This window comes from Homo sapiens, chromosome 11, assembly GCF_000001405.40.
Source record: "Homo sapiens chromosome 11, GRCh38.p14 Primary Assembly".
In the NCBI taxonomy this organism is placed as follows: domain Eukaryota; kingdom Metazoa; phylum Chordata; class Mammalia; order Primates; family Hominidae; genus Homo; species Homo sapiens.
In genome coordinates this window covers 37,007,663-37,151,841 of record NC_000011.10, presented here as the reverse complement: position 1 = coordinate 37,151,841, position 144,179 = coordinate 37,007,663, and positions in this window count along the sequence as shown.

The window sequence follows — 144,179 nt, the reverse complement described above, 5'->3', positions numbered from 1 at the left end:
CTTGAGCAGTCTCTGTCATACTAAGAATTCCATAATAAAATTCAACGGGAATTTTCAGAATCTCATCTTAACCCTTTATCTTAAATATGTGGAAAAACAGAATCAATGAGGTGACGTTATATTTTCAAAGTGACCGAGTGAATATAATATCCAAGACAGAGCTAGAAATCAAGTTTCTTTATTCCTGTCCAAGACCCTTGATGGAATACCACACTGACCTATGGGCAATTTTATGTAAATATTAGAATACAATTTAGTCAGGTCCCAAAAGTTTTGGCAAGTCATCACATTCCCAAAGGTTTAGCTGAAGCCAGTATAATTTCACTCTTCTTTCTTTATCAGGTTCTATAAGAATAAAAGCAAAATATATCAGCTAGCTATCACTGTGTTACAAACCAACCCAAAAATAATAGTTAGAAACAACTATTTATTTAGCTCATACTTTTGTGTGTCAGTAACTTGGATGGAGCTCAAATGGGTGGTTTTTCTCATTCTAGGTGTAGTTACTTATGTATCTGTGATCAGGTACTGGGTCAGCTGGAGGCTGATTGATCCAAGATGGCTCAGCTAGACTGGCTCATCTTCGTCCCACGTGGTCATTTATCCTTCAGCAGACTAGACTGACTCTAATAACATAGAGACTGGGCTGAATTCCCAGGGAGATAGTGAAAGCATCCAAGACTTCTTATGGCTTAGGCACATAACTAGCACAATATCATTTTTATTGCAACTTGTTGAATAGAGCAAGGCATAAGACTAGCTGGTATTCAAATGGAGGATAATAGATTCTACATCTTAATGACAGGTGATGTAAGTCAGATGTTAAGGGCATGGATACACAGAGATGAAGATCAGGGCCTCTTTGCAAACAATTTCCACGAAGAGAAGAGATTTTCATAAATTTCTTGCTGCATTTGCAACATTGGAAATAAGGTGGATTAGAAGTTGAAACCAGCGCTTCCATTCCATATTAACCTAAGCCTCACGACAAAAGGATCAATATCCTTAAATGTATACCTCAAGTATAAAAACAGACTGGGAAAAATTATTTTTGATGAAAAACTATATCAGCAATATTTGCAATTGTGAATAGACATTAAAACCAACAAAGGACTAATGGAAGTAAAAATATCTGAGACATATTCTTCCTACATGTTTGCCCACATCTTTCCAGTCTGCTTTGCTGATTGCATTTTCGCCACCAGTCCTGCAAAGTTTGGCTGCCATAGGAGTCTGTCCATGGAATTTTCTCCTTTGTCTTTGTACTCTCAAACTAGATGTCATCAATCCCATCACCTTCAATATCACAAATATGCTGATGGCTGTCAAATTTAATTTGCCATTGAGAGCTTTCTTCTAAACTCCAGATTTTTAAGCAACTGCCTAACCTACATTTCCATTATCCATTCAAATTCTTCATGCCCTAATCTACTGAATTGTTTGTACTAAAATAAAATACTTTCCAAACTCTTTAAAATCAAGATTAATGGTACTACTAGTATCCATCCAATGTTCAGGTAAAAACTAGTTGTTTCCCCAATTCCTTATAGTCATCTAATAATTTTCTTGTTTAGTTTCTAATTCCAAAATACATGTCAAATGTGACCACAGTGTTCAGTCCAACCAACATTGCCTCTTATCTGCAGTAGCCTCCTGCTGTTCTCCTGGCTCCTATAGCCTATCCTCTACAGAGCAGTCAGAATAAGCTTTTAAGAAAGTACAATAGACTATGTCACCATGCCCGGGTAATTTTCGTATTTTTAGTAGAGAAGGGGTTTCACCATGTTGGACAGGCTGGTCTCGAACTCCTGAACTCAAGTGATCTACCCACCTCTGCCTCCCAAAGTATTGGGATTACAGGTGTGAGACACCATGCCCAGCCCTATTTATCAATTTATCTGTCAATGGACATTTGGTCTTCTTTCTGTCTTTTGGCTATTGTGAATAATGCTGCTGTGATTACTGGTGTACAAATAGCTGTTAGAATCCCTGCTTTCTTTTTTTTTCTTCTTTTTTTTATTATACTTTAAGTTTTAGGATACATGGGCACAACGTGCAGGTTTGGTACATATGTATACATGTGCCATGTTGGTGTGCTGCACCCAGTAACTCATCATTTTACATTAGGTATATCTCCTAATGCTATCCCTCCCCCATCCCCCCATCCCACAACAGGCCCCAGTGTGTGATGTTCCCCTTCCTGTGTCCATGTGTTCTCATTGCTCAATTCCCACCTATGAGTGAGAATATGCGGTGTTTAGTTTTTTTGTCCTTGTGATAGTTTGCTGAGAATGATGGTTTCCAGCTTCACCCATGTCCCTACAAAGGACATGAACTCATCATTTTTTATGGCTGCATAGTATTCCATTGTGTATATGAGCCACATTTTCTTAATCCAGTCTATCATTGTTGGACATTTGGCTTAGTTCCAAGTCTTTGCTATTGTGAATAGTGCCACAATAAACATACGTGTGCATGTGTCTTTATAGGAGCATGATTTATAATCGTTTGGGTATATACCCAGTAATGGGATTGCTGGGTCAAATGGTATTCCTACTTCTAGATCCCTGAGGAATCGCCACACTGACTTCCACAATGGTTGAACTAATTTACAGTCCCACCAACAGTGTAAAAGTGTTCCTATCTCTCCACATCCTCTCCAGCACCTGTCATTTCCTGACTTTTTAATGATCGCCATTCTAACTGGGGTGAGATGGTATCTCATTGTGGTTTTGATTTGCATTTCTCTGATGGCCAGTGATGATGAGCATTTTTTCATCTGTCTTTTGGCTGCATAAATGTCTTCTTTTGAGAAGTGTGTGTTCATATCTTTCACCCACTTGTTGATGGGGTTGTTTGTTTTTTTCTGTAAATTTGTTTGAGTTCATTGTAGATTCTGGATATTAGCCCTTTGTCAGATGAGTAGATTGCAAAAATTTTCTCCCATTCTGTAGGTTGCCTGTTCAGTCTGATGGTAGTTTCTTTTGCTGTGCAGAAACTCTTTAGTTCAATTGGATCCCATTTGTCAATTTTGGCTTTTGTTGCCATTGCTTTTGGTGTTTTAGACATGAAGTCCTAGCCCATGCCTATGTCCTGAATGGTATTGCCTAGGTTTTCTTCTAGGGTTTTTATGGTTTTAGGTCTAACATGTAAGTCTTTAATCCATCTTGAATTAATTTTTGTATAAGGTGTAAGGAAGGCATCCAGTTTCAGCTTTCTACATATGGCTAGTCAGTTTTCCCAGAACCATTTATTAAATAGGGAATCCTTTCCCCATTGCTTGTTTTTGTCAGGTTTGTCAAAGATCAGATAGTTGTAGATATATGGCATTATTTCTGAGGGCTCTGTTCTGTTCCATTGGTCTATATCTCTGTTTTGGTACCAGTACCACGCTGTTTTGGTTACTGCAGCCTTGTAGTATAGTTTGAAGTCAGGTAGTGAGATGCCTCCAGCTTTGTTCTTTTGGCTAAGATTGACTTGGCAATGCAGGCTCTTTTTTGGTTCCATATGAACTTTAAAGTAGTTTTTTCCAATTCTGTGAAGAAAGTCATTGGTAACTTGATGGGGATGGCATTGAATCTATAAATTACCTTGGGCAGTATGGCCATTTTCATGATATTGATTCCCAGCTGCTCGGGAAGCAGAGGCAGGAGAATCACTTGAACCCAGGAAGCGGAGGTTTCAGTGAGCCAAGATTGCACCACTGGCATTCCAGCCTGGGCAACAGAGCGAGACTCTATCAAAAAAAAAATTGATAAATAGAATGTTGTATATACATGCAATGGAATATTATTCAGCCTCAAGAAAGAATTCTCACGCATGCTACAACATAGATGCACCTTGAGGATACTATGCTAAGTGAAAGAAGTCAGACACGAAAGGACAAATATTGCATAATTCCACTTACATGAAGTACCTAGAATAGGCAAATTCATAGAGCCAGAAAGCTGAATCGTAATTGCCAGAGACTAAGGAGAGGGGAAAATGGGGAATTAATATTTAATGGCTACAGAGTTTCAGTTTGGGGATGAAAAAATTCTGGAGATAGATGGTAGTGATAGCCATGCAACATTGTGAATGCTTCTGAATTGTCCACTCAAAAATGCTTAAAATGGTAAATTTCATGTTATATATATTTTACCACAATTAAGAAAAAAAAAAAGTACAATAGACTATGTCATTTTCCTGCCTCAACATCACTAGTGGTACCCCCAGTGTAATTACATTAAAAATTAAACTCTTTACTTACTACAACAACTTAAATGGTTTCACTTAACTTGAACCTTGACTTCATGTCCACTTCATCTCTACTCTCCCTTTTGTTGTTCCATCCAAGTCTTTATAAACGTGCTGTTCCTTCCATTTGAAATATTCCAAATGGTATAAAATCTGTTTATTCTGCATGGCCGCCTTCTCTTCATTTGGGTGCTAACTCAAATGGAATAGTATCAGGAGGTTAACCTGAGACCTTAGCTACCCTAAGCAGAACAACCCCACCCCAGTTACTCTACCATATGGCATTTTTGTATTTTCATCTTAGCAGTAAAAAATAATTGAAATTCCTCTCTCTCTCTTTTTTTTTTTTTTATTTGAAACAGGATTTTGCTCTGTCACCCAGGCTGGAGTGCAGTGGTGCTATCACAGCTCACTGCAACCTCAAACTTCTGGGCTCAAGCAATCCTCCTTCTTCAGCTTCCTGAGGAGCTGGGACCACAAGTATGTAACACCATGACTAGTTTATTTTATTTTATTATATTTTTAGTAGAGACAAGTTCTCACTATGTTGCTCAGGCTGGCCTCAAACTCCTGAGCTCAAGCAATCCTCCACCTCATCCTCCAATATTGTTTGGCTGTGTCCCCACCCAAATCTCATCTTAAATTCCCACATGCTGTGGGAGGGACCCAATGGGAGGTAATTCAATCATGGATGCAGATCTTCCCTGTGCTAGTCTCATGATAGTGAGTAAGTCTCACAAGATCTGATGGTTTTAAAAATGGGTCTCACTGCACAAGCTCTCTCTTTGCCTGCCACCATCCACATAAGATGTGACTTGCTCCTCCTTGTTTTCCACCATGATTGTGAGGCTTCCCCAGCCATACGAAACTGTAGGTCCAATTAAAGCTCTTTATTTTGTAAATTGCTCAGTCTCAAGTATATCTTTATCAGCAGCATGAAAACAAAATAATGTGGTAAATTGGTACCAGTAGAGTGGGGCCTTGTTGAAAAAACACCCAAAAATGTGGAAGCAACTTTGGAACTGGGTAAGAGACAGAGGTTGGAACAGTTTGGAGGGCTCAGAAGAAGACAGAAAAGTGTGGGAAAGTTTGGAACTTCCTAGAGACTTGTTGAATGGCTTTGCCCAAAATGCTGACAGTGATATGAACAATAAGGTCCAGGCTGAGGTAGTCTTAGGTGGAGATGGGAACTGGAGCAAAGGTGACTCTTGTTATGTCTTAGCAAAGAGACTGGCAGCCTTTTGCCCCTGCCCTGGAGATTTGTGGAACTCTGAACTTGTGAGAGATGATTTAGAATATCTGGCAGAAGAAATTTCTAAGCAGCAAAGCATTCAAGATGTGACTTGGGTGCTATTAAAGGCATTCAGTTTTATAAGGGAAGCAGAGCATAAAAGATTGAAAAATTTGTAGCCTGACAATGTGATAGAAAAGAAAAACTCATTTTCTGAGGAGAAATTCAAGCTGGTTACAGAAATTTGCATAAGTAACAAGAAGCGGAATGTTAATCACCAAGACAATGGGGAAAATGTCTCCAGGGCTTGTCACAGGTCATCATGGCAGCCCCTCCCATAACAAGCCAGGAGGTCTAGGAGAAAAGGGTTTCTTGGGCCAGGACCAGGGTCTCTGTGCTATGTGCTGCCTGGGGAGTTGGTGCCCTGCATCCCAGCCACTCTAGCTGTGACTAAAAGGGGCCAAGGAACAGCTCAGCCTATTGTTTCAGAGGGTGGAAGTCTCAACCCTTGGCAGCTTCCATGTGGTGTTGAGCCTGCAGGTGCACAGAAGTCAAGAATTGAGGTTTGGGAACCTCCATCTAGATTTCAGAAGATGTAGGGAAATGCCTGGATGCCCAGGCAGAAGTTTGGTGGGGCTCTCATGAAGAACCTCTGCTAGGGCAGTGCAGAAGGGTAATGTGGGGTCTGAGCTCCCACACAGAGTCCCTACTGGGGCACCACCTAGTGGAGCTGTGAAAAGAGGGCCACCGTCCTCCAGGCCACAGAATGGAAGATGTACTGACAGCTTGCACTGTGTACCTGGAAAAGCCACAGACACTCAACACCAGCCTGTGAAAGCAGTTGGAAGGGAGGCTGTACCCTGCAAAGCCACAGGGGCAGAGTTGCCCAGGACCATGGGAACCTACCTCTTGCATCAGTGTGACCTAGATGTGAGATATAGAGTCAAAGGAGATCATTTCGGGGATTTAAGATTTGACTATCCTGCCCGATTTTGGCCTTGCATGGGGCCTGTAGCTCCTTTGTTTTAGCCAATGTCTCCCACTTGGAATGGCTGTATCTATCCAATGCCTGTACCTCCATTGTATCTAGGAAATAACTAACTTACTTTTGATTTTACAGACTCATAGGCAGAAATGACTTGCCTTGTTTTGGATGAGACTTTGGACTGTGACTTTTGATTAATGCTGAAATGAGTTAAGAATTTGGGGCACCATTGGGAAGGCATGATTGGTTTTGAAATGTGAGGACATGATATTTGGGAGGGGTCAGGGGCAGAATGATATGGTTTGGTTGTGTCCCCACCCAAATCTCATCTTGAATTCCCAGGTGTTGTGGGAGGGACTGTGGTGGGAGATAATTGAATCATGGGTACAGATCTTTACCGTGCTGTTACTGTGATAATGAATAAGTCTCATCAGATCTGATGGTTTTGGGTCACCCTGCACAAGCTCTCTCTTTGCCTGCCGCTATCCACATAAGATGTGACTTGCTCTTCCTTGCCTTTTGCCATGATTGTGAGGCCTCCCCAGCCACATAGAACTGTAAGTCCAATTGAACCTCCTTATTTTGTAAATTACCCAGTCTCAGATACATCTTTATCAGCCGCATGAAAACAGACAAATACAGCCTCCCAAACACCTGGAATTACAGGCGTGAGCTACCATGCCCAGTCTTTTCTCTTTATTTATTTATTTTTATTGTCTATCTTTCTCTCCTAGAATATAACTTCATGATGACAAAGGTCTATGTTGTTCACTACTGTTCTCATAAGAGATGCTTGCTAAATATTTGTTAACCTCTAATGACCTACAAAAATCTACTTACTGAAATATATAGGGCAAACTCTTTTGACTGCTCCCCATGCCCCTCCACTGACTCAGTAGAAATTTATTATCTCTAAGGCTAACTTTTTAATTTTGTTTTGTTTTGCAGGAGAATACTTTAAAGATTGTTGACTTCCAAAGGCCTATTTCCTTGGGCTCTGAATAACTTAAGGCTAAACTTAAGAACTTTATGCCTAATCACTGAAAGATTAATAATTCAAGCTAGATTTCTATGACCCTAATTCTCAATGCAACTACTGCCCTAAAATATTTGTTAAACTACTGATTATTAAATCTTATAGTAAAAGAAGTAAACCTAGATATCAAGAAAATATTGAGTAAAGGTAACTCTCTTAAATTGTCCAAATTATTTAATCAGAAGTTTTGCTTTCTTATTTTTCAGACCAGGACAGAATTCAATCTTTCATGTCTCTTGAGGTCACCAATGGTACTTCTCTCCTCTCACTACTTTTAAAATGACTACAAATATTAGAAAAACACAGGGTAATTTATATGAATAAATATGCAGATATTTGGCAAAACAATTAGATAAATTTATATGTCTAAGTTAAACTATCTCTTAAATTAATATGTTTTTTAGATATTATAATTATCCTGTCTAAAAATAATTAATGTGAATTATCCTAGGACCCTGGAAGCTAGCCTAAACGCCCAAAAAACCAAGGGGAAGGAAAAAAAAAGTAAATAACCCAATGTTGTATGTTTTTTAAACTCAAAGCAGCCAAAAAATACACAGCAACCTAGTTTTGGACTGAATTTCATAGATTATAAATTTTTCAGATGGCAATTAACCTTAGTAAAATATTTCTATCTACCTTAAATGTCTTAGTCACTTGTTCTGAATATAAAATAACTCACTACAGATATTAACTAACTGCTTCTTTGTTCAGTGCAGCATGAAAAATTTAACACACCAAATATTTTCTCCTCTATAAATTTGTGAATGGAATAGTTAAGATTGTGCGGTATTTTTGTTCATTTGAAAATTGATACTATACAAAGAGGTACTGGATATTTTTTTCTACAAGAAGCTAAAGAAAATGCTATGTTTATAGTTGACAGTGCCCAAATCTGATTCAGTTCAAATACTTGTCATACTTGTAAAGATTGGACACAGGCAGAATGCTTTCTGTCTTGTGACTTTTTCTAACCTGTAAGATTTACTGAAAAAACTTATAAAATAGCTTATATTTCCTGAAGCTTTGCTTTGTGATCATTTCATTATCTGGATGATATCATCAGAATTTTTCTTTCCTTTTAGATATAAAATCATGCTACACTTCTCTGACACAATGAAAAAAAAAATTTAGCAATATTGAACTTCACTTCTGGGTTTCCAAGATTAGCACATTGCAAAGAGTGAACCAAATCTACTTCGTCAATAAGATGCCAAGGTTCTTGTCATGGTGAGCATATTAAAAACGATGATTCTGAGGAAAACATGTCTGTAAACATTTGGCATAACCTTAAAATACATTACAAAAACAGTCCTGAAAAAGAAAACAGAAAAGAGGCAACCCATCAAAAGAGTAACAGATATTTTCTTTATAAAAGGAAGACTAGGAATTCAATTTATGCCATGGTGTAGTTACAAGAAATGAATTTACTCTACTGGCCTACACAACTAGAAAACCAGACAAATATTAATCAACTGTTCTCAAACCTTGGACAATGGACATATGGGACTATGATACCAGAGGGAAGGAAAATAAAATGAGCTTTGTAGATGTTCCAGATTACTGTATGGCCTGAGGGAAGATTCCAGGCTGTAGAGTAGGGAGAGGGAGCCCAAATAGAACTCAGAAGTCTCATTGTGTGAAAGAGAAAAAAGTAAGTGTTCATGGGGGAGAAAGTGACTAGAATTTGTGGGACAGAGTATTGAAAAGAAGAGAATTGCCCAGAGAACTCTGTAGATACATAGAAGAGTCTCCCAAAGTCCTTACCTTAGTATTTATCTGTGTATAAGTGAAAGGAAACTAGCTGAGGATAGGAAAAGAACTACTGGAAAGGAGAAGGCAGAATAATTTCCAGGGTTCACACAAGGCTAGAAATAATTTGCCTTTCCCTGACCAGGTAGAAATGCTTCCTATCATATGGGGCATCCGGTAAAGTTCTCAGAAAGAAATACCTTACGTTTGGAGCTCAATGAGATCTAGACTAAAAAAACAGTCTGAACCCACCTTAAAAGAACCTAAAAGCAAGTCTCAAAAAGAGCAATTTGAACCCAAATAACTTTACTGTGTACCAGGAAATAATCAAATACTACTGAAAAAAAAACACAATCCAACATTCTACAATGTAAAATTATACACAGTATCCTGCATCCAGTGGAAAAATTTTCACGCATGCAACAAAGCAGGATATTATGACCCACGGCAGGAGAAAAAAGTCAATAGATACAGATCCAGAAATGACAGAGATTGTAAAAATGCTAGACAAGTGTATTAACCAGGGTCTTCTAGAGGGACAGAACTAATAGAATAGATGTGTCTATAAAGGGGAGTATATTAAGGAGTATTGACTCACACGATCACAAAGTGAAGTTCTAAAATAGGCCATCTGCAAGCTGAGGAGCAAGTCTGAGCTCCAAAACCTCAAAAGGGGGAAGCCAACAGTGCCACCTTCAGTCTGTGATCGCAGTTCCAAGAGTCCAAAAGCTGAAGAACCTGGAATCTGATGTTTGATGACGGGAAGCATCTAGCATGGGAGAAAGAGGTAGGCCAGAAGAATAAGCCAGTATAGTCTTTCCATGTTCCCCTGCCTGCTTTTATCGTAGCCACGCTGGCAGCTGATTAGGTGGTGCTCACTCAGATTGAGGGTGGGTCTTCCTCTCCCAGTCCACTGACTCAAATGTTATACCCCCACTAAAATTCTCACATGTTCTTAAGGGAATAAGTATGATCATTGCAACATCACACATGGCATCAAAGAGTAGGAAGCAGTCTGGGTTTCCTCTAAGAGAGTGGTAGGTAAAGTATGGTGGACGCACTATGCAATCACAAAGTACAATAGATTCAAGTACGCAGGGAAAATAAGCAAATATTAAAAATACAGGCTGGGCACTGTGGCTTATGCTTGTAATCCCAGCACTCTGGGAGGCCGAGGTGGGAGGATCACAGGTCAGGAGATCAAGACCATCCTGGCGAACACGGTGAAACCCCATCCCTACTAAAAATACAAAAAATTAGCCAGGCATGGTGGTGGGCGCCTGCAGTCCCAGCTACTCAGGAGGCTGAGGCAGGAGAATTTCTTGAACCTGGGAGGCAGAGGTTGCAGTGAGCCGAGATCACACCACTGCACTCCAGCCTGGACGACAGACCAAGACTCTGTCTTAAAAAACAAACAAATAAACAAAAACCATAATGCTGAATTTTAAAAAAATAAGAAATAGAATGAGATCTACAAAACAATTTTCTGTTAGTTATATGCAATAAGATAATAATATATTTTACAAGGGACCATACAATAAAATGCATATGGAACATGTAAGAATATTTGAGGGGAAAGGGAATGGAATTGATCTAGGTGTTAAATATGAATAATTAGAAAAAAGAAACAATAAAGGGGTTTTGCAAGGGCAAGTTATAATAATGTGCCCTGAACTCAGGAGTATGATTAGTTCAATACTGTCTAGCTGATGTCAAAAGAAGAAAAACAGAGAGAAAAAAACTCAGTATTACAAGGTAAGATCACAAAGGTGAAAGGTGTAACAGCTATATGAACATCAAATGGAAAAAGTAGAGTGCTTTGTTTCATTTTTTCTAACATATCTTTCCAAATAGGCCCAGAGATCCAGCAGTGAAAAATGAATGAGGCTCTGTGAATAAAATATCGTGTTATAAAAATAAAGCTGCTTTACTTCTACTCTGACTTCTGGGCAGGGTCACAATGCAAAGATAAATATGATTCTGTCATTTGTCCAGAATAAGTCTATATAAAATTTCCCAATTTAGAACTGGAAGGAAATTCAGGGATCACTTAGCTCAAACATTTCAATTTTAAACAACATGGAAATAGTGGGCCACCATTCTTAAGTGACTTGCATAAAATATACACTAGGTGAGTCGAATAATTGGGCCTAGAATCCCATTTTCTGCCCTGTTCCATGAGGTCCCCTTCTCTTTGCCCCACTGAACTCATCACTGACTTGAAGAACACACCAGATGTGGAGGAGGCCACACTACAAACTATGGTGACAAAACACTCAAAGACCAAAATAAAATTATGCCTCAATCTGAAGCCTTTGGAATGAGTTTTCCCATATACTTGATTTGGGGTTGCTTTAATTAAAAACACGCTTTTGGTTTCAATACTTACTAATGAGATCATATCTTTCTTTAAAAAATTAGCACTCGTTTTTTTTGCCTCAATAAAAAATTCGAAAAAAAAATTAAATTACATTACTTTGAACAAAATATTTCATGATCCTCATTTGAAGCCTGAAGTTATTTATGGTCATAGGTAAAGAAAGTACAGAAGGTTCTGTCAGATCATTTCTTATCCCAAAGACATAACCTGGAAGTTGTGTCTTGTTACCTTTTTTCTAGAAAGTTTATATTTATTACTGTTAAAACATTCTTACAATTAATTATGTACATTAAGTAAATTAATCTCTCTTCCAGGTCAATCTTCAATGGTAGAATTTATATCGCTTTTTGTCCTTGTCCTCCAAGGTACTGTTTCCAGTTTGTACTGTACATCAATAATGCAATATTACGCAGTGCTTATTCTATTTATTATATCCCATGTAGATTTAATTTTTTTATACTTTTTATTTTTTCAACTTCGATTATAGATTCAGAGGGTACATATGTAGAACTGTAGCAAAGACAAATGACATATTGCAAGACACTGAAATTTGGAGTATGAATGAATCTGTCTCCAGGGTAGTAAGCATAATACCCAATAGGTAGTTTTTCAGCCCTTGCACCTTTCTGGCCCTTCTCCCTCTAGTAGTCCCCAGTATCTATTTTTCTCATATTGATGTCCATGTATAATCAATGTTTAGTTTCCACTTATAACTGTGGACATGTGGTAACTGGTTTCCTGTTTCTGTATTAATTCATGCTTAGAGTAATAGCGTCCAGCTGCATCCAATTTGCTGCAAATAACATAATTTTTTTTTCTTTATTATGGCTGTAGAGTATTCCATGGTGTATATGCACCACATTTTTGTTATCCAGTACAGAGTTGGGTTTATTCCATGTCTTGCTATTGTAAATGGTGCTGCAATGAACACACAAGTGCATGTCTTTTGGATAGAATGACTTATTTTCAATTGGGTATATACACAGCAATGAATTGCTGGATCAAATGGTAGTTAAACTCATTCCTTTGAGAAATCTCCAAACTGCTCTCTACAGTGTCTGGACTAATTTACATTCCCACTGGCAGTGTATAAGTGTTACCCTTTCTCTGCAACCTCACCAGCATCTGTTTTTAGACTTTTTAACAAAGGCAATTCTAACTGATGTGACATGATATCTCACTGTGGTTTGGATTTGCATTTCTCTGGTGATTAGTGAGGATGATCATTGTTTCATATGTTTGTTGGCTGCTTGTATGTCTTCTTTTGAGAAATGTTGGTAAACGTTCTTTGTCCACACTTTAATGGGGTTATTTGGCTTTTGCTTTTTGAATTGTTCATGTTCCTTACAAATTCTGGATATTAAGCCTTTGTCAGAGACATAGTTTGTGAATATCTCCTCCCATTCTGTAGGTTGTCTGTTTACTCTCCTGATAGCTTCTCTTGCTGTGCAGAAACTGAAGAGTTTTATTAGGATTCACTTGTCAATTTTTGTTTTTGTTGCAATTGTTTTTGAGGACCTACACAAATTCTTTACCAAGGTCAAGGTCAAGAAGGGTATTTCCAAGGTTTAATTCTAGGATTTTTATACATTGAGGTCTAACAGTTGAGTCTTACATGTCTTGAGTTAATTTTTATATATAGTGAAAGAGAGAGGTCTAGTTTTATTCTGCATGTGGCAAGCCAGCTATCCCAGCACCATTTAATGAATAGGAAACCTTTTCCCCATTGCTTACTTTTGTCAACTTTGTCAAAGATTGGATGGTTGTAAGGCTGTGGCTTTATTTCTGGATTCTCTATTCTGTTCCATTGGTCTGAATTTTTTACCAGTACCATGTTGTTTTAGTTATAGTAGTCTTATAGTATAGTTTGAAATCAGATAATGTGATGCTTCCAGTTTTGCTCCTTGTGCTTACGAATGCTTTGGCTGTTTAGGCTCTTTTTAGGTTCCATATGAGTTTCAGAATAGTTTTTTTCTAATTCTGCAAAAAAATTATATTGGTAATTTGATAGCAATAGTATTGGATCTGTAGATTGCCTTGGCCATTTTAATAGTACTGATTCTTTCTGTCAGCATGGAATGTTTTTTCTACTTGTTTGTGTCATCTCTGATTTCTTTGAGCAGTGTTTTGTAATTCTTGTTGTAGAGCTATTTCACCTCGTTGGTTAGCTATGTTCCCAGGTATTTTATCATTTTTGTGGCTATTGTAAAAGAAATTGTATTCTTGGTTTTGCTCTCAGTAAGACTGTTATTGGTGTATAGAAATGCTACTGATTTGTGTACATTAATTTTGCATCCTGAAACTTTACTAAAGTCATGATATGGTTTGTCTGTGTCCCGAAATAATCTCAACTTGAATTATGATCCCCATAATCCTCACGTGTCCTGGGAGGGACCCAGTGGGAGGTAAGTGAATCATGGGGTGGCTTCCCCCATGTTGTTCTCATCATAGTGAGTGAGTTTTCACTAGATCTGATGGTTTTATAAGCGTCAGCATTTCCCCTGCTGGCCCTCATTCTCTCTCCTGCTGTCCTGTGAAGAGGTGCCTTCCGCCATGATTGTAAGTCTCCTGAGGCCTCCCCAGCCACACAGAACTGTGAGAAAACTCAAGCTCTTTTCTTTATATATGACCCCATCTCAGGTATTCCCTCATAGCAGTGTGAGAGCAGACTAATACAAGTCGTTTATCACTTCTAGGAGCATTTTGTCAAAGTCTTAGGGTTTTCTAGGTATAGAATCATATTGTCATCAAAGAGAGATAGCTTAACTTATTTTCCTATGATGACATTTATTTCTTTCTCTTCTCTTATTGCTTTAGATAGGACTTCCAGTATTATGTTGAATAGAAATGGTTAAGAGTCAACAGTTTTGTCTTGTTCCATTTCTCAAGGGGAATGCTTCCAGCTTTTGCCCATTCAGTATAAGATTGGCTGTGGGTTATTTGAGGTATGATCTTTTGATGCCTATTTAGTAGGAGGTTTTTAACATTAAAGGATGTCAAATTTTATCCAAACCTTTTTCTGCTTCTATTGAGATAATCATATGGTTTTTGCTTTTAATTATATTTATGTGGTTAATATATTTATTGAATTGCATATGTTGAACCAATCTGTATCCCAGGAATAAAGCCTAATTGATACTGACAAATTACCTTTTTGATGGGCTGCTGGATTCAGGTTGCTACTATTGTGTTTAGAATTTTTGTATCTATTTTCATCAGGGATATTGGACTGAAGTTTTCTTTTTTCATTGTGTCTCTGTCAGATTTTATTATCAAAATGATACTGGTTTCATAGAATGAGTTAAGGAGTAGTACATCCTCCTCAATTTTTTAGAATAGATTCTGTAGGAATGGTACCAGCTCTTCTATGCACATCTGGTAAAATTTAGCTGTGAACCCATCTGGTCCAGGGCTCTTTTCAGTTGGTAGGTCTTTTATTACTGAATAAATTCAGAACTCATTATTGGTCTGTTCAGGATTTAAATTTCTGCCTGGTTCAATCTTGGGAGGTTGTGTGTTTCCAGGAATTTCCATTTCTTCTAAATTTTCTAGTTTGTTTACATAGAAGGGTTGATAATAGTCTCTAAGGATTTTCTATATTCCTTTAAGGGCTGTCACCTTTGTCATTTCTGATTCTGCTTATTTGGATCTTCTCTCTTTTCTCTGTGTTCATCTAGTTACCATTCTATCAATCTTGTTTATGCTTTCAGAAAACAAACTTTAGGTTTTGTTTATTTTTTAAAAATATTTACTACTCAATTTCATTAATTTCTACTCTAATTTTGGTTATTTCTTTTCTTCTGCTAGCTTTAGGGTTGGTTTGCTCTCATTATTATAGTTCCTCTAGATGCAATGTTAGGTCATTCCTTTGACATCTTTTAAACTTCTTCATCTAGGCATTTAGTATTGCAGGATCTGGTCAGCAGCCTGCAATGCAACGGGGCTCTCTCTTTGTTCCCAGGTGGATCAGCAGGTTGAGAAATCATAGACACACACAAGATAGTGAAAGCTGGGTCCAGGGGAGTCACTGCCTTCTGGGCCCATGGTGCCAACAATGCACTAGATATACCAGCATTTATTATTAAGTTCAGTGAGGGCGGGGGTAGGTTAGTGAGGGATTTAGGATCATTTGATTATGAGGTGAGATGGTCACATGGGGATGAAGTAATTCTTTAACGTAACATTTGTACGTAGAAGTACAGTACATTTGTATGTAGAAGTACAGTATACAGAGATAAGAATTTACAATATAGTGTGTGCATCAGTAATTTCTAACAGAGCCTTAAAACAGAAACATAATCTTTCCATAACCTATGATTAGCAAGATATTAATCAGCAGTAACAATTGCAACAAAAGCTGGTTACAAACAATCCAGGGAAACAGGACGTGAAGCTAGACAACCAGTTAGACCAGAAATTCTCGGAAGGGACTATGCCTTAACCCTAAAGAGGCCTAGAAGAGCTGTGGCAAGATGAGGGCGTTTATAGCCCTTTCTTATCCACAGGGACAGGCGCCCGTTTATAGGCTCTCCACATGGGTCGCATTCCATTCCCAGAGCTATGAATATCTGCTTTTCTGGGATAGGAATCTTGGTGATGTGAAACCTCCCTGACTGCACGTCCATTCATAGGCTCTCTGCAGGGGGAAGCACATCATGCGCTGCTGGCTCGTTCTGGCAGTCCAACCTGGCATTGTCTTTACACAATCCTGCATGCAATTTTGTATTTACAATAACCAAGAGCATTTCATCTTTTATTCCATAGCAATAGTTTCAGGGGGTCTCCCTACAATTTAGTGTTATAAATTTTCCTCTTAACACTGCTTTAGCTATATCCCAAAGATTCTGGTATGTTGTGTCTCTGTTTTCATCAGTTAAGTTTTTGGATTTTTTCTTTAATTTTGTTATTTATTCAAAAGTCATTTAGCAGCAAGCTGATCAATTTCCACGTAATTGCGTTGTTTTTAGAGATCTTCTTGGTATTGATTTCCATTTTTATTGCACTGGGGGTTAAGAGTGTGGTTGGTATGATTTTTTTTTAATTTATTGAGACTTGGCTTATGATCAAGCATGCGGTCATTCTTAGAGCATGTTCCACGTGTAGATGAGAAGAATGCACATTCTGTGGTTGTTGGGTGGCATATTCTGCAGATGTCTGTTAGGTCTGATTGGTCAAGTGTTGAGTTTAAGTCCAGAATGTCTTTATTAGTTTACTGCCTCAATGATCTGTCTAATGCTGTCAGTAGGGTGTTGAAGTCTCCCACTATTATTGGCTGTCTAAATCTCTTTGTAGGTCTATAAAAACTTGTTTTATGAATCTGGGTATTCCAATTTTGAGTGTGTATATATGTAGGTTAATTAAATCATCTTGTTGATTTGAACTCCTATTACGTAATATCTTTCTTTGTCCTTTTTAATCATTGTTGCTTTAAAGTCTGTTTTATCTGATATAAGAATAGTAACCCCTGTTCTTTTTTGTTTCCCATTTGCATGATAGATCTTTCTCCATCCTTTTCCTTTGAGCCTGTGCATGTAGTTCTATTTGAGATGGGTCTCTCGAAGAGAGTAGAAGGTTGGGTCTTGTTTCTTTATTCAACTTGCCACTCTATGCTTTTTAAGTGAGATTTCTGGCCCATTTTCAGTCAAGGTTCATTTTGATATGTGATGATTTGGTCCTGTCATTGTGTTGTTAGCTGGTTTTTATGTAAACTTGACTGTGTAGTTGCTTTATAGTGACTGTGCACTATGTACCTACGTGTGTTTTTGTGGTGTCAGGTATCATTCTTTCATTTCTGTGCTTAGCACTCCCTTAAGGACCTCTTGTAAGGCAGATCTAGTGGTAACAAATTCCATCAGGGTTGGCTTCTCTGAAAAGGATTATATTTCTCCTTCACTGATAAAATTTACTTTGGTGGGATCTGAAATTCTTGATTGGAATCTTTTTTCTCTTAGGATTCTCAAAATAGGTCCCCAATTTTGTCTGCCCTGTAAGGTTTCTGCTGAAAGGTCCAGTGTTAGCCTGATGGCATTGCCTTTGTAAATGACCTGTCCCTTCTCTCTAGCTGCCATTAAGATCTTTTATTTCATGTTGACCTTTGAGAATTTTATGACTATGTGTCTTGGAGATGGTCATCTTGTACAGTCTCACTGGAATTCTCTGATTTCTCAAATTATTTTATTGAATTTGCATGTCTAACTCTCTAGCGAGATTAAGAAAATTTTCATAGACTGTATTCTCTAATTTGTTTCCCAAGTTGCTTACTCTCTCTCCTCTCAGGAATGCCAGTTACTCCTAAGTTTTGACTCTTTACATAATCACATATTTTCACAGAGTTTTTGTTCATTTTTAATTTTTTTTTCTCTGCCTAAGTTGATTTGAGTGAGTGGTCTTTGAGCTCTGAGTTCTTTCTTCAACTTGGTCTATTCTGTTGTTAATGCTTCCAACTGTATTATGAAATTCCAGTAGTGAATTTTTAATTCCAGAAGTTACCTTTTAAAATGGCTACATCATCTTTCAACTCTTGAATTGTTTCACTGTTTTCCTTGGGCTGGGTTTCAACTTTCTCCCGTATCTTGTTGAGCTTCATTCTCATTCACATTCTGAATTTGATGTCTGTCATTTCAGCTATTTCAATCTGGTTAAGAACCAGTACTGGGGTGCTAGTGTGGTCACTTGGAAGTAAGAAGACACCCGGGGTTTTAGACTTGTCAGGGTTCTTGCACTGGTTCTTTCTCATCTGTGAGTGCTGGTGTTCCTTTACCTTTTGACGTTGCTATGAGTTGGATGGAGCTTTTTATTTTTATGTTCTTTATTTCTCTTGAGGGTTTGACAATGGTATAAGTTGAGTACAGTTGATTGGCTTTATTTCTGGATGCTTTCAGAGGGCCAAAGCTTTGTATGGGATTTTTATTCATGGCTAGTGTCCTGCACTTGTTTTCACCAACAATAAGTGCTGGAAGAATTCTTTAGTGGTATAATTCAGGCTGTGATCCAGTAGACGGTGCTTAAGAGTAAGGGAGGGGAGACAGATTCTTGTTTAGTCATGTGCCCCTTTTGTATTTCAGTGTGTTCACAGCAGTGCTCCTCTAACATCTGTTCCATCTCTTTCCCATTTTGTAACAACCATACATTTTGCATGGGATTAACCTCATTCCTCTTCCAAGGTAAACAGATCAGCTTGCTGCTTCTTTTGCCATTGTTATTGGCCCAGGTTGGGGAGCAACACTTCAACAGCCTCATTCAGTTCAAGGTGTTCCTCTGACCACAGTTGTTAGCTCTTATTGGTCAAATCAAATGAAGACCAAGAACTTGAACTTGCCAGTTAAAGATTCCTTTTTACAGTCAAGGCTAACCTACAAACCTTGTTTGGTGTACAGGTGTGTGGGCTACAGCCACAGGTGTCACTGGGCTTCATAAAGCAACCACATTGAGGAAAAGGAAGATTATTATACTTATGAGAAAGCAGAGCTGGGAGAATCTCAGAGAACAAGACCTGGCACTCTGACACAACTATGTTAGATAGCACTCCACTTTTAGGTTTTCTATTTTAGAAGCCAATACACTACTTTTATTTTAAAACCTATTTAACTTTATTTTGGGTTATGTGCAACCAGAAAATCCTGAAATTAGATAAACAGTAGTTTTACTATTCAGAGGTGTGTGTGTGTGTGTGTGTGTGTGTGTGTGTGTGTGCTATGTGTTTCAGTTAAAACATTTTAAAACCAAGTTGGGAATCAATAATACATACACTTTTGTAGGCTGTTATTTTGATAGTTATGAATATATGTGCATGTTACAAAATTTCAATCACATCATTTTAATAGCTTCATATAATTGCATTATATGTTTACATCATAATTTATTAAATCTAGCCTTTATATTTGGACACTTACGTTGGTTCTGATTTCCTACTGTCTAAACAGCAATATACTAAAAAACTTTGTAACTATATTTTCTGCCATATTTACGCTTATCTCTTTGGAATAAATACCAAAATATGTGACAATTATAGGGTTAAATACCATATATAAGTCTAACAATTTTAATTTGCATTATAAATTTGCCCAAAAAAGGCAATTCTACCCCCCCAAAAATGTATAGCAGTCCTCATTTCAATATTTCCTTTGTTATACAGTTATTTTTGGTAGTAAAATATTGACAACAAACTCCTTCGAAGTCATAATTGTAAATTATAATTATACACATTTAATATTGTTGATGTTAATAATGTAATAGATAAATTAAAACTCTACCACAAGTTTCTGAGAATTAGGTATTATGAACTTATTTTAAATCAAAAGAAACATTTCAAGTACAAATAAGATTTCGGATATAACATAGCTAATAAATTATAGAACAATTCAATTTTACTATTGCTGAATCCAATAATCTCTAGAGCGCAATAGAAGTCAAAATATGCCCTGTGAAATTCCAACCCAGATAAAAATATAGTGACCTTAAGTTTTATCAGAGTTCACTCATGATATATTCATATTGACACAGCACCCATCAAGATTAGCATGTGTGCAAGATTTTTCAATTTTAGTGAATTTTCGTTAATAATAATTACATTAAATTAAGCCAGGATGATTAAACAGACTTTCATTGTGTACTTGCAGTATCTGCCATCTAGTGCATGAATCACATGTGTAGCGAACATAATTCTCATTTTTAACACATGGTTAAATCTGAAAAGAGACCACAGATAACTAACACATCTTGCATTCCCTAGACTATTTGTTTACAGAACTTAACCCATCCTGTAGTAGTCCATTTTCATGCTGCTGATAAAAATATACCCAAGACTGGGAAGAAAAAGAGGTTTAATGGATTTACAGTTCCACATGGCTGGAAAGAACTCACAATCATGGCAGAAGGCAAGGAGGAGCAAGTCACGTTTTACATGGATGGCAGCAGGAAAAGAGTAGAGAAAAGAACTTGTGCAGGGAAACTCCCATTTTTAAAACCATCAGAATTGTGAGACTCATTCACTGCCACAAGAAGAGCACTGGAAATACCCATCCCCATGATTCAACTGCTTCCCACCAGGTTCCTCTCACGACACGTGGGAATTCAAGATGAGATTTGAGTGGGGACACAGACAAACCACATTATTCTGCCCCTGGCCCCTCCCAAATTTAATGTTCTCACATTTGAAATCCAATCATGCCTTCCCAATAGTCCCCCAAAGTCTTAACTCATTTCAGCATTAACTCAAAAGTCCACAGTCAAATGTCTCATCTGAGACATGGCAAGTCGTTCTGCCTATGAGCCTGTAAACTCAAAAGCAAGCTAGTTACTTTCTAAATACAAGGGGCATACAGGCATTGGGTAAATACAGCCATTACAGGTGAGAGAAACTGGCCAAATCAAAGGAGCTACAGGCCCCATTCAAGTCCAAAATCCAGTGGGGCAGTCAAACCTTAAAGTTCCAGAATGATCTCCTTTGATTCCATGTCTCATATCCAGGTCGTCCTGATGCAAAAGGTGGGTTTCCACAGCCTTGGGCATCTCCGCCTCTGTGGCTTTCCACAGTATAGCCCCACTCCTGGCTGCTTTCACAGGCTGGCATTGAGTGTCTGTGGCTCTTCCAGGCACACGGTGCAAGCTGTTGGTGCATCTTCCATTCTGAGGTCCAGAGGACAGTGGCCCTCCTCTCACAACTCCACTAGGTCGTGCTCCAGTAGGGACTCAGGGTAGGGACTCTGGCCCCACGTTTCCCTTCCATACTGCCCTAGCATGGGTTCTCCATGAGGGCCCTGCACCTTCAGTAGACTCCTGCCTTGGCATCCAGGTATTTCCATAGATCCTCTGAAATGTAGGTGGAAGTTCCGAAACCTCAATTCTTGACTTCTGTGCACCTGCAGGCTCAACACCATGTGGAAGCTGCCAAGGCTTAGGGCTTCCACCTTCTGAAACAACATCCTGAACTGTACCTTGGCCCCTTATAGTCATGGCTGGAACAGCTAGGACGCAGGACACCAAGTCCCTAGGCTGCACACGGCACAGGGACCCTGGGCCCGGCTCCAGACCTGTGTTGGGAGGGGCTGCCATGGAGACCTTTGACATGCCCTGGAGACATTTTCCCCATTGTCTTGGGGATTAACATTTAGCTCCTTGTTACCTATGCAAATTTCTGCAGCAAATTTCTCCCCAGAAAATGGGATTTTCTTTTCTATTGCATTGGCAGGCTGCAAATTTTATGAACTTTTATGCTTTTCTTCACTTATAAAAATAAATGCATTTAACAGCACCCAAGTCACTTCTTGAATGCTTTGCTGCTTAGAAATTTCTTCTGCCAATATCGTAAATCTTCTCTCTCAAGTTCAAAGTTCCACAAATCTCTAGGGCAGGGACAAAAGGCCACCAGTCTCTTTGCTAACACATAAACAGAGTCACATTTGCTCCAGTTCCCAACAAGTTCCTCATTTCCACCTGAGACCACTTCAGCCTGGACTTTATTGTCCATATCACTATCAGTATTTTGGTCAAAACCACTCAAGAAGTCTCTAGGGAGTTCCAAACTTTCCCACATTTTCCTGTGTTCTTCTGAGTCCTCCAAACTGTTCCAACCTCTGTATGTTACCCAGTTCCAAAGTCGCTTCCATATTTTTGGGTATCTTTTCAGCACTGCCCCACTCTATTCGTACCCATTTACTGTATTAGTCCATTTTCATGGTGCTGATGAAGACATAGCTGAGACTGGGCAGTTTACAAAAGAAAGATGTTTAATAAACTTACAGTTCCATGTGGCTGGGGAGGCATCTCAATCATGGCAGAAGGCAAGGAGGAGCAAGTCACGTCTTACATGAATGGCAGCAGGCAAAGAGAAGAGAGCTTGTACAGGGAAACTCCCATTTTTAAAAACATCAGATCTTGTGAGACTCACTCACTCTCACAAGAACAGCACAGGAAAGACTCACCACTATGAGTCAACTACCTCCCATGACATGTGGGAATTCAAGATGAGATTTGGGTGGGGACACAGCCAAACCATATCATTCCTTTTGAGGAAAGCACACTGAGTATTTGCTGATAATATGAAGTAAGCTCAGATACAAGTGGTGAGGGTCAGCTTACTCTTTCTGATCTCAGATTTTAGTGGAACAGTATTTGATTTCTCTCTTAGGAATTTGGTACTCCAGATAGCGGTTCTGTGGCTCTTGCTGTAGACTGTTAGATGCAATAGGCTTGCAGGACACATATCAATGGGTTCAATGGGAAATATGGGAAATTATTGGTTAGATGCACATGAACCATGGGCAGGAAAAAGAGGCTGTAGAGAGCTGTCTGAACACTCTTGCTACAATTATTCTGCCATGTATTAAATGCCATATATCAGACTTTTTAAGTGTTTGACAATGCTTTTTGAGTTTGTAATAAGTCCTTTTAGCAATGAGCTAAAAAATAACGAAAATGCTTTATAAATAAAAAATTAAAGACTAAATTTTCTTATTTCAGAAAAGGTGATGATAAATGCTTAGCCTGGACAAATATTTATCAACATTTACTTTCCATCATAGGAAGAATGTGATATCATTAATCCCATCTAAACAGAAAGACACAAATATACAGAAGAAATGTCTGCATCTACCTCAAAAGTTAATACTAATTTTTAAGAAAAATATTCCCTAAGGTGACAACTTAAAACTTGCAGCCGCAAAAGGTGCTACACATCACCTTATGATGGATGGCTTTTCATTTGGATCTAATAATTATTTGTTTAAATTCATTCTGCCAATTTTCAATTCCAAGATTTCTTATGCACAAGGACTCAACCAATTGCTGTTAATGGACTTTGTGAACAGAAAATGATCCTTGTAAACAGTTCAAAGATACAGATTTTATTTCAATATCTTAGGTGCTTCAAAAAGAAATTCACTAATTCCAATCATGGTTTGATTTTTTAATCTAATTTATAAAACCAACATAAAACTTTTCAAAATTCATCCCAATGAAGGTGAAAAATCTGACATTGTTTTCAGAAATATCAATACAAAGTGTAGCAGTAAAGATGAAACTATTTTTGTAATATAAACTAATTTTGATGAAGTATGGTCATGACAAAAACATTTTTGCCAATTTCAGTGTGATAGATTATGCTTTTGTAAAGAACAATAATTTTAATAATATCTCCCATTCCACATGCTCTGCTTACAATGTGACCTTGGCACTCACTCTGTAAAGTGGTTGGAGTCTATACTCCCTGCCTTAAATGCGGGCAACCATTTGCTAATGTTCTAATGGCCTGTGACAGGTAGATTATCAAAATGCCTTGGATTTCTGTCTCCTTCCCTTGGGACACCTGCTCCTGTTCTCTTCCATGCTCTGAGGGACCCAAACAAGCCCATTCAAGGAGACCATTTAGTGACTTGACATGTAAATGCTCCAGGCAAAGTTCAGCCAAGGTCCTAATCAACAATTAGCTTCATTCACCAGGTAAATGAATGACAATTTCTCCAGATGATCCAGCCTCCAGCTGCTAAGTTACTTCAAACTTCTAATTCTTCCTACCTGATGTCCTAGACATTGTGTGGCAAAGATGGGTCATCCTGTTGTACTCTGTCTAAATTCCTGACAGACAATCTGGAGCATAACAAAGTTGTTATATGCCATAATGTGTTGGGAGGTAATTCGTTAGGTAGTTATAGCTAACCAGCACATTGTTTAAAATGTTGAAGCAGAAATGTGTTTGAAATCTATTGTGATGTGCATGTAATTCAAAACAGTTTATGAGACAGCTGTGATATTCTACAATTTGAAATCGAAGCTATAGTTGTCAGAAATTATACAACTACATTATATATAAGTGCTTAGAATACATAAAATACAAAATGTTATGAAGGAGCTGAGATTTAATACAAAAACTGTTTAGTATGGTGGCATGGACTTTTGACTGCTCAGCACCAATTATTGAGACTCACTCTTTAAAAATGTACTTTTGAAATCAATGTAAATATCCTATATACGGTAAACATTTTATTAAAAAGTTATCCACATTTAGGTTACCTTTTGTCCAAAATCAGTTGTACATCTTTAATCTAATTATTTTAACAATACTTAACAATTATGTTAATATTTAACAAGCGGAATACATACTCAAGACATTTGGAATCTTTGAGCAATTTGTAAATATTGAAAATGAAGCTTTCTTGCAAACAGGAATATATTGAAATTTTTCTTAAAATGAGGGGGGAAATCTTAAGAATGATAAAATGATAAGAATGACAAGATTTCAAACAGGATAAAATTTAATTTTTTTAATTCTGTAAACTGGAATATCTTAAATTCTGAGGAAAATAATGGTATAGAGATTATATTTTTATTGAAAGCATTTATATTTTGAATCAGCATGGTATTAATATTGAGAATTCTATAATTTATTTGAAAAACTTTGACTTTAAAAATAATTTCCAAAGCAAGATACTTGGAATGGAGTAAAGAAAGACAATGTCTATAAAAATATTTATGTAGACACATCTCCATGTTTCAAAATGCAAGAATAGTAAGAATATTCTTTATATAGCAGAATTTGATCTTATCTTACTAGGTATACCAGCATCTGTAGAGAAAGTGTTTGCTCAATTAAAAATACTGATGGACATCAACTAAAGATATCCATATCAAATATGTTAATAACATAATACAACTTTCAAATGATTGCAGTCAATTTGATGTAAAAAAGTAAGATCCTGGCCGGTAGTGTAAGTTCATGCCTGTAATCCCAGCAATTTGAAAGGCTGAGGCAAGTGAATTGCTTGAGCCCTCAAGTTTAAGACCAGCTTTGGCAGCATGGCAAAACCCCATCTGTACAAAAAATACAAAAAAATTAGGTGGGCATAGTGGTATGCACTCATAGTCCCAGCTACCCGGGAGGCTGAGATGGGAGGGTCACCTGAGCCTGGAAGGTTGGGGCTACAGTGAACCATGATCATGCCACTGCACTCCAGCCTGGGTGACAGTGTGAGCCCATGTCCAAAAAAAAAAAAACTGTTCTTTAGAAAAATACTAATGTTAAATTATTAGAAAGCAACAAGACTAAAAAACTGATTCAAGCACAGGAATACAGACCAAGAATAATTATTTCATTTGGTTTTTTAATGTTCATCTCATTCATAAAATTTTTACTTTTTATAAAGATTTTGTTTTATAAAATAATTTTAAATAAGACTTTTTATGTCTACCAATATACTAAAACAAATTTTTTAGTCAACAAATATTCAAATATGTAAAATTATATTACTTGTAGCGGGTCTTTTTATTTTCAAAAGCATTCTACTTGAACAGTAAATTATGTGGCCACCTGAATATAAAGGAGCTATTTTCAATAATTATTCAAAACTAAGCAGTTCTGCCTTCACTTCAGGTCAGTAGAGATAATTCTCATAAGGTGCTAAGCCTTAGGAATCAAATCCATTTGGGGTCATTACACACAATTGGGAAAATAAATACCTCTATGGCAGCTCCCCAGACCTACAGATTGCAGGTCTGATCAGAAGGCTGACAGAGAAATTTATTTTTTAAGTAGCAACACTACAAAGGACAAGGGAACGTGTTCAAGTGCTCAGTGGCAGATATTGGCTATAGTTAACTTGGTAGATAGTGGCTGCTCCTTCACCACTCTCCTATTCTTATCCTAGTGATTTACCCATCTGCTTTTTACCCATGGGCTTCCAAACAGCACGGTAAGTGTTCTAGAAACTCAATTAAGCTAGTGGAATCAGATGGCAGGAGGTAGATACTCTCTGAAATAGGCCAAACATTTTCCACATTGGTCAGCTCTACAAAACTGAGAAAGAACTTTTGTTTTTCCTTCTACATACAGTACCAAATTAATGGAGCCTTGTAATTTAAATTGTGTTCATTAGAATCTTCTCATTTAAAACTTCACAAAGTCAGGTTGCCTGTGGGGCAGAGAAACTGTAATGAGCCGGCGTCTGCCAAAGTTAGGGCAATGATTTCAAGGTCATAGACTGGCAGAATGCTGAAGGAGAGATGACTGGCAAATATCAAAGATGCAGAAGAAGAAAGTGTATTCAAGCATTTGTTGAAATTGTGCCACTGCTAGAATTTATTTAAGTAGGTTTGAGAGAGTAAAATTAGCAGGGTTGTGAAGACATGCTTTGTGAATAATTCTCATTGCAAAGTAAATCACAATGATTTTGCAGCTAATCTAAAATGGAGAATAGAGAGCAAGAAATGGGGGAGGGAAGGGTGGAGAAAAAGAAAAGAAGAAATACTGTTTTTTCCTTATTACTTTCTCAATTAGAGTTGCTAAGAAAATTCCCATATCTCACTGAATATTTATTGAGGAAGGCCTTTTGTATTTAACTCACAGACCAAAAGAGAATCAGCTAATAATAATATGTAACAATTGTCGTGCCTTCACCTATTTCTGAGTGTCTAGTGTGATTCAAACAGTGATTCAAGTTCTGGGGATTTAGTAGGGAATAAAACAAGCAAAGCCTCCCCTTACAGAGTTCATGTTAGAATAGACACTAGGCAAATACCTGCTTTAGAGAGTGACAGATGCTATTTTTAAAGGATGATCGGAGAAGATACTTGAGCAAGAGACTGTGATGAATTGAAGTAGCTAGCCATGTGAATATCTGGGCAATGAGTGTTTCAGGGCAAAGAGCAGCCACTGAAAACGCCCTGAGTCAGCAACATGCTGAGGCTCATCAAGAAACAGAAGGAGTCCAGATTGTTCAGGAGTTGACACTGAAGGAAGCAACAGGGAAAGGAAATGAGGTAGAAATTTACCAGGCACCAGACCATCACAAAACACAGAAATCTAGGACCTCTTGGGGCAGGATTTTAGAGCATAGAAGTCAATATATGAAAGTATTTGTTGAAGCCCTCACTGTGGAAAGAAAATTACTATTTTCAACTATTCACACTGTTTCAATGTATTGATACAGAACCTATGCCTTTCTGGATTGTCTGCCATGGTCCTTTAAACAGAGCTACCTTCCCAGCATGCCCAGAAGTTGGCCAGGACTTCCTCCAACCTAACAATTCAGCCCCTGCATCCCTACTTAGCTTGTGGCAGGCCACCAGTTGCAGATTCTTTCTCCTTGAAGAAACTCTTCGGACCCTACTTTTTAGCTTTACAAACACAACTCTATGACTCCTTTGGTTTCATCCCACCCACTTGCCTCTCACCTCAGTCCTAGAAGTTTCCATACCTGCTGTTGCACATCTCTGTCACCTCCCACAAAAACATGCATACACACGTACACAGACAAACACCCCAACTATCCCACCTGCACCAGGTTGCTCCAACAAGATGCCAGCTATGACTGGTTATCTGGAACACTCAAATGATTAATCTTGATAACAGCATCATATACAGGACCCCATGGACATAAATTACTAGTTGATCTTTCCTGACTACCCACAGCAATATTTGAAAAGCTCAGTGAAATTAGACATCACCTGGACAACATTATTGTGTGTTTGGATTTGGATGTTCATAATCAAAAGAAGCTCTTCCATAATATTCTTATGTCTATTACAGCTATATCAACCCATTCTCCAATGCAACAAAAGCCCATAAAGGGGGTAGGGGGGAGAGAGAGACAGAAAGAGAGAGAGAGACTTTGATTAGTGAAAGAATCTTATATCTCATCCCTGCTGATCTTCCCCCTGCAGCCTTAAAATATTAGAGGTTTACAGGGCTCTTCGCAAAACTTGGTCATAGGAAAGTGACTCTTCAGGTTCCTATGCCTGATAACAGATATGATATTTTTATCTGATGTTTAAGGCCCTTCTGTGTCAAAGAGAAGTAGATGGCAACTCTCTATAAGCAATACTGTTGCAGCAGTTAAAATTGAGGCAAACAGATATGAAATAGTAGATTTTTTTCCAAGTAGAGGAAAATAGGGATGAGCTGACATGTTTGCACAAGAAATCATGGACTGAATTTCCAAGAGTTCAGGTCTCAATTCTTTGCAGAGGTTATTAGAGTCCAGCATCTTCTTTAAAGTTACTGATACATACAACAAGCATCACTGCTTCCTATCTCAATCCCAGGGCATCTTCCCATTAGCCTTCCTTTATTCAAACAGAAGATACTCCTTATTGGAAACGTAACCCGTTTTTAATCTATGACAAAATGTTGCCCCTTCACCCATAGTTATTTATTTCCATAATAACTCATTTATAGGAGAACTTATTAAGAACCAAACAAACAAAAAGAATGGAAAAGGAGAAAATTATGCTCAAAAATTATTATCCATGATTTTATTAACCTTCATTTTCCCTCTGAAAATCCCCACAGGTTAGAAAAACTACAAGCTTCAGGAACAACCATGTAGTTTGGCCTTATCAGATAAAGATTACAAAGTTGAATTTTTAAATGATCACACTGATGTGCATGTTTCTTAATTAAACCTCATCATCATTTTTTAAAAGCTTGAATGAAGAACTGGCAATGGCTGAAATCTCTTTTAAAAAGAAGTAATTTCATGGATATGACAATATACAAATGAATGAATAAATAAAATAAAATAACGTTCAAGGATTCCTATGAAAACACAGTTCTTTCCTAGTTCTATAAAATTCTACTGAGTTATATCAAGTTAATATGACTATTTTAAATTTTTTCTAGGCTTCTTCTTATAAACTATATTTCCTAGATAGTATCACTTGACTCATTTTCACTCAAGATTTCCCGTTAAAATAGACTTCCCTAGCTAGAACAAACTTAGATTGTCAATGTCTGTTGCAAAACAACAAAGAATCACACTAGTGTTGGCTAACCGGTCACCTATTTACCCATTTCCTTCAAAACAATTATTTTGTAAAAGTAATTTGCTACCCTTTCTTTTACTGTGTTTCTTCCTTGTTTTCTTCTTAAGTAATTGTCTTGAAGATCAACAACTAACTGTTGTTTGCCTTTGATGGTGCAAACATATACAGTAGTTGGAGACACTGTGTTAGTGGATAGTAATAATTTCAGTAAGAATATTTACTGAGTTTATTCAATAGACTTAAATCTCAGAGAAAATGTGTTTTAAGGTAATTTTATATCCTTTGTAATATGATATTTTTTAAAAAGTGGTTTCAGTTGTAAAAGCTTGATGCAAATAAAAGTCTGTCATCTTTTCTAAGTACTTAACTATTCCATGTGACTTCTGAACACATTGTCATTGGAAAGATTAGACTAAAATGATATCAAATGTCCAATAAAACACAGAAAATCCCTCTGAATCTGCAGGGTTAGCTGGCATGCTTGCCACTTTACACATATAAACCAACAGAAACTAAGCCGGCAATGTATCTTCCAGATTCTCCCAAAGGCAGGATTTTTAGCTAAAATAAATTAGCTTTGAAGAAAGATAGAACTGGCTTTTGAAAAAATGATGACTTTTTAGATAAATCAGCTGCCCCAGAAATTCACTGTGCATATAAGAAGTGGAAATATGTACAAATTAGAAAAACACAAACTTACTGTATAATTGCAGGTGTTACTATTTAGCTGTCAGAATAAGCAAAAAAAAAAAGAAAATCAAGAACATTAGTAATTAACGGAACATGAAAAATCTAAAATGCAGTTAGTATTTGCAATTAACTGGTATTTTTCAGAAATTAGTTGTTCAGAGGAACCAACTAAAACACGTGGATAAGTTTGCTACAGAAATTTAGGTGGTAAAACTTTTAGTTTAGAAGTGAGGTCAATGCATGCTTGGTCTCTGATACCATATAAAACTATGAGACTGGCCAACCAAACTCAATGGCTCTTATTTTTAAACCTCAAATCATTTTTAATTCCATCTTATCTTACAGATTTTTCTTCTATTTCATCACACTCTCTCCATCATTGCTCAGACCTTTTTTAGCATTCCCTTAAATATTAGAATAATCTTGTACTAAACATCTTCCTGTCTTTCTTCATTTTTTGTTCATCTTATATATAGAGCCATGACTAATTGTTCCAAATCTGTTCATGGATTCCTCATTTTCTTAAGGACAAAGGGCAAACTTTGCTCAACCTCTTCCTTCTTCTGTGAGGCAGGCTGGTGGAGGCTCCATCATTGAAAACACTGCTGGAACATAGGAGGGAAAAGAAAAGGAAACCCAGGAAAGCTGTGTAAGGACAAATCTCATGGTCATACCCAGGTTCAAAGGGGTAAGGAGGCACAATTCTGCCACGTGCCTAGGAGAAGGAGAACCAGAGTATTGGTGGACAGTTCTGATGAGTATCACTGATCTACTGCTCATACACTTTGACAGCCAGAAATTGTCTTGAGCCCCTATAGGAAAACTACAGTTGAACTTGGTGTAGCTCTTCACCTCTGTGGAAGAAGATTTTGCTCCTATTGCAAAGGAAAATATCTTGTGCTCCTCTAATGACATGGCTTTATTATAACAAATTGTGAGTAGCCTTAATAAGGGAACTTCTAATAGATTTGTGATCAGAAAGAATAACATCAACTAGCTAAGTATTTAATATTTTATAATTATGGAAGGCTTAGTGTGTGCGTGATACAAGACACTGCATGCATTAACTTATTTAATCCCCACAATTGACCCTGAAACAAGTATTATTACCAACATTTCACAAAGGAGAAAGCAAAGGCACAGAGAAGTCAAGTAACTCACCCAGGCTCACACAGCAAGGGTGTGACTGAATAGGAATCAAGCACAGAAAGCCTGACTCCAGAGCTAGCCCTTTTGGCCACGGCAATGTACTGCTTCAAAGGAAATGACTTGGAAAAAAAATTATTTATTTCTTAAATTAATAATGTGGCTTCCATTCAAGAAAAAAAAATATATAAATCAAACATTAAAATAAGAAGAGCTCAGTCGTCCCTCAAATGCAGAAATACAGTCTTGAGCTCTAAACACCTCTATGTAACGTATCTTATTCCGTTTTTTGAGGCTGCACTTTACAGCTAACATACCCTGGCATGGACACCTGGCTGAAGTACTCATCAAAAGTAGATGTCATGAATGATATAAACTGAGGTCCATTTAGAGCCTTTAACTAATTGGTTAATGACTACCCTTAATATTTTATTCAGGATAAAACTTCTTCCTCCAAACAAATGATGTAGATATCCAGGATCTCAGAGTTTTCAGCCAAATACTTGGGCAAATTCAAAAATTTTTTTAGAGAAAAAAATTCTACCCACAGACACCCTTGCAGACCTTCCTCCAAATGAGAATTGAATGGCCCTCTGTTGAGATCAGAGTATGAGTCAGATTTCTGAAATTTCAAATGAGAAATGTTAGTCTTTCTGTCTGCACACCACACATATAAAGCATATGGATGTCACCTTAACTGACGACACAGAATATCTGCACTACAGCTCTCCTGAGAGGATCCAGCCAAGAATCTACTACAGCCCAGCATTTGCAAAGAGCTCATTTGACCTATCTCATTTTAGAGAGTCAACCTAAAGAACATAATAGCTGCTCACTCCTCTAGGTTCTTCTAATTCCATCATTGCATTAGATCAGCTTGTGAGATAATAAACTTCATTGGTCTTATTATCTTGACTTTTTTATCCTACCTCTCCTCAAAATTCTTAGACTTTGTAGGGTTAAATTATAGTTTTATGAACCTAGTTTTCATATAAGTTCCATAGAAAATATTCACTAAATCACATTTCCCTAACTCCTACTAATTTGTTGGCAAAGAAACCATGTTGTACAGGAATCCCTGTATACAGATCTATAAGAAATGCTGGTTTCAGAAAAAAAATTAACTTTTGTATTTATTATCTAGTACTACATAAATTATCACAAAATCAGTGAATTGAAGTGACATACATTTTTTATCTTTCAGTGTCTGTCGTCATACATCCAGCTACTGCTTAGATTCATGATCTCCTCTGTTTCATGGTTTCTCATGAAGGTGCAATTCAGGGGCTGGCCAGGGTTGCTGCATCGCCTGAAGGCTCAACTGGATTTGAAGGGAATCCTTCAAAGTTTGTATTCATGGTTGCTTGGCAGAATCCTGTTCCTTAAAGGTTATTGGACTGAGGGCCTCAGTTCCTTGTTAGATATTGACTGGAGTCTGCTTTAAGGTTCGTGCCATGTGAGCCTCTCCGCCATGACAATTTACTCTATCAAATCCAGCAAGAGAGAGAAAGCCTGCTAGCCACAGAAATGGAAGTCACAATTTTATGTAGCAAAATTACAGAAATGACATCTCATCATCGCCTTTATTGTAGTCTATTGCTTAAAAGCAAGTTATTAGTCCAGGCTATGCTCTAAAGGAGGTCATTTTAGAGTCTGCTGGCTGCCCCTTGCTAGATTAAATTTTAATTCATCTCATCATCATATTTTCCTTTCAATTCTGGCAAACTTTTAGGGAAAGTTACAAGTTTTCTAATACATTTTTCTCCTCACGCTAAATATTTTCTAAATAGTTTCTATTTACGTAACTGGTCTTTAATACTTCATTATTGCTAGGAACTCCAAATATATTTTGGAACAAGGTATGCATGTTAAGAAATTAATAACAGATGGTTATCTGGCTACTCAGATCAAGGTGTTAATACATCAACTCAATAATACATTCAAGAAAATATAAACTAGGAAGACCTTTGAAGAATGCATTTCCTTCTTGCTATCTCCTTTAAAGCAGTAATGACCAGAAAAATCTCTCAAGGCTGAATGTGAAAAAAATTATGGATTTTGACTGCTGAATATCATGTAAAGAAAAATTATGGTAATAACATTTAGGAGAAAAGGACAACTTCTTCAATGATATGTAATCATACCTAGAGTGAAAATCTTTCCCTAATGTCATGACACGAGTGCTAAAATCATAGGTGAATTTAACTTAATGATTCTGCCATTTTGCTGTGCCTTTATTTACCTTCTAATTGTAGTTGTAAAATAATTCAGCATTTACATATTTATGCCTTGCATTTCTTGCGGAATTTTATGCAATCGTGAAATAACTCCATTTAGCAATCAAGACACTTAATTTAAAGCTTGCCTCACTTCCAATGCTGGGTGACAATCATAAATAATTTTAATGACAATGTCAGGAATGTTAGAAATATTTGAAGGATCATTTGTTTTGCCTGAGCAATATACAGAACTGGAAAGAAGGAATGATTTACATTTTGGTAATTAGACATTTCTAATCCCTTTCATTCTTCAGTCAAGCTATAACCTACTGAATTGAAAATGTAAGATGTCAGTGCTTTTCAATACAAGAATACATATTTTCTGGCATTTCTCTGGATTGAACAAAACTTTGGTTTCCATGGATCCCAATTACAGTTTCAAGTTGTTCAGCACCACAGCAACAAGACAAAGGAGAAATTCATTTAAAGCTGTTGAACTTTTAACATGGAATATAAAGGAAAACCAATGAATGCAGGCTTGGTACATGATTGCTCCCTAGGAGCCTGACAGATCCTGACCAATCACTCCAGTGCTAAGGAATGTCCTTTCAAGACAATGCCACCAGGCAAGTTCACGCAAGAAGAACAAAAAGGTTAAAATGGAACTAATGATTTCATGTCTTTTATTTAAATTGGCTATAGCCTCACCTAGGAGTAACTGTCTTTAAGCTTATCTCCTGGTTAATTGATGAATATCTGTGTAAAATACTCAATAAGTTCACCAACAGTCATTTCAGTAGAAATTTGAAGACTTCCTGGGCTGGCCTGGAGATGGTTATAGGATCAAAAAAAATTACATTGTTTTAACAGATCCCATAAAATAGACTCATCCTGATGGAACAGTGTGGTATGCATAGAATTAATGAGCTCCTTAAGAGTAACAACCAAACCTCTTTTTCCCTCTTTATAACCCCAACATTCAGCATAATGCCTGGCCCACAGTATGTGAATTTTAGTAGTTTTTTTAGAAGTCAATTAAAGACATTTTCTTCTACAAAATAGGTGATAATTTCCATTTACTGTCATAAGTATACTGTTTTTGATATTCAAGGGATTGGTAATTAACAATCTATAAAATGTCCAGAGAAACATAATAAAAGCAGAAGTAAATTTTGAACTGGAAAGCAGAATGAGAAGTCAATAAACACTTTACATCAACTCATTGTGTGCTGGAAATGTACTGTAGAATTCTATGTAGGACAATATAGAAGGATTTTGCAACCTGAGTTAACCACTAAAGTTTACAATAGCATCAGATTATCTCAATAGTGAAAATCTTTTTCCAGAGATACATCATAATATAGATTATATTAATTTGAATGTATCTATAATTATGTCCATCTGTTGTGTTGTGGGTGGGGAGGAGGTCTCACTTTATGCACTGTGTTTAATACAACATTTTCCTGGCTGGTATTCCTCCTTCTGAATTATTTGATTTCTACTATTTGCCCTGTTGAAAATCTTTAAAAGTCTCTAAAATCTTCTAATTTACTTTAATGAGGGAAAACACAGTTACCTTGTAAACTAAGAGAAGTCTGTGCATTTCTAGCTATGTATCCATCTATCTACTTATCTAATTCCTTAAGTAAGTTTTAAACCAGGGCTGTACCTTATCCATAGGAAAAATACACAGATCACACCCATCTCTTTCCACATACGGTGAGTTTGCTTTCAAGCCTAAAGAACAGCGCTAGGCAGACATCTATGTGTGTCTCATACTCTGTTTCGTCATGTAGGCAGCTTGGAATTTCAAATGATTGAGTTATTTTGGGGTTCCATGAATTTTATTATTTGATATGATAGACAGTAATGAGTAGTTCAGAATGAGCGTCCACAGGTACAAAAGGACTCACTAGTTAATTTAAAAAATGAATAAACTACTAGTGGGTTGAAATAACATTATCAGTGAATTGTTACTGATGCATAGAATCAAACTTTGAACACTCAAACCAAGAGATGAGAATTCATATTCTATTAGGTTGGTGCAAAAGTAATGGCAAAAATCACAATTACTTTTGCACCAACCTAATACAAGCAGAAATATATAAAAATGTCTAGTTCTCAATTACAGAATTTGGAACATTTGGTTAATCAGCACCCCAATTTAATTTTTGATTGAACATATTGCCTCTTTTCTCCATACACATGAAAGATTCAAAGCAGCTAGCTAAGAATACAGCTGTTCAGTTCCACTTCCCTTTTCCAGAGTGCTTTAAAGTTCAGCTAACCATTGTAGAAACCTAAGTTACTACAACAAGACCTGAAAATATTTTCTAACAAAATAAGTATTGCATTTCTTTCATTTTAATTCAAATATTATTGAGTGCCAAGTCTGTCTAAAGCACTACTGTCAGCATCAAGAGTATGTCTATTACTATTGAGTTTAAAATTGAGTAAAGGGACACAAGAGGATATAACAAGAACCTGGAGAGTGCCTTAGGAATTCAGAGAAAATTTCAACATAGAGAATTCAGAAGAAGCTTCAGAAAGAACAACAGTTGAGCTTGACCTTGAAGAAGTATCATATATATTCTGACCATAAGCAGAACAGTGAACATGCCGAAACCCTGTGTCTACTAAAAATACACAAATTAGCCGGGCACAAATGGTGGTGCATGCCTGTAATTCCAGCATCTCGGCAGTCTGAGGAAGGAGAATCACTTGAATCCGGGAGGTGGAAGTTGCAGTGAGCGGAGATCGTGCCTCGGTGACAGAGCAAGACTCCATCTCAAAATTAATTAATTAATTAATTAATTAATTAAAATGATGCTTGTTACCATGAAAGGCCATGTTCAAACCTGCTGACAACTGGAAGTTTTCTTTTAAGTTGGCTTCAACTACTTTCCCAAACCCACACTGGACAATTAAATTGTTGTCTTTTATTGACAGCTCTTGTTGGGTGATGGAGAGGACTCAGAACCCACTTGTACTTTTTTCCTATATACTTACAATTTATTATTTGTTCCCCTAAACAGAATGTAAACCCCAAGGAAGAAGGATTTAGGGCTCTTTTGTTTTCACTATAGAAACCAAGTATCTAAATGGATGTCTGGATTAAAAGTGTCTAAAATAACTCAACTTTTTAATTTGTTTGTTTGTTTCTAACTGTGGTAAAAACATTTAACATGAGGTCTACCCTCTTAACAAAGTTTTAAGGGTCCAATGCAGTGTTGTTAACTACAGTCACGATGTACAGCAGATCTCTAGGATTACTCATCCCTCATACCTGAGATTGTAACCTTGTTGAAGAATGACTCTCCTTTTCTCCCTACCCCAAGTCCCTGGCAACTACTATCTACTCTATGCTTGTATGAGTTTGATTATTTTAGATACCATATATAAATGGAATCATTCAGTATTTGTCCTTCTGTGACTGGCTTAATTCACTTCACACAATGTCCTTAAGGTTCATTCACATTGCTACATGTGACAGGATTTCCTTCTTTTTCAAAGCTGATTAATATTGCAGTCTATGTAGATACTACCTGACTTTTTAATAGGTAGAATGCAGTGGAAAGCCTCCTGAAGGAAGATCATAAGAGGTGACACAGTTTCCCGTTCTCTTTCTTTGTCTTGGAACAAGCAACTTGGGATCCCTAAACCCAGCTACCCTGAAATCACCATGCTTACAAGACAGAACAGAGAGATATGTAGAGTATGCAGAGTCAGAGAGATACCCAGATTATTCCAACCCCAGCTTTCAAGCTGTCCCAGATGATGCCAAGTAGAACAGATCATTCTCCTTGCCAAATCCTGCCTGAATTTTAGATTCCTGAACCAAATCAATATTGTGGGTTTCTAATTTGTTTTTTAAGTGTGATTAAATGAATTTTAGTAAATTTACAGACTTGTGAAATGATCACCACAGTCCAATTTTAGAACATTTCCAACACACCAAAAACATCTCTCATCCCTATTTGCAGTCACTTCCCATTCCCCACCACAAACACTGCCCCCAGCCTCAGGCAACTGCTGACTTCTGTCTACAGATTTGCATTTTGTGGACATTTCAAGTAAATAAAATCGTACACTATGCTGTCTTTTGTATTTAGATTCTATCACTACACTTAATGCTTATGAGGTTCATACATGTTGTAGCACTTATTAGTACTTCATTGCTTTTTATTGCTGAGAAGCATTGCATTTTATGGACACACCACATTTCTTTTATCTGTTCACCAGTTGATGAACATTTGAATTGTTTCCCTCCGGCTGCTACAAATGGTGCTCCTTTGAGTGTTAATACATAAGTCTCTTTTTGGATAGGTGTTTTCATTCATCTTTGGTAGATAACTAGGAGTGAAATGTCTGTGTTGTGCGCTAGCTGATATTCAACATTTTAAGAAACTCTAAACTGTTTTCCAAAGTGACTGTATCACGTTATATGCCTGTTAGCAATATATAAGCTTTCTCGAAATTCTTCGCATTATTTGTCTTTTTGAACCTGTCTTTTTTAATGTCATTATTTTAAGCCACAACATTGTTTCAGGAGAGTTTATTACAGAGCAATGTATTTCTACAACAATCTTATCATTTATTTTTTCCCTCCACCTCTAAAATATGTTTCACCAAAGCATGGATCTTTAGCTACATTGTTCACCAATCTAACCAAAACATCTAGAAATTTGCACATTAAAGGTGCCACCAATATCTAAGGTTTGAGTTTTCAAAACAACCACATCAAGTAGGAACTGTAATTACTGTTTATGATATTAAAGCTGAAGTACACGTAACAAGGAGTGTCTCAGTTAACTGATTTTTTTCTCTTCTCCTAAAATTCACAGCACTAATGAGTTTTAGAAGGTTGTAGTATGACCACGTAAGTTATTCAAGCAAATTAAGTTATTCAAGCAAATTATATATGTAATATATTATATGTAATAATATTATTATATACATATACATTATATTATATTTATAATATATAATATATTTTATATATACTATATAATATATAATATAATAATATATTAATAATATATATAATTTATAAATAATTAATTTATATTTATAATATAATAATATATTAATAATATATTACATGTAATTATATTATTATATGTATATAATAATATTATTACATGTAATATATATTCACCTAAATTTGTTTATATTTACATATTTTTATATGTGCATGTATATATTTTATATATATACATATGTATACTATATAATATATGGTATATATAATGTACACATATACATAATTATATGTATTATACACATATGTATAATATGTATGTATGTATTAATATGTATTATATAAAATATATAATATATAAATATATATGTAATATAATTAACCAATTTAGATAAATTTAGACTAACAGAACAGGTTGGATTATAAGTGTGTGTGTGTGTGTGTGTGTGTGTGTGTATATATACACACACACACGGACATATGGGCAAACAATCTATTGCCTCTGGGGGTCCTTAACATAAGGCAGGCATAATGCATAGTCCTAGAAAGGAAGACATTGAAATGTCAACTGACAAAAAAAATATTCACCATAGCTAACAACTGTCTGCCTCTGATGTGCTTGTTAGTCCCCTGTGGAGGAAACACGTATGGAAAAAATGCTCTAGAGAAGCCCTGAAAAACTTCAGCCAAGCAGGTCCCTGCTGATAACTCAGTGGGTATGCTCAGCCAGAGGTCTAGGGAGACAACATGCATTTAAAAGCATTTTAACCTGTGCTCCTGTGATACCCAGGAATCTAGCCCAAGAGCACTTTTTCTCATAGCAGAAGGGAAAAGAGAAAAATCTGGAAGCCCAGAAGTGAATAAAAATCATTTATATGAATAGTTTTCCCAAGGAAATATATAAACTGTGCTCGAATTACAAGCTCATATTTTCAAGAAAATCGCGTGTATTTCAATCTTTATCTTTCATAAAAGAAAAATGACATGTTTTAAAATTGAGAGGTAGAGAGAGGTAATTAAAAGTCACAGTTGAATATTAAAGATACAAGAAAAAATTTGAATATCCCTACCTCGGGATTACTGGAAAGGTCACTGTGATAAATTTAGAATAACAGAACAAGAAATTATAAAAATTATTTTGGGTCAATTCCCTGCCTTTAAGCAATAATTAAACTATTGTATAAAGAGAATTATCTATTATGGTCTTAAAATTTTCAAGAGAAAATTATCAATATTCATTAACAATATGATCTATAATTTTACAACTATTAGTCCAGATCTGCGAAACATCAAGTGAAAAACAATAACTCAGATAATTATTTTTTTAGTAAAACATAATCCAGAAGTGCCATCTGCAGAATTCTGGTTTAACTGAATTACTATTATATTTGCCATTACAAGTGAAAAATTTTTTTGATGTGTTCCTTAAAACAATAACTCACTAAACAAGACCTCGGGGACCTGGAAAAATGTGAGCTTCCCAAACTTTCCTTTGGCAGAAAGTCACTAAACACATTGGGTAGAGGATGAATTTTCATTAAGGAAAAGAAGTGTATCTGGAGGAATCTAGTCAAAATGTGAAAGTATGAGTCTATTGTTGGAATCTTGAAATGGAACTAAAATACAATAATAGTAACAAAAATAACAAAACGCTATCATTTGTTAAGCACTAACTACATGGCAGGCCCTGTTGTAAGCTCTCACTTGATTACAACATTATAACCTTTAAAGGCATCCTCATATTATAGGACTCTCTGAAAGTGTCTGAGTTCATATCAAGCTCTATCTGACATCAAAACCTATTCTTAACCACTCGACACCATGAAATAGGGCCACTAAGTTGAAGCAGTAATTAATATCTAGAACTGAATTTTCATCCACATGTTGACTAGCAAGAGGGTTTAGACTAACAAATAGTCATCAGCAGAGAAAAATATGCTCACCTCTATGGTTTGCAAATGAAAATCAAACTTCTGGCTTAAAAGGTATACACAATTAGAGAGCTGGAATTTGAATCTCCAAAAGGTGAATAAGCATAGAGTTAGGCAGAATGAAAACATACGCAAAAAGAAAAAAAAAAACATCAATCAGACTAAATAAGGGAGTAATAATCAGAGTTTATTTTGCCCTTTATATTCTAACAGTCATTGTAAACCTACTATATTTAATCCTCATCAAGCACTGTCAAAGTAGATAGACATCTGCTTAGGTCAGATTCGCCAGAACTGCAACATGAGATGAGGATTTGCATGCAAATAATTTACTATGGAATTGCTCTGAGAAATCAGTGAGGGAGCAAAGGAAACAAGGCATGGCTATGGAAGCAGCCAAACATGAACATGGTCTCAGGTAAAGTTACTCAGAGTTGCTTCAGCCTGACCCACAGGGGAATCTTAGGTGTGTTCCCACTGGAACAAGGAAGCTGACCTCCCACATTCTCGCATCCATCATGAGTACAGTGATCCTAGGGATATGGGTGAAGTCCCAGCAGTATTTATTACAGCATTTTACCCTAATTTTATAGAGGAGAGAGGAAACAGAAACTCACGTTAGTAACTCATGGTTAATAACTTTGCCCAAGGCCTGGGAACCCAACCCAGGTGTATTTGACACCAAAACTCAAGCTCTTTCCAACACTCCATACCCTCCTGAAATTATTTCTCCACCTAAGTTGTCTGTTAGTCCAGTATTCTATTGCCCATGTTTTCTCTGCCAGTTCCTGTAAATGGTATCAAAAGGCAGTCAACCACATGCTGATGGGATTTCACAAATCCCTCCTGATCATTTTCTAGTTTTGCCTGTGCGGACCTTTGCTGCAATCAGCAGTTCCTGCTATCTAGTGCCTCAGGAACACAGTGTTACATTAACCAAAAGAGCCCTTAGGCTATAGTCGACTCCTCAGAGTGTTGTGTAATAGAATATCCCATTACAGATACTCTCAGGTTTAAAAAGCCTCGAAAGATTACATGAAAAACAGTAACACAGGGAGAGAAGTGCAGTCTTAGGGACTGGGTGTGTAAACGGCAGAGCTGAAGACTGGGAAAAACACACAGTTTGGGAAAATTATGGCAAAATATCCAGAAAAACAGATTTTTTTTCCACTTTTAAAATGTAAGTTTTGGTCCCATCTAACCAAGCCAAAAGTTGAGATTTGAAGGTTGATTTGTTCTTTTACCACCAGTACTCATTGTGGGTGGGCAGGCTACTCTGCTTCTAGATTTCCTGTGGCTCTATCTCCGCTTACATCCCTCATCTATCTCTAGGCAATCTGGGAACATCTATGCTCATTTATTTATATCTTCATAAATGTAAAACCTAGGGACCTATTTATCTAGTCATTGAAAGTCTATAAAACAGTAATGTGGGATGTAAAATATTCAGTGATTCTAAAGAGAAGAAAATTCTAAATTTGACCTTATTTCCATGGGACCATTAATCAATGACACTAAATATTATCAGCTTGATAATTGTACATAAATAAGGATTGAATCTCTGATGAGGGATTAAACTAAAATTACTTCAAAAGCAAGCACATCCAAGTCAATGTTTTATAAAACCTTGACTGAGTCATAATTTTGCTTGTCATCTTTTTCATAAAAGAAGATTTACACGTCCTATGATAGCACTAACCTTTTCAAAGACTGGCAAGTACACTTCATATATTTAAGTAATTATGAATTATGACTCCTAAATTATGATATCTAAAAAAATCAGAGAAATATGGGAAAAAAGAATAACTCAAATAAGAGAAAAAAGTTACTTCATTCTATTTTCAACTCTTTTTGTGTTTAACTCAGTAATATTATAACATCTGATACTTTTGGTTACGTGATTCTAATTTTCTTTACTTGACATTATATGTAGGAATATAAACACATTAGTTTATTCAAAGTTATTTATTGAATATTTACTCTGTGCCAAGTGTAAGGTGTTTTATTGCACTAATGTTGTTTAGGAGTTCAGGAGGGAAGGCATGCTATATTTCATGATGACTCTCACTCATTCAGTCATTCAACAGGCATTTATCAAGTATCATCTCTAGTACTAGGGCAGAGAAGTGAATCAGAATCATTGCCCTCCCCTTTGGAGCACAGTCTTATTTGTGTGTTTCTCTCTCTCTCTCTTTCTCTCTCTCTCTCTGTGTGTGTGTGTGTGTGTGTGAGAGAGAGAGAGAGATGCAGAGAGAGACAGAGAGAGTAACACAGCATAGTAAGAGGTGGACATAAGACACAGACGGCTGTGGCACAGAGGAATAATGAACGCTACTCAGCGATCCGACAGCTGGGACTTAAAGGACAGAGTGTTGCAGCTGTGAGGGGCAGAGGTAGAACAGTTTCTTACATATTTGTGACAGCAGGAAAAGCATATGCAAAGATAAGGAAGTACAAAAATCTAACTGCAAGTGTTTCAGTCTGGCTGGAGAATGGTGTTGGACAGGAAGTCCAGGAGGGCACAGTCAGTCATGCTGTACAGTCTGGACTCCATCTGACAGAGAATTGGAAACTATTATGGGGCTTTAAACAGGGAACATTTTGTAACATTTGATCTGCAATTTTAAAAGATCATTTTGAAAGTATTATGGAGAATGGATTAGGAGGGGAGAAGAAGAGATTTTGAGTCAGAGAGACCAGTAAAAAGCCAACAAATAATGCAAACCTAAACTAACAATAACAGTAATGAAGGAAGCATATATTTCAAGAGTAACCCTCTTGTGCCAGCTTTTACACTAAGCATTTGAATGAAATATCTTACTGAATCACTTTCAACAACCACAACCCTGCCTCCCCCTAACATTGACATCATTAACCAGTGCCTTTCATGAAAGAGGAAATGAGACATAAAGAAGTTAAGGAATTTGACAAAAGTCACAGAGCTAGTAAGTGATAGAGCCAAGAATCAAATTCATGGACACATTTGCGAAATTTGGATGAGGTATAACTGAAATAATTGAATAACTTATTAGCGCAAGGAAGTGAGAGGATGGAGGAGCCACAGTAATTACACCATAACTGGTCACATTCCTTTTCCCTATTGTACCAAGATTATCAGGAAGCGTGGGGAAGAAGGGCAATTATTACATATATAAAGACAACCTAAAGTCTGACAATAATCAGGTAGCCTACACTGTCAGGAAGGAATAACAGCTACACCCAGGCTGTGTATCTCCAAGAGACACACAAGCTGTGGGAAACCGGTGTTTGTCTTGGCAGTTATAACTCCTATCTTCCTCGTGGATGTATTCTTGTTCTAAGAGAAGCAGTAAGAGACTGCATAAGAATTCTTCCACACATGCACTAGATTCATAAGCCCAAGGAAAGATTTCTATCATTACTTTAAAAAATGGCAGATGAAAATTATTCTAGCAAATATCAAAGTAAGGATGCCAAACACCCGATTGGGAGGCATATATTTCACATCCTTCACACAATTTATATTCCCAAACTCTCTACAGAATTAAAAGCTAAATAAAGAAGGAACATGTGGTATAAATTAGAGAAAAAGCAATGGTGCCATAACAGCGAATAAATTTAAACCCTCTAGCAGTAACGTGTACATTCCATATGTTTTATGTACATATATACTATGTTACTGTGTGGGCTTTTATGGCTACATATTTTTCAGAAACAATAATTTATATATTATTTGAGAATGTACAATAAATTGGTAAATGTTATCAAGGTAAATTTAATTCACAGCCTGAAGGAAAACATAGACAATTAGAACACATTCCTCTGTAAACACATATCATCTATATAAGAACTATTATAATTTTACTCATATACCTATCCATAATTTAAAAATGTCCCTCTAGTGGTCTAATAAGAAATTATTTCTTTCATATACAATGAAGTTTTGAAATAGCACTCTTCATAAACCATCCCCAAACATTGTTCCTTCAGGAAAACTACTTATTTGCAGAGTCACAAAATAATTGAGTTGATAGGGACCATAAGAAACATCTAATACAGCATTTCCAAATCAAGTTACATGAAAGGGTTTAGCAAGATGAGTTTTCCAAGAATAAGGAACGCTCTTGTCAAGTGTCTGAGAAACTGGGTTATACCAAGTTCAGTATATTTCTCTACCAAAATCCTTTTAAGCTATATTTTAATATGGTAATGAGCAAGGAAAATTTCCAAGAGGGCTGTAATATGTCCAGAGATCTTTCTAAATTTATTTGAACACGGAAGTTTTTAATTCTAGGAATAATGATCAATATCAGTGTTCTCTAAAATTTAATCTTATTTCACTACCTTCATTTTATACCTAACACTGAGGTATGAAAGGATAAGTGAAACTTCTCAGAGTCATAACATTCAAGAGCCAGGACTAGAAACCTGTTTTCTAAATACCTCATGCAACTCTGATTTTTTTTTCTGTGTGGGGCGGGTTGGGGGGCATCATTTTTCTTAGGGTACATTATTTAGCCACTAAAATGACAACAACTGAATTAGCCAACAGTACAATGAGAAAATCCTAACAATGGTCACCATTTATGAGTGCCCACCACATGCCAGATTAAAATCAAAGTCTCTAACAACTTGTCTTTCCTTCTTACAACAATGCAATGTAGTGAGGTACATATTATTTTCCCCATTTTACAGTGGAGGAAAGTGACTGGGAGGCATTTGTAACTGGTCACACAACTTGAAGAGACAAAGCAGGTCTGGCTGACTCAGATCCCCTGCCCTTTGCACCTGACCACCCCCACTTCATATCTGAAAAAGTTATGCTCTTCAAAACACTCACCCTGAATCTATCTCCCCCACTGAATTCCAAAAAGTAAAAAGTGGATATCTTTCTGAAATAGTCATTTTCACTTACTACAACAGCCATTTGGAATTCATCAAATATTGACTTCTCCATATTATAAAAGAACCACCACTTTGGATCACTTTTTTCTTTATCAGATTTCTGGTTTTAAAACCCAATGGCCAAAGACATTTTTTCTGTTTAAAAGGTTAAAAATGATAATTGAGGTATATTCTAATCATTAAATTCAAGAAGAACTAGCCAAGGTATTCTAGGCATAAATTCCCCAAAGCTAGTAAAAGTGACTTTAAAAGTAACTAAAGTGACTGAAATACTGTCTAATCAACACAACAAAAAGTAAATTAGAGTTTTCATAGTGAGATTCAATATAACCTGTTTCTAGACTACAGAAGAGTCCACCGAGCCAATATTTTAAGTAGATTCAAACTAATTCACCATGATTCCTTCAAATAATATACAGACCTATTATGAACCACAACATTACAATAATATTGTATGAACCAAATCAAAATCAAACTCTCACATGTCTGCATATTTTAACAGAATAGCAAATGTAGACCACATACCACAACCAGCAAGATAATATTAACAATAATGGCTTTAAAAAATAGCTAATCAAGCCACCAAAATATATAAAATGTTCATCTACAGTCTGCTTTGAAATCAAACAAAAATAAATAAAGTGAAAGACATGGTTCCTGTCTTATTTTTTTCACTGATGAGTATTAGAGGAATACTATAGCCTTGAAACATCCATCAGACAGCAAGTAGAAATAATTTGCTGACTTTTGCTATTTTGTTTCCAAGTCATAGAGCTTTATTAACAATAAGTCTGATCCCAGCAGCAAGGGCACTGATGTGACTGACACCCATAGTAATAAAAATATTACCCTTTGAGGCTTGTCAACTCTTCTTGCTACAGGCAGCTTGAGGAGATCCCTTGACAATGATTCATGGCTTGAAACTTATAGCCATCTGCTCTCTTGAAGAATGCCTCAGCCAAGGTGAAGAGGGGAGTTTTCGCAGCTGTATTCTTTTTCCTTCTAAAGTCTACAGAAAAGCATCCAACAAACCACAAAAATCTGGCACTAATTTGAATATGGCAGACATTATCCTCCATATGTTCTTGTTTCAATGGACTCTTTTTACAGTAACTATCTCATTTGATGCCATTTCTTTCCTCTCTTCACGATGTGAAGTGTCAATTTTTCTCACTCTATAAACTTCCTAATATCCTTTCCATCCTATGCAGTTTACAGGTATTTGTCCATCTCTATTTTAATGAAAAGCATGTTTTACTATTGATAAAACTTAAGAGTTCAACTAAATTTTATCAAGTTAAATTATTTGTTTTATGTTTAAGGAAACCAAGGTGAAGTAAGGTAAATTAATCATTGTAAAGTCACATAGCCAGTCAGTAGAATAATTAGAATTTGACCACTTGTCTCCCAATGCCCCACCCAGCATTTACTACCCTATTTAAGAGAAACTTCAGTGTCTCTGCTGTTCTCACTTAGATAGCTTAATGAGGAATAGTTTCTGGCTCATTTATCACTTAACAAACCGCAAGGAAAATGTCAGATGAACCAAATATTCGGCATTTTTATTGAACCAACTGAGAAGAAATATGTACAATTCCAGAAGGATACTTCTTTTTCTTATATAAAAAAAGAAAACTTTTAAAGATAAAGGTAAAACTCAGTTTTACATATCTTCACATCATATTCCCAAATGTGATTTCAAATAAGTTCTAAGAAAAGCTAGCATATGCAAATTAGATAATTATATTATAGAGGCAGGTCTATTGTTATCTACAGACACCAAGTAAATTATCACAGGATTCAATTGCTGGAAATAGACAGTGGGTATGAAGATACATAAAAGATAAGACAACTCAGAAAATCATTCTCATAAGCCACATATGAGGTCTAGTTTAGGTCTACTTCATACATTATAATCCTGGGACAGGATTGAAGGAGCTCAAGGAGCTATGGCTACCAACAGTATGCCTCCCTCATATCTCAAGAAGGCTGGTAGAAACTTACCTTGGCTCAAAACTCACACACAGGCCATTCTTCCACATTCCATTGACCAAAGTAAACCACTTAGCCAAGACCAACACCAGTAGGTGGTGAGCCATGCCAAGAAAAAGGAAAGGAGAACAAATCATGAGCAAATAATTCACCCTATCACTGTCACAGGGACAACAGCAGTTTTAGTGAAATGCTAAAGGCAAAAATAAGATTTAAGTGTGTTTTAGAAAGAATGGGAAGAGAGGGAATTGGAAAGATTGAGAAGAAAATGTTTTCAATGACTTTTTCTCAAAGATAACAAAGAATGTCGGCAGGTAAAAAAGGAGGAATTTATTTTGTTTGGAGGAATGTCTTTTTATTTTATAAAATGTATATTAGCTGCTTTTCTATTGATGAAAATAATCCTGAAAATAGTAAAAATTAATGATTTAGGACAGAAGTTGTAGGATTGGGACGAATTTCTTGTGCTATGTCCTTGACTAAGTAAGAAAGGAAAAGGGCTTACATGAAAGAGGATAGCTGATCCATAGAGAAGAAGATAGAAAATGTATCTATGGTAATGGGAAGAAAGTAATATGTGCCAAAACAGGCAGTTGGTTCAAAGTTGTGATGAAAGCTTATGAAAGATCTTTCCTGGTTACTTCAATTTTCTCAGTAAAACAGAAGCAAATGTCATTGGCTGAGAAAAAGGAGGGATATAAAATGCTGAAGATTCCAGAAGGCAGGAGAGGAGACATTATTGTCATCTAGAGAATGAGTGAATGAAGGAAGAGAGAAATAGAATGAAATTGTCAATGTCTTTTGATAGTGAAAGATCATAAAAAGCCTATGCAATTAGAAGCTATTGGTTAAACAAAAGCTATGAGGGAATTTTAGGTTTAGCTGTAATACATAAAAAGCTTAGAAGTTATCACGCCTGCATCTTTAAGACAATAAAGACTGAACAAATTGAAAATCTATGGCTTTTCTTGGACCCATGAAAGAATTAAAGTCACAGGACAAACTGCCACCCCTAAATCTGGAGAGAAAAGTGAATATAGAGATCACAGCCAAGATAAACTTACTTGGAGCAGAAGCCACTGTAGCTATTAACTGGTAGGAATATTTAAAAGGTAATTTGACCATTTGCTAGAGGTTGAGTATACACTACCTTGAGAATTAGAATTCCTAGGGACTAGTCTTATGTGATATTCACATATTCAGGAATTTTACCTCCACGGACACTACAGGTTCTCATAGTAAAGACTGAAAGAAAAAGAAAAAAAAAAAAAAAAAACCAACAACAACAACAAAAGCTTGTTTTGGAAGAACATAATCAATAATTCTGAAATATGCCCAGAGCATTTACCATAAGAAAGGCCTACTTTCTAAGGGAAAAGATGGCTCATAAAATTCATTTATTATCTAAGAAATGGGAAATTATCCAACTCCAGCCCCCTCTAGCTTTTCCATCTTACCTAAAGGGAGATATAAAAAGTTAAGAAACATTATACGGGTGACAGTTTAAAAACACGCTCCCAATTAAAAATGGAGATGTAGTCGTAAGTTTTCAGAATGCTTCTCCTTGCCCACATCTTATCACCATGCTAACAGATTTCTAGTATAACAACAGTGGATTACAGTTAAAATAACTATAACACACAAACTTCACTTAAGAAGGAGTTTGTAGTAAAACCCAAAGAGCTGTTGGTGATGTGTACCAGAACAGTAGAGGAAACTGATGCTTTTGCTATGTACAGCTATAGGAAACAGTGACACAACCCAACTCCCAGACATATCAACATAAAACCTCACATTAAGTGCTTATTTGCCTCTAGTCCTATTATCTAATAAATCATGTCCAGCTTTCAACAAAAATTACAAGCATGCTAAAAGACAAAGAAAAACACAATTGAAGAAAACAAAGCAAACATCAGAAACAGTCTGAGATGTGATATAGAGTTTGGAATAATCAGATAAACAACTTTAAAACACAATGATTATATGTTAAGGGCTCTAAAGGAAAACATGCAAGACACATAGGTAATATATGCAAAGAGATGAAAACTCTCAGAAAGAATCAAAAGGAAATACCTGAAATAAAAAACACTGTAACACAAATGAAGAATGCCTTTGATGGACCCATCAGTAGGCTGGACACGGCCAAAGAAAGAATTAGTGAGACTGAAGGTATAGCAATAGAAACTTCCCAAACTGACATGCAAAGAGAAAAAAAGAATGAAACAGAACATTCACAAACCATAGGACAATTTAAAATGGAGTGATACATGCTAATTTGAACACTAGAGATGAAAAAAGAGATACAGAAGAAATATTTGAAGTGGTAATGGTTGAGAATTTTCTAAAATTGGTGACAGACACCAAGCAAAGATCCAAGAAGCTCAGCAAACGCCAAAGAAGATGAATACCGAGAAAAAATTACACCTAAGCTTATATATTCAAATTTCAGAAAACCTAAAACAAAAGGAAAATTTTTGAAATAAGTCAGGGGAAAAAAAGCACTTCACCTACAGAGGAACAAGGAGAACTACATTGGACCTTTCCAAATAGGTAAATCCACAGAGACAGAAAACAGATTGGTGGTTTCCGGGGGCTGAGAAGAAGGGAGAATGGAGGAGTAAATGCTTAATGAGTATGGGATTTCCTTCTGGGGTGATGAAAGCATTTAGAACTAGATTGAGGTGGTGGTTGCACAACATTTTGAATGTATTCAATGCCACTAAATTGTTCACTTGAAATTAAGTGTATATTATGTGAATTTCACCTCAATTTAAAAACGTACATTTGAGAAAAAGTAAAGGAATTAAAAAAGACATACCATACTAACACTAATCAAAATAAACTTTTAGTAGCTACACTAATTTTCAACACAGCAGACATTAAAATAAAGAAAATTTTCAGGGAGAAAGAGGACATTTCATAATGATAAAGGGGTAAATTCTATAGAAGACATAATAATCCCTAAAGTGTATGCACCTAACAGCAAAGTATCCACATATGTGAGCTCAAGTGATACAGCCACAAAGGGAAGTAGACAAATTCACTATTACAGTTAGAGACAACACCCTTTTTTTCAAACTTGATAGTTTCAGCAGGCGTAAAATCAGTAAGAACATACTTGGACAGAACAACAGCAATCATCTTGATCTAATTGGCATTTATAGAATACTTTACCCAACAGCAGCAGACTACTCATTCTTCCCAAGCTCACATGGAACATTCACCAAGATATACCACATTCTGAGCCAAAAAACACACCTTAAGAATTTAAAAGAATAAAAATCTTACAAAATTATAAAATGATCACCGCATTTGAAAATGATATTGGAAAGGGCCTTTCATTGACAGGAACTTGTTCACTATACATGTTAAAAAAAAATAGGTACATCACTATTTAATTTTTGGACAGCATGGAAAAGCACAGAATATTAAAAAGATTTATAGTAGATGTCTCTGGTATTATGGCAATTTATCTTTTAAAATGTATTTATGTAGATTTCCAGTTTCTTATAATTTACATGCATTAACCATATGATGTTCTAAATGTTTTAATGAAAATATAAAATGCCTTGACTTAGTAATTTCACTTCTTAAAACATATTATAAAATCATCAGAAGGCTGAGGATTTACATATGAATTTATTTTATATCATTATTTATAAAGAGAAAATGTGAATTAATTGAAGTGCAATAATAAAAAATTGATGTTATATTTTGATATGTTATTTGAAATACAATTATAAAGTAATATTTTGAGGAAATGACATGAGAAAGCAATCATCATATAATAAAAAGTGAAAGAAAAAATTAAATGCAAAATGTATCTGTATATAGGAGGATCCCAATTTGTTATAGTGACCTTTAATAAAGGCTATTTCATGTAATGTGAGAAGAAGTAATTTGTTTTCTTCTTTATGGTATTTGGTATTTTCTGAATTTTCTATAACTATGAGATATTCTGATTGATAAATGGATTTTTTAAAAAATACTCAATAAAATAATAAATTCAATATGATCAAGCAATTTAATTAACAATTCATCCAATGAGTACCATAAAAGCTTGATAACAGAGGAGGTTTGATTTGTTTCAAGGTGAAATGAGAGGTTATGTCACTATTTTTCAGATAAAGGGACCAGATTCCTCAAGCTGTGGAAACTCTCTGTTAGCTAAGAGGATCAATGTGTGGAGTATGGTGCCTAATTACATGCACTGTATCCTATACACTGTATTGAGAGTGCTCAATGGAAAATCATCACAATTTAGATTATAAAAATTATTGCATCACTCATTAAAATTATTGTCACATTATTTCATCTTTCTTTAAGAATTTCAAAACTGTCACCAATGATGCTTATCAGCTGTAACTGGTTAATATTTTGATTAATATAACTATATTGACAAATAAAGTCAAAGGTAATAAAATGCCCAATAAGCAGTTTTTACTTTACCCAGTTTGGATGAGTATAAATAATAAATTACGTAGAGTAAATAAATCTAAAACATCTTTTTAGTTTCTAAGGAAAACCAAAAATGGTAGAAAGACAAAATTAGTTCCCAATTTCTCCATTCTTTAACCAAAAATTTCAGATCACCTAGTGACCAGAGAAAAGAAAGGAAAAAAGGAAGAAAAGAAGGAAGGGATGGAGGGAGGAAGGGGGAAACAGAGGGATAGGAAAAAAGAAGAAGGAGAAGAAGGAAGAGAAGAAAGATGAAAGCAAGCAAGAGAAAAAAGGGAAGGAAGTAGGGAAGGAAGGAAGGAAGGAAGGAAGGAAGGAAGGAAGGAAGGAAGGAAGAAGGAAGGAAGGAAGGAAGGAAGGAAGGAAGGAAGGAAGAAGGAAGGAAGGGGGATCATTTTGAAGCTCACAGCTCCATTCTTGGCATTTTTTAATTTAATATTTAAATTTTCAAATACCCCAGAGTTATCCCAAAGATCCATAATGTGGAAGAGAGATAACAATACCTCTATTAGGGAGGAGTCTTTTATTCCTGGCGTCTTGTTTCTAGAGGAAGCTTAAACTCCTGTGACATTTGCAGGCTTCCTCTTCACTCCTTCCTATCCTCCTCAGCAGAGAGGAGGAACTTACTGACGCCTAAACTTGAGGAAAACTTGGTCCAGGATACTGTACAGTCTAAGCAGTTTCCTTCCCTATACCAGGGGTGCCTGTTCCTTGAAAGCATATTAGGCTGCTTTCTCCATGTCTGGTTTGGTAAATTTAATTATTTAATTAAGAAACGTATTTGATAGAGTGTTAGATATGTCTCACGATAAAGAACTTAGGAAATGGTACTAATTGGCTTTTAGTGCATGGCTACATGATTTTCAGTGAGCCATCCAAGGAAGAAAATTTGTGTGCATAGTTGATGACATAATAGCTTTGGTTGATGAGCTCACGCAGGTGAAGTTTCTGAGGGAGACTTGGTAAGTACATTATTATACTTCATGCAAATTCGTATCTTCTAGGAGCAAGTATTTCCTATAAGAAGCAACTAAGATTTTTTTTTTCTGTCTGCTCCCAGCATTGTTTTCACATAGAAAAAAATACATGCCTGCTCTCACTATGGCATAACACGTTAATTAAAATAGAAAATTTTGCTGGGTTCTGTTCTCTGCTGGTGGAATAGGTAGACAGATGGGGTGAAGATAATCAAAGTTTTAAAGTAAGCTAGTTTTCTCCAAAGGGGCAGTTTCATGGGCAATTCCTACACACTTCAAAGTTCCCCAAGGGAGCATCATGGTACCGGCTCATCCTCCGAAAGGCCTGCAGTAGGCTGAATATTGATTCCCAAAGACATCAAGATCCTAACTCCGGGAACCTGTGAATGTTACCTTATATGTGAAAAGAGACTTTGCAAATGTAATGAAGTTGAGGATCCTGAGATGGGGATATTATCCTGGCTTATCTGGGTGGTTCTTAAATGGAATCACAAATGTACTTGTAAAAGGGAGGCAGAGGGAGATTTGACTATAGACACAGAAGGCAATGTGAAGACTGAAGAAAGATGTTACACTGATAGCTTTGAAGACAGAGAAAAGAGCCATGAACCAAGGTATGCAGCTCCAAAGCCAGAAGAAGGAAGTGGACTCTCCTCTAGAGCCTCCAGAGAGAGGATAGTCCCGCAGACACCTTGACTTCCGCCCAGTGAAATTGATTTTGAATCTCTGAACTTTCTCATTTTAAAAGAATACATGTTTGTTGTTCTAAGCCACAAAGTCTGTGGTAATTTCTTACAGCAACCATAGGAAACTAATCCAGAGCCCACTGCTAATAATAAATAACTGCAAATATGAAAGACACCACTCACCAACTCATGTCCCGTCTCCAGCTCTTTCTCTACCTGCCCACCTCCCCTCCCACCTCTTTCTATTTTCTTGGCCCACAATAAGGACTTGAGAGAATAAATATAAAAAATTATTTTTAGGAATTTAACAAGCCTCAGGGTTTGTTAAAGCAAAAGAACTCAGTTAATTGACTAGACTTTCTCAAACACAGGGCCAATGCCAGAGAATCCCTGGGCTGTTACCTCCAGGGAGGCAGAATGCAAGCTGACTCATGCCACAAGGCTAATTCCCCGGGGCTGGTCTTAAACTTCAATATATAAATAGGACACCTGCTTATATAATAAATATCATGCAGGAATTCATTTTTAAGAACAAAATATAGGATTATTTTTCTTCAGAACTTATGCCTTATTATGCCCTATTTTTCCTGCTTCATTATAGTCCCAGGAAGTAATCCCTATCCTTTTAGGAATTCATTTGAAAGATAAAAAATATTAAAAGTGAACCAAACATACAAATATCTCTCCTTCACATTAAGTCGAGATTTTTCTCTAATAAGCAATTGCCTACTCTTGAAAAATCAGCCCACTTAAATTATTCTAAAATATAAATATAAAAATAAATTTTTGTAATAATTTTTGAAATGAAATAATTTTTATGTAACATTTGTGATGCCAAAACTGAGTCCAATAGTGTTTTGGTAAATCAGCTCTCTGGAAAAAAGGAAGAGAAAGAGGAAGACTTCTGATTGCCAATTTCCATGGTGATATAAACAGTCCTCCAATTTTGAGTCACTAATAGTTTAACATCCAGCTCATTAAATTCCAGAATATGCATTAATCAGCCCTTATGCCCAGCCAGTTCTAGCACACCACTACAAAATGTCAAACTATATGTAATTATCAATGGTACTGATTGGTTTCTCTTAATTGCTTTTTGGATATCAGAAGACAAAGAATAAAAATGAGGAAAAAAATTAGTGAACTCTGACCTGCATCTTCATTTTATTTTTGGTCCAATGTTTTTCAATACAAACAGAAAGGGAAAGAGAAAAGACACCAGATTCAGTCCCTGAAAAAAACTTGAGAATAAAAGAACAACTTTAATTATCTTAATTATACTAATCCCTGCCCATGATCCAAGAACCTAATGCATCACCTATGCTAACAAGAAATTACAGAACTAGAAGAGAGAATGGAATATAAATAATTAAGCAGATGAAGTTGAGTCCTAATTCATCACAGAGACAAGAGTCCTCTTAGTGTGTATTGAGAAGGAACTCAAATGTGCTAACTGGTGTTTAATCTATTTCACTTTCAGTACTATAATTTTCTGATTTTCTCTGGAGTCATCTATTATAATAAAGCTATAGCTATCTTGGATAGAATCAAACTCCCATCCTTTAAGGATGGGATTTTTTTTTTTTTTATCTTCAGATGGCAATGAGCAGCTAGATCTCGAGATCCCTACTTTTAGCTAGGGACAACATGACTCTCGTCTCTAGGACCTTTCCATGCAGGAACTGATTCTTTCCTTCAATCTCAGCAGCGTAGCTGGTTAAGAATTAACATTTAAACCAGACTTTACTAATGATTTAGGCCAACAAAGACATATTCAGAAAGGCAAATATACTGAACTGATCAAAAAAGTAGATGTGTCTTCTCCCAGGAGCCCACTTTGTCCACTTTCACTGGGTTGAGCTCTCAGCAACCCTCACTTGACAGAGACCATCTTTCACCACCTGAGCTCACCCTTGAACAAAACATAAATCTTGGGAATTCAGACACAAGAAAGGACTACTCTCTGAAAGGAGAGTGCAATTGACCTTGGACAACGTGGGGGTTAAGGGTACCAACCCCTTGCATAGTCAAAAGTCTGAGTATAACTTTTGACTCTCCAAAAACCCTATTGTTGACCAGAAACCTTACTGATAGCACAAACAGTCTATTAACACATATTTTTATGTGTGTGTATTATATATTGTATTATTATAGTAAAGTAAGCTACAGAAAAGAAAATGTTATTAAGAAAATCATAAGGAGTAGAAAATACATTCATAGTACTATTATGTATTTGTCGATAGGGTAAGCCTATGTGGTCTGTTTACAAGATTAATTATCTGTCTGAAATGGTGGGCAACCACAGCTGCAGACACATCAATCTATTGTGCATATCAAGTAATACAACTTTTTCTTACAATATAGTGACTTTTCTCTGCTTCTTGGTAGCACTTCCAGGATCACTAGTGGCACTTTGGATGGGTCCCATGGTATTATTTAAGGTTTATGGTACTGCATTCAACATGATGAAAAACATGCAAGAACTGGAAGAGATCACTTGTTACTGCCACCCTCAATTTACTCGAGGGAGAAAATTAACATCACATGATGTTTTAAGCAGATACTCACAACACTTGAGCTCACTGCAATGACAATTGGAGGTAGCTACAAAATTATTACAGTAGTGCGGCATATAATACAGTTAATTTTATGCAGCTATAATTTAATACTACAATTTTGTGCTTGTTTACATTTCTCACAACTGCTAATATCCCCATGTACACTTTGTGTGCAAAATTTTGATACATTTAGCTTTTTATAACAGGCTTGTATATATCTTATGGTAGTAAATTATAAAATAGATTTGTGTCTATGTGTATTTTATGCATTCATGAAATAACTTTTTCTTATTTTTTTCAATATTTCTAGGCTACACAGTTTGTCCCTGAGTTGTTTTTTGTTTTCCAAATTGCTGCAAATCTCCAAGAAAAAAATCTTTAAATATTTATTGAAAAAAAATCTACATATAAGTGGACCCATGCAGTTCAACCTGTGTTGTTCATGGGACAACTGTATGTACTCCTCTCTCCTGTTTGAGTCTTACCTCCCAAGTCTCTGTTTTCTATCTTAGGGCTCAACTCTTCCCAGGACCACTGACATCAGGAATATCTCCTCCTTTATGGGAAGGCTTTACTCTTTAACTATGGGAGAATGCCTCAGACCTCGTTCCTACCAGAACAACCACATCAGATCTGTAATATATAGCTTTACCACGTCCTCAGTGAGTGCCTCAATAAATCTGAGATATTCTTTTTTCCTTTGTGACTACTTCCTTTTGACCATACCCACTTGGTTCTGGGTCACTTCCAAAAGCTTTAAAACATACTTAATGAATGTGTTCCCTAAAATGCCTCTCTTATCCAGCTGTCCCTTTTGGGAAAAATAAAGGAAAATCTTGATTAACATTATTGTGAGAGGTTTTGGAGAGTGAAGGTCTTAGCAATTGCACTTGCTTCTTTGGTTTAATTTGGAATATTCAAACTCTACTAGAAGCATTAAAGACCAGTGCATTAGTCTGTTTTCATGGTGCTGATAAAGACGTACCCAAGACTGGGTAAATTTATAAAGAAAGAGCGGTTTAATGGACTCACGGTTCCAAGTGGCTGGGGAGGCCTCACAATCATGGTGGAAGGCAAAAGTCATGTCTTACATGGCAGCAGACAAGAGAGAAAATGAGATCCAAGCGAAAGGGGTTTTAAACCATCAGATCTCATGAGACTTATTCACTAGGACAAGAACAGTATAGAGGAAACCGCCCCCATGAGTTAATTATCTCCCACAAGATCCCTCCCATAATACGTGGGAATTATGACAGCTACAATTCAAGATGAGATTTGGGTGGGGGACAGCCAAACCATATCAGCCAGAAACAGGGAAGAGGGTACAGGAGGCCCCTCTAAAGACTCATAGAAGGCTCTACATTCTCAACTTATATATCGAAGGGAAAATGGCCAGAAATTGGCTTGGGTAGGGGAAGAGAATTATAAATTCAGATTGGTTGGGAAAAAAATTACACGCTCTTTAGGGATTCTCTTCTCCTAAAATAATACTAAGCAACTCAGTGGGGTCTTTTTCTCTGATTCTTTATGAAAAGGGAAATATCAATTTTGATCTCACCTGAAGGAACAACATTATAATTATACCAAGGAGAAACATACAGGCGAAAGGAAGCATAAGGACCATAAGAAGAAATTAAATCTTTTCAAAGCTAGGGGGGAAAATGGAGTGTCAGTGCCAAGAAGGATAACACCTACATACGCTCAGGAACTTCAGTGGTAAATTCACGGGTAATATATGACTATTCCAACACAGTCTTCATTTATTATGTTTGCCTTGTGGGCAAAGTAGAGAAATACCTTACCTCATCAATATGAAACTGCTCAAAACTCAGAAGCTACAGCCAATAGTAATATGTTTATGAAATATATATATTTTTAAACCCTCATTGCTTACAGATCAAAGCTACAACTGCACATAGCATCAACAACTGCCAATTCATATGGAAATCTACTCTCTGATGTTGCAAAAGAAGCTCTAACTGTTCATTTTGTATCAGTATGTGGCTATCTCCCTGCAATTTTCCAGTCAATCAAATTAAAATAAGGATATCAACCACAATCTAAAGTAGAACACACAACTTTTAAATGTGTTTTAATGATACAGTAACATGCAATACTCTGTAAACTATTACTAAGAGCTTTCCCAAGGAACTTTGTGAGAAGATTCAGACAGTCTCACTATTATTTAAAATCAAGATTCACTTTTTTGGAGGTATCAAAAACCTGTTTATCATTAAAACCTCCTTTCAGACATTAAGTGCATCAATCTATGTAATGTATCCAGTATTGTGCTGACCCCATAGTAGTACCTCTTATGCAAACCTTGGGAACAGATGGTGGGATGTTTAGGGACAGATGATGTTCTAAGGAAGGAATCCTAAACTTTTCAAATAATGTTCATTTTTATCTAAGTTTCCTACATAGTTATAAGGGAAAATATCTCAGCAGAAGAGAGCAGTGATATACTTGCATTTCTTAATGGCAGTTCTAGAACATTAGGTATGTAGCCTCATTCTCATTAGGAGCACAACCTCCTTTCATCTTTCACCTGCCTAAGAAACCCACATTAGTGTGATGGCTGAGTAATGTAATACCAAAGCCTCTTGGCCAGTGAAACTTACTTCGTTTTTAAATACTTGTTTCATACTCTATAGTTTAAAATCAAAATTAAGGTTTAATGTGAATGTATTTTAGCAGAAAGTTCTATGTGTATGTATGTGTACATGTGTTTTAGATGGAGATATATAGAGAGGGAAAAAATGAGATAGATATTAGAATGATAGATTGGCACATGATAGACAAACAGAAAATTATTTATCAGAGCTGGAAGCAAGCAGCCTTACAAAGCTATGGGAAATCGAGCCCCACACTTTTGTATTGGTTAAATCATTACCATCTTTTTTCATATTTGGAAGACTAAAATGTATAGATTGTAACTATTTTCCCAAGGTAAAAGTGATAGTAGAAAGTAGTAGATTAGCAATAGAAACCCAGATCTCCTGCTTCTTAATACAGTATGGTTTTGTTTTTAACTTTTACATTTGTTGTGTTTTTAATTTTTTAGAAAATGTTTAAATGTTATATTTAAAGAAAAGTTGCAAAAATAATGCAGAAAGTTCCCATATACCCTTCAGGTACTGTCCTCTAATGTGGACATCTTGCATAACTATCATATAATTATCAAAACTAAGACACTAACACTGGAACCATATTATTAAATAAAACACTCATATCAGCAGCTTTTCCACTCATGTGTTTTTCTGCTCCAAGATCAAATCTAAGATTAGACGATACATTTGGTTTTTATGTCTCCTGGGTCTCTGTAATTTGTGTGATGAAAGAACTACTTAGTGAAGGAAATTTGACATCTTAAAAGAAATGATTATCAAACACCGAGCCCAGAAATGAACTAAAGTATTAATTAATGATAATATCTTGGAGCCTTCATATTCATAATCATTTTATACTTCATAATGACCATTATACATTGATACCTTTTTTTTCTGTATTCTAAACTGGAACACTCTGAAATTTATCCCTCTTCCTTTTTCATAATTTGCTATTTTTACAACTGACAATGTTAAGATTCAGTAGCTCTGTCTCTGTGTCAAAAGAAGCATCAGATGGGCAACATAGTAAGGAAAAAATGTTGATCATTTACTATGTAATCTTAGGAAAATTATTTAACCGTTCTGGATTTCCATTTCTTTTTACAACAGAAAGCAATAATGCCTACATTTTAGAGTTGTTGTAAGGATTAAATGTAAAGGTCCAAGCCCAGCGTTTGAAATATAATTAGTACTCACTAAATGTTGATTCATTAATTATTATTCTAAATCAGTGCTTCTCCACTGGGAATGATTATGCCCCCCAGGAGACATCTAACAATGTTTGGAGACACTTGGCTGTCACAGTTTTGGAGAGGTGCTACTGGCATCTAGAGAGAGGCCAGGGATGAAGCTAAACATCCCTCAATGTAGAGATGAGTCCTCCAGAACAAAGAACTACCTGGCTCAAAATGTCAACAGTGCTGTTTAAAAAACTGTGTTTTAAAGAATGAGATGAGTTTTTCTGCATCCTGGCTCTGGAACACCGATACACTGGAATGAACTGAGATGGCAAAACATATTACATGAAGTCCAACCACTTAACATTGACCAACCAAAGGCTTATTGTTACATTTTAAAGCATTAAATGGAAGTCTGTAGCTGAAATCTCAAATGCTCTGCCTGGAAACTAAGGTCTTCGTAATTGACATTGCTCTATCATATATGTCTTCCTTCCCTGACTTTACCCAATCTCAGACCACAAAGAAAAAGAGTATGAAAATTTACACATAAAGCTTTCCTTTGTTTAAGGGCAGGAAATGTAAAATGTTTGCTTTCATTCTCACTTAATCGCAATAGAGAGCTGAAGGTAGAGGCTGGCAAAACCGTTTACACTTCCACCATACTTTTCCTTAACAAACTCTTATTAATAGTGTTACCTTGCCCAGGTACCTGTCTCTAGGATTATGACTTGTTTGGAGCTCAGTCTTCTCCTTGTTAGAAAGCCATGTCTTTTTCATCTCCCTGGAAAAGAAATGAATAAACAGAAGATTTGGTAATCAGAACAGAAACAGTAGTTTTCTCAGATTTAACAAAAGTGAAAGACAAAATATATTTTAATTATTATCTCTAGTTTAAAAGAACATCATGGAAAATGTGATCATAAGGATAAATTTACTTTATTTTCACTGTAGACTCATGTGACAGCCCAAACACTGCAGTGAACTTTAAACCTGACAAATTGGGTTGTAATCAGGTGTTAGTTATATTAACATAACTTAAATACTTTATATAAATGTAAATATATAGAAATATAGATATATAATATATATTTATATATATAGCTTATGTATGCATATGTATATACACATTATATATGTGTATATACATATATACACAGACACACACATACACTGAAAAAGAAAGCTTCTGACATTGTTAACTTCCCAAAACAGATAACTCTGCTACTTTATGGGAGTCAGCCGAAGAGGGAATTAAATCAAAACCTCAGATATTAATCCTAATAACTATGATTACAGCAACTAATACAAAATAACAGTATTAAGAATTTTTCCCAGGCATGTTGGCTCATTCCTGTAATCCTAGCACTTTGGGAGGCTAAGGCAGGTGGATCACTTGAGGCCAGGAGTTCAAGATCAGCCTGGCCAAAATGGAAAAACTCTGTCTCTACCAAAAATACAAAAATTAGCTAGGCATGGTGGCCTGTGTCTGTAATCCCAGCTACTCAGGAGGCTGAGGCAGGAGAATTGCTTGAGCCTGGGAGGCAGAGGTTGCAGTGAGTGGAGATTGCACCTGTGCACTCTAGCCTGGGCAACAGAGCAAGACTCTGTCTCAAAGAAAAAAAAGATTTTTTGAGAATTCAGCACAAACCAAGCATTAAGCTCAAGGGCTTTGCACACCTTACCCCATTTCATTCAAATAATAACTGACTCAGTTCCTTATGAATTATCACTATCTGCATATTAACAACAAGGAACTGAGGTACAACATACAGAGCTAATAAATGGTAGATTCAGGATTTGAAACCACAGCTATTAGTCAGTACATCATATTATACACTATAACTAAATCATAGGTACAATTAAACCAAAGTTATATTTTATTAATTTAACTTGGTTTTTGTGCTAAGGTTATTTGTGCTTGGCAAACCACGTCCTCATAAATAGGGCAAGGTAATTTATTCACTTATTTGATAAACATTTATGAGTGCTTAGTATGTGTAAGGCACTCTCTTGGAACTTGCTAGGGACACAAAGATAAATCAAATATACAGTATAGCCTCAAACAACTTATAATATGAAATAACAAAGAGAGAATGAGATGTTTCCAGGAAGCTGTAGAAAGAGATGTTGCCTCCTTTAGAGCTGTCTCTGTAGTTTCTACAAGTGTGCATGATTCATAACAGGCAATGATTGGATTAACACATGCATAAATGTAAGTGTAAACAATCAAAGGTAGCGTATGAGCCAGGACATAAACATTGCTAGGATTCCCATATAAAAATAGAGGGAAAAACACATTCAGACAGAGCTAGTGGAGAAAATGAACAGTATAAACAAGACTGAGTTTATTAGTCTATTAAGTATGAATGAAAGAAACATTTTTCATTTACACAAAGATAACAGACTTCCTTTGTCAAAAATTCCAACAATAAAGTAAGATATTAAAAAAATCAGAGAAGCCAGAGAGGGCCATCTGTAAGTAATAAGTGGATGGACAAGTCTGAACTAATCCATTTTTCTCATCCCATATCCATTTATTAAAAATTATGAGGTTTTATTGCTCTGTTGTCATCATATATTTTCAGGGAGATGCTCAGGCTTGTCACACAGATGAGAGCAAAGATATTTGTTAGATCTTAGAACCATATAATAAACTACTGACAAAAACAAGTAAAAAAGCAAATATTTGCAAAACTGATATAAGTGGCCTCAAGTGAAAAAATTAATTTTAATTCTCATCATTTACTTAGGAATAAAGATATGGCCTCAAAAACTAGAACTTTGGCTGTTGTTAGCCAACATAATGGTGTTTTCATTTTAAATAAGAGTTATTCAGAAAAAAAAATCTTTTTCTTCTGTACAAATAGGAATGCTGAAAAAAAATTCATATGTCTTAAACTCTTTTTCATATATCACCTCTTCCAACAAAATATGAAACTATTTTCCATCCTGCTTATTCAACCTTAATTTCAATGTCAACAATTTTTGATGAAGATATAAAGATTTGTAGAGCTTTTATCATTGTATTACAATTTTTTAGGTTCCCCCATCTTCAAAATTAAACTCTCAATTGTTTACATTTTAAAGTAAAAGGTTATGAAATAAAATATTTTCAAACAAAATTTAAGGGGAGACGATACAGACAGAGACTATTGTTGCCTAAACCACCAACTGATTGACACTTTACAAGTGTCACTTTTAGTATCTTGACCACAACTGTCAGACTTGGTTAAGTAATTGGTTCCAGGATAAACATCCAATATGCATCCAACCAATAGAGTCTGCTTAGTGCTGTATGTTTTCTCAATAAGTATATGAAAAGCAATACCTTTTACTTTCTTCCTAGGGGGTTCAAAAGTAGTTATCATCACTTTCACTGTTTACAATGTGGTCATAGTCAAGGAAACAGGGTGACACATGAAACTTAAATAAGGTGAGATTCCATCAACCTCACACTGTCCAGAATTCTCACATTCCACTTGATGAAACACTCTGACAACCAGATTGAAAATGGAGCAATGTGTATATTTTTACAGCCAATGCATCTAAGCCCATATCCAAAAAGAATATCCACTTGTAAAATTACTTGAATTCCACACCTCCTCACTGCCTCGATTTTCCTAATGCTCTGAAGGTCTAAGAACAAACTGTGAAGTTATATATGAGCCAATTGGTAGCTGCTGTATAAATCATACTAAAATAAATAGAATTCATGGCTAAGATTAAACAGCCCATGGCAAGGCTCTTGTGTAAATAAACCCATTGTTCCTTTGTATATTAAAATTGTATTTATCAAACAAAAAAAGAATGAGCACACATTGCATGAAAAAGGCAACTCATTTAGGACAAAATGATGGTATATAATAAAAAGATTTATTGTGTGACTAAAATGAAAATTAAATTCCTGTTAAAATATTTATGTAGATGTGGCTGAAACATTCTGCTGGGAAATAAATCAGGGCGGCCTTTGGCATTTCACAGGCATAACTCCTCTATTCTTCTGCTGCAAATTTAGAGCTTACAAGATGCTAATGGCACCTCAGTTTCCAGGATAGTCTCTGCAGACTGCTTTCACTCAGCAGGTGGTAAGAATTTGCATCCATATTTCAAATATACTTCTATCTCATTACTGGCTTCTTATTTCTTTGTGATTTATGTCTCTATAAAATTCCAGCTAGTGCAATGGGGAATGGGCTTTCAAAAAGGCAAAAACCCCATAATATGGACATTTATCACTTTCTTCCTTCTTTACTTTTTTCTTCATCTCCAGAGAGACGGGGTGAATGACAGGTAGCACTTAAAGTGAAGGTGTACTTTTCTTAAAATAATGCCACTTGAAAGCTTTCAAAATTAAGACTATTTCTCCAAACATCAGTAGCTAGTGAGTGGCAGTAGCACTTGTACCGTTACCTACATTTAACTGAACCGCGATCTTTAAATAACATATATACATTAGAAAGTATCTCACTTGATAACTATTAATTTGTAAGAATCTTCATTATTTAAAATTCAGGAAGTGCTTTTTGTAATAAGTCTGAACATAACAAATCTATTTGGTATTCATGCAGATGTCACAGCAATTTCAGAGTTGTTACACTATAATTCTGTGCTACTTAATAGATATTAAGGTGGTAGCAGTTGTGTCACTGTAGATAAGACTCTTTCACAGTTCCTTTGTCAAATTCACCTCTTGCTGGTGTTTAGAATTTAGCTAAAGTAAAATTACACGCTTGTGAAAATTGACAGGTTCAGGGATTTAGAGGCATTTTCCAGGGGCAAGAAAGAGCAAGCTATAGTGAAATGAAAGGCAGCAAGGAGGGATGTAGGCAAGGTAGCTGAATATTACTAGGATTAAACTTAGACGTGTAAATTTTTAATTTGTATGGTAAATTAAAGAATATAAACCCACATATTTCCTTCTAGGTCTTATTTTTTTCATATTCCATTCCAGAAGAGAAATTAAAACACTTAGGGAGATTTTACAGGCCATATGCTAGAATACCAGGTGCTAAGATGTCTATCCTATTTCAAAAAGTCACTGATATTTTAAATAATTTTCTGAATTAAATTAAAAACATTTTGCCATTTGACTTAAAATAGATTACATTTAGTGAAGGTATTTTACATTGAGGTACACAGATTTTTTTTATTGGATATAACAAAAAGCTGAAATCAATAGTCCTAAATAATAAAGAGAATGTATTGATTCATTTAACTAACATATTCACAGAAGAGATTTGGTCCAGCAGCTCATAACATCACCAAAGACTGAATTCTATTCTTTCTCTCCCTTTGTTTCTCAGGCTTCCTTTCATGATGGCTGCCAGTAACAGCTACCCCTCATTTACATCCAGCAGAGATGAGGGGTATCTCTTCGGGGAGTTCATGCAAAAAAGTAAGAAATCTTCATTCTTGAAGCCCACAGAAAATGTCCCCTCAGTCTCACTGTCTAAAACTGTGCCATGTGCCATCTTTAAATCAATCTCTGTATTCCAAGAAAACAGAATACTCTAAATTGCTTACGCTAACTAGGGCCAACCTCTGCCCCTGGAAATCGATGTCAAATCTATCAAAACAGAGTGGCTAGGAAATCCACGGAGGCCCTATTAGGAATGGGACCAGGAAGCGGAAGCCATTAAGGCTACCAACAATGTGTGCTGTGGACACCGTGCACTTTATCTCCAGGATTTCATTTATTCCTCAGAGCAATTTTATGTTCTGAATATTAAAGACTCCAAGTTTCTAAGGCATGAAGAAATTGAAAAAGTTTGAAATTTATTTTGATATAAAGAATGGAGGAAAGCTTGAAACACACATTATTTAGGATCCAGATAAATATGATTTATGCAGATTCTGTGATTTAACCATTTGATTGTGGGCTTTCATGACCTGATCATGCACCTTTCTATCAGGACTTTATAATTAAAGTTAGAAGTAATACAGAAGATATGAGAACCATGTATTTATTTATTTAGAACTAATTATCCAGTTTGGGGTATGAAGCCAGAAGCAGATGTTGTTTGGTTGTTTTGTTTTTTCCTTTGTTCAAAACAAGAGAGTCTTTCACATAGACTTTGAAGGGAAGCTTTAATGCTGCTTTCTGTCCTCCTCAAATGCAGTAAGGAATAACAGGAAGGGTGCCTGACAACAGGAAAAGCTCTATTGAGCCAGGAATTATTTAAAAAAAAATTTTTTATCATGTATATAATGCTATTTTTAAGAAAAGTTCTTGGGGCAAGGTAAGGACTCATAAACACTTATTGAATAAATAAATGAATGAGGGCATGAATGAATGAAGATAAAGCAACTTAAAGCCTTGCTTTCTCATGAGTCTAGGCAAAATTGATGATTGTTGATAGTGGGAAAGAAAAGGTCATGGGAACTTAGTTTTTCAATAGCGTGCAAGGTTTTTCTTTGTGCAGCTGGGAAGGAGCAAAACGTCCGTAAGTGGGTCTCAGCAGGTGCAAACAAAGAAGCACAGACCAGGTATGTGTTCTGTATCCCTGAGCTATTCAAGAAAATCAGCCATCTGTCCCCGCAGCATAAGCCAGCCAGAGCATAGTCCTAGCTCCTTCCAGGGACAGCCACATTTAAAAGTTGGACAACCACACACTAAGGGGGTGGGACCTCCTCAGCACAAGTAGTATCTACAGTCTTGAAAATATTCTTAGTTAAAAGACAATCACAAAACACTATTTTGAACAAAACATTACAACTTAAATTTGATTTCATGAAGCAGCTTTATATTAAGGCCTGAGGCTCTATCTTCTTTAAGAGACAGTCTTATAACTACAAAAAACTTAGTTTCAGGGTGGTTTTTTCTTAAACAAGTTTTAAGACCCATCGATTTTTTCGGGATACACTTGACTAGATAGATGAGTTCCAGACATCTCATAAACGTGTGCAACTTAGTTAAATCTGGTAGCATAGTTCTTCCTGACATACAGTCTCATTTTTAAAGTACATTCTAATAGTCAAAGGTAATTAAAGCTAACCATCTAAGCTAATACCACCTCAGTATAGAAACAGAAATATTTCATTCTCCAGAAGTCTCCTGTGTATTCTTAGTCATAACCCCTCTCCATCAAAAATAAACACTATCTTGAATTTTATGCTAATCAGTTACTTTTCCTTATAGTTTTAAACCTACATGCACATTTTAAAACAGCAGTTTATGCTTTGTCTATGATGAATTGACTATATATGTAGTTATGTGTATATTACTGTAATATATATGTGTGTGTGTGTGTGTATATATATATATATATATCTTACTACATATATTCTTTAGTGTCTTACTTCTTCCCCTCAGATATATACTATTCATTCATGTTGTGGTATCTAGAGCTGTAGTTCATTCATTTTCAGTATTTGTATATGTAGTTGTTATCTAATTTTTCCATGATTTATTCATCTATTCTACCGAGTCGATATTTATATTTATTTAGATTTACAGTTGGAGATTTTACAAATCATACCATTGTGAACATTGGTATATGCATCCTGATGTAAATATATACAAATTTCTCTAAGGGCTATGATGAGTATTATAATTCCTGGATTATAAGTATATTTTCCCCCAGCTTTAGTAGATGTTGTGCATTAGTTTCCCCAGAAGGCAAATTCTGAGACAGAGATTTACATGTAGGAAGTTGACTGGCGAGTGTTTGCAGACTTGACATCCACAGAAGAAAAGAAGGTAACAAGATTAAGTGAAAGCCAGCTACAGTTAGCTCCACAGAGATCCTTGAAGCTGTGATGACGCTTCAGAGTTACTGTTGAGGCAATGAGGCTAAAAAATTATGTTCCCCACTGAACAGTAATTAGAGCAGGCTTTGCCCTGGAAGAAACGACCATACATGAAAAGTCACTCTTCACCTGAGGGCAACTTCCAGAGAGGGCTGAAAGCTAAAGGCTATTCCAGCAGCAACCCTCAGTGCAGCTGGAAAAATAAATCCTTCAGTTCAGAATATAAATCTGGGCCATGTAGCAGAGTGTCCACTAGAACAGGTAATACCAATGGGCTTTCCAAAGTGGCCATCTAATTCAACTTTTTACGCTATCTCTTAAAGTGTATAAAACGGAATGAAATGCCTTCTTAGTGCAAACATCTTCAATTTCCTTATTTCCTTGGCGCTGTAACCTAAGCCACATGAAGTGGAGATACTCCCCCAAAACTATTTCTCCTTCACTCTTCAAACAAGGTCCTTCAAGAAAGAAAGGAGGAACATAGAGTTTGAGATGAGTGATGGAGCGATCCTGATACAAGGAGAAATGGGGAGTTTTTACCTCCAACAGAGAGGTTTGGAAAATAAGTGAGTTTACCAGGAGAGGGACTCAGGAGGTAGAAGATCCATTGACAAGGACCTGGTGAGGGTCCACTGGGAGGTACATAATTTTCACACTTGTTCTCTTTTTATGTTTAGTCATTGCTTACGAAACCCCTCCCCACACCTTTACTCAAGGGCAAACTTCAAACCACATGAGTCTACAGCCATGTCATAAACATCTTCTGATCAGCTTTCAGCACCTCACCTGTTGATATCCCAGCAGGAGTGAGGTCTGTTTGTATTATATTTTGTCTGACTTCCCCTTCACACCTGTCATCCCGAGAAAATGATTTGAGACCTATACACCTTGTAGAGTAATAGCAGAAAAGCTTTGGCATTCAGGAAAAGAGAGCTGATCTTAACAAGTTAAAAACAAACAACTTGAACTGTGAAAGTAATGAATAACACTCCTCTTTACATCATTGTTTTGTACTTTCCTGCCTTCTAAACATTGCCTGCTAAACCTTCATGCCCTACCCTGAACATTACTTTGATATCAAAAGTAAACCTTATTTACCCCTTGCAGGGGCAAAGAGAATTATGCAATTGAGTCATTGTTGTCAGGACGCAAACTGGGACATCTCTGATCTGCAGGAATTTTCAAGTTTATTATTTCAAAAATGAAAGTATTAAAGTGCTTCTTCCCAAGTAATTTGTTAATTAAGGGATTACTGTACCTCTGACACTCCCATAATTGATCTGAGAGGCATGTAGAAAACTAATATTCATTTCCTCATTTTCTTTCCCAATTAAGAAAGAGCAAGTCAGTTCAGATGGCTTGTCTAGGGTCACAGAACAAGTCAGTGGTGAGCCCCTGTGTCCATTAATTCCAGTCAGACAGGGTGCATTGAGCATTGCTAGGAGGCTTTGCTCATTCAGTGATCACTGAATGGATGGAAGTCAGATATTTGCTACTGAGATATTTTCAGGGTGAGGCCCACTGACCTGCAGAGGATTGATTGAGTCTTCGACATTGCTGTAGCCCAATGAGGACAGCTCACTAGTAAATTAAACCTTGACTTAAGGTTTTGCCCTCAGTTCTAAGCAACACCTTGGGATGAATCAGGAATACATCACATTTCCAAATACAGTAAAATTAATTATTACACATATTTTATCAGCCACATTTTGCTCGATTTCTGCAACCAAGAAATGGACTGAAAATTATGGCATTATTCATTTAATTACTCATAAGAATACCTGTGACATACATTCATATAACCATGAAGACCCTGTATGAAATTGATTCACCCAAGAACATCAGAAGTGTTCTTTTTTCCATTGCAACATAATGAATAAAAACAAATGTATTATAAGCAAGTCTGTCGATATGGAAGGAGGCAAAATAAAATAATGAAAACTCATTTTCATTTCTTTGCGATTATACCCTCCAGAGGTAACAGGAGGTGTAATCAAGAGAGTAATCAAGGTGACATATATTAATTCAGATATTTTACTATGAATTGTCATACTTCTTCCTGCAGCTATCCTTGATTCTCATTTACTGGAACTCAAACCCTCCCATGCTCAGATTAAAAATCTTTTAAGTCATTCTCAATTTCTCTCACATCCAAACTGGCCCATCAGCAAATCTTGTTGATTCTACCCTATATACATATCTGGAAACCATCCCAAGCCACCACCCTATTATGATTATTGTACCTTATTTGGATTATCAGAGTAGCCTCTCAAATGCTGTTCAGCTCCTCCCCTTTCCCACATCAGTCAGTTCTGAAAACAGCAACCCAAGAGATCTTGTTATAATGTAAAGCAGAACCTGCAACTTCTTTTCCTCAAAACCCCCAAGGAGTTTAGCATCTCACTCAAACTAAAAGCCAGCGTATGCTAATCAAGAACTTCAGGACCCTACATGATGTGATCCCCTTCCCATTGCCATTCCTTCTCTGCCTCCATGGCATTCTGGTCTTCCCTCTCTCAAGTACAATCCCAACAGCTCCCTTTCTGTTGCTGGAACACCAGACACAATCCCACCTTAGAGCTTTTGCCCTTGTGGTTCTCTAAGAATGCCCTCTACCAATTATCAGCATGGTTAGCATCCTCCAGGTCTCAATTCTCAAGTCACCATCACAAGGAAGCCTTCCCTGGACAATGTATCTAAAATTTCAATGTCCACTAATGTATCACAGCCCATTCCACACTCTCATTTATTCTTAGCATGCTTCATTACCTAATATATTATAGTATTGTTTAAATTTATTTGGTTTATTATGTCTCTGCCAGGAGAATGTAAGCTATGAGAGAAGCAATTTTGTTTTTCACTATTGTAGCTCTAGTTCCTAGGTTACATTCAATTTTTGAATATATAAGTAAATTTTTAAAAATAAACAAGATTTTTAAAATTTAACAATTATTTCAAGTCTATCTTTCCATGATATTGTATATAGAATTTATATGACTACATGTATTTCCATTATGTGGATATATCATTTTTATTTAACCATTTCCCTCTGATAAATGTTTATTTTCCATTTCTATTTGTTATTAGGAACAATAATAAACATACGTCTTTCTGCAATGTACAATTCTATGTTATTTTCCTCATGCTTAACAGAGTAAGAGCTAAAGTCCAAATGTACCGTGGGGTTTGCTTGTGATTAGGAAGAAAATGGCAGAGTTTACACCCCTTTTTTAGACCCCAGGTCTAGCACTTGTTTCCGTATTTGATGTATTTTACCATCACTGTTTTTTTGAGGGTGTCACTCTTTTGTCCATTTCATTTAAAAATGGATTTATTGCAGTCTTTATTGATTACTAGTGGTAAACAAAACTACAAAAATAGCCAGAAGAGAGAAAATAGAAGATCAACAATGAATCCATCAATGGCAAGCAAGAAGAAGGAAACTGATAGAAATAGGCCTTATAACTCAGGAAAGAATGAAAGGTAGTCAACACTTCATATAAATATGTAAGTACAGCAGATGTAAGAAGGAGACACAAACAGGGAGTGGCTATAAAATTAAAACAAGCAAATCAGAAAATGACTGTTGTTCTGGGAAGGGGAAAGTATCTGGACACTAATAAAGGTTGAATTATTAGGCTTTGTGTGCCTAACAAGGATATTCTCATCAAAGTGCAAGCATTCAGCTGGGTACAGTGGCTCACACCTGTAATCCCAGCACTTTGGGAAGCCAAGGCAGGCAGATCACTTGAGGTCAGGATTTGAGACCATCCTCGTCAATATGGTGAAACCCCATCTCTACTAAAATTACAAAAATTAGCCAGGCATGGTGTGCACATCTGTAATCCCAGCTACTCAGGAGGCTGAGGCAGGAGAATCGCTTGAACCCAGGAGGAGAAAATTCCCCCTCCAGCCCGGGCCACAGAGTGCACAGAGTGAGCCTTCCTCTCAAAAAAAAAAAAAAAAAAAGCAAGTATTCCACAGTTAACTAGGTGTTCCAAGGAAATCTTGATGATTATGTGAAGTTTGTGTCTACAAAGAGACATTATGATTTATCAAAGAGCACAAAATATTTGACTGGCCTAAATTCTGAATTTTCACTCTCATTTACCTTGAATGTGGAAGAAGTAAAGATTAGGGCTCAGCTCTCATGTGGTTTATAATTGAGAAATTCTACCTGTAATAGAGAAGACTTGTTTTCAATTATTCATGCCCTCCTTGCTTTAGAGTTATACATCTGCATCCTTTGCCATTTGTCTTTCCAGGTTCTCCTGCAATGGCAGGCATCCTTGCCCTCTCTGCCGCCCCAGTATTGGAGCTTGGCTATATAACTTGCAATTGCCAATGTAAAGTACGTGAGGGAGTGACAGTGCACCAGGTTTAGGTCAAGGGCTTAAGAGACATCATGTGAATCTGTCCATAAGCTTAAATTCCTGTGATCACCATGAGGAAAGCAAGCCCCAGAAAGGCACTAACTTTTCAAAATGGAACCCAGAATGAGACACATGGAGTAGACCTGAATTTGACTGACTTTGAAGCTGGAGCTGAGCTGAGCCTACCAGCTTAATTGTAGACCAATTAGCAATAAAAATAAATGCTGGGTGTTATAAGCCATGAGTTTGGGGATGATTGTTATACAGTATTGTTGCTGCAGTAGCTGACTATCTGAAAGACTTCTCTGGCTCTTACTCTCCATACCTATATGATAGTAGAGACAAATGCTATATAACTGGCCGATGTCAAATCTCAGTTTCATCACCTTCTGTCTGTGTGACCATGAATGAAATCTACCTGAGATTTGGCCTTTTCATTGTATAAGCTTGGAGTAGTAAAGTTACAGGGTGACTAAAATAAAAATCTATGAAAAACACTTGGTACAATGTAAATCTTCAGTAAATATTCATTGTTTTTGTTGCTGAAGGTGGCATTATTATTATTCCCACCATTGCTCAGGTTTCCACCACCCAAAGAGGGCTCAGTTCTTGGTGATGTTCCTATTCGTAGTTTTGACCTTTCTGAAAGGAATCATTCACACCAGCTCCCTTAACCTGATCTGCCCCCATCTCAAAAGTCTTCCTGAAATCTGGGCTTCAGAGCAGCATCCAAAAATATGTCCTACCAGGCTCTTGCCACCATCAATAGCTAGAAAAGGAAGGAATTCAGAAGGAGAAAAAAGAATAGCTATAACTTGACGTTTAGATCTAAACACAATACATTCCCAGATAAGCAACCTGCCTGCATTCAGATTTCTTAATTTTCAATTTCTATTTACCACTGAAACCCTGGCACACAGAGATACTCTTTCAGGAATCTCTAGAACTTCTATGAAACTGATTATCAACTAACCTAAGTCAGTTCACATACATGAGTGAATGAAGCTTTATCCAAGATGAAGGGTCCTGACTGGGTAAAAATAATTTCTGAGGAAATTTCTTTATCCCAAACAGTAGACGTTCAAACGAGCATGTGGCCATAAACATTATTGAATGCAACTTCCACATGGTACAGAGTAAAATGCAGAGTCTTGTGAGGTCAGATTGCTATATGGGGCTGTAAGTCTTCCTAACTCTGGCTCAGAGTCATTTTTACTGCTGCAATGCTCTCCATATGGAAAGTTATTTGCAGTGTTCTTCTTCTCCAACTGGAGGTCAGGTGCCCTAGAAAAAAAGAGGAAGACCCATTGGAAGATGTTTAGAGGACCTCTGGGACTCAGGGTCACACAACTCCGCTGAATTCTTAAATACACATTTGGAGAGATGCCTCTTTACTTGTTTTACTTCTCCAACTGTAAAGAAAATGCCAGTGAAAATTAATTCACATAAATGTTTTAAGAAACATAAATTGCCTTTGTAGAAACATCGAGCCTACAGAGACTCCTTAGAGGACAATAATGAGGAGTAAAACCTTTGGCTTTTGGCTGCATTATTTTGCATTTTAAAATTTGGCACACATTTCAGCCTTTTTATTATTATTATTATTAGTCCCTTAAGGAGCATTTTTCTACTTTTAAAGTTGTTCCCTCATTCCCTCCCTCAGCCCCTGAAACATTAACACCACATATATATTGCATATGTACTGAATTTATAGCTGTGATTTATATTTAAAAAATAGTCAGTTTTTATTTTCTCCCTCTCAAAAACAAGTGTTTACCCTCTTAGAGGTGATATAGCCCCCACTGAAGAGTCCTGCTATAAATAAAGTACAATGCAGGGGGCACACACTGAAACCATGTCAGGTAACAAGTATGAGCCAGTTGTAATATACACCTTATATTAGGGTTCCACAACCCCTGGGCCACGGACCACCGCCGCACAGCAGGAGATGAGTGGCGGGGTGAGCCAGTGAAGTTTCATCTCTATTTACAGCCACTTCCCATCGCTGGCATTACTGCCTGGCTCTGCCTCCTGTCAGATCATTGGCAACATTAGATTCTTATAGGAGCGTGAACCCTATTGTAAACTGCACATGTGAGGTGTCTAGATTGTGTGCTCCTTATGAGAATCTAATGCCTGATGATCTGTCACTGTCTATCACCCCAAAATGGGATAGTCTACTTGCAGGAAAACAAGCTCAGGGCTCCCACTGATTCTACATTATGGTGAGTAGTATAATCATATTGTTGCATATTATTATATAATAATAATAGAAATAAAGAAGTTGATAAATGTAATGTGCTTGAATCATCCTGAAACAATTCCCTGCACCCGAGTCCGTGGAAAAATTGTCTTCCACAAAACTGGTCCCTGGTGACAAAAACATTGGGGACTGCTGTATTATTTTGGAGTCCATTAAAAGCAATTTCTGAATAATTTGTGTGTACTATTATTTATAGTATAATAATCTATAAACTTTCCATAACTCATTAATGATTTTGTTGGTAGACTTCAAGCATAAGGATAAAATCTCTTCATCTCTAAAATGAGGTCAATCATGGGTAGTGATATTTGTCAACTTACCATAATTCAGTAATTTTCCAGAATGATCAAAATTGGGGGAATATTGAATGGCTTTACTTAGATAACTTTTATTCATCTTAATGAAGCTGTCTCATTAACCTGCAAGGTATAGAGACATTTGTCGGTTTGAGAGTACCCAGTATTTATTCATCTTTCTGATAACATCATCATTTCCTTGTGAAAAACTTTCTGCCTTATTGTGTGCAGGATAGGTGGAATGGTGAATGTAGATGGGTAATACGTATGCCTTGTTCTTTCTGCAGAAGCAAGAAAAGCTGAAATCTTCTCACTTCAAAGGAATGGCACATGACAGCACTTAGCCAATAAAGCATTCTCTTCTGGGACTTTGCAATGCAAGCAAATGAAACCAGGAACACATGGCATTTATTCACCCCAGGGAGCTGTCCAAAGCAGACTATTGCAGCTAGTCTGCAATGAGACCACTGCTGAGGAAACTACTTTCTAGCATTCTGGAGTTATCTCAATCTTTCCTCATTTCACAAGCCCACCTGTTACTTCTTTTAATTCCATTATCCCTCTGTTCCTTTCCAGCACCTTTTCTTTTTTTTATCTTTGCTTAAAATTTTTTTTAACTTTTTGCTTCTAAAAACCAAGAAATTTTAAGTTATCAGAAATTTGATAAAAGATGAGTGACCCAGTTACTTTGGTTAAGTCTCAGGAGAAGATTTTAAAGCAATTATGTCCAATAAGGCAACCACTAACCACATGGAACTATTTAAATTCAATTCAATTAAAATTAAATAAGACAAAAATTTAGTCTCTTGGTCACACTGGCTACAGTTCAAGTGGTCAATAGCTGCACGTAACTTATTGTTACTTTATTGGACAGCACAGACATAGAACATTCCCTTCATTGCAGAAAGTTCTGTTGGATAATTGCACTGTTCCGAAGTATCCAAGAGTCTATGACAGAAAATGAGAGGTATTATTAAGAAATCCTCAGGGAAAAATAAAAGTTGGCTTATGACAATGGACTCTGTTACTTCCCAGATTTACTAGCTATGATGAAATCTCTGGTATAAACAGGTATTTTGAGTCTAGCACAGTACCTGGTACATGGTAGTATGTAATTGCTATGCATTGAATTAATGTCTGCAGTATCAGATGCTACTAAAGCTGTGCGGATTAATAAATCTTCCTTCTGTGCTGTGTCTGGGCTGTTTTGTTATTTACTTTCCACAGGTTCCCTTGGAAGAAATTAAGCAAATAGATACTACTTCTTAGGTTTCTATTGTAGGAAAAATCTAGAAATGAGATTGCAAATATGAATGTTTTGGAAAACATGATGGTCACAGATAGCAATGTTCAGAGTATGTTCCACAGATGTTCAAAGGTGTTAATTTATTTTTAATAGATTGAGGATCTTGGAAAATAAATTAGGAAAATAAAGTTTATGTTAAACAAATGTAGCTGGATAATATTTCTTATATAGAAACCAATCTCTTTTTTTTTTTCTCCAGAGAGTTGGCTTGCTTCTCGAAACTACTTGCAATGCCTCAATTAAAGCCACTGTACTTTTCTATGTGCAGGGCCTTAGGGAGGGCTGTAATACAGGGGAAAGCAGAGAAAATAGCTGCCATCCTACATTTTGTTTCCAAAAGTCTCAGTCCTCAGAGGAAAAGACAGCACTGGAGGCAGAGACAAATGATTTGGGAGAAATATTAGTAGTGAGAGCAGTACTTACAATCTTCTCTCCACCCACAACCCAAAAAAGATTATTTTCTGGACTGGAGAAAAGAGAAGGAAAAAAAATAGAAATAAATTTCTAACACTTATGGTTTCTGGACAGTGGTACAGTCATTTGTGGTTTCTGGAAAGAGGAGTTCCGGGTCTCACCCTGGAAGGTGCAAACCCCATATAAAAAAATATATGTGTAGTTTGTGTAGTAGGTCTGTCTCAGCAGAGGAGGGCTGAGACAGCCTCGTGGAGAGCTCTCTGTCCCAGTGCAGGAAAACTGCATCAAAATGGTTCCTGTGCAGCCAGTAGTTTGTGTAGTAAGTCTGTCTCAGCAGAGGAGGGCTGAGACAGCCTCGTGGAGAGCTCTCTGTCCCAGTGCAGGAAAACTGCATCAAAATGGTTCCTGTGCAGCCACATTCAGCCTGGAATTGAAAGAGAGAACATGGGACTCAAAGGGGCAAAGCAGAAAGAAAAATTAATAAATATTGTTCAGCTGTTTACTTAGTTGTGACCTGCCTTGACAAAATATGCAGGGCAGCCAGATGAGATGAAGGGGATGTCAGAAGACATTCTGCATGGATATATTTCTAATAGAGCAAATATCTTTGCCCTTGGGGAAGAGAAGCCTCAAGCGAACAGAGCCCCATGTTGAGTGTTACTGTACAGCAAATGGTTTGGGAAAACATCACTTACTGCAAACTAGAACTAACAGACATTTGGCAGCTGCTGGAGTCAAGTGGTTCCCCTATCTTCTCAGCATCACATGGAGACTTGTGCTTGGGCGGCCACAGCTGGGCACATCATGAATCATGGTTCAGAGAGGGATCTTGCTCTTACTGCTGGTGCTTTTATGTAGGACTCCCACATGAGCAGCCTTGGGTGCTAGTTATTTAGGAAAGAATCATGACAGTGCTAGGGACCTGTCTCCTTGGAGCATCTTGGAATACAGAAAAACGCTTGTTCAATCAAAGTGTTATATTAAAAGATTAATAATAGTTACCTCTGGATGGCAGGTGGCACTAGAGTTTTCATCTTTCTATGCCTCTAAATTTTCCAAAATTTCCATAATAATTATGTATTCATTTCTTTTTGATCTTTATTTATTTAGCTGGCTGGCTATACATTACTTTCATAATGCAAAATGAACTTTACTTGAAACACTATCTACACCCTTAACAGTTTTGGAATTAAGACATTAATTAAGCAGCAGTTAACTAGGTCTGACATAATTAAATTTTAATTTTTGAATAATGATCCATTTACTACCAGGTCATATAATATTAATTATACTCAGTTCATTCACTTGTTTATTCAGCCATCCATTTCTCACTTAATTCTTTCAACTGATTATTTATTTTTGAAGAATGTTTCATGACAGAGGTCAGCAAACAATATAGTCCAAGGATCAACCTCAGTCTACTACCTAGGTTCCTATGGCTTGCCAGCCAACAATGGTTTCTAAATTTTCAAATGGTTGGGAAAAAAAATCAAAAGAAGAACATTTCATGACATGTGAAAATTAAATGAACTTCAAGTTGTATCCCAGGTCATAGTTTCCTCATTTCTAAAAGGAGGAGATTTGTCCAAAATATTATTTTGTTTTACTTTCTTGATTCATGTTTCAGAGAACATGAAGGCAGAAAATGCAGGTGAGAGATAGCACATGGTGGTTCTAGGGTTTGCTGTACTGTCTAGAATGGCGATGACTGCCCTGGCCACCTCAAGGGAAATAAAACACTCTATCATTAATTCTAAGCCTTACTCCCAAAATCATCTACTTCATGATTTGATATAACTGGAATATCCCTGGTTCGATATACCAAAATCAAATCAGGAGCTTAATTGATCCCAGAGCTTCAGGAAGCTGAGACAGGAGGATTGCTTAAGGCCAAGAGATTGACACCAGCCTGGCCAACACAGTGTGATCCCCTTCTCTACAAGAAAAAATTAATTTAATCAGACGTGGTGGTATACACCTGTAGTCCCAGCAACTCTGGAGGATGAGGCAAGGGAATTACTTGAGCTTGGGAATTCAAGGCTGCAGTGAGCTGTGACTGAGCCACTGCACACAAGCCAGGACAACAAAGTGAGATCCGACCTCTTAATATAAAAAAAAGCATAATCAAGGTTACATTTATAAATTTCAGGCATAGTGCTGCAAATCTTAACGAATTCACCTGGAACTGTTTTCTACCATAACTACACATATATTCAGTTCAGAACTTTAATTATCTGGAAACAGACCAGGCCAATAATCTTTAGGCAAATCCCCACTGTCAGACACTTAGAACAATGAGAATTTTCTAATGCCACCAGCTGCCTAATAAATTTCGAAGAGGTTTTTGATGTGTTTTAATGACTCAAATAGAGGCCTTAAGCACAAAGTTTGATAGTTTTTTTAGCTTCTTTCTGATTATATTATCTATAATAGTACTTTGGGGCACTGATAAAAAGAAATCTTGGTTGAAAATCAGGTGCTAGAAGAAATCTGACATACTGGTGGTGGATACAAGTTGGCACACTTACGTTTATCAGAGATATGTGTGGACGTATGCATTTAGATAGAAATATTCTACTACATAGGTCTGGTAAAAAAAAACACTTCAATACTTGTTCTTAGTGAAAAAGAGACATAGGTTTCATGGATAGCAAGCTGAATACATGTTCACTTTTCAAGTTCCTTGAATTATACTAGAGGGGAAGTATAATTCCCTTCCTTTCTCTTAACCTTAAATCCTTGCTTTTAATACAATGTGGGCTCCACCAGTGCAGTCAGACAAGGTCCAAGCTCAGAACCTTACAAGGGCCCCATACTTGGTTTAATGCCGTGTTTCCACCCTCCTGATAAGCTTAATAATTTGGGAGGAAATTACTAAGCATTTTACTTTTGCACTGGGCTCCACAGTCCTGGTCCCAACCCTCATGAAATGTAAGAATTAAGACTATTAATAGGAACTTAGTGTATACAATGTTAAGAGTTTATAAATCCATGTGCTGGTTATTCTCTATTTGACAGGGGAAATGCAAGAACTGTTTTTAAAACACTCCTTTAATCTCATTCTGATTCACCCTGACCTCTGCTCTAGGAGTCATACAGTTGGGGGAGGGAGGAATGAACATTAAAAATAAAATTTCAGAAACTACTGAATATACAGTTGGCATTTCTCATTCAGAATTATATTATGAACATTTCAGCACATATTTTTATGTTCTTTGAGAATATGATTTTTAATGTGTATGTAAATTTTTAATAGTGGAAGTAGAATTTACTTAATAACTTCCCTGTAGTTGGATACTTGTTTCCAGTATTTCCTGCTAGTAATATAAATATAGTTTGTCATGCATGTTTCCCTTTTATTTTTTAAATTAATACTCCTACAAGTGAAATTGCAGGGTAGTTTTATAAAATTTTAAGGACAGTTGATGAATATTGTCAAATTCAGAAAATCTATAATGATTTGTATTCCCATCAGATGGGTGTCACCTTTACCAACAATATTTTTAAGTGGTTAACAATTGATACATAAAAATGACTTTTTTTGTTTTGAGTTCATTTGAATAATATTAAAGTTAAGCATTTTATATGTATATTGGTCAGTTTCTTTCTCTATCTGCCTGTGTAATCTATCCATTTTTCTTTAGAGAAATTGGCATTTTCTTTTGTCTTGTATGAGCTTTTGTATAGGAATAACAAATTTTCTATCATATTTGTTTTAGGTTATCACTTCAGGAAATCATTTTAGGTAGTATGATGAGGCGTATATTATATATGAGATAGATAATCTCATATATATGATGAGATAGTGATTTATTTACAGTGGAAATATAAGAACTATTTTTAAACCACTTCTTATTAAACCTCCTCTCTTGCTTGATACTTTGTTGACTAAAGATTCTGAAAAAGCAAGAAGGGAAATATTAAATATCACAAACATGGCTCAGGAGGGAAAGAAATACTCATTTAAATAGAATGTGTTGTTTGGTTACAGTGTAGATATAGTTCTCGATTCATGAAGGGCCACTTCACTGCTGCACGTCACTCGCTCACATCAGACCATACTGCTTCCTGAACTTCCTTTCTCTTAACCTTAAATCCTTGCTTTCTAGTAGTGTTCAAAAGTTGTTAAATAAATTCAAAAGAATTAACCTCACTTAAAAATTCAGGTTGCAGGAATTATATTTAAATCTGTATAATTGCCTATATCCTCTAGCTCAAGCTACCGATCTTTTTTAAACTAGGGCATCACTAGATGCGGGATGGGAGTGCAGTGGGGATGGAATGTAAATCAGTGAAGAAAAGAATCACCAAGGTCCCATCTGCCCATTACCCTGCATTTCATGTTATGTACATACCCATGGGAGGTATTTAGAATGTACCATAAAATACAAAGTTAATGATTGGCCCCATAGGACAGTTATTCTAATTAATGACATGGTCTACTGATCCAGTCTGCACAACAGGGAGATCATATATGCATATGAAAAATATTACTGAAAAAAAAAATCGCCTTCTTTTTTCACTCACTTAAAGAGGAATGATGATTTAAAGCACCACAGTGGACCAAAAAAAAAAAAAAAAAAAGATTGATGTAGTCTATTTAATCACAAATAAAACCAAACTTTTGGGGAGGATGGGGGGTCTTGGGGGAAGAAGGGCATGAACAAAGAAGGCAGGATTTTACTTTTCCTAAATACTAGTCACATTGTTTGCCAAATAGGATAAGTCAGAGGCTCAGCAATATATCTAACACTTGGCAGAAAACAGAAAGATCTGAATCATTTCAAATACATTTACATTTCACCTATCTTTTCAGGGATAATTTGTATTTGTAATTAATTAACATAAGAGTGAAGAAATAATTATTTTGTTAATAAGAAACTTTCTTTTGATTCTTTGAGAATTAAGATTCCATGAGATAATACATAAATGGACATTCTGCAGTTAATGTTTTTTTCAATTTATAGTAGAAAACACAAGAGTTCACAGGCAATGATGCCTTTTCTTCTAATTAATATTGATAGGTAATTGATTGTGAGTTATCTTATAAAATGGAGCCATGGTAGCATGCAAAGTGTTCACAGAAAGCTAATAACTTTCTAAAATACCAGGCAATTCAGACACCCTGAAGTCTGAAATAATATGGGGAAATTATAGGATAATAGCATTTAGCAGCTGGTTGTGACCCTACCAATTATCTAGTCCAATCACCTCAAATAACAAATGAGAAAAAGCAATGACCCAAATATGTTAAGTGACTAGGTCATGGGCATGCAGCTGATTAGCAGCAAAGATTCAAATTAAATTTGGGTCTCCTAATAATTCATCCAGTCTCTTACCCATTACACCTATTAATAATCCTCCAAAGACCAGAATAAAAATTTATCTATGTATTCAAAATATATTTTGATGGAATAAGAGTCATTCTAACATTAAGTTAAAAGAGAATGAAACAAAAGCATATGCAAACAGCGTACAACCTCAACAAATAAGAAATACGTAAAATGAAAAATGATAATAGTAATAATCTCTAGATGGAGTAATTAGAGATAATTTTTGCTATCTTCTTTATGACTATTTTTTGCAACTTACAATTAGAAAATATCGTATATGTAAGTAATGTCTAAATATTATTATATAGTAGAAGAAAGGGTTACACCACTATATGAGAGGATAATATACAATATACTATTGTATGAAATACATATTACTATATATGTATTACATATACTATATTATGCTTATATTCTTATAAGAAGCTTACATCAGAGTTACCCAAAACATTCTCTGTTTAACCCAAGTCTGTTAGGATGACTCTGAAAAAGAGAACTATGTAGGGAAATTCATTTTGGAAAATGCATACTCTATCTCCAACTTAATGATTCACAACTTATATTAGCATACTAATAGTTTTGAAACATACTGCAGTAAAGAAAATTACTCAAGTTTGTATAAGCCTGCACTTTCCCAGCGTACTTGACCACAATATTCTTTGTAGACTTACTAAATAAGGTTTCATAGAACACATCTGGGGAAACCTCAAATCTCTTTAAAATTCCAGCTCACCCACTCAAAAGAAGGTCAATAATTTAAGGCTCTTAACTGAGCATTTCTTACAAGTATTTTTATGGTACACTGGTAAAATGAACCGTGTGTTTGAAATGTGTAAATAATTGGGCCTATATCTAAAAGGCACATTTTTTAAGTCCTGTAAGTATGTAGTGAAATGGGTAATGAGAAGGTGATTTCTATGAATTATTACTGCAAGTCTTCACATGGTTTTGCCTATTGATTTTAATGTTGAATATGATTAATTTTAATTTTGCTTTTGCCTCTAGGCTTTCTTACAGAACATCAATAATATTATAATTAAGAATATCAATTGAAGTAATACTAGAGCCATGTCACTTTCTTTTGGTCTGGGCTCTACTGCTTAAAATAAGATTAGTTCAATGACTTTATTTTCATACACAGGACATCAAATCAGCATACTGAATTTAACAATCCATACAAATAACTTGAAATGTAACTTGAATGTGCATATCCTCTCCATCTCTCTTCCTTCTAAACACTCGCCCTGCATTTAAACTAGCCCCTCTCGAATCTTTCCATTTACCTCAACGGCACACATTTTTTAGCCTCTTTGTCTCTCTTTTTTTCATTTTTCAGCTATAAAATAAGCAAAACAATGACACCTACCATCATATTTATGTACAAATTGAATAAGAGACTACATGAAGTATGTTTAGAACAGTGCCTGACATATACTATGTTCTCAGTGAGTGTTAGGTATGAATCTGATATGGGACATAATTATTTCTTTCCCTTCGTTCTTTTATGGGCAGCATTGCTTCCTCTCAGTTATGCAACTTGAAAATTGTAGTCACGTTGGGTTTATCTTTTTCTCTTCTCTAACCTACACACACACAGACACACATCATGAAAGATGCATACTATGTGATCTATTTCAAAGTCCTTTGAGTTCCTCCTTTGTAATCACTGTTAAATCTATCCTTTTAATTCCATTTTGTATCCTCACTACTATATCAAGGCTTGTTTCTTTACAATTGGACTAATGTAATGGAGAATTATATTATATCATTATTATATTATATATTAGGCTGTATAGAATTGGCCCTTCATATCCATGGATTCTGCATTTGAAATGAAATGAAATGAAAATGTTTTTTAAAAAATTAAAAAATACAAAAATAAAAAATAATGCAAATAAAAAATACAGTATAACAACTATTTTTGTAGCATTTACATTGTTAGGTATTATGAGTGTACAGGAGGATGTGCAAAGGATATATACAAATACTCCTCCATCTTATGTAACAGACTTGAGGTTCTACAGATTTTGGTATCTACTACGGGTCCTGGTACCAATCCCCCATGGATACTGAGGGCCAACTGTACTTGAAAATGATTTCATCCCCAACATGTTTTATAAACAATACGCTCTAAAAGTCTCCTTTGGTCCAGTCAGTTCTCAGCTCACGAGCTATCAATAACTGTATTTCTAACAGGATAAACTCTAATCACCAATGGTCTTCCAAGACTATTTCAGGCATTCTACAGATGGGCCACAAATTCTATTCCACACTCCTCAAATAAAGTCTCCACTCAAATTTTCATTTGTGCTGTGCCACTGGCATGAAATAATAATCAAATCTCTCTTCTCCATCTTTCTACGTGACATTACCTGGTCTTAAAGACTCAGCTTCAGTAACATTTCTTTATTAATGATCTCTGAATACTTTCATTCTTATGTAAACCTTTTACCATCTTGTAAATCTCTGGCAATTCCTAAAAATTACTTATTTAACATAGATCATATGTTTGGGGGAGAGGTATATGCTATTTTGAATATATGTATTGAATCTCCATATGTTTGGGCAGAAGCGTTCAGGAAAGGCAGGTCCATATCCAGAGTAAGCGTCTATTCTTGTAAGAACAAAGCACTGCCTCTTGCATGATAGACGTGATTCACTGTAATCAACTAGTTTGCTGTTGGATCTACCTGGAGAATTATGCCATAGTGGGGACTCAGGATTGGTATCTGCTGCTGAAAAACTGGGGATTCAACCATGGCTGTTGCCGCTTACATGGTGAGCGAAGTCTTTGCTGCAGAGTTCATGCACTGTAGAGCTCATGACTGCTATCCCTGCCACTGTGGCCATGAGCCTCTTTTCCCCAGCCACCCTTGTCCCCAGAGCTCACACACTGCAGAGCTCATGACTCCTATCCCTGCCACTGTGGCTGTGAGCCTCTTTCCCCAGCCACCCTTGTCCCCAGAGCTCATACACTGCAGAGTTTATGACTCTTATCCCTGCCACTGTGACTGCGAACCTCTTTCCCCAGCCACCCTTGTCATTACCCAATGGGCTTTGTCATGAGCCCACTGGGTAATGACAAAGGTGGCTGGGAAAAGAGCCTGGCTAGTATCCACAGAAAAGGTCATTCTAACCATTCCATTTATAACATTATTCTCTACTAAGTCACCTACTGGTGAATATTCACATGGCACACAAATATTTGAAAACATTTAAATATGTTATTTGCCCAATATGAGAGATCTATCCATATACCTCTTCCTCAGATCTCTATGTCACTAATTCTCTAACCATATTCCTTCCAAGTCCCTGATGATTTCTCATTCCAGAAAAAATAAACAAACAGGTCACTTGTTTGAAGTTAGGCCCACCAGGAAGATTTCTCTTCACCACTGTATCCAGAGATATCTCAGAAAGCAGCTGAAGTTTACAGCTGTCCACTTTAAGTTGGTTTCTATATATCATGCAAAACCACCTGTAAACCAGGCCTGAAATTTCTCTTCCTCATTCAATTGGTAATAGTGAATTCCTCATAAAACCAAAAGTATAGGCTGGGAGAGAGAAGGTAATGTAGCAAGAGTAGGGGCCATAGACATTTGAGATACTTCTCACATAAGTGACTTGTATCTTGAGGGCCTGCTTGAGTCCTGTTTCACATAGGTCACTTTCATCTGATAATGGAGTGCTGTTATATGATCTCAACCTTATGCTCTAATGAATCAGACAGCATCCAGTCCATGACAGGCAGCACAGGTCATATGCTAACTTAATAGGTGAATGGGTGTTATATGATAAATCTGCTTTAACATTTCAATCTCTCTAAGACTTTGGATACCTTCCCCTTCAGCATACCAAGGCCGTCAATCTTTCTGTCAGCCGTTCTCCTGGCCTTCCCCAAAGGCATCTATAATGAGAAGTGCCACTATCAAGCTGGGATTCCAAAATTAAACAGGCATAATTGGATCCTAGGTGTCAGGGAACAGGTGAGAACACTTAATCTCCACAGATAAGATGGAAGTGGACATGATTACCACAATGGGCAATGGAGTCAAAGCAGTAACCAGAACAGTTTGACTCACAGAGACCTATGGCAATGGCTAGTTGATGGTGGTGTCTTTAGAAGAGAAAAAGATGAACAGTCTACTACATTTTTGCTTCATCTGTATAAATGGAAAAGTTCTAAGTCTAGTGAACAGAAGTCCAGCTTGAATCACCAAAATAGTCACAACTCCTCAGTCAATTCCCAGACTTAAGCAAGTTTACAACACTTAACTTTTTGAATGATAAAAGAGCCTGGTGCTTTGAGGAAGGACCTTGTTATATTATCAAAATGAAGTCATGGAGGCCAGGACAAGCCAAGGTGATTCATAGTTGATATACTCTAAAGTGCTAAATGGCCTATAAGTATTTCTAAAAAGGACATAGCATTTATTTTGTTTTAATAATTTTATTACCCATCTTAAAATAATTGCAGAAATTCTTGGGTACTACTACATCAGGCATCAATTATCGGTACTTTGCAAAATACCTCTAAAATAATTTTTAATAAAAGGTTAACCCTACAACAGAAATTCTGTATTTATTCACAAATGAAAATAGCTCTGTGAACCTTGTTATCACCTAGATTAACACAATGCTTCAAGATAACAAAGCCTTCCAGGGTCTGGAGCGCAACATTGAATAGGCGTACAAGATAAAGTCAAATTATGTCATGTGTATACACCTGTGCACATACGCATGGGTATCTGCACACACTGCATCTGCACTTGTTTTTTCTTCTTAGAATCAGATGTTATTTCAAGCACAGGTGATTTAAGCTATGAAAGACCTTGAAATAATTTTGAGGTCCTGAATTTTCTTTGAGGCACTAGACTTTAATGCCTTAAAATAATTTTACATTTTTTACATTTTTTTAATGCAAACTGCTTGCAAAATAAAACTGCCTAATTTACATAATTGAGAAAAGTAGATAAAACTTGGATGGTCTGAGGAAATTTTATTGCACTGAAAGTGTGATTTATATACTACTTTGACTAGTGTATGGTTATCAGCTTAGCCAGCTGAGTGAGAACTATCCAGGTTTCCTAAAGGAGTCCCGAGTCTGCTTCCTCCCTGCTTGAAATGAGACAGAGGGACATATCTGCAGCCCTGGCAAAACTATCATAGTCTCTAACAACTAGTTCTAAAAAGACAAGGACTGATTAAAAGGTCAGTGATGTTATTGGCCATAGAGTAAGAAATATCTTGCTTTCTTATTCATTTACATGGAAACATTTGCACCTTACCATGCATGCATGCACACAGATATATTACTGTACTTGTCTGTCTTCCCTACTAGCCTGTGGGGTAGCATGACCTTCTCCTAGCCCAATTTAAATCCTATGATCCATCATTATCATCACTGCCCTGCATGAACCTTTGGTTTCCTGGCCCTTCTGCATTTGTTGTAATCATTGTTGGCAAAACCACAATGCACCCATGCAGCTGAGTGAACGTGAAGAAAACCATTCCACCACCAGATCGGTTTCACTTTAACTTAATGACAATGAAGCTTAGGGGTCCTTGATGCTGCCAGGTAATTAAACCATTTTTCACTAGTTCATGCATTTTCTCAATCTCCAGTTTAATGCATTTGCCTATTATACTAGTCTGCTTTGCATTACTATAAAGAAATACTTGAGGCTGGATAATTTATTTTTTAAGAGAGATTTATTTGGCTAATGGGTCTGCAGGCTGTACCAGCAGCATGAGGCTGACACCTGCTCAGTTTTCAGTGAGGCCTCAGGCAACTTTTACTCATGGTAGAATGCAAGGATAGCTGGTGTGTCAGATGGTGAAGGAGTGAAGAAAAAGAGGAAGAGGTTTCAGGTTCTTTTTAACAACCAATTCTCTCATGAACTAATAGAAATAAAACTCACTCATTGTCACAGGGAAGGCACAAAGCCATTCATGAGGGATCTGTCCCCATGACCAAACACCTCCTACTCAGCCTCACTCCCAAGATTGGAGGTCACATTTTAGCATGAGATTTAGAGGGGACAAATAACCAAACCATATCACCTCTCTATTCAAACCCTCAACACATCCTCTTCCAAGTTCATTCTCAGCTGACGATCTTATTATCTTCCTTCCTATTTGACTGAAAGAAAAAAAAATATTTCCACCACCACAGCTACTCACTTGAGTTCCCCAAATCTGTATTCCCTGTCATCCCCACAAATGAAACATTAATCCTCTTATCAAAGCTGATGCTTCTGCTTGTGTACAAGTTCCCACCCCACCCACTGATTCAAGGAATCCTCCAGCAATTTTCTTGCTCTTGCCTTTATCGTCAACTTTTCAGAATCTGTGAGATTGTAACTATAAGCTTAGAAACATGCTGCTATTTCTTTTGTCTTAAATTTTTTCTCTGTACCTCTCAAGCAACTGCACAGTGTCTTAGAAATCCTTTCAGGAAAACTTTTTGAAAGAAATGTCTCTACTTGCCTTTCCAATTATTATTCTCTCATTCACTCTCAAGCCCATTTTATTGCAGCTTTCACCTGACTACTTCACTGAAACCGCTCATGTCAATGTCCCCAGTGGTATCCATTTTGATTGGCAGCTCTTGACATGGTCACTCATTCCTTCTTACTTGAAATTCATTCTTCACTGGCTTCCAGAATGCCAAGCTCTTCTGGAATTTTCCTCTTCTCTCACTGGATTATCCTTGTCATTCTCTTTTCCTTATTTCTCCTCTTGTCCTCACCCTCGTAATTTGTGAGTGTCCAAGGGTTTAGTCTGTAGTCTTTATCTCTTCTCTATCTATAGTGTCTTTTTTTGGTGACTCTAGCTTTAAATCCTTGGGGTCATTCTTGATGCCTCAGTCTGTATTAGGTGGATGAGTCAGAAATCTCTTGGCTCTACTTTTTAAATATATGCTCAATCTACTGCCTCTTACTCCTGCACTTGTAACTGTCATTGTCTGAGTCCTCATGATGTCTTGATGTCATGAATCTTACCTGGATTATTGTCAGATTCTTAAATTGCAGCCCTACTTATACTTTTTTCCCTAGAGTCAATTCTCAACACAGTAGCCCAGGGGATCCTGTTAAAACAGAAGTCAGATAAGGTATTTTCTTTGATCAAAACCCTCCAGTGACTCATGATCTCAGAGTAAAACAAAGTCCCTGCAATTACCTAAGAGTCTATTTATGACATCAAATGTCTACACTCATCTCCTACTAACTTTTCCCTTCACTCTCCACTCTAGCCTAGTTTTTTTCAACCATACCAGGAACATTATTGTCTGTGGATATTTGCACTGGCTGTCCCTTGCACCTGAACCATTTTGCTCCCAATACCCTCATTGCTAACTTTTTCACCACCTTCAAATCTTTGCTCAAATTGATCTTTCTCAGTGGGGCCGTCTCTAATCACCCTATTGTAAATTACAACTTAACTCCTCACTGCCCCCATGCACTGTTCACATTCCTGACCCTCCCTACCCTGCCTTAATGTTTATTTCTATAGCACTAATCATGTACTGTTTTTTTTTTTGCCAATTTATGTTATTGTTTAATTGTCTGTCTTCTCACTACAGTTTCAGGCTCAAGGACAGGGATCTTTGTCTGTTTTGTTCACTGTTGCATCTCTAGCACCAAAAACAAGACCTAGAATACACTAAGTCCTTATGTTGCTTGATTATTAAATGAACAAGACAGTAAGAAAACCACTTTCCTGATCTCTTCCTCTTCCCCAGTAGATCACTCTCTTTCTTGGACTGTCTCTGCCCCTACATATGTCTTGCTAGTACATTCCATTCTTAGTGCTTTTATTATCTGTGTAACTGTCTGCCTTCTCCTCCAGAATGTAAGCAGCTACAGGGCGAGAACTGTCACCCATCTCTCTCTCTGCCTTAGTACAGGGCCTGTCACCCATCTGCATTCAATTAACATTTGTGAAAATAAAGTTTCAAGAAGGGATATTTTTTCTTTTAGAAACTTTATAGGTACATGATAGAAAGTTAGCAAAATTCAGAAGAGTAGAGAAAAGGATTAAAACAAAAATTAATACCCTCATAATCAAAGGTCAACATTTTGGTACATAGTCTTCCAATTGCTTTCTCAGGCAAATGTTTTGATATTTGCTTAAAAGACTTTTTATCTAGTTAAATTCATACTTCTACATATTTCTATGTCCTATTTCTTAGCCTCATTATAATAAGGATGAATGTGAAAGTTTAACAGTATTTTTAATGGATTTATTGTATTTCATCAAGTGGGTGAAACAGAATGCTTGCCAACTGTACTGTGATTAAATGGTTATTTCCAGCTTTTTAAACAATTTTTAAAGGGCTCCACTCAGGTTATTTAACAGATAGGCAACTTTCTCAAATATGATGGGCTACACTACAGAGGTGCCAAATTTTCCAGTTAATTAAATAGATGACACTATCCCAGTTTCACAGCATGAGAATATGGATTTAATTTGATGCCAAATGAACCAAGGGAGAAGGTGCCCCCTTCTCTCTAAAACAAATGGAAGTTTTAGTTTAAGGCTAAAGACACCATTTTTACAATTTTCACATTTCTTTTAGTAAATTTCCATCTGCCATCCAAAAAGACCTCAAATATTTGCAAAGGCACAGGTTGCTTTACATTTAAGAAAATAAGCTTCTAAGGGCCTTTGTTCTCCTCTGCCAGGTCTTTCTAAGCCAGGAGGAGTAAGTGACTCCTAACCTTTACTTTTTGACACAAGAGTCAGATTTATAACAGATTCAGACTCTTGGGGTAGCTGCTAACTGAAGTTCCTGCAGAAATAGTGCTGACACACCTCAGTGCCCGAGGCTGTTTCATCTACAGGTCTGGGTGAGAAAGAGTGAGCTAGGTGGAATTTCTTTTCTTTTTTATTATCCTTAGATTTTAATCCTACTAATTCTGCAACAGGAAGCTCAAATTAAAGTGCAAATTCAGTATTGTATTGTGATACTTTTGCTTAATTTAACCTTCCTACAGACATATTAAACAACGAATATACAATTCCACTTTACACTTTCAAAAACAATTGTTCCAATTAGCTAATACAATATAAATTTAATTACTGAATTGAAAACATGCATATAGGTTTGTCTACTAAATCACTGGGTTGTTTTCATGAGTGAAACCTAAGAAAGGTTGTTTTGATTTCCTGGAAATGAGATATTCATGATCTTTTATTCTCATCTTCTAGGAGACTGCTAAGAACTGATATTTTAATTTATGACTAGAATTACAAGAAACATTACCAGGTTTTAGGAGTTTTGACACAATATACAAAGCAGCTACAAAACTGAAGATGTTAGGAAACTAAAGTTTTGTTCTAGTTCCAAGTGACTTATCTTTATTTTTTAATGTAAAATCGCATAATGTTAATAGCTACCATTTATTTAAACTTTTCTACGTATCTAGTACCATGATAAGCACTTTTAAAATATTGTTATTTAATTTCCCTAAAAACTCTGTGAGGTAGGTATTATTTCATCCATTTTACAGATCAAAAAATTATGACAAAAAATTTAACCTGCCCAAAATTACACTGATAAAAAATGGTAAAATTATTAAACTTAGAGCCTACATAGTGACAATGTTCTTCCCCTCATTTCTGTCTCTGTCATTCTTTATCTTGTTTCACCCTTTTGTACTTTTTTCTGAATATATATCTCTTTATGACACCTCTTAACAATTCCTTCTCTTTTACACTCTTCTTTTTTTATGCTGACCATAATGCAGAGCAAAAATTTATTTTAATTGTAACTTTTGTTATTTTTGTGTTTTATAGTCTAACTTTAAACATGTGATAGCAATGTTTTAAAATAGCTAAAAAACTTGAAATCAGTTGTTTTCTTTATTGAAAGAGAACATTTAATTTTATTTCTCAACTTATCCACTCTTAAAATCTCTGTCTTTTGATCACTGTATTTAAAACATTGACATTTAAAGGGATTGTTAATATAGTTGAATTAACATCTACTTATTTGCAATTGTTTTATATTAGTTGCATTTGTTCTCCGTTTCTTTCTCTCCCCTGCCTCCACCCATCTGCCTTCTCTGGTTTGGTTTGATTCCATTTTTCTCAGCATAACAATCACATTTTTAAAAAATTGTTAACAGTTGTCCTAAAGTTAAGAGTATGCATTTTTTAACTAATCTAAGTGCCTTTTTTCAAATAATATTATACTGCTTCACATGCAGTGCAGGTACCTTATAACAGAATATCTCCAATCCCTCCCTCTGTTCCTTGCGACATTGCTGTTGTTCATTTCCTTACCTATATGCTATACATTGTATTAAATTTTATTATTACTTAAAATACACTGTAATATTTTAGAATTAATTTTTAAAAGATTTTATTTTTATCTTTACTTATTCCTTATGTGATGCTTTTCCTTTCCTTATATAGATCCAAGTTTCTGACTTGTATAATTTTCTTTCTCTCTGAGAACTTTCTTTAAAAACATTTCTAACAGGGCAGATCTGTGGGCAATGAAATCCTTTCACTTTAGTTTGAGAAAGAACTTCTTCTTTACCTTTGAAAGATAAGCTCACTAGATATAGAATTCTAGGTTTCTTTTTAACACTGCATATTTTACTCCACTCTCCTTGCTTTCATAATTTTTGACGAGAAGACTGATATAATTCTTTTTATTTTGTTTTGTTTTAATCCAGCTTTTATTGGTGTGGTTCACATATTCAAACACTGAATGTTTAAAATCATTTTTGGAATATCTAGTGGATATATGTGTCGTTGAGTATGTGCATGTAGTATGTGCATGTATGTTTGTGTGTAGATATGTCTACACATGCCTGGATATACATGCATGTAGGTCGGTGTGTATGTGTGCATGTAGGTTGGTGTGTATGTGTGCATGTGTCTATATATGTGTGAACATGTGTGTATGTATATGTTACCAGGTATGTTTGTGGTTTGTGTTTATATGTGTATATTCATGTGCATGTGTACATATGTGTGTATTATGTGCATATGATACTATTTGTTCTGCAATCTATGCCCAAACATCACAAATGTGACAAATGTCACGGTGACCACAGGAAAGAAGAGTTCATGCCAGTTACATTTTCAGAAAAAAGAAAAAACTCACCTTTCTGCACAGGGTCAATTGGAAGACACACAGTTACAAAACAAGTGATCTGGTTTGTACATTGACTAACAATATTCATTTATTGACAGCTTCTATTAAATTGATTGTCAGTTTTTCTTGGTCTGATATCAGTTCAGTGATGTCAGAAAGACAATTTCTGTTTTAAAACTCCTACTAATTTGAACAGCATTTTTTGTTAGGTTTGAAAAATATATTTTTATACCCATGCATTTTATTAGTATACTGACTTCCTATTTTTTCCATAATTATTATTTTAATTTTCTTTTCATTCTCTTTTTTTAATTTTTATTTGAGGTTCAGGGTTACATGTGCAGGTTTGTTATATAGGTAAATTGCAGATCATGGAGGTTTGATGTAGAGATTGTCACCAAGGTGAAATATCGTACCCAAATGGCAGTTTTTCTATCCTCTCCCTTGTCCCACTTTCCAACCTCAAGTGGGCCCCAGTGTCTACTGTTCCCTTTTTTGTGCCCATGTGTTCTCAATTTTAGCTCCCACTTATAAGTAAGAACATGAGGTATTTGGTTTTCTGTTCCTGTGTTAGTTCACTTAGGATAATAGCCTCCAGCTCCATCCATGTTGCTGCAAAGGACATAATCTCATTCTTTTTATGGCTGCATAGTATTCTACGATGTGTATGTACCACATTTTCTTTATCCAGTCTACTGTTGATGGGCATCTACATTGACTCCACACCTTTGCTGATGTGAATAATGCTGCAATGAACATACATGTGCATGTATCTTTATGGTAAAATGATTTATATTATTTTGGGTATATATCCCAAAATGGCATTTCTGGGTTGAACACTAATTCTAAGTTCTTTGAGGAATCACCAAACTGTCTTCCTCAATGACTGAACCAATTTACATGAGTTCAGTGTATAAGCATTCCCATTCCAGCAGTGTATAAGGGTTCCCTTTTCTCCACAGCCTCGCCAGTATCTGTTATTTCTTGACTTTTCAGTAATAGCCATCTTGACTGGAGTGAGATGGTATCGCACTGTGGTTTTCATTTGCATTTCTCTAATGATTAGTGATGTTCAGTATTTTTTCATATGTTTGTTGACTGTGTGTATGTCTTCTTTCGAAAACTATCTGTTCTTGTCATTTACCCACTTTATAATGGGGTTATTTGTTTTCTGCTTGTTAATTTGTTTAAGGGTTGTTTGGTTCCTGATTGTTAATTTGTTTAAGTTCCTTATAGATTCTGGATATTAGTCCTTTGTCAGATGCATAGTTTGTGAATATTTTCTCCCTTTCTGTAGGCTGTTTACTCTGTTGACAGTTTCTTTTGCTGTGCAGAAGCGCTTAAGTTTAATTAGATCCTATTTGTCAATTTTGTTTTTGTTGCAATTGCTTTTGACATCTTCATCATAAAATCTTTACCAGGGCCTATGACTATCCAAATAGGAATACAGGAAGTCAATCTATCCCTGTTTACTGACAATATGATTCTATACCTAGAAAAAAACCCATAGTGTCCTCCCCAAAGCCCCTTGAGCTGATAACTTCAGCAAAGTTTCAGGATTAAAAAAAAAAATCAATGTACAGAAATCAGTAGCATTCCTATAAACCAACAACATCCAAGGCCAAGAAAGAACACAATTCCATTCACAATAGCCATGAAAAGAATAAAATACCTAGAAATACAGCTAACAGAGAGGTGAAAGATCTCTACATCAAGAATTACAAAACACTGCTCAAAGAAATCAGGGATGACACAAACTAATGGAAAAACATTCCATGCTCATGGATAGGAAGAATCAATATCATTAAAATGACCATACTGTCCAAAGCAATTTATATATTCAATGCTATTCCTATCAAACTAGCAATAACATTCTTCACAGAATTAGAAAAAACCTATTTTAAAATTTACGTAGAACAAAAAAAACAGCCCAAATAGTCAAGGCAATCCTAAGCAAAAACAACAAAGCTAAAGGCATCATATTACCCAACTTCAAACTATACTACAAGGTTGCAGTAACCAAAACAGCATGGTACTGGTACAAAAACAGATACATAGACCAGTGGAACACCATAGAGTACACAGAAATAATGCCACAAAATCATCTGGTCTTTGACAAAATTGACAAACACAAGCAAGGAGGAATGGACTCCCTATTCAACAAATGGTACTGGGATAACTGGCTAGCCATATGCAGAAGATTGAAATGAACCCCTTCCTTAGACCAAGCACAAACATCAATTCAAGGTGGATTAAAGGTTTAAGTGTAAAACCCAAACTATTAAAAACTCTGGAAGATAACCTAGGAAATACCATTCTGGACAAAGTCTAGTATATTTCTTATCCTTGTAAAGATTTTTATTTTGCCCTTCTGGCTTCTTTCAAGATTTTTTATTTTTCTTCCCTTTTTACTTTGAGCACGCTTCCTCAGAGAGTCTGCAGATGGCAGCTTTTTCAGCTATAATCCATTGCTATTATACTGCAGCCTGTCATGCTAGTAAAGTGTGAGGGAGAAGAAGTGTTTTATAATTTATGATTCAAGCCCAGTCTTTTAGTATGCCTGTGCCTTCAGCAAGTGTCCTTCACAAGTCCCACCACTCTTAGGTGAGAAAAAAAAACTAGAGGGGGAGCAATGTCCTTAACCTGAGGTGGGATAATGCCTGGTAACGTCTGCTAATGGAGTATAGGTCATTGTTGAGGAAATATTCTGGGTTATTTAATAATAAGTACTCTTCCCCTTCCCCTGCCAGAGTTATGAAGGGATTTCTCAGATCTTCACAAGAGTCTTGTATTACTCCGTTTTCACATTGCTGATGAAGACATATCCAAGATTGAGTAATTTAGATAGAAAAAGAGGTTTAATGAACTCACAGTTCCATGTGGCTGCGGAGGCCTCACAATCACGGCAGAAGGCAAAAGGCACATCTTACATGATGACAGGCAAGAGAGAATGAGGGCCAAGGGAAAGGAGAAACCCCTCATAAAACCATCAGATCTCATGAGACTTCATCACTACTAGGAGAACAGTATGAGAGAAACCGCCCCCATGATTCAATTATCTCCCACTGGGTCCCTCCCACAACACGTGGGAATTATGAGAGCTACAATTCAAGATGAGATTTGGGTGGGGACACAGCCAAAACATATCAAGCCTAGTAGGGTTCCTTGATGTAAATTCTAGGACAGTGTGCCCCCTGCCAATACCATGACCCCCAAGAGTATTATACTCGCATGCTAGTCCACACACAGCCCCCAGCAATTCATCAATATTATCATTTAAGTGTTTCTATCAGCTTCTGCTCCAGGAAAACAGATCTCACCTGTGACTATGGATGCATCTGTTTCTTTAGATTTTCAGGTGGTAGTATGACCTGTAACCTCAGTTATCTAATGGGTGAAAGAAAGCTGTTGATTTTAAACTTTTCCAGCCTTTTCTCATAAAGATAATGAGAGCAATGATTTCCAGACTCTTTAAATCAATGGATTGGAACTAAAACCAGAAGTCCTTCATAAAATAAATATTTTTTATTGAACTAAACATTTTAAAATTGAAATAGAGATAAATAGAAGAATTTTTTTTATTTTTATTCCACTTAACTGTCATTTAACAACACTCAGAAATCTATCACAAATAAATCAAATATCCAAGGAGAGCTGCACCTAAACCACCTGGAATCTACATAGCCATCAGCTATGGAATCTTTATAGCTTCTATGAACGAGATAAATATAGAACACTGATTGTATTAAATATTACATCTTTTCATGACTCTAGGTTATTTTGCTAATAGAGGCATTTAGACACATTTTATTGGAAAACATTGTACTAACCTCTCTTAAGGTTATCCTCAAAGTGATATATCCAAAGCATGCCCTCCTCTTGACAATCTACTTTAGGCACATTATTTTATCTTCATTGTTGATAAAAAGCAGTTGGCTATAATAATAAAATTGGGATATCTTTGAATTTCCTAATTTTCCTTGTTGAACATTTCAAGATATAAGCTACTATGGAAACTTCTCTGGACTGAATTCTGATCAACAATAAACAGTTAACTAGGAAGTAGAACTTATGTGAACTGTATAGTTAAGTTGTACTCTGCATTTTAAAGTCAGAATGGAGAAGGTTCTGCAGAAACAGATGTTTATATAGGACTACAGAAAAAAATAAATTTTTAAAGGTTTAAACAAGGAGTGGGCTAGATTATATGGTATATTCAAATGGGGCTGACGGCTTAACAGAATTGAGACACTCTAAGAAGGCAAGAGAACAATTTAGAAAATGGCCAGCAAGGCTATAAAAGAACATGACTTCATGTTTTATGAAAAATATCTAAGAAACAAAGATTGTTTAACCTAGAGAAAAGGAACTTGGGCATTAGGAGAGCTGCTTTAAATATTAAAGACAAGGACTGAAGTGTAAGAGAGAGCTTTTTCACACTTAGTATGGCCCCATATGATTACAAGTGATAACAATAGTACCAATACTTAGAAATTACAGGAGTTATAGGAAGTTGTTAAGACATCCTAATAATCAGAAAAGTTCAAAGATGGAATAGGCTCCCTCTGCCTTATCATCAGAGGTATTAAATCAAGGCAAATAATTACATGTCCTTTGTTTTGGAGTTACTTTAAATCCTTCCTGAAAAAGGAAGGCAAAGCAATAATAAATATTATAAACATAATTTTGTCTTTGTATCCCTAATCACTAGCAAGTTGCCTAGAACATGGTAGGTGCCAAAATCATATTTATTGAACCAGCTCAATTAATAGACAAAAAACTACCTGAAGAAGGGGAGCAAAGTTGCAGAGGGGATTCAGGTTTTGAAAGGATGGTTAGATTGATGAACTTGGAATCTTTTTCCTCTGACCAAAAGATTCCATGATTGTATATGTTTATGTAAATATTCTTCTAGTAATAAAATAACAGTGGGCACTCTGTATTTCTGTCAGACAGTTTTAAGTTAACCAAGCTCTTTTATATACATATACCACTTTATCCCCCATACTAACACTTAAAGACATAAAAGGTGAGGCAGCCACAGCCAGACCATTTGGTTATTTTGTCAATACTCTATTTGATAAACAGTAGAGGCAGGATTTGGACCTTTGATTCAAAGGATATTCAACTTCCTCTTTATGAGATGAAATTCAGAATAATTAAAATAGTCGCTAAAACTTACTGAAAATGTAAATGTGACTGACCTGTCTAGGTCTTTTGCATGTATTCTGTGAGTTGATCCTCATATAACTACATCACAAAGATAACAGTATTATCCCAGTTTTACCAATGAAGCCAAGAAAATAGAGAAAGAGTAATTTGCACAAAATTACATAATTTAATGTCAGAGTAGAGATTCCAACTCAAGGCAGTCTGACATTAGGAACTGTGCTCTTAAACACTACATTATCTTAAGCTGCTGTGACAATCTCTGGTATATCTCCCATCAAAGTCACTGTTTAACTGATTAACCAGAATACTAAGTCTCCAGATCTCAATATGGACCTAGTGTAATCACTGCACATATATTGGGTGGCATATGGGCATCATTGCTTATTCAGTGGTAATAGTACTGTGTGATTCCATTATTCACTGTTTCACTTTTTACTTGTCTTTCCTCAGCTTTTCAAAATGTGGAGCCTACCACAAACTCTTTGTGCAAAGTAATTTACAAGTTCAATCTGCCTAGTCCATTTAGGTACCAGATATTACCGCATCAGCTCTACTGGATCTTGAAACCAACTCTAGTTAATGGAGGCAATGTTACTGCCATATATTATCAAATCTAATATATGAGAATGGTAACTAAAATAACATGGAGAAAACGAGAAGCTGTTCAGTTATATCTCGGCATTCACAGCTTTCTTTCCTTTCCCTTGTACCTGAAGTAAAGAAATCCTTCTAAAATTAAAATCCTGGAAAGAGAATATTGACAGCAATTTTCCTCTAATAAAAACAATGTTAGCACCAGCTGGACCTGTCTTAAAGAGCATCTATATACTTATACATATATATATATATATATATATATATATATATACACACACACACACACATACACATACATATATATATATATATATATATATATATATATATATATATATATATATATATATAGTTAACGGCCTTCCCAGAGGTCATGGAAGAAAACAAAAGTCATTTTAAAAACAATGCACTAAAGTTATGCACTAAAATGTTAGCCACAGTTATTTTGACTTGTAAAGTTGTAAGCAATTTTGTTTTTTGTCTTGTATCCCTCTGTGTGTTTTAACTTTGTCAGTAATCCTATATCACTTTTGTAGCCAGATATATAAATGTTCTTGACAGGAAAATAAGAAAGCACCTACCTTAATCATTCAGTACACTGTGCAAACCTGTCAAAGAAGGAGAATATTCTTTAAGGTTAGAAACTGTATAATATAATACATAATGAGAACATAGCATGAATTATGCATTGCTAAAACCTGAAGATAATAAGATAAAGACAAAATCTCCAATCTTAAAAACCCAAGTCTAGTAATTCTCATCTAATTTTCCTCCTACTGTTTCTTCTATTTCTATTAATACCACACCATTCACTAATTTGCCAAACTTCTAAACTGCAATTATTTCTGATGTTGCTTTCAACCTTTCCCATGAATCTAATCAGAGATCATGTCATATTTATTCCACCTTCATAATTTTTCAAATACCTCCTCTCTACTTTGTTCCTAGTTCACTAGTACCCCCATTAATTATTGCTATCATTTTTCAATCATAGGACGTTTTAACTAAAAATATCTAAGAGAATTTTAAATAACTACTTCAAATCTTTCGGGAAAAAATAGAACTCACCAAAATTAAACTTCTTGACTCCAAATAATAAGTGGTAAAACTAGGTCCTGAACCATTCTTCATGGCTCTGGATTTAATGAACTTTTCACCACACCTGTCTTAGCTCATTTTTTGTTGCTATAAAGGAATATCTGAGGCTGTGTAATTTATAAGGAAAAAAAGGTGTACATTATATAATAGCACACACTTCAGCAGATTGTACAAGAAACATGGCACCAGCAACTGCTTGGTTTCTGGGATGGGGCCCAGGCTACTCACTAAAAGGCAAAAGGAAATTGCCAGGCAGAAATCACATGGTGAGAGAGGAAATGAGAGAGAGTGGGGAAGGTGCCAGGCTCTTTTTAACAACCAGCTCTCTTGGGAACTAACAGAGCAAGAACTTACCGCCAAGGGCGGCCATTTATCTATTCATGAGTGATCCTACCTCATGACCAAAACAGCTCCCATTAGGCCCACCTCCAACACTGGAGATCACATTTTACCATGAGGTTGTGATGGGACAAACATAAAAACTATAGCGACACCATAATATCTGGTTTAGAATAATTATAGATGATTTATGGATTTTCTCTGGGTTATACTAGGATAGGACTACTTTTCAAATTATACCTAGTGTTTTCCCACTTTCACTTTTATAACTCACTTAGACTGTTCTATCTAATATGAATGTCTTTGAAGCCACCCTGATTCTTCAGCTGGACAGACTTGGTTATATTCAAGGGATTATGTGGACAATGTGTCACCTATCTACATACAGATTCTTTGCATCATTTATCCAAGAGTCTGACATTAAATTATGTAATTTTGTGCAAATTACTCTTTCTCTACTTTCTTGACTTCAGTGGTAAAACTGGGATAATACTATGATCTTTGTTATATAATTATATGAGGATCAACTCAGATAATACATGTAAAAGGTGCCATTTCAAGCCTCTTTAGGAATCCATGATGAAAAAAGGTGCTTCCTTTTCTCATCACAGCCTTCTCATTGCAATTTGTTAAGAAATTTGAAGATCTCAGAAGGAAAAATTATTTGGCCATAAAATGTCTTCCAGATGAACTTTATCATAAGCATGTGGAAATTTTAAAAAACTTAACAATGGTGTTTCTACTGAAGAGAATTGTGCAGTCCAGATGGTTCCCTGATTTGACATGCATGAGTCAGCAACCCTACAACCCAAATTTGCCTTTCCTTTCCATGCTGGCATGTACGGAGTCTTTGACAAGGAATTCGAAGTTTGAGGTCTCATTTTATCTTTGTCTGCTATTCAGCCAATGTATGAAACATCCATTTCACTTCTTGGTTTGCATCTCTGTAAAGAACTCCCCTATTTGAAGTTTCTATGGATGGTTGGAAATGGGGACCTAAAAAAACAGACTAGAGAGAATCTAAGTGAGCAAGCCCTGATTGCTTCATACAATTTAGGTTGAATAGCAGAAAACAAAAATCTAGCTTTATACCATGATAGTGTGTATACTACCTGAACACTTTGGAACTTGTAGCATAATTTGATTTAATATGGTAATGAGAAATGTCAGAATTTAGATAGAAAAAAATAGCATCAATTATTCATTGGAGGAAAGAAAACTTTTTAAATATAGAAAGTTGCTTATTAGATATTCCCTTTGGTTAAATCAAAACTTTAGATTTGCCTAATGAAGATAGCTATGGCTTTGGGGCCATAATATTCCATTTGATAGACTTTGATTAATAAATGTGACTTAAAGGAAGATTTAAAATATTCTATCTTTGAGAAGTGTTCAATCAGATGAACAAAAGGTCTTCAAATATTTAAATTCACTGGTGGAGATTTTATACAAACTTACCCAAAGCACTGCTTTAATCCCAACTTTTTTTTTCTAATAAAATAAAAGACCTTGCTGTGCTCAAAGGCACAGATCAAATCCCAAGGATTAAGATTTAAATGAGAAAGCAATTAAAACAAGCCTTCTGACAGAGGTTTCAGATGGTATGGTAAAGAAGTTGGACACATTACCATTGAAAAAGATAGAAAATTAGCTTTTAAAAATACTAATACTTCATTTTCCTCCAAAATAATGGTTCTGAATTTATAAGGCTATAAAAATCTCTGTGAGAGGAAAGTAATCACTGGGCCACCTGAGCCACACATTTAAATGTCAGTGAGAAAAGCACACTGGAAACTGCACTCTTGGTTTGTTTTCACTCACTGTATTACAAGCATGATCCTCAGAATACAGTAAAACTGGTATGTAGGAGGGCATGGGTATTAGCAAATTAAATTCCATGGCTAAAATAAAAATGCTTGACTAACATGTTTCATATTTTTTACAAGAAACACTGCAAAAAAATTAAAAATAGCTTACTTCACAGCCTTATTAAAAGGATAAAACAATGCTGCTGCTGCTGCTGATTTCATAATGGTAACAGTAATACGCCTAATTATCCTTGGATGTTTTTGTGTTAGCAGCAGAATGATGTATCTCAGTCACATAGCACCAAAGTATATTACCAGCAATGAATCCATATGGGTCTGCAGTAACTTCAATTATTGCCTCATCAAAAGAAAGAATTCTACTGAGGGGCATAGGCAGAAGGAGAGAAGAAGGTAAGTTTCAGAGCAGGAGTGAAAGTTTATTAAAAAGCTTTAGAGCCAGAATGAAAGAAGCAAAGTACACTTGGAAGAGGGGAAAGCCAAGCAGGCCACTTGAGAGATCAAATGCATAGTTTGATCTTTTGACTTGGGGTTTTTATATGTTGGCATACTTCTGCGGTCTTGTGTTCCTTTTCCCCTGATCTTTCCCTTGGGGTGGGCAGTCTGCATGCACAGTGGCCTGCTAGCAATTGGGAGGGGAGCATGCACAGAGTGTTTACTGGAGTTATATGCATGCCCACTTGAGGAATTTTTCCATTTTTCCCTTCCTCTAGGAGTGTTCCTAGAGGAAGATCTGCTGCCATTTTGCCTCTTAGTGTGCATGCTTGAGACCACTCGCCCAACTCCTGAAATCTCATTGGGAAGCTGCTCATCACCACTTTCAAGTTTATTTTTATCTAGTGGAAGATCCCCCTTCCCTGGAGCTGGCTGCGACCAATTATTATTTTAGAGGAACACTTAAGAACCACCTGACTAACACCTGATGGTTGCCTGACATTCCTTGTTGAGGGCAGGGGGAGCCCTCTCCTGCCCTGCTCATGGCTGACTAGCTACCAACTGTAACCCTTGGGTAGGGATAACTCATATCAACTTTAATTTTGTGATCTAGAAATGTAATGTTGGACATAGAAAACATAGAATATTCATCTTTTTCTGTTTTATATAAGGCTTTCCCCTAGGAATATTTTGTAAACCAAATTTCTTATATCGGTTTATTTTCTTATTTTTATTTTGTTATTAGTAGAATTTAGTAATTAAAAGTTCTGGATATTTGACTTTCCATAAACCAAAGTCTATGATATAATTCCCTGGAATTGATAAAGATACAATACAATCGGTAGCATTAACAAAGAAATTAGAAACTTTATCAGAAAGTGTTTTATTTCAAATAATCTAAAGCTGACTTTGAATTTAATCCTTCTGCTTTTATTAGGCATGAATTTAGATTAGGTACAAAGTAGATCCTGAAAGTATTATTCCATTGTTATTAGGTTTTAAAAAATGAGGAAGGAGTACGAAATAAAAATCAAATATTTGCTGTCTTCTATCTTGAAAAATGTGCATAAAGTCAAGAAAAAATCAGTTAAAAAGGGTTTTATGTTTGTAGTATTACAATTCTAGAATATATAAGACAATAGAGATCTAAAATGTCATTTTATATTGCCAGCGATGAAAATCCAGAGTGTAGTTTCCTGATAGAAGCAACATGGTAATCTTAACACAGTGCATGTCAGGAAGGAGGCAAAGGTGATGGAAAATGCCGCATCTGAAGTGGAAGTCCTTGTATCTACCTATTTACCTTTGTTCAGGAATACCTCTCTGAGTTTTCTTTGAGGAAACCACATCTCTCTCCTTTTCAATCTTTGTGGAGCTAACTTCACCCCAAGCCTCCAGGGAAGATATGATTGGTCCCAATTGCAGCATCATTGCGCTGAAAGCAATGAATGACACCATGAAGAGTAACTATGTATATGTTGTGGTTGCTAAAAGATTGCCCAGTGCTGCTCTTCCACTGACTCTTGTGGAGCTGGTATTTAGTAATATATCATGTGTGTATCTATCCATCTGATTTATATAGTCTTCTCCAGACTGCTGTTAGAAAGAAATCCTGAAGTTGTAAATTCAGGCCTGAGAAAAAGATGCCCTGTCCTGATGTACAGAGAAGGGGTTCAAAGCAATCTAGGAGGCTTGGTATTTAATATGCCTCTAACTTCACCCTGGGTGGTTGGGTTCAAAAGAAAGGATAGTAAAACCTGTAGTCCACAAGCACAGCAAAACACCCTTGAAAGAAACTAATGACATCTTTAGAAGTCTTCGCATTTGTATCAGGAGCAATAAAGCAATGTCCATTATCAGTGCTTCTAGTTAGCATTGTACTTGAGGTATTGGCAAATACAGCATGACCCAAAAAAATAAGGAAAATAAATATTTGGAAAGGAAGAAACAAAACTATAACTTATCTTGGGTCACATTTTCTACATAGAAAATTCAAATACACAAGTTATTAAACTAGTGAGATAAGTCAGTAGGATTGCTGAATATAGATTTAGTGTACAAAATCAACAGCATTTCTATAAATCAACAATTAGAAATGTATAACTTTAAAATGCCACTCAAAGTAGTAATGAAAACTATAAAATATCTAGCATCTAACAAAAGATATGTAAGCCCTTTGCAAATATATATATATATATATTTGCTTTATTAAAAAGCATAAAATAACACCTAAATAACTAGAGAGATATGCTACATATTTTAGACTGGAAAAAGCAATTTCAAGAAGATGTATTAATTCTTGACAAATTCAAAGCAATTAAAATCAAAATGCCTGCACAATTTCTCCTGGAGATGATGAAGGGATTCTAAAATTACTACAAAAAAAATAAATGATTGCAATCAAAACACTCCTAAAAATCAATATGAAAACAGTTCCAATGATTGATGCAGGTAGCTTGTCTTCTTAGCCATCAGAAGATATTACAGAGCTATAGTAATTATGTTAGCATGCTGTTGGGCCAGGAATATACAAAAAGAACAATGGAACAGAAGAGGAAATATATATGATAGATGATGCTGGAACAAGTGATTATTCATAACGTATATACTCCCTACCTCATGCCACATACACAAATGAATTCCACATCAATTAAAAACTTAAATTTTAAAAGCAACTTCAAGGCAATTTACACTTTTAGAAGAAAATTTAGACCTACAGTAGAAGAAAATCTCTTTAAAAAATACAAAAATTCATAAGAAAAATACTTGATAAATTTGACTACTTTTGAATTAAAAAATATCTGTATAAAACATTATCAAAACGTTAAAACTCAAGCAGAAGGAGGGAAGATATCTGCAGTGCTAATAATCATAAGCAAATAGTCTCTAGAATACATTAAAAATTCTTAAAATCCACTTAAAATAAAAATAGAAGGATGAATAAAAATATTAATGTCTATATAAAATAAAAATAATAGAAAGATAGATAAAATATATTTTCCTTTTTAGTAACTAAACAGGAAAGTTAAAATCACCAAAGTATAAAAAGGTGTTTCACCTGACTAATAAACAGTAAAATTCAAAATAATAAATAATAAAACCATAATGATACTACTCCACATCCAATACAGTAACAAAAATTAATGCCTGTTGGCAAAAATGCTGGAAAGCAAGAACTCATTCATTTCTGATGGGACTATAATGTGGAAAGTAATTTGGAAATATCCACTCAACTTGAAGAATATAATCTGTGATCCACAACTCCATGTCTAGAAATTTACCCTAAATAAACATTTACACATTTTCAGTAGGAGACACATTCAGAAACAATAATTATAGAGCTGTTTGTAACTGTGAACAAAGTGAAGAAAGGACCGTATACAGTTAGATTCATTTATTTATGAATAATATCAACAATGACAATGAGCCACATTTCCATGAATAAACAGAGACAAATTTCAAAAACATTAGGTTGCATGAAAAAGCCTGTTTCAAAAGATAACAGTCAGAGTAATATAATCTGTATAAAATTTAAAACATACAAATTATATAATTTATATATATATATTTCATGTCAGACATTGTTATTTGCCTGCTCAACATTTATTTTCTCCTTCTTGATTACTAAAGTATTCCATTTTGTTCAGAGTGGTGGTGTGTTCACTTAAAAATACTCATACCCCAAACTCCTTGCAATTAGGGATGGCCATAGCCCAAGTCTAGCCAATAAGAAGGTCAAAGAAGCCTATTAGTAGAGCTTCTGGCTTAGAGTATTATTATTCTGGTCAGTCGGAGCAGACTCAGCTACCACATGACTTTTGCCTAACCCCCAACCTCCATGTTTCTCTCCAACACAGATGCAAAGCCCAAAAGTAATCTTCTGACTATTAGCATAAAAGCTGAGTGATAAAATGATACAGTAGGAAGCTAGAAGGTGTATCTGATTGACAACGTGAAGTCACTGATTTGCATCAGATTCCCTTCAGTGACTTCTAACCCATGTTTCTCATATGCACTGTCAGAGATAATCACACGTGACTGCTTTGTTGGTTTTATCCCTAACAAATGTGAGAACAGTAGAAATAAGAAATAAAAAGAAGATAGACACCAAGATTTAAGGGATAGGGGGCTTTCGTTTTCACCATAATCTGTAACTCTTTTCCTCCACAAATTATAAAACCGATGAAAATTTTCCCCTTCCTTTCTGCCAGAGTGCTAGCCCTAGGCACTTTTGATTCAGAAATTCTAAAACTACTCTGAAGCTGAGGGAGGTGGAGAACATGGGAAAGTGACAAGGAGCAGTTCAAGAGGCGTGCAAAAAGAAATGTCAAGTAACTTATGGATTCTGTGAGTGAGAAAAATTCTAACTTATGGCAAGTAACAACAAATCAATCTGGACGATGAGCAAAAGAAGTGCATAGGCTGCTTGCTAGCCAATATAGATGACCTCAAACCTTGTTTCTACCCGGTTTCCTTCTCTATTCTTCAGCAACTGTAACTCACACAATTATATACTTAAACTCCTTGATTGCTGTCTGTTCCTCATACAGATTTGGAATGACATTTTGAAGTTGCAAAATTACTGGTTTTAAATTTGCTTTATTTTGTTTTAAAAACAGTAACAATATTAGAACTTAGATCCTTGCCAAAGATTGGAGTCTCTAGAATCAGATGTTGCAGCCAGGCACAGTGGCTTACACCTATAAGCTCCTTGGAAGGCTGTGGGGGGAGGATCCCTTGAGCCAGGAGTTTGAGGCTACAGTAAGCCATGATGTAGAATCGGATGCTTAGAAAGTTTGTTGTGCAGAATATTTACTAGGGATCAATGCCTGTGAGAATGGAAGAAGAAAGAGAGGAGATAGGATTGGACAGAGGGAGAAAATGAAGTACAGAGCCAACTAAGCCTTTCTGGCTCCTCAGGGAATTCTGGAGGTATATGGTTCATCAGTGTCAACTCACAGGGGCCAGATAACAGCTGGCCTCTATCCCGCTGCAGTTTATCTCCTTCCACTCATTGATATGATCATCCTGGGAAAGACATGCTTTTGGATAAGGGGAATCTCTAAAGCTGAGGTGAACCCTAAAGGAGCTGAAAACTGGGGGCTCTCAACAGATTGTACTCTCGGCAGCTGGGAAAATACACCCTTCATTGAAGTGGGATGAAGGCAGTACATCTCGGGCCCCCACAATTCTTATCTGAGCTCTGCTATAAATATCTATGAGCACTTGGATAAGCCACTTAATAATCTGTGCCTCAATTTCTTCATTTATTAAATGAAGTAGCTGGACTGGGTGATTTATTAGGTTAATAAAAACTTTAAAATCATTTTGTTCTCTATTTTTTGAAGTAGGAAAACCACCTTTTTCATTTCTCTTTTTTTTTTTTACCCCACCTTTGCCTAAAAGCAACTACAGTGAATTTTGACTTCTTCTAAAGGATTCATTATGTACCTTTAAAACCACAGAATTAGGAAATAATTTAAAGATAATGATCATAGTAATAATAATAATATTAACAACAACAGCAATAATGGCTACAACTTATTAAGCCTTTTCTACATGCCTGGTGTTGTGCTAATGATTCCAATTATGTCATTTCATTTAATCCTCACAAGCCTACTACACAGTATTGTCAATCTGACTTCACAGATAACAATGAGTTTTGCAGTGGTAAGACAGTGGACAAAAGTCATACATTGTACACATTAAAGAAACAGAACTTGAACTTAGGCCTGGCTGATTCCAGAACTTGCAAGGTTCACGATCATACCATCCCATGAGTGCATTTCCCTTCTTAATAGTGGGATATTTTCATGTAAGTATCTAGGTTATTTTTAAAGACCTCCAGAAAACTGCAATCTCAAAAGATATTCCAAACCCATATCGAAAAACCATCATGATTTTGTACTGTGATGATTGATTAACTCCCCTCTCCTAGTTATTCTTCTTAGCATATTTGATATAATCCGTTATGCTGAGCAGGCAACTTCTGTACTTCCTCTTTTTATCTCATCCCTGTCAAGCAATATCAATATAAGTTTATAAAGAGAGATTTGATTAAAAATGCATCTATATGCTGACCGTTAAATTCTGTAGCTTGCATGTTAAAAATCTCAACTGGCAAGCCAAAAACATTGAAGGATCTCTCAGCATCAGATATGATTATTGATGGAAGCAATGGTCTTCCTCTCTTGGCTTCCTTTCTGAAGCCTCTGTAATAATCTTTGCTTCCTGCTTTCTGCTATAGTGGATACCCTTGGGATTGTGACTGGTTTAAATTTATCTCCTCTATTTAAAGATGTTAGCTCCTAGCAGCCATGCTGAACTTTCACCCTGCGATTCTGGCCATGGCAAATTGGTCTAAGATGGATTCAGATTCAAGTCGGACTAATAAGACTCTGGCCCCCCTGAATTTAGAATTTAGAAGAAAGTGTCACAAAGACTGCTAGGTATTTGCAATTGAGCTGTTTTAATGGAAACAATTTAGAAAGAAGGCCCACATACTACCACGGTCATAGAACCAACGTGGCTTCAGGCCTTTCTGAAGTTTTCAGTCAATTTTCCCCTATGCTTAATTTAATCAAAGTTCAACAATTATTACCTTCCTTTCTATCCCTCACTTCCCTTCAAAAAAGCCAGACAAGTATTAAAAAATACTTTTATATGTATTATCTTATTTGATGCTTGCAACAAGTCAAGTATGTTGGAATGAGTAGGATTTACCCCATTACATAGATAAGTAAACTGAAGTTGGAGGGGTCTCCCCCTTCACAAACAACAGGCAGTAATAAAGTTAAAAATTCATTATGGACAATCTGCAACCTGAATATTGGCCATTCCTGCAGATAATCAAGCTTAACTTTTCCCAGTGGTTTTCACAATAAAGTTAATAGTGCTTAGAGTTTGATTATCTGGTTCTTACATTCTCTAACTTACACCCTGTGTGAAGCTATTCCTAAGTATTCTCGGGTATCCAAGTACATACTGTGCTCATTTCTCTGCTTAAAATACCCTCTCTACATCTCCTTCTCTGGTGCCTACTTTTTAAAGACTAAACTTGTGTGTCACCTTCTCCAGGAAGCCCTCTCAGATGTCATCCTTATGGGTTGGATTTTGTCTTCTCTTTTCTGTAAACACAGAACCCTTACCACTGTGATTGTATTTGCAAATGATAGATAGATCTACTTTCTTATCATACTATACTAAAATCTTGTATTTGCTTGCCTGTTTTCCCTATGCTGTTGTAAGTTATTTGAGCCAATAAATCGTGTATTACTAAACCTTGAATTCCAAGGACTATGTGTCTAAAAAAAAGGTAAGTAGGTGCATCATAACATTTATTGAAAGAAGAAAAAAAATCTACTTCATTAAACAAAATTATAGGCCAGGCAATGGGCTAGATGCTATAGATAAAGAAATGAACGAAACAGATACATGTCCCTTAACCTCATGGAGTGTCTAATCTAATGGGGAAAATAAATAATAAATATTTTTATCCAGAATGTGGTGGTTATTTGAAAGGAGATGGCTAGGGTACTATGGCGACAGGTGTAAAGGAAATTAACTTAGTCTATGGACATGATTCTCCAACTTTATAGCTCATAAGAATCACCAGAGATGTTCAATCAAAATGTAGACACCTGGCCCCTACTTCCTAGTTCAACATGAGAAAAGCTCTGAAATTCAACTTGTAATACATACTCCCAAATAATACTCATACAGGGAACCCGAAAAGCAACACTAACATGGGAATCAAGATTTTTCTCTCTGAGGAAGGTAATTTTAATTTTAATTTGAGACTTAAATAGGGAGTGTGATTTAGCTAAGCTAGAAGGGATGTGGGAAAAAAGCTAGCGGTTTTGGTCCGATGAAAACTACGTGACCCAAAGGAAAGACAGAAAAATAAAATCATGTCCCTAATAGGGAGCATGAGTGATACATGAAAGACTAGAAGAGAATGAAGAGGTCATTGGGAAGGTCTGAGTCGCCCTGTTAAGAATATAGGCCATTAACTTAAGGGCAATGGAAAACCATAGAAAGGTTTTAGACCTTACAACCTCTCTGTGCCTCGGCTACTTCATCTATAATTACACCTACATCACAGACTCTTCGTAAGAATTAACTGAGAACAGTGCCTGACACATAGAAAGCATTTAATATGTATTCTAGATTATCATGAGGATAATGTTTGTATCTGGATTGTTTTTAAAATCTCCAGCAGAGCTGAGGACGGAGTTCAAATTGAATGAAATACTGAACAAATTGAATGAAATACTGAACAAATTGTAGGGCCAGCAATCCAAGCAACTCGATGAGTCTGGGGAAGGAGGATGTGAAACAGTAGTGCAAATGCTAAGAAAATAAGCACTACTTAAAGAGACAGAAGGTTTCAGGGGATGAGCAGAAGTTTCTCAGACCATAGTACATGAGACACATAGGATCAGAAATGATTTACTACTGACACTGGCAGCTGGGCACTTTTTAATTAGTAGAATTAGAAGAGTGCTTAAAGCTGGCTTTGTGAGAAGAATTTAATTACTGTCTTTGAAAGTATAACCCTTAAGTCAGAAAGAGGCAGCTCAGTAAAAAGGTGGCTTGTAGTCTGGGCCTAATGCTCAGCTAGAGTGAGTTAAACCATTATAATACCAGCTACCAGCTAATCCTAGAATGTGTGCTAAAATCTCTCATTATCACTTCTCCTCTGGTGAATCCCAGGAGAAGGCAACTTAGGATTTGTGGCCACCTGCAGCATCTCACTCATCAGCTAATTCCTCTCCCTTCCAACTGCTCTGCTTAAGAACAAGCAAGGACTATCAAGGCCAAGTAGCAGCATCCAGCCTTTGGCAGCTCTTACCTAAAAGCATCTTAAAACACTTCCAGGTAGCAGCCAGAAATGCTTAGGTTGGAGAAAACTGGCCTACTTGCATGAATTTTGTGCATCACAAGGAAATGGGAATTTTGTGCATCTGAACTAAAGGATATATCTTCTCTGTTTCCCATCTTCAATTCTATGAGTGGTTTTTAACTACGTTCATTTGTATTTGGAGAAGATGTTTGTGTTTTGTATTTTCTTGTTTACTAAGATGAAAATGTTCCAGACACCAAAGATGACCAATGAAAATGATATTCAGAGGTTCTCATTTGATAATTATGAGGACTACTCCAAGAATCTATTTTTGAAGGCTTACAAATGATTCTAATATTCAGCCAGGGCTTACAAACCAGAGAATTACATAAAGTTTGTTTAAGGCTCTCCTCATAGTTGCAAGTACAGAAATGCACTCATAGCAGGAGAGTGACACAAACTTGAATTCCCAAGATGCTGAACGAGAAGATGATAACCAGAAAAACAGATATGGGTTGGGGGCTCAGCACATACTCAGCTACAGCCAATTGTTAAGATGTGGAAATGCTTGCCCAGTATTGTCAGATCATCTCATCTTTCAAGAGCAGCTAAGATTCTAGATGTTTGTGGTATGTAAAAATCCTGAGATTCAAACATTGAATTTTTAAAACTCTCATGAAATTTACTAAAATAAATTTTTTAACAAGATCCCAATTTCAAAGAGACTCTTATAGCCCTTCTAGGATCAGGTGTCTAGCCCCAGTCATACTGATTATAACCAATGGGTAATATCTCATAATAAATCAACATCACCCCTCTTGGGAACTAAATGAGTAACCAGTTACAAACAAATGGGAGAGGGCTTAAATTACCCACGAGTATCCATTCTAAAGAATCAGAAAAATAGAATAGAGAGACATTTCTCAAAGCAGAAACCTAGAGGTGAGTGAGGAAAGGTTATAGAAAGAGAGATTTTGATTCTTGAGTTATTTACCAATTGAATAGCCTTCTTTGTGAAGTGATGAGTCTTCAGTCACTGCAGCATTCAAGCAGTGTTTGAAAAATCACCCAATGAGGCTCCCTTCACGTACACATCCAATGACCACTCATGCCTCTTCCACGCTAATATTGTATTCACATATATCATTCTGCTGGTTTAAACTCTGAATATTCCTCGCCTCATCTTGTGAAATTTAATAAAACTTACAAGGTCATTGGTTTGGACTTCTCCCACACTGGACCCAATAGACCAAATGAAAATCGAATTCCTCATGCTGAAGTTGCATGCCACCAAGCCAAAACTAAGCTATTTATCTGACCTTCCAAGAAATCAGGAGAGAGAAGGAAATAGCCAAATCCCCAAACAGGCCAGTTTAAGCCAGCAAGATAAGGCACTCCCCTCTGCTTTAACCTTTACACAAAAAGTAACTGAAATGACCAATCTGTTTTTTGTTCTGTTTCTGGTTTCCTCAGCCCTTTTCTGTCTATAAAACTAACCTCCTCTGCTCCACTCATCGGGACATTCATTCTATTTTGGAGAATGGGGTGTTGCCCACTTCTAGAATTGCAAATTAAAGCCAATTAAGATCTTTAAACTTAACTTGTTGTAATTTTGTCTTCTGACAAATTGAATGTATCCCAAAAGAATATACAGATTAGTTTTCCAATCAGAAGAGACTTACAGTAAAAGATGCCTGTAGGAATACGTTCTGGTATATGCAGAAGAAAACTTGTTATCAACGTAACAGGCTTCACATTTCATCATGTGTTAATTTTTCCTTAGCACTTCTTTTTAAAACTTGGCAAGTTCCTTCACCAAAGGAGATTACTAATCTTTCTTTTACAGAATCAGTGTCTCAGTGTCAGGCCTTTCTAAGGGACGTATTGGAAAGAGGAAGAATCACCACTGACAAGTCTGCCAGATTCCAGGTCAGGTTGGAAGATGCTGTCCCTGCAAATAAAAAGATAACCAAAAGCTCTTTTTTAATAAAAAGAATAGTTTCCAGACTCCATGAGAATTAAGTCAGCTGCAAAGTTTCCAGAGAAAGAATGCAGCTGGCCAAGTACACCTGGAAGTCTGAGGATGAAATCATAATTAAACTTATAATGGATTAATGACTGAATGTCCTCATGCATTATCTTATCTAATCTTTGATCCAACCCTTGAAAGTAAGTATGATCATCCCCATTTTATACATGAGTAAAATGAAGCTTATAGAGACTTTAATGAAAGGGCGGCCAAGAGGCAGAGACCTGAGTTTGTGTCCTAAATTTTCCAATTACTAACTACATGGTATAGGATTTTTCTGTGAATGTTAAATAAGATTATCTTAGCACAAAGAAAATCTTGACAAATATTAGCTGCAATTGTAACAGCCAGTAAATGATAAAATTAAAACTCTAACTGATGCCTAAATGAGTTGTTTTGGACTTAAATCGACTTCAATATGGGTTCAGACTCTGCCAGGACAACTTTTCTACAGGGAGAAGTTATGACTTGCTTTATTGGCTCCATCTGAAACTCATTGACCGAGTCAATGAACCAGACACCACTGTCTTTGGGATTGACTTACTGTTGCTACCTACTTAACAGGATTTTTATACAAATCTTGGCACCTTACTCATGAATGGCTTGTTCTCATCTCTGTCCTACACTTACCACCTGGCTGTATGAGTTATATCTCACCATCACAATACTGTGCAACACATAACCACAAAACCTCAGTGGCACACAACCATAAAGTGTTTTTTGTTATGCTCACAAGTGAGCATGGCTGGCTGGCTGGCTGGCTAATTCTACGGTTCTGGGCCAAACCTGTCTGAATTGTTCATGAGTCTGTGGTCAGCTGGCATGTCAGCTGGTGCCTTACTGGTCCAGGATGGCTTTACCAGCAATCATTTGTCTCTGCTCCAAATGTACAGTACTCTAATCATCAGCAGGATAGCCTGGGCTTGGTCTCATGCAAAGGCTCAGGTCAAAGAGGGAACAAAAGCCCAACAGGCCTTTTGAGACCCAGGTTTAGAATTGGCATATTATTTCGCCTATAATCTATTGACCAAATAAGTCATAAAACCAAGCCAATGTGTAGGGGTGGGCAAACAGACTCTACTTTTTAATGACAGGAACTGTTAAGTCACATTGCGAAAAACATTGCAATGATGGAGCCATTTCTGAAATCTACCTCACTGCTCTATCATTGCTTGAGGTTACAAGTTCAGTGACAAGGCCTTAGTACCAGATGAAACAGAAGACCCATTATGAATTTGTAAAAGACATTAAAAATATTTTTTATTATGAATTTCAAAACAACACATGCAATGACTTTGTTATATGCTTACCTCAAGTCTATTTGCTCTTCTAAAAGGAATATCAAGGTACATTTTGATACCTAGTTAGTACTACTAATCAGTTAGTACCACAATCATTGTAATAATCACCTTTAATTTGGGGGCAATGGGAAGAAGTCATAATGGCTTCTGACCTTTTTTATTCTACCAATATTAAGGAATTGTTCCCTGAGTGGGAAGATCAATCTGTCCATTATCCTGAGACTTCTATTCTCATTCAATACAGAGTAGAAGCATGTTTTTTTTTACTCTTAGTCACCTAGTCCAGGAAAAATAAAAATATTATTAGTCTACAATTTCAGGAATAGCTGATACAACCCTATTGGTTTAAGATTCTTTTTGAATCAAATACCAACCTTATACCAACACATTTAATATAAAATAGCTCTGTCATATGTCAATCCAGAACTTGGAATACATTTCAGTTATGAAACTTTAACAGCAAAGCAGTCTGAGTCCTGAAATAGTCTTCCACATGAACATTCTCTAGTTTTTTTTATTTCTAAGCAAAATTGCATAAGATTTATAATCTCAGTTGTAGATCAAAATCTGCTTTAACTTAATGGGGAACATGTAAAATTATGCAATCCTTTTGAAGGCTTTTCTTACACCAGTATAAAGCTCAATTTTATTTAGCAAATATTAACAACACCCCTTAATAAATGCTTAGGGCTGCGCAGCATACATAGAATAAGGTGTAGTATGTGTCTTCAAGAAGTCAAAAGTCCTATAGATTTTATTTTCTCATAATTTGTCATAGTTCTACCTGTATCTGCATCCTCATTAATGCATATTCTAACTATCTTTCACTTGGACCATTACAAGATTCTTTCTTTCTTTCTTTTTTCATGTCTCATCACCATCTAGCCTACACACCATTGCCTAATTAATCATAGAAAACACAAATCTAACCACGTTTCTCCAGCACACAGAAAACCACAATGGCCTCCATTGCCCACAGATTAACTCCAATCTTCTCTCCCTGATGCAAAAAGCCTCCTATGATCTCTCCAACCCTATTCTTGTTCATCTGATTCCTGTTTCATTTCACAATCTATGGTTTTTTTCTACTCAAAACTTCTTGTCCTTCTATATCCCCACATTCACATTGTAATCTTTATTTATGTCGACCCCTCTTTCTGCAATGACTCTTCCTTACATCACCAACTTTCCTCTCCACCTCTCTCTGTTCTGTATCACTAAATAATCATCTTCTTTGGTTCACTGTAGCTCTCCCCTCAGGCCTCTCTTCTTCTCAGTAATACTGACCACTCCTCCTTTGTGGATGCAATGTGACCTGCTTACATTTCTATCATAGCACCTGTCTGACTGTACTCATTCCCATCTCCTACTCAATTATCAATAGGATTTTATTCATTCATGTGTCTTTGGCATCTTCTACATTATGTGGTATAAAATATATACTCTAGGAATGTTTCATCAATCAATCAATGGGACAATGAGTGAATAAATGAGTATGTGTTGGGACCATGGGACATTTATGGATATTTGTCTTAAATGTGTTGCCTGTATACTTAGTGCCAAATAAGCAGTGTGGCCAGTAATACGGAGAAGCAATATGGCCTCATGAAGGGAAGGTGGCTATGGGTTACTGCCATATAAGGTTTAAGACTTCAAGTAGGTCTTGAAAAGTAAGTAGGCTTTCATATATGTAGACAGAACTAGGAAGGGCACCAAAGCAGAAAAGAGAAAGTCAGAGAAAAATAGAAAGGAGAAGTAGAAAGGTGGAAAGTGTTTTGAGAGTAGAATTGTTGCCATTCTCCCTGTGGATTTCCTGTGGGACACTAGTGACATGTAATGGGAAGATAAGTTAGAGTAGTGTTTAGGATGTTGAGCTTTTACAAATTGGAAATTACACATATATTTGCATGAATAAGCCATGCCAATGCTCTATTTTAATTTAATTTTTCTACCATGTTCCTTTTTGTATGCTGCAATTCTTTCACACTGGCTGTGCGTGAAAACCAAAAACGCCTCTAGATTACAGCCTTTGGAGTTTAATGAGAATGGAAGAAATTGATAACGTTATTTCTTTCTTGTTAAGATCCTTTACTTCTAGGGGATTAATGTTGGGGGAGGCCATTTGGTATTCCTCTCGGATTGTTAGCCACCAAATGAGATATCAGGCTGCTAATGGGTTTTATGCTCTCCCTCAGATAGCCTGTACATCACTGACCTTTCAAAGTTTGGTAACATAATTGGTTGGCACTGTTTTCTCTTTCCCCCAGGGTTACTGAAACTCTCAAAGACAAGTAAGAGAAAGGGAAAGTTAAATATTTGCCAAAAAAAAAAAAAAAAAGAAGAGAGAGAAAGAGGGAGGGAAGCCAATCACAAAAGATCAGGATGGATCAGAACGGAACAAATCCATCACTACTGCCAGAAAAGCAAGTATATTCTCAGCTGACTGCAAGTCCAACTTATGATTTGCAAAGCCTTGAAAACATGATCCATATATCATTTGACATCTATACATTAATAAATGATGCATTTCAGTAAAACATTAATTCAAGGACTAAAAAAATGGAGGATTAGGGTAATAACATTTTCAGATTACCTAGGTAATCAGAAGGCTTCTTTCATTTCAACCATTTCGAAAAGTATTGTAAGCTTCACTAGAGTATAAAACACTCAGTTACCTCATTTGTTGAATCGGTACTATTTTTCTGATGTCTAGAGAAAATAGGTTAATGTTTTTCTGGTGGTGAGTGAAGATTTCATTAATACAGTGTAGAATGATGCTCTGAAGAATAAATACCATTTTCCATGATTATGAGTACAAAAAATAGAGATGAAACTTTACAGCCTGCCTTGATTCTAGTAAAAAAACACACTAACAATTCTGCTTAAATGGTATCATTTAGAATCAAGCACATATGTTAAGGGCTTGTGTTAGATACTATTCAGTTGCCTAATATTAAACTTTATAAAGAGGAAAGAAGGAGGGAAACACGATGGGCTCATGCAACTCACCAAGCAAACCCCAACAACCAACCCACTGTGGCTTCTACAAAAAGCACAACTATTGGGAGGCTGAGGTAGGCGGATCACGAGGTCAAGAGATCAAGATCATCCTGGCCAACATGGTGAAACCCTGTCTCTACTAAAAATACAAAAATTAGCTGTGCTCAGTGGTGCATACCTGTAGTCCCAGCTACTTGGGAGGCTGAGGCAGGAGAATCGCTTGAACCCATGAGGCGGAGGTTGCAGTGAACCAAGATCATGCCACTGCACCCCAGCCTGGTGATAGAGTGAGACTCCATCTCAAAAAAAGTAAAATAAAATAAATAAATCGCACAACTAAAGGTGAATAGAGATTTATAGGGTTTTATTTCAGAAGGAAATACAACCACTTCCCCTAGATGATATGTTCACTAATATTTATATAGAAATATTTAACATTTGGCTTTGTTTTAACACACTTTCAAGCCACATAGAAATGTATATACTTGCAATAACACAGAGTCATCTATCTATTCTGGGATGTTTATATTACAAAGCTAATGTTCTATTTCAAATGAGACTTTTAAAAATATTTGTACGGATTTGAGGTTCACAGAATGCTGGGGCAGAAATAAGGAATCTTTCATACTCAGACTTTTGTTTTTTACTCTCTCATAAAAGATTAAAATCTGGGACAATTGTATTAAGTTACGTATGTACCTGTGGAAGATTGTGCAGTTCATACTACTATAAAGAACTGCTTGAGACTGGGTAATTTACAAAGGAAAGAGGTTTAATTGACTCACAGCTCAGCATGGCTGCGGAGGCCTCAGGAAACTTAGCATCATGGACGAAGGTGAAGAAGAAGCAAGGCATCTTCTCCACAAGGTGCCAGGAAGGAGAAGTGCAAGCAAGGGAAATGCCAGATACTCATACAAGCATTATATCTCATAAGAACTCATTCATTATCATGAGAACAGCATGGGGGAAACCACTCACATGATCCAATTACCTCTACCTGGTGCTGCCTTTGACACGTGGGGGTTATGGGGATTATAATTCAAGATGAGATTTTTGTTGCATTTTCCAAAGTTGGCTCAAATATCCTCTCCCATCTCACAGTCTCTTCTTATAATATAACTTTGACTCTCCCATCCAGTGGCAAGATCTATATCCCCTCCCCTTGAACCCAATCAAAGCTTTGCACCTGCTCAATCAAGAGGGTGTAACAGAAATGAAGCTCTGTTACTTTCAAGATTACAAAATAACATGCCCTGAATTTTCACATTTTTCTCATAGGACTTTTTTTCTTTTGAAAACCAGCTTCCATGCTGTGAAGCAGCCCAAACTATCTTCCATGGAAACACTACACAGAAAGGCCTCATAAAGAGGCAACATTTAGGTGTTCTGGCAAATAGATGACCTGAAGTCCCAGCCAACAGTCCACACCATCGTACATGTAAGTAAAAATGTTTCTTTGGTTGGTAGGCTATTAATTACTGCCTCAATTTCAGAACTTGTTATTGGTCTATTCAGGGATTCGACTTCTTCCTGGTTTAGTCTTCAGAGGGTATATGTGTCGAGGAATTTTTCCATTTCTTCTAGATTTTCTAGTTTCTTTGCATAGAAGTATTTATAGTATTCTCTGATGGTAGTTTGTATTTCTGTGGGATCAGTGGTGATATCCCATTTATCATTTTTTATTGTGTCTATTTGATTCTTCTCTCTTTTCTTCTTTATTAGTCTGGCTAACAGTCTATCTATTTTGTTAATCTTTTCAAAAAGCCAGCTCCTGGTGTCATTGTCTTTTGAAGGGGTTTTCATGTCTCTATCTCCTTCAGTTCTGCTCTGATCTTAATTATTTCTTGTCTTCTGCTAGCTTTTGAATGTGTTTGCTCTTACTTCTCTAGTTCTTTTAATTGTGATATTAGGGTGCTGATTTTAGATCTTTCCTGCTTTCTCCTGTGGGCATTTAGTGCTATAAATGTCCCTCTAAATGCTGCTTATCTGTGTCCCAGAAATTCTGATATGTTGTGTCTTTGACTCATTGGTTTCAAAGAACTTATTTATTTCCACCTTAACTTTGTTATTTACTCAGTAGTCATTCAGAAGCAGGTTGATCAGTTTCCATGTAGTTGTGCGGTTTTGAGTGAGTTCACACCCAAATTCTACCAGAGGTACAAAGAGGAGCTGGTACCATTTTTTCTGAAAATATTCCAAACAATCGAAAAAGAGGGACTCCTCCCTAACTCATTTTATGAGGCCAGCATCATCCTGATACCAAAACCTGGCAGAGACACAACAAAAAAAGAAAATTTCAGGCCAATATCCCCAATGAACATCAATGCGAAAATCCTCAATAAAATACTGGCAAACCGAATCCAGCAGCACATCAAAAAGCTCATCCACCACAATCAAGTCAGCTTCATCCCTGGGATGCAAGGCTGGTTCAACATACACAAATCAATAAATGTAATCCATCACATAAACAGAACCAATGACAAAAACCACATGATTATCTCAATAGACGCAGAAAAGGCCTTCAGTAAAATTCAACACCCCTTCATGCTAAAAACACTCAATAAACTAGGTATTGATGGAAGATTTCTGAACAGGCAAAGAATGGAAGCATTCCTTTTGATAGCCAGCACAAGACAAGAATGTCCTCTTTCACCACTCATATTCAACATAGGATTGGAAGTTCTGGCCAGAGCAATCAGGCAAGAGAAAGAAATAAAGCGTATTCAAATAGGAAGAGAGGAAGTCAAATTGTTTGTTTGCAGATGACTTGATTGTATATTAGAAAACCCCAACGTCTCAGCCCAAAAACTCCTTAAGCTGATAAACAATTTCAGCAAAGTCTCAGGATACAAAATCAATATGCAAAAACCACAAGCATTCTTATACACCAATAACAACAAACAGAGAGTCAAATCATGAGGGAACTCCCATTCACAATTGCTACAAAGAGAATAAAATCCCTAGGAATACAACTTACAAGGGATATGAAGGACCTCTTCAAAAACTACAAACCACTGCTCAAGGAAATAAGAGAGGACACAAACAAATGGAAAATCATTCCATGCTCATGAATAGAAAGAATCAAGGTCATGAAAATGGCCATACTGCCCATAGTAATATATAGATTCAATACTATTCCCGTCAAGCTACCATTGACTTTCTTCAAAGAATTAAAAAAAACTACTTTAAGTTTCATATGGAACCAAAAAAGAGCCCATATAGCCAAGACAATCCTAAGCAAAAAGAACAAAGCAGGAGGCATCACGCTACCTGATTTCAGACTATACTACAAGGCTACAGTAACCAAAACAGCATGGTACTGGTACCAAAACAGATATATAGACCAGTGGAACAGAACAGAGGCCTCAGAAATAACACCACACATCCACACATTGACAAACCTAATAAAAACAAGCAATGGGGAAATGATTTGCTATTTAATAAATGGTGTTGGGAAAACTGGCTAGCCATATGCAGAAAACTGAAACTGGACTTCTCCCTTATACCTTACACAAAAATTAACTTGAGATGGATTAAAGACTTAAATGTAAGACCCAAAACCATAAAATCCCTAGAAGAAAACGTAGGTAATACCATTCAGGACATAGGTATGGGCAAAGACTTCATGACTAAAACACCAAAAGCAATGGCAAAAAAAAGCCAAAATTGACAAATGGGATATAATTAAACTAAAGACATTCTGCACAGCAAAAGAAACTATCATCAGAGTCAACAGGTAACCTACAGAATGGGAGAAAATTTTTGCAATCTATCCATCTGACAAAGGGCTAATATCCAGAATCTACAAAGAACTTAAACAAATTTACAAGAAAAAAACAAACAACCCATCAAAAAGTGGGTGAAGGACATGAACAGACACTTCTCAAAAGAAGATATTTATGTGACCAACAAACATATGTAAAAAAGCTCATCATCACTGGTCATTAGAGAAATGCAAATCACAACCACAATAAGATACCATCTCACACTAGTTAGAATGGCAATCATTAAAAAGTCAGGAAACAACAGATGCTGGAGAGGATGTGGAGAAACACGAACACTTTTACACTGTTGGTGGGAGTGTAAATTAGTTCAACCATTGTGGAAGACAGTGTGGCGATTCCTCAAGGATGTAGAACCAGAAATATCATTTGACCCAGCAATCCCATTACAGGGTATAAATCCAAAGGATTATAAGTCATTCTACTATAAAGACACATGCACACATATGTATATTGCAGCATTATTCACAATAGCAAAGACTTGGAACCAACCCAAATGTCTATCAATGACAGACTGGATAGAGAAAATGTGGCACATATACACTATGGAACACTATGCAGCCATAAAAAAGAATGAGTTCATGTCCTTTGCAGGGACATGGATGAAGCTGGAAACCATCATTCTCAGCAAACTAACACAGGAACAGAAAACCAAGCACTGCATGTTCTCATTCATAAGTGGGAGTTGAACAATGAGAACACATGGACACAGGGAGGGGAACGTCACACACCGGGGCCTCTCAGGGGCTGGGGGCAAGGGGAGATACAGCATTAGGAGAAATACCTAATGTAGACGATGGGTTGATGGGTGCAGCAAATCACCATGGCACATGTATACCTATATATCAAACCTGCATGTTCTGCACATGTATCCTAGAACTTAAAGTATAATAAAAAAAAAGAAAAGAAAAAAATGTTTCCAGATGATTCTGCATCTTAGTCTTGAATCCTCCTAGTTTCATTGAGGAAAGATAACTTCTTATTGCTGTTCCCTATCTAAATCTCTGACCCAAAGGATCTGTAAGTATAACAAAACGGTTTGATTCCCCACTAACTTTGGGGTGCAGTGGTTTATCATGCAGCAATAGATAAGCAGAGTAATTTTAAATATTAAGCTCACTTTTTAAATTTTTTCCTATAAAGATATATTAAATAACTACCATGGACCAGGCACCATGCTAGGCCCTGGAGATGAAGAAGACAGAAAAGACAGATGTGATGTATGCTCTTGTCTAGATTACATGCCAACTGGGGGAGACAGACAAACACAAAAAGATAATTACAAACTGTGTAAGTACAATAAAGGAAATAGCAGACTAAAGTGTTAGAGAGCTTCTGGTAGAAAGGATACTTAGAGGTTTTCGAGGAGATAATATTTTAGCTGAGACCTTGACTCTGTTTTAGACTACCCCTTGTTTTACAGATATAGAATATGTGGCCCACACTATGGAGGGGACAGATAGGACCCAGGCCTCCTGACTCCTGTTCTCTGTTAGTCCAGCCTCTTCCAGAGAAGGGAATACTAACTTATAAAGATATCTTTGTTTGTTTGTTTTTTTCATGCAAGAACACACAAAAGCATGAGGTCTATTCCAATTATTTTCTTCATAGTGAGACAAAAATTACTTGGGAAGGAGAATAGTAATAATGATGGCTAACATGTATTGAATAATTCTGCTCCATGTGTTGCAATAAGCAGTTTCTATTGTTCGATGTGAATCCTTCAAAGAAGAATGTCAGATATGAGTTATTGGAGGCAAAAGTGCACCAATGCTGAGGGAAGGGGACACAGAAATGGAAAAGGAAATCTGAGAGATCTGGGTGGAGCACCAACAGCAACCACTTTCAGTACACCCTTTGCACCACTCGATGGACTCACATTTTATCATCCTGTCATGGTTTCTTTAAGATGGCAGTTGTCATAATTTCTAGAGAAAACTAACAATAGGAGGGTAGTAATATGAACTAGCCTCTACTGCTGCATTTAGCTCTGAGGCCTTAGCTGATATTTATCATCTCCCTCCTCTACCATCCATTTGAGATTATTTTCATAGTTGGTGAACACTTGCACTGGTTTAGGTTGCTTGACAGGTGTGATGACCCAGATTTTTATTTCTGAGGGGTCAGGGTCCCTGGTTATGATGCCATCTATTCATAGTTAAAATGAGCAGGAGGGATGAGAAACACAAAATACATCAATTCCATCTTTTCAAAATATTATTTTCATTACATTATTAAATTTCTAGCAATGAAATGAAGATGAGAAAAAAATAAGAAGTGTTTCTTTTTGCCTCTGTGACTTTCGTTATTAAGCTTCTTTAACTTTACTATACATTTTCACAGGGAGGGGGAATTAGAACTGCTCTGTTTACTTCCCTAGAGGCAGAAATAAAACCATGAAGTTGAAGATACAGGAAGTGGATTCCATACAAAGGTTTATAAAGTTTGAAATAAATTGACACGAGAAGATATGAGTTTCTTATTCTCTTATGTTAATGTATCTCAGGAGAGAAGAAAACCCACTTAAAACACTTCTAACCCATGAGTCCAAGACTTTAAGAATTACTACTTCATTTAACTTCATGTGCAAAGCCAAGGAAATCTAGGTAGATAGAAGGAAAATGAATATGACATTTATGTTCTATATCTAGTTTTTCCCAAACCAGAAATATACAAGAGGAGCTCATCATAAAATGAAGGTAAAGCAAAAAGGATTTAAGTTAGTTCAATTTTGTACTCAGATGTCTTTCAACTACCAACTCGGAAACCTTGCCATTTCGAGATAAAAAAAGTATAATAAGATACTATATAAGATAAATAAATAAGATTTATAAGATATAAGTAAACTATTAAAGAAATGCAAACATTAATCTTAGAAAGTAGGCCACTTGCAGTGGCTCAAGCCTGTAATCCCAATACATTGGGAGAGCAAAGCAGGAAAACTGCTTGAGCCCAGGAATTCGAGAGCAGCCTAAACAACAGAGTGAGACCTCTCTCCAAAACACAAACATTTAAAAAAAATTAGCTGAACACAGTGGCACGTGCCTACAGTCCCAGCTACTTGGGAGGCTGAGGTGAGAGGATCACTTGAGCCCAAAAGTTCGAGGCTGCAGTGAGCTGTGATCACGCCACCACTGCACTCCAGCCCAAGTGACAGAGCGAGACCCTGTCTCACAAGAAAAAAAAAAAAAAAGAGTTATCACACTGGATTGTCTAAGAAACCAGAAACAAGGTGCATTTCCTAAGAGCTCTGTCCGGGGTTTGATCTGCCCCATACAAAACAAACACTTCACTTCTCATTGAATAGAGTGAAATGAAGCTTCCTGGAAAATGGAAAAGACACCTAGGTGTGTAGTGGTAATGAACAGGAAGTCAAGAAACAAAGTCCAGACACTGCCACTGTGTAGTGATTTGAACTTACACAAACATATTACCTCTCGGGATTTGGACAATACGATCTCTAGCTTCTCTATAAGTTTTAATATTCTGTGTTTCTAAGTGCAGCTTCAGATAAGTCTTGTGATCTAATTGCAGAAATCTATATCTAAGCTGTCAGTTCTTGAGAAAACGCACAATTATAAACAGTCCTAAATTGTTAGGCTACCTCAATTGAGAATTCTGCCCTATTTTTAGCACTGGAGGAGAAACAATGCTTCTAACATTTATAATTTATTTCATAAGAACCTTTAAGCTTTAAAATTGTCACACCTCTGTCATAATGATAAACACTCATTTCATTCATACACATAAAATTAGCATTTATTCTGGCTTGTGAGCAAACTCCAATCATTTTAATTGTTGGGGAATCATAGTAATCTTCCCTACGTACATTGCATTTCTGAATTCTGTAAAATCTTCTTTTGTATTGTCAATGAAAAGAGTTAAACTCTGTAAAATATTTGAAGGGATTTATTGTGAGTGAAATAGGAGTGGCCACGGCTCATGACACAGCCCTCAGGAGACCCTAAGAACATGTGCCCAACGTATTCTGGTTGCAGCTTGATTTTATACATTTTAAGAAGACATAAGACATCAATCAAATACATTTAAGCTATACATTGGTTCGGTCCAGAAAATCAAGACAACAACTCGACATGGGGGGACTGTGGGGCTTTCCTGGTTATAGGTAGATTTTTTAAATTGTCTAACTGGCAATTGGTTGAAAAAGTTATTATCAATAGAAAGGAGTATCTGGGTTATGATAAGAGGTTGTGGAGACCAAAGTTTTATCATGCAGATGAAGTCTCCAGTTACCAGGCTTCAGAGAGAATAGATTGTAAATGCTTCATACCAGACTTAAGGTCTGTGCTGATGTTGAATGCTGGTTGGGTTTTCCTGAATTCCAGAAGGGAGGAAGGCATAATGAGGCACGTCCAATCCCCTCTTCCCATCATGACCTGAACCAGTCTTTCGAGTTAACTTCAGAGTGCCCTTGAGGCATTTCCAGGAGGAGGGAGTCCATTCAGATACTTGTTGGTGGGGGGAGCTTTGAATTTTATTTCTGGTTTACAGTAAGTATACTGAGTAGGAAGGACATATTCGAACATTTTTCATTCCATATCAGGTTCACACGGACCTATTTCTCTTTGAAAAAAAGATTGTTCCTTTTTAGTACAAAAAGATTAGGTAAATATTCAAATACAGCAGATTGCAAATTGACTGCTGTTGATCAAGCAGGTCTCAGCTTAGGCATCACTTCTTGCCAGAAGTCTGCAAAGGCACCTTTATTTAACACAATAGTTCTCACCTGTATGCAATTTTGCTCCTTTCCCCAGGGGACATTTGGAAATGTCTAGAGACATTTTTGTTTGTGAAAATGTGGGAGGAGGGTACTACTAGCAACTAGTGGGTAGAGGCCGGGGCGCTGCTAAATATCTTACAATGCACAGGGCAGCCATCCCAACAAAGAATTCTCTGTCCCAAATGTCAGTAGGGCTGCTATTGAAAAACTGCAATTTAACCCATGGTAGCACTTACCATACTGTATTAGCTTTGCATGGTTCCTGCTCCTGTACAACAAGAACATGCTTTGTTTTTCATTATGTTTCCTGTGTACCTTGTATGCATTAGATAGACGGTAAAAATGAAATGACTGGCTGGCTGAGTGAATAAATGAAGTTACTAATTATACACAAATGAAGGAAACAGAAACAAGACCACAGCATTTTTATTGTTAATAAAATATTTTTAGATTGTCTAGTTAAAATGTTCACAGTTTACAAAGCACTTTAAAATCATTATTGTGCGTGATCCAACGACGCAGCTAAGCAAGTAGAGCAAAAATTATTAACCTCATTTTTACAAAGAAGACGCTGATTCTCAGAGGAGTTAAGAGGCTTGCCAAATGTAAATGATAAGAAGTGATCCAGCTTTGGAGGTTTTTCACAAAGCCCTTATTGATTTGTAACAACATTTAGGCACTTGGCAATAATCACTTAACTGTGGAGTGGATGTTACAGGATCTCTTTAGTACTTCCAAAGAGGAGAAGTTTTACCTTTGGGCTATAAGAACCTAATAAACCACTCAACTTCAGCTAACAAAAGCAAGCAAGTGTCATTAAGAAAAAGATAGCTACTGGCTTTTAGAAGAGTTGGCCTAATAATACAGTACAATTATAGGATAATGTGTCACTTGGCAATTCCCTTACAGGTAGCTTAAAGATGCCAAGAAAATGGCTTAAGTCATGACTAAAACAAATCATTCCTTGTTAAACCCCAAATCAGCCAGATTTCCTGCACACTTAGAACACAGAATATGTAGAAGGTGGATTTCAAAACAGATTCCCTAGATTTGAAACCCAACTCTGCAACTTACTATTTCTTTGGGCAAATACCTTAACATCTATGTATGTACCTTCATTTACTTAACTGTAAAGTGAGTGGTATAATAATAACCATCTCATAGGATTGTTGAGAGGGTAAACTTTCATATACATGAAGCATTTAGAACAATGCCTGACATGGAGCAACTGCCCAATAACTAACTTTCTTTTCTTTCTTTCTATAATTTTTTTCTTCTCTTTCTCCTTCTTTCTTTCTTTCTCCTCCCCACCTCCTGCCTCTCCTCCTTCTCCACCTCCTCCGCCTCCTCCTCCTCTGCCTCCTCCTCCTTTTCCTTCTTCATTTCTGTGCATTTTTCCATGTAAAGAATTTCCTTGGAGATAGATAAGCCACATCAACATGCAATATGTTTATGTTTCTCACATATTTCAAATGTGTGTTTCAGAATCTACAAATCAACTTTGACTCATGAAGTGAATATTTGTACTTCTTGGCTCCCCAGCATCCTACTCAACTCCACTTCTTTGGCAATAAACCCAGTTCTTTTGTGGAGATTGGCTCACTTAGGTGGTGTACAATTGTTATGGAACTATATATAATGGTGTCCTGCTCTCTTACAATCTCAGGGTGGGGGGATGTTGGATCCAAGTTTAATGCATGGACTTTTCTTCCAGGGACTCTGAATCTTGAAATGAAAGATATAAACACCAAAAACAAACACAAGAATTCTAGAATCTATTTGTTACAGTAACAACTACATGAGGAGACTGGCAAGTAAATAATTCCTGCTATCTAAACTTTAGAAGCCATCCTGGTACCTGGCTGTATTAGGTTATCATGGCTGCTATAACAAAGTATTACAAAGTGCGTAGCTTAAACAACAGAAATGTATCATCTCACAATTCTCGGAGCTAGAAGTCCAAGGTCATGGAATTGGCATAACTGGTTCCTTCTGAGGGAAAAATCTCTTCTGTTCCCCTCTTTCCTAGCTTCTCGTGGTTGCCAGCAACATTTGGCATTCCTTGGCTTGTAGATGTCATAGTCCAACCTATGCTTGGTGCCCATACAGCATTCTTCCTATGTGTGTTTCTTCACATGGCATTCTTTTCTAAGGACACCAGTAATATTGGATTAGGAATCCACCCTGCCTGGTATGACCTCACCCTAATTTAACTAATTAATCTGCAATGAGTCTATTTCAAAGTAAAATTACCTTCTGAGCTACTGGAGGTTATGACTTCAACAAATGAATTTTGAGAGAACACTAATCAACTCATTACACTGGCCTTTATACCTTTGATAGCACTAGTACCATCACTATTCTGTGAGCTGTTCAACTTTCTTCCAATAAATTTCTTTCCTTAGTAACGATTTCCTTCTTAGAGTCTATTTCTGTTGCTTGCCACCAGAAAATCCTAACTGCCACAAGTCATATCACTGATAAGTTTAACCTCAATAAAATTGTTTTGCTGGTAGTTTATTATTCAAAATAAAATTGATACTTTTCATGTTACCTAGAATTAGCTCACACTATGCAGGAAAAAGACAAATTGTATAGCTTAAAATTACTGGAGCAAACCTAAGTAAATTATATTACTAATTGTAACAAAATAGAAAAACATAGGTATGAAATACAGTGTGCACAATTTTTCATATTTCAGGTTGAGAAAAAATTGAAAGTCATGTTTATCTCTAAAGAAGACAATTATGATGGGAAACTGTCTCATGGATTTTTTTTATTGATATTCAAATTAGTGCAACCATTTTGGAGGACAACAATATCTTTCACTACCTTTGAAGTGTGTACCCTTCAATCTTGCAAATATATTTCTAGGAATTTATTCTACAATAATACCTGTGCACATGAACAAACATTTGTAAAGAATGTTTTTTGCAGCTCTGCTAATAAGAGTAAAATGTTGGAAAAATATAAACACTCAAGATGTATTAAAAAGTTAAAAATTAGGTAGATTTACATGCACTTTTATGAAAAAATGTTTTCGTTGTCAAAATAAAAAGTTGAAGACTGCTATATGCAATGATGTTCTTCTATTACAAAATAAAAATTCTATAGGCATATGTACCCATATATATGTATATTTATAAACATATCTAATGGGGGACCTGCAGTTATAGTCTAAAACAGTTAATAGTGCGTCCATGACAGAGTGGAACTGGTTACAAGAATGCTCAGGGATCCTTTTGTATTTCAGTTTACATATTTCTAATTTTTTTACAATGCACATATATTTCTTGCATAAAAAATAAATTAATGTCGTTCATATCTAAATAATAAAAGAGCTCTTTTAAAATAAATTCTCTTTGCCTCACCAGTCTTGACCTATATAATGTTAATTATAATCTCATGTACATGTATGCAAACATAAAATAAATCTAGGAGGCATTAACTCATTAAGCTAAATCGAATGCAAAATAAAAAATAAAATTTTGTTTTAACTAAAGTAAAAATTTGATACTGGATCATCAATTTTTGGTTTAACAGCATGTGGTAAACATAAGCTACACCATCCAGGTCACCTTTCAAGAAAGGAATTACTGACCAGCTGTGAAGAGTGTAGTCAGCAAGCAGGTTCCAGCTGTCACCTTCTTCAAGGTTTGCCTCAGTTGTAGCCCCCTGACTCAAGGTCACGCCTTTCCTGGAGCAGCCTGTATCTCGTGAGAATGGGTATAAAGGCCCACCATTCAGCTTGATACGGGACAGCTCTAACCATCAGAGCTTGCCAAGGGATCCCTGCCGGGGTGGCTGAGATATAATTGGTCTGCATCACCGTTCATCTCCTTCTTCTTCCCACACCTGTCTTCTTCCCCTTTCTTTCACAGATAATGATCCCAAATAAACATCTTGCACCCCAAGCACTGTGCTTCCAGAAAATTTAATCTGCAACACAGTAGAAAAATGCAGTCTGTGGTTCTCTAATTTTTACTTTGATAACATTAATACCAGGAATGGATATTTACTTAACAACACTTAACAGTATTAATAACATCGAGCCTATATTTGCTATTCAATAAAACAAAGAGTAACTTGTGTGCTTAATACAATTCTTTTTTGTTACCATTACTTAGTGATTCAGCTGTGCCCAGTAGTTAAAAGCTCCAACAGCTCATCTTCCCATTATGTAGAAGAGAAAATCTCTAATGAAATATTATACTAAAGAAGATTCAGAGCAAATGGAAACTCTGCAAAAACATAAACAATTGCTGGGTGAAAATATTGCACTAAACAGGCAGTTATTTCAATGAGGCATTATACCAGCTACCAATTATTTCATAAAACATTGCATGCAACATGGACAACAACTCAGAAACATACCTCACAGGATAATTATTCAAGGCTACTCAATAAATGTTTACTCCAAACTGGCAATTATTTCTTTAATGATGATGATACGCATGCAGAAGGAGTTTGCAAAAACAACCATGAATAGATATGTTGAAGGGAACCTACGCTTCTACCAGAGTCTAAGGTTAGAAGGCTTTTAAGAAGATAAACAAGAAGAGCTAACTATCCTAAATATATATGCACCCAATAAAGGAGTACCCGGATTCATAAAGCAAGTCCTGAGTGACCTACAAAGAGACTTAGACTCCCACACAATAATAATGGGAGACTTTAACACCCCACTGTCAACATTAGACAGATCAACGTGACAGAAAGTTAACAAGGATACCCAGGAATTGAACTCACCTCTGCACCAAGCGGACCTAATAGACATCTACAGAACTCTCCACCCCAAATAAACAGAATATACATTTTTTTCAGCACCACACCGCACCTATTCCAAAATTGACCACATACTTGGAAGTAAAGCTCTCCTCAGCAAATGTAAAAGATCAGACATTATAACAAACTGTCTCTCAGACCACAGTGCAATCAAACTAGAACTCAGGATTAAGAATCTCACTCAAAACCGCTCAACTACATGGAAACTGAACAACCTGCTCCTGAATGACTACTGGGTACATAACGAAATGAAGGCAGAAATAAAGATGTTCTTTGAAACCAATGAGAACAAAGACACAACATACCAGAATCTCTGGGACACATTCAAAGCAGTGTGTAGAGGGAAATGCATAGCACTAAATGCTCACAAGAGAAAGCAGGAAAGATCCAAAATTGACACCCTAACATCACAATTAAAAGAACTAGAAAAGCAAGAGCAAACACATTCAAAAGCTAGCAGAGGCAAGAAATAACTAAAATCAGAGCAGAACTGAAGGAAATAGAGACACAAAAACCCTTCAAAAAATAAATGAATCCAGGAGCTGGTTTTTTGAAAGGATCAACAAAATTGATAGACCGCTAGCAAGACTAATAAAGAAGAAAAGAGAAAAGAATCAAATAGATGCAACAAAAAAATGATAAAGGGGATATCACCACCGATCCCACAGAAATACAAACTACCATCAGAGAATACTACAAACACCTCTACGCAAATAAACTAGAAAATCTAGAAGAAATGGATAAATTCCTCGACACATACACCCTCCCAAGACTAAACCAGGAAGAAGTTGAATCTCTGAATAGACCAATAACAGGCTCTGAAATTGTGGCAATAATCAATAGCTTATCAACCAAAAAGAGTCCAGGACCAGATGGATTCACAGCCGAATTCTACCAGTGGTACAAGGAGGAACTGGTACCATTCCTTCTGAAACTATTCCAATCAATAGAAAAAGAGGGAATCCTCCCTAACTCTTTTTATGAGGCCAGCATCATTCTGATACCAAAGCAAGGCAGAGACACAACCAAAAAAGAGAATTTTAGACCAATATCCTTGATGAACATTGATGCAAAAATCCTCAATAAAATACTGGCAAACCAAATCAAGCACAGCACATCAAAAAACTTATCCACCATGAACAAGTGGGCTTCATCCCTGGGATGCAAGGCTGGTTCAATATATGCAATTCAATAAATGTAATCCCGCATATAAGCAGAACCAAAGACAAAAACTACATGATTATCTCAATAGATGCAGAAAAGGCCTTTGACAAAATTCAACAACTCTTCATGCTAAAAACTCTCAATAAATTAGGTATTGATGGGACGTATTTCAAAATAATAAGAGCTATCTATGACAAACCCACAGCCAATATCATACTGAATGGGAAAAACTGGAAGCATTCCCTTTGAAAACTGGCACAAGACAGGGATGCCCTCTCTCACCACTCCTATTCAACATAGTGTTGGAAGTTCTGGCCAGGGCAATTAGGCAGGAGAAGGAAATAAAGGGTATTCAATTAGGAAAAGAGGAAGTCAAATTGTCCCTGTTTGCAGATGACATGATTGTATATCTAGAAAACCCCATTGTCTCAGCCCAAAATCTCCTTAAGCTGATAAGCAACTACAGCAAAGTCTCAGGATACAAAATCAATGTACAAAAATCACAAGCATTCTTATACACCAATAACAGACAAACAGAGATCAAATCATGAGTGAACCCCATTCACAATTGCTTCAAAGAGAATAAAATACCTAGGAATCCAACTTACAAGGGATGTGAAGGACCACTTCAAGGAGAACTACAAACCACTGCTCAATGAAATAAAAGAGGATACAAACAAATGGAAGAACATTCCATGCTCATGGGTAGGAAGAATCAATATTGTGAAAATGGCCATACTGCCCAAGGTAATTTATAGATTCAATGTCATCCCCATCGAGCTACCAAGGACTTTCTTCACAGAATTGGAAAAAACTACTTTAAAGTTCATATGGAACCAAAAAAGAGCCACATCGCCAAGTCAATCCTAAGCCAAAAGAACAAAGCTGGAGGCATCACACTACCTGACTTCAAACTATACTACAAGGCTACAGTAACCAAAACAGCATGGTACCGGTACCAAAACAGAGATATAGATCAATGGAACAGAACAGAGCCCTCAGAAATAACGCCACATATCTACAATTATCTGATCTTTGACAAACCTGAGAAAAACAAGCAATGGGGAAAGGATTCCCTATTTAATAAATGGTGCTGGGAAAACTGGCTAGCCATATGTAGAAAGCTGAAATTGGATCCCTTCCTTACACCTTATACAAAAATTAATTCAAGATGGATTAAAGACTTAAACGTTAGACCTAAAACCATAAAAACCCTAGAAGAAACTTAGGCATTACCATTCAGGACATAGGCATGGACAAGGACTTCATGTCTAAAACACCAAAAGCAATGGCAACAAAAGCCAAAATTGACAAATGGGATCTCATTAAACTAAAGAGCTTCTGCACAGCAAAAGAAACGACCATCAGAGTGAACAGGCAACCTACAACATGGGAGAAAATTTTCGCAACCTAATCATCTGACAAAGGGCTGATATCCAGAATCTACAATGAACTCAAACAAATTTACAAGAAAAAAACAAACAACCCCATCAAAAAGTGGGCGAAGGACATGAACAGACACTTCTCAAAAGAAGACATTTATGCAGCCAAAAAACACATGAAAAAATGCTCATCATCACTGGCCATTAGAGAAATGCAAATCAAAACCACAATGAGATACCATCTCACACCAGTTAGAATGGCAATCATTAAAAAGTCAGGAAACAACAGGTGCTGGAGAGGATGTGGAGAAATAGGAACACTTTTACACTGTTGGTGGGACTGTAAACTAGTTCAACCATTGTGGAAGTCAGTGTGGCGATTCCTCAGGGATCTAGAACTAGAAATACCATTTGACCCAGCCATCCCATTACTGGGTATATACCCAAAGGACTACAAATCATGCTGCTATAAAGATACATGCACACGTATGTTTATTGCAGCACTATTCACAATAGCAAAGACTTGGAACCAACCCAAATGTCCAACAATGATAGACTGGATTAAGAAAATGTGGCACATATACACCATGGAATACTATGCAGCCATAAAAAATGATGAGTTCATGTCCTTTGTAGGGACATGGATGAAATTGGAAATCATCATTCTCAGTAAACTATCGCAAGAACAAAAAACCAAACACCGCATGTTCTCACTCATAGGTGGGAATTGAACAATGAGAACACATGGACACAGGAAGGGGAACATCACACTCTGGGGACTGTTTGGGGGTGGGGGGAGGCGGGAGGTGGAGGGATAGCATTAGGAGATATACCTAATGCTAAATGACGAGTTAATGGGTGCAGCACAACAGCATGGCACATGTATACATATGTAACTAACCTGCACATTGTGCACATGTATCCTAAAACTTAAAGTATAATAATAATAAAATTAAAAAACATTTAAAAAAAAATCTAGTTGAAATTTAAAAAAAAAAAAAGAAGATAAACATAAGTGAAAAAAGAAATTCTTTTTAGCTGGGTGCAGTGGCTCACGCCTGTAATCCCAGCACTTTGGGAGGCCAAGGCAGGCGGATCACCAGATCAGCAGATTGAGACCATCCTGGTGAACACGGTGAAACCCCGTCTCTACTAAAAATACAAAAAAATTAGCCGGGCGTGGTGGCGGGCACCTGTAGTCCCAGCTACTGGGTGGGCTGAGGAAGGAGAATGGCGTGAACCCGGGAGGCGGAGCTTGCAGTGAGCCGAGATCGCCACTGCACTGCAGCCTGGGCGACAGAGCGAGACTCCGTCTCAAAAAAAAAAAAAAAAAAAAAAAAAAAAAAATCGTTTTTGCTGAACAAGCTCTTTCCTCTACATTTGTTCATTTATTTTATCAATTTATTCATGAAATATGTGTTACTTACTTTATCTTCTAAACTATTGGGATAAAGAGATAAACTCAAGAAGGAGTTTACGATAATTTGGGAAGTGTGTTGCAAGAAAGATACAAAAACTTGTCCCTGTTCCTGTCTTTCCAAGTCCATTCCTACCACTCTTCCCTTCTGTCAGCCAACTCTAGATCATTTTTATTTTCTCAACTTTCCAAATTTATCCCTAGGTAGGCTGTTTTCCTCTGCTGTCTCCTCTATATTTGTACTGTCCAATATAGTAGTGACTAATAATGTGGCTATTGAGTCCTTGAAATGCAGTTTCCCTGAATTGAAATGTGCTATAAATTTAAAATATTCATTAGATTTTAAAGATTTTGCACAAAAGAGACCACAAATAATGTGCTAATATTGTTACATTAATAAATAATATTTTGTAAATATTGGGCTCTATAAAATACATTATTAAAATTAATTTTACCTTTTTTTTAGTGTGACTACTAAAAAGTTTAAAATTATATAGTGTTTCGTATTTGATTTTAATGACAGATCTGGTCTAGAAAATTCCAACCTATTCATGCTTGTGTCTTCGCATTCCAGTGTCAGTTTATTGTCCTCTCTTCAAAGAAGCTTTTTCTGACCACCATTCTAAAGAAGACACATCAGCTTCACCCACCTAGTCACTCTCATATTACCCTTTATTGTGCATTTGTTAAAAAATAATAACATGAAATATACCTGAGAAAAAATTTTAAATGTATAGTACAGTGTTGTTAACTACATGTACATTGTTGTATGGCAGATCACTAGAACTATTTTATCTTGCATAGCTAAAACTTTATACCCATTGTACAGCCACCTCCTATTTCCCTCTTTCCCTGGCCCCTTTCCTCAGCCCCTAGCAACCACAATTATACTTTCTACTCTTATGATTTTGACTGCTTGAGATATATAAGTGAAATCATACAGTATCTGCCTTTCTATAACTGGCTTATTTCACTTAATATCCTTAAGGTTTATCCATGTTTTCACATATAAACAGATGTCCTTCTTTTTTAAGGTTGAATAATATTTTATTGCTTATACACATGTACACATTTTCTTTATCTATTCAATCATCAATGGACACTTAGATTGTTTTCACCTCTTAGCTATTGTGAATAATGCTGCAATGAACAGCCACTATAGAAAATAATATGTTGGTTCTTCAAAAAATTAAAAATAGAACTACAATCTGATTTGGCAATTCCACTTCTGGGTATTCATCCTAAAGAATTGAAATCAAGATCTTGAAGAGATATTTCCACATCCACATTCAAGTAAGTTTTTCCTTAGCATTTATTATTGTCTGACATTATCTTGCTGATCCATTTTTTTTTATCATCGCTACCAGAACTTAAGCCCCCTGAGAACAGAAACCTTATACATCTTCTTCACCGTTGAATACACAGCTACTAATACAATGCTTGCCACTTACTAGGTGTTCAAGAAATAATTATTGAACAAGTGAATAAAGATGCAATGCAAGTCTAAATAAAGGAGGGCATCCCAGTCTACCTGTGAAGACAGAGGAGGGAGCACTCACGATTGAGAGTAGTTGGCTAAGTTCACAACTCAGAGGAGATTTCATTCATTCTTCTATCCAGCCAGCCATCTTTCTACCACTGATCCATTTACTCAGAAGATTTCTTTGAGGCACTGTACTATTGACCAAGGAATGCAGTAGGAAATAAAATTAACTGGGCCTCTGACATTAGGTATTTTACAATCTAGATGGAGAAATAAACTAATAGAAATAGTTATTTATTGTATAAACAATTATTTAATATTTAATTATAATGTTGATGAGTGCTAGAGAGGGCAAGGAGTCTAGGAAGTCAGAAAAGGTTTCCATGGATAAGCAACATTTATGCTAAGATCTGAAAGATAAGTGAGCCTCAGCAAAGCTCCAAAGAGACAAGAAAGAAAGAGAAATTAGGGGAAAAATAATTCTGTTCTGCTGGGGCACAAAGTATATATATGAGGCAGATAGAATGGCCAACAGAAATGTAGATAATTTTATAGACAAAATATTTAATAAGCTAAATGAATATATGTTTATGTAGAAGGAATTATTCAACAGTGACCCTAAACTTTGAAGTTAATGCCACATGACACTGGGCCAATGATGAAATTTAGGAGTATTGGATTGAAATGAACGTGACTAGCCTCACTTTTTAAAATTGATCAAATAAAGTGTAAGAGAAGTTTATTTATAGAAGGTTTGAAGGTTTGAAAAATACCACTAAAAGAAAGTTAAAATTATCCCTGATCATACTTTCCAAACATAAGTACCATTAAGTTTTTGGTTCACCTACCTCAAGGGTTTTTTTTAAATACATATATATGTATATTATTTACAAAATGGCCTAACTATAGCAATTTTTATGTTCTTATGGATACCTCAAAGAATAGTAGGACCAATGACCTGAGAACACCTGTAACTAACTCTCATTTTTCTAGGAATATAAATGATAATCAGAATTTGTTTTTATGTACTATATTCTCCCCTAAAATTGAGAAAGTAAAATCAGTAGTTTTCATGACATTTTCACAAAACCAGTAATGTCGCAGGAAGTCTTTGATTTAAATCCAAAGAAAGATACTGTTCCTTCTTCCAAATATATGGCCGGACACTTAGAATATTATAAAGTCTTGCTATAAATAATTAAATGTAACCTGCCTATGCCTCCTAGTAAAATATATGAACCAAATATATTTATGGGATGCAGTACCTAAGCTGATTATCATGTACTTATTCCCTTACCTAATCAAGACTGGTTTTTAATTCAAAACAAATGTCACAATCTTTACAGTAAAGGAAAATTAATAAGCATGAATAGTCTGTAACTCTAACTTTAAAAAAGTAAAGCATTTCAATCAAACAATTCCCAGTCATACTGTATTCCTCTCAAAATTGACCATTTTGGGAATTAAAACATTTAGCTCTTGATAATTTTCTATATTGTATGCTTCCCAAGAATGAAAAAAATATAGTTTGTTACTCAAAACTTTTTATTTTCTTAACTATAGCACTTATCAGTTGGCAACTATAATTAAGTTGGTAAATTAAAGTTCCCATTTTTCACCTATTCATGTCATCACACACTTCACTGTATAACTTTGCAGTGTTCTCCTGTTCTAACTGAATATTCTGCCCCACTCCTTGACTCTGATTCAGTCATGTCAACAAGCAAATGTGAAATAAACAATGGCTTCATAAAGTATTTGCATATCTTGACTTGCTCTGTCGGTTGTCTGTGATTGCCACAAATACACGTTTCAGCTAACTTGCTGGAGTAGAGCTGCATAGTTCCAGTAATCCCAGCTAAGGCTATCCTAGATGAGCCCAAAGCCAGATGATGCCCTGGAAGTGAGCACACACCAGACTCAAAGAACTGCCAGACTAATTGTAACCTATATTGTCAACTTGCAGACTCAGATTTGTAAGCAAAACAGTGGGTTGTTCTAAGCCACAGAGCTTTGGGGTGATTAGTTACACAGCATTATTGAGGCAATGGATGACTGACACTACAACTATACCCTAAAGTAACAAACATCTTCACAAGTATCATTATTTTTACTTCTCAAAAGAAGACAAAATATATTGGAAAGGCAAAAATTAATAAATATCATTTTTCTTTCTAAATAAATAATTTTTACAAAGAAATACCTCTGTCATGAAATGCAATTAATCTACTTGTGAAGGTAAAGTTAAAATCCTACTCATCATAGTATTTTGGCCAGTTCCAAGCTTCTGTGATGAGTGTACAGACAGAGAAAAAGACTATTACTCCTATTGACTCATAAAGTTATTTTAATAATTCTTCCTCTTTCAAGTTGGTTTTTCTTAAAACTAAAAGCAATACATCTGGTCACCTATTTGAAGTTAATTTGCTCAAGCACAGGCAATGGAGAGATGTTTAGAACAACAGTGCTAATAGACATTCTAAAAGTATGATGCCACTATTGCACTATTGTATTAGTCCATTCTCATACTGCTAATAAAGACATACCCAAGACTCAGTAATTTATAAAGGAAAGACATTTAATTGACTCACAGTTCAACATGGCTGGGGAGGCCTCAGGAAACTTACAATCATGGTGGACAGGGAGGCACACACATTCTTTTTCACATGGTGTCAGGAGAGAGAAGTGCCCAGCAAAAGGGGGGAAAACCCCTTATAAAACCATCAGATCTTGTGAGAACTCAACTGCTATCACAAGAACAGCATGAGGGTAACTGGCCCCATGATTAAATTACCTTCCACTAAGTCCTTCCCATGGCATGTGGAGAGTATGGGAACTACAATTCAAGATGAGATTTGGGTGGGGACACATCCAAACTTTATCAACCATTAACATCTATGGGAATAGTAAAGAATCTATGTAGAATCCACATTATGAAAGCTCCAAAAAGATGAAGTTTACCAGGAATAAATATCATATTTTGTGCTTGGGATTAATCACTTACACTAAGTACGGTATGAGGGAGATGTAACTTAGTACATAGCAATTACTTAAAATTCAACTACAGTTAACATGAAAATGCATGATGGAAAACACAATTAAACTGAATTAAGTTTCCACCATTAACTGGGAAAAGGAAAGAGTACTAACTTATATTTGACTATAATACGTCAAGATTCAAGTTATAATAAAGGTAATAAAAATGAGTAAAATCATTTATAACTAATATACTAATGAAAAGAAAATATGAAATTAAAAATATCTGATTAATCCACAAGAAGATAAGTATGTAAAAAAAACCATAAAGCCTGTGAGACAAATTGAAAACAAATATTAAATATTAACATAGAAAACAAAATATGTCAATTACTGCATTACATATAAGAATCTTAAAGATTGGCAGCCTGGAAAAGAAAAAAAATGGTTTGCAAAATCACACCTAATAGATAAAGACACAGAAAAGTAAGAATTAGGGTAGAAAAAGATGTACTAGACATTTCTAGCTAAAAGGTAGCTCATATCACAAGACTAATAGCAAACAAAGTAATTTAAGACAAGAACAGTTTCCAGAGATAAAGGCAGTGGTGGTGGAAGGTGGGAAAGAATATTTATGATGGAAATAGGATCAATTCACTTTGAAGATATGACATTAAAAACTGAATCAACACAAAACAGAATAACAGATTCAAAACATATAAATAAATATTGAGGGAAACAAAAGGAGAATTTAGATAAATTTGTAAACATACTGGAAAACTTTAATATACCTCTTTCAAAAACTTCAAGAAAAAGCAAACAAAGTCTCTACAATATTGTTAGCAAACCTGACATAATTAAAATTTATAGGCACCACACAAAACAATAACAGAATATACATTCTATTCCAATGTTCAAGGAACATTTACCAAAAAATAATTCCTTAAATTGAGACTGAACAAATTTCAAAAATTTTATGTCATTTAAAGTATGTTATCTGGCCACACTGATATTTAAACAAGAAATCTATAACACAAAATCAACCAGAAAATTCACTATTATTTGGGAATTATGCAAATCCTTTTAAATAATACAGGTAGCAAAAAATCATAAGGGAAATTTAAAAACATTTGTAATTTTGTGATAATGAACATACAGCAAAGCAGATCTTGAAGGATTCAGCTAAAGCAGTGCATAGAGGAAAATGTATAGCCTTAAATATATAAATTAAAAAGAGAAAATATTTAGAAATCAATAATCTAAATATATATTTTAAAAATTGCTAAAATAAGAGCACATTATGCCAAAGTACAAAGCAATGACATAATAAAAATAAGAATATAATGTAATTAAAAAATAAAACATAGAATAGAAAAAATCAACAGAGCCAACAGTGGTTCTAGTTAAAAACTAATAAAATTGATTAACTGTTAATGAGACTAATAAAGTAAAAGAAAAAGCACAAATTACCAATATCAGGAATAAAAAGGGAGTCATTACTTCAGATCTACACACAGTAGAAAGAAAAGAAGATAATGATAAACAGTATAGTTCAAATACACCTATGGCTTGTACACTTCCCTTTATGTATATTATACTTCAACAAAATTTTACTTTCAATAGTGCAGGATAAAAAATGTAACTATTGTAGTGTTCAAGTAGCACATTTCTTCCCTACTAAACTCTTAAGTTCTTAAAGGAAGGCACTGTTAATAATTTTTTGTATTATTAGCTATAAGAAGGCTAGGGGTAATATATCTTTATAAAAAATCTATATTCGATATAAATTAAGGCTTATCTCTTCTCAAAGTGCCTAGTATAGGACGGACACATAATCTTAGCTAATATTACTCAATTACAATGATTAAACTATCTGGGAAACAACTTATTGACTCATACTCCAGTTCATCTTGCTCACATTTTAAGTTTGAATAAGCCAAGAAATACGCATCAGGAATTAGTCACCTGCTAGTTTGGTGGCTATAAGAAACTGAACTGGAAACAAAGAAGTCAACACTTAAAACAGATAATGTCACAAAAAATTATTTTAATTTGTTATATTGCCAAACATAATATATGTTCAATAAATGTTTATTGAGGGTAAGAATAATGTACATTCTTTTTTATTCCTTCATCATTTACACTGTCTTTATAAAAACAGAAATTCTTATTCACCACTGTACCCCCACTGTCTATCATAGCCCAAAGTGCCACATTAGAATTTAACAAACATTTATTCAGTAAATACATGTATTGTTTTGTGTATCTTTAGTATTATCTTAATTTCTAACATTGAAATGAGCATTATTAGATTCATGATAATGATATACTGTGCAAGTTACAGATTGAAATATTTTAAGTCATATTTTTGCATAATTCTTATTTCTATATGCAATTATAAATATGCATTCATCTATAACAGTACCTCAGAAATTCCTGAATCTGTAAAATGATTAAATTATCTGAGAATTAAACTGAGACTATATTCTGGAACTATGTCCAACTTCATGGTTCAATTGTTTTAGCAATACTACAATATAAATATATAGAATTCACATAGGCAGCAAGATTCTGAAATGAAACTAGAAATCATTTTGGATAAACTTATTTTTAAAAAAATTTCAAAGATTATATGGCTAATATATATCTTCATTGAGAGATTTTGCCATCACTGTAAGAAGAAGTAATGCAGTGACTGAATTAATTTTGAAATAAATATATGAGCTTAATTAACATTTATTCCTAATAGGAATAATTATAGCACAACTTTTTCTAAGGAAAAACTACAATAAAATGTGATTCAATATATAGCATACATATTTTGCAAAGATACATATATTTGTGTGTATATGTATATCCAGATATACAAATATATTTGCTTTAAGCAAAGCCAGTGTATGAAAAAGTATTCACTTATAAAACAAGTTAGTGGTTAATGATTTATATTTCTAAGATTTACTATAGGGTCCATTTCAGTAAGAGGAAATCCCAGGTCATTTAAATACGACTCTTATCTGCTTCAAAGTCAGCTTTCCAGAAACATTCTTCCATCACTACAGGTGTGCAAGTACAATAGGACTATTTTCAAAGATAGGATTCCTGTCCGGAGAAGGATAAAAACAGCAATTTCCCTAAGATTCTTGGATTCGATCATCAGTATGTAGCCCCTTGAGGGGAAGTTCCATGTCTCATTTACTTACAAGCTTTTCACATGCTTGACATACAATAAGACCTTAAAATTTACCTAAGACAGGTGAAATGGTACACATCTACAGCCTCAGCTATTCTGGAGGCTGAGGCAGGAGGATTGCTTGAGCCTAGGAGTTCAAGAAAAGCCTGGACAACAAAGCAAGACCCCATCTCTAAAAAAGGAGTTAAAAAATGAGTTATCTGTCATATTTGCAAGCCACATTTCTAATAAAGGGTCAATATACAACATCTATAAGAAACTCACACAACTCAATAGCTAAAAAGCCGAATAACCCAATTAAAAAATAGTCAAAGGACCTAAATAGACATTTTCCTAAAGATGACATACAAATGGCCAACAGGTTTGTGAAAGGTGCTTAACATCACTAATCACTGGGGAAAGGCAAATCAAAACCACAATAAGATCATACATATTAGGATGGCTATTATCAAAAAGACAAAAGATGACAAATGTTGTCAAGGGTGTGGAGAAGGACCCTTGTGTACAGTTGGCAAGAAGGTATATTAATGCAGTCACTCTGGGAAACGCCATACGGGTTCCTCAAAAATTTCATAATAGGACTACCGTAAGACCCAGCAATCTACCACTCAGTATGTATCGAAAGAAAATTAACACCTCTTAGAAATATCTGCACTCCCATGTTCATTGCAGCATTATTCACAATACCAAAGATATAGGAACAACCTAAGTGTCCATGGATAGATGAACTGATAAAGAAATTGTGGGTTGTATATATGTGTATGTGTGTATATATACATACATAAACACCTCACTTATATATACCTCCCTTAGGTGTGAAACCTGCAAAAAAAAAAGTTGAGTAGATAGAAACAGTAGAATGGTGATAAGCAGGGACAGAGGAGAGAAAATGAAGAGAAAGAAGAAAAAGGTACAAACTTGCAGCTATGTAAGGTAAGTAACTCTAGCTATGTTACGCACCCATGAGGACTATAGTTAATGATGTAGCATGTATACTGAGAATTTGCTAAGAGAGTAGATTTTGAAACCACCTTTGTAAAAATTCTAACAGTGAGAATATTATGACAGTGAAAGAGACCTGATCTAACCAACTCCATTTTGTCTTTAACCTCCAAACTGCCCTTGGTTATTCCTGGGCATGGGCCAAGCTAACTTTGGGAGAAATTTAGTTTATAAGTTAAATGGTAATAGCCCTTCCCAAAAACTAAATCTTCTTTGTAAAACTAATGAAAGGCCACCAGGTTAGGAAGAGAGAGGGCCTGAATTCTACTAAGATGTAGGCCTAGTTAACCAATTACCAGCCATTATTCTGGAGGTCACAAGATTTGCAACCTCCCCAATCACTCCTGTAATTAACATCACTATTATAGAACCTAATATTGCCCTTTTGAGATGCCTTTCAGGCTTTCTCATTTCTAAGGACAGGATGGCCCCACTCAGACCCTCAACTCTGGACCTAACCAGTCCTGTAACTCTCCACATGTAACTCTTGCTCGGCCCATGCAAACTACCCTATATTTATAATGCCCTCTTCCATGCTTAAGTCTCTAAAACAGATGTAGGAACTCTAAATTCCCTGAAGGAGCAGTGTAAAAAAAAAAAGCACTTAGCACCTAGAGGTTGGAACTAACCAGAAGCGAAATCATAGTACTTTTCCACACCCCTATTAATTGCATCCCCAACCAATCAGCAGCACCCATACCTTACCCACTGGTTGCCAAACTATCTTTGAAAAACCCTAGCCTCTAAATTTTCCAGGAGGCTGGTTAGAGGAATAGTAAAATTCCACTCTCTCATTTAGTCAGCTCTGTATGTATTAAACCCTTTCTCTGTTGCAATTCCTCAGTCTTGATAAATCGGCTTTATCTGGGGAGCAGGCAGGAAGAATGCATTGGGCAATTACAATTGTAGGTGTTCTTACCATACACACAAGCGTGATAACTATGAAAGGTGATGGGTAAGTTAATTTGCTTAACTGAAGTAATCCTTTCACTGTTTAATATATATCAAAACAGCATGTTATACACCTTAAATATATATACTAAGAAAGAAAATAAAAAAGTCTACCTGTCAGAATCAGTGAA